This window comes from Podarcis pityusensis (genome assembly GCF_964106645.2).
Source record: "Podarcis pityusensis genome assembly, chromosome: 8".
NCBI lineage: Eukaryota > Metazoa > Chordata > Lepidosauria > Squamata > Lacertidae > Podarcis > Podarcis pityusensis.
The window spans coordinates 27244117-27365600 of record NC_138033.1 but is presented as its reverse complement, the minus strand read 5'-3'; the positions used below and the strand labels follow the sequence as shown (position 1 = coordinate 27365600).

The 121484-nt window shown below is 42.9% G+C and overlaps 4 protein-coding genes across 24 annotated transcripts; all 4 read left to right on the top strand.

The window, feature by feature from the left end:
- Window positions 1-913: 913 nt before the first annotated feature.
- On the top strand, window positions 914-29690 carry NIPAL3 (NIPA like domain containing 3). 4 transcript variants are annotated; one of them, XM_081016817.1, is made up of 12 exons: window positions 914-1296; window positions 3704-3970; window positions 8882-8950; window positions 9060-9231; window positions 10535-10594; window positions 12400-12545; window positions 13935-14031; window positions 15361-15496; window positions 21018-21106; window positions 21848-21911; window positions 22966-23060; window positions 25009-29690. In XM_081016817.1, the coding sequence occupies exons 2-12, from the start codon at window positions 3878-3880 to the stop codon at window positions 25206-25208; spliced, it is 1221 nt and encodes a 406-aa protein (XP_080872943.1). In that variant the 5' UTR covers window positions 914-1296; window positions 3704-3877; the 3' UTR covers window positions 25209-29690. The 4 variants fall into 4 exon arrangements, with proteins under 4 accessions (XP_080872943.1, XP_080872946.1, XP_080872945.1 ...); XM_081016820.1 differs by having other exon boundaries at window positions 915-1296; window positions 12424-12545; XM_081016819.1 differs by lacking the exon at window positions 914-1296 and adding an exon at window positions 1514-1848.
- Window positions 29691-33889: 4199 nt separating this feature from the next.
- Window positions 33890-57977, top strand: RCAN3 (RCAN family member 3). 3 transcript variants are annotated; one of them, XM_081019571.1, is made up of 6 exons: window positions 33890-34225; window positions 36777-36942; window positions 40909-41160; window positions 50509-50682; window positions 52768-52939; window positions 53808-57977. In XM_081019571.1, the coding sequence occupies exons 3-6, from the start codon at window positions 40966-40968 to the stop codon at window positions 54014-54016; spliced, it is 750 nt and encodes a 249-aa protein (XP_080875697.1). In that variant the 5' UTR covers window positions 33890-34225; window positions 36777-36942; window positions 40909-40965; the 3' UTR covers window positions 54017-57977. The 3 variants fall into 3 exon arrangements, with proteins under 3 accessions (XP_080875697.1, XP_080875696.1, XP_080875695.1); XM_081019570.1 differs by lacking the exon at window positions 36777-36942 and having other exon boundaries at window positions 40913-41160; XM_081019569.1 differs by lacking the exon at window positions 36777-36942 and having other exon boundaries at window positions 33892-34225.
- Window positions 57978-62730: 4753 nt separating this feature from the next.
- On the top strand, window positions 62731-88392 carry NCMAP (non-compact myelin associated protein). Of its 7 annotated transcripts, none has more exons than XM_081016845.1 (5): window positions 67588-68025; window positions 79710-79804; window positions 83817-83912; window positions 85142-85226; window positions 86312-88392. In XM_081016845.1, exons 2-5 carry the CDS (start codon window positions 79774-79776, stop codon window positions 86457-86459), a joined length of 360 nt encoding a protein of 119 aa, XP_080872971.1. In that variant the 5' UTR covers window positions 67588-68025; window positions 79710-79773; the 3' UTR covers window positions 86460-88392. The 7 variants fall into 7 exon arrangements, with proteins under 7 accessions (XP_080872970.1, XP_080872971.1, XP_080872974.1 ...); XM_081016848.1 differs by lacking the exon at window positions 79710-79804 and adding an exon at window positions 70338-70418 and having other exon boundaries at window positions 67721-68025; XM_081016849.1 differs by lacking the exon at window positions 79710-79804 and adding an exon at window positions 70338-70430 and having other exon boundaries at window positions 67721-68025.
- A 5212-nt stretch (window positions 88393-93604) lies between these two features.
- On the top strand, window positions 93605-120480 carry SRRM1 (serine and arginine repetitive matrix 1). 10 transcript variants are annotated; one of them, XM_081016785.1, is made up of 19 exons: window positions 93607-93805; window positions 98685-98774; window positions 99588-99710; window positions 102152-102322; window positions 104072-104184; window positions 104701-104901; window positions 105404-105604; window positions 106447-106566; window positions 108939-109210; window positions 110339-110419; window positions 110979-111065; window positions 113325-113469; window positions 113805-113846; window positions 115531-115635; window positions 116171-116629; window positions 117691-117886; window positions 118243-118425; window positions 119503-119630; window positions 120208-120480. In XM_081016785.1, the coding sequence occupies exons 1-18, from the start codon at window positions 93785-93787 to the stop codon at window positions 119605-119607; spliced, it is 2715 nt and encodes a 904-aa protein (XP_080872911.1). In that variant the 5' UTR covers window positions 93607-93784; the 3' UTR covers window positions 119608-119630; window positions 120208-120480. The 10 variants fall into 10 exon arrangements, with proteins under 10 accessions (XP_080872913.1, XP_080872911.1, XP_080872914.1 ...); XM_081016788.1 differs by lacking the exon at window positions 119503-119630; XM_081016783.1 differs by having other exon boundaries at window positions 119503-120480.
- Window positions 120481-121484: the final 1004 nt, after the last annotated feature.

Here is a 121484-nt window from a genome sequence, read left to right as displayed (position 1 = left end):
TGCTGGTTGTGGGGGGAGTTTACCCCAACTTCTGCCCCAGAACTGAGTCATTGCCTAGTTGGAACAGAACTGGTAAGAGTAAAATCATCTCAGGTCCTGCCATGGCTGAGCTTTCTTCTCTGCCTCCCTACAGGGTGATCTAGCATCAGCTGCCCTGTGGGAAGGATCCTGATGTGTATTTATTATTATCACATTGTTTTTCAAGGTTTTTAAGTGATTGAATATTACTTGTTACATTTATCACAGTGTGTGATAAAACTCATTTTACTTATTTTATGTATTTCATAAGATGTATATACGCCTTGATTGTTTAAAAATAATAATCCACACACTCAAATAAGTTTAACACTTCTGTTCACTGTAGCATCTTGCTACTGATGATGCTACTTGAACAAAGGGAGACTCAGATGTGAATGTGCTTGATTACAATTCACCTAGAAGTTCAGTTCCATTAATTTGGGTCAGAATAGAGGCATTGGTTTCCTTTCCCACTGTAGGTGAATGAACCCAGCATTACCAATCTGATTTTCTTTTATCATTGATGTTGTGAAGGTACATTGTGCTTAGTTTTTGTACATTAAATTCCTAACTGGATATAGCTGTCAACTGCGAACACATCATCTTGTGTCGTGCCATAATGCATATTTTATTTTATTTCACCTGAAGCTTACACCGCACAACACAATACTCATTTGTTGTGCTTTGCTGCAGAAGACCAAACACGCATATACCACTGTATGGAAATTGTGACAAGCTTTTTAGTTGAGTTTTTCTGCATCAGGCTGGTTCCTCAAAAGTAATAATACTGCATTTATGAATCACTTTCTACAAAAAAAAAATTCTCAGAGCGATTTACAAATACATAAAATACCAAATAGCTTGTCAGTGGTTTAAAACTAAATACATGAAATAAAAAATAGAACAAAAGAATGCTTTGAGAAAGAACGCCTCCGAGTGGGGAGGCAAACGACTCAAGGATTGTTGTTGTTGTTCCCAACGGTGGCCACTAGGGGCCCCCTCACAAACAAGAACGTACAGTATTGCACACTTCAAGCAAGCTTAACCGGTCGCTTTAAGAATGCCGTATTACACAAGCCAATGGCTTGCCTGATCGGGGTTTCCTGTGTGTGTGAGTGGCAGTGTCTAGATCAAATAGGATGCTTGTTTTTTGAGGAGCGAAGCCCCGCCCTGCGTTCCAAGCGCTCCATCAGCTGCGGGGAAAGAAACATTCCGAGGGCTTTGGGTGCTCTGCTTTCTGGCTACGAAGGCTGGATAACACCTGGGGACGAAGACAAGGTGAGTGTTTCGGGGTGCTTTTGTAAAGGGAAATGGGGTTTTGGAATGGATTTAGAAATGAATGCACTTGAAATAATTTGTTTTTCCTGGATGTTTGCAGTCTTACTTAATAATTCAGTCGTTCTTTCACTGTTAAATGCTACTATAAAAAGCAATCAAACAAATGAATTTATAGATAATCAAAGTGATCTTTCGTTTGTTTATTAGTAGCCTTCAAGCTTTTGAGAAACGGAGAGGTTAAAATGTGACTTTTCATTAACCAGGAAGTAAGAGGGAGGAAAACTTGCTTTTAATTCCACCTGCTTATTGTCCCTCTTTTATTCCCTTTTATTCGGTCCTTTTTTCGTTCTTTCTTTTTTGGGAAGTTTACATATCCTGAATGTTCACATAAAGGCCAATTCCACAGGGACAAGCGATGTTAAGTCTATCACGGTGGAAAGCCATCCAGAGTATCTTGTGGTGCCTTTTGAAAGACGGAACGATTGATTGTGGCTTTCATGCGCCGGAGGCCCAGCGCGCTCACTTCATGCAATGCGTTAAGTGGTCAGTCCAGTAAGTGCGCAGGTATATATAATATATCTGCCATTAAATACAGGGCAGGGGGCAGGAGAAGGAAAATGTTGTATTTTTATGTAGACTGGGGCTAAAACGCCCAACAGTGTAAAACAGTAGAACTGTGTGAGTTGCCATGCTGCACAAAAATGAATACAGTACCAGACCCAGTCACTTTTGGTAAATGAATAAATATAGAGCGCTATTAGTTAATCCCTGTGTTTCAAAAGTTTGGCACCAACTAGAATTGCATGCACACGATACATGTAAAGCCACTCCCCTCCCAAATCCTGAGAACTGTAATTTGTTAAAGGTGTTGGGGAGTTGTAACTGTGAGCGGAAAACTATAGTTCCCAAGAATCTTGAGGTGGTAGGGGGTGGGATGTGCTTTAAAAATGTACAGTGCGTCCACAGCCAAGTTGGGTGTTTAGTGTTGCTGGTCCCATAAGTGTGGAACACTCTTCCAGCAAGCATCCTTAAGACGTCACTTGAATACTTTTTTACGCTGGCAGGCCTATTGGGTTGTTTAAACTTTTTAAAGATGTGCCTTTCACTTTCACGATTCCTCTGCATTTTTATGGTATTTTGTGCTTTTTGCACTTGTAAATTTTGTTGTACAATGCCCTGATACTTTATATGAGGAGCAGCCCATAAATATGTTTAATAAGTAAATAGCACAGAATTGTTCTGAAAAGAGTTTGTGATACAGATCACTGATTTGCTTTCCCTGCACCCCATAAGAGAAGAGTTGCTGTGAAAGGGGGGCAGTAGAGAGGATTATATTTGGTATATTACTTAGTGCGTTATATTTATCTGAATGTGAACTTGGATTAATGCCTAAATCAGTTATTTGCTCTACAGAGATTAGTGAACTTTAGAATTCAGAACTGGGGACAGACTGTAGGCAAGGAATTCTGCCACGTTGGTGTTTGAAGTAGGGGAATCACATTGAGAAACCGGCTGCCAATTGCAAATAACAGACAAGTTGTAAGTCACCTTGGAGCAGTCCCTGTTTGCTAAATACAAGTAAAATAAACATGCTAAATTAGATCACTCCCTAGGGCTTGTGAGAAGGATCTGTGGTTCTTCAGATATTGTTGGTACTCAAACTCCCATCACCCATGTTCATGGGCAATGTTGGCTGAGGGTGATGTGAGTTGGAGTACTAACAATATCTGAAGAACCACAGTTCCGTTCCCCCCACCCCCGGGCATAAGAGATTTTTTCTCTTCCCTCCACCATCTGCTCCACAAGGTATGGGGAACCCCAGAACAAATTCAGAAGTGTGCAAAGGGGATGAAGAGGAAGGGAAATTTCCATTGCACAAGCAGAATGTCCTTACATGACAGTGTTGCTGGGTGAAACCCATAGGAAGCTGCCTTATACCGAATTGGACCATTATTGGAATTGGCTTGCCTTTAGATTTTTACATGGGAATAAGCGTCACTGAAATCATCAGTGTTTGCTTCTGAAAAACATAAGAAACTGCCTTATTCCGAGTCTGACCGATGGTCTGTCTAGTTCAGTATTGTCCACACGGACCAGCAACCGCTCTCCAGGGTTTCAGACAGGGAATATGTTGGGAATTCAACCTGGGACCTTCTGCACCTATGCAGTTTCCTCAGGTGTCATATGTGCTGTGTTCTGTGCCAGCTACAGCTTCCAGCGGAGTCTCAAGGGGAGCCCTGTACAAAGTGCAGCATGTTCATGGCTTCTATACTACATCAGTGCTCTCTTACCAGTGACCAGGAAACAGAAGCTTTTCAGAAACATCTGGTCACCAGTGTGTCTCTTTCTGGAGTAAACGTTGCCCTCTTCCCCCCCTCCCCCCACTTATTTTTTTGTTTCTGTGCAGGAAGCAGAGCAACAACGGACAAGATACCTGGTCCCACCCCATCATGCCTCCTCTGTAGTGGCAAAATGCTGAGGAGAAAGATGGATCAAGTTGTTCCCTGGTTGGTTTAAAGCACTGCTGTAGTTATAACTAAGCGAGAAGCAAACTGGAAAAGGAATGCATAAGTAAACCAAAATGGAGAGAGCAAATGGCCCTGGTCTACAGCTCCAGCCGCTTGCAACATTGTCTGCACCACGGCTAGCTCATGAGGATTCCTTCTCTTACAAGGTAAAGTTATTTTCCATCCTAGATTATTATCGAGGTTGCTGCAGGACAAAGGTGCAGGTAAAGAGACTTCTTTTGAAAGAAGTAATGAGTGTGAGTTGCTGGACATTTACAATGAAAGCCTTCTTACCCAGCCTCCAGTTTTCTCAAGGTTTTTTGAGAAAGATCATAATATTTACCAAAATATATACCAAATAGTTTATTTATTCAATAACCCAAAGGTTTTCAGGCTGGCAAAAACACAAAAAGTTTAACATCCTCACAGCTATTAATTTCAGTTTCTATTCATTTATTAAATGGATATTTAATATTTAAAAGAAAGGAGGCTGAAAGGAAAGTCAGTGTGGAGGAAGCAAAAAAAATAATGTCAAAGGTATCTTTTTTGGAGATGCCACCAATGGTATGTGAGGCGTTCTGATAAAGCAATGCTCCAGCTGTTATTAACCAGATCTGGTCCCCTTTTTCTCTTTTATTGAAGGATATCTTAATTCCATCATCATCACAGAAGGTGTTTGTGGAGGGGATATATTAATTGAAAATGTCTAGTAAACCAATGCCTAGTAAACCAGATTGGTAGCTGGGTTGCTATTGAGTGTATTTGGCAAGCCAATATGACAGTGATGACAGATTGAGGATTGGAGTGACCATTCTGTGATACTATGGCAGTGGACAAAGCTGTATTTAACTTTTGAATAAATGTGTTGTTGTAATAATAATAATAATAATAATAATAATAATAATAATAAAAAATAGCCAAGCCTGCAGAAAAAATACTTTGATTTATTACATATTTTCCCCATTGCAAGTGGTTACAGTCATGTTTTCAGGACAGATAGACGAAAGAAAGTGCTTCGTCACATAGTGCATAGTTAAACCATGGAATTCATTTCACTAAGAGGTAAAGATGGCCACCAACTTGGATGGCTTTAAAAGAGGATTAGCCTGCATGGAGGCAAAGGCTATCAGTAGCTACTAACCCTCTTGGCTATGTTCTGCTTCCAGGGTTGTAGGCGATATGCCTCTGTTTACCAGTTGCTGGAAACAGCAGGAGGGAGAGTGTAGTTGTGCTCAGGTCTGCTTCTGGGCTTCCCATAGGCATCCTGTTGGCCACTGTGAGAACAGGACAAGCCTGCTGAGAGGTTTAGAAAGTTTGTAGGCATCTTAATTTGTTTTAGTCTGTTTTACTGCAGTTTTAGCCATCTGTAAAGATTCTAGATAGGTTGGTCCTTTGACCTGACTGCCAGAGCTCTTAATTTTTTCGTGTATAAGACGCCCCCATGTATAAGACACCCCCTATTTTGGGGGACTCCAAATTAAGAAAACACCCCTCAGCACTACCCGTGTATAAGACGAGCCCCAATTTTAAACCTACCGTAATTTTTTGGTAAAAAAACCCCCTAGTTTTATACATGGAAAAATACGGTATGGTCCTCCACTAAGCGGCTCAGCGTGACGAACAAGCTTCTCTCTGCCATTTTATCCTCACAACAACCCTGTTTTGTAGTTACAGATAGGTAGCCGTGTTGGTCTGCCATAGTCAAAATAAAAAATATTCCTTCTAGTAGCACCTTAAAGACCAACTAAGTTAGTTATTGGTATGAGCTTTCGTGTGCATGCACACTTCTTCAGATACACTGAAACAGAAGTTGCCAGATCCTTCTATATAGTGAGAAGGTGGGGAGGGGTATTACTCAGGGGTGTTTTGTAGGGGTGTTTTGTAGGTTTGTTTTGTAGGTTCCCCTTGTCCTCCAAGGGCAATCCAGGGAACTTCAAGGCTAAATGGAGATTTGAACCTGGGTCTCCCTGGACTTAGCTCAGCACTCTTAACCACTACACCACTTCAGTTCTTTCCATGAAGAAGGTTCCTAAATTGGTCTCAGTTAAGCTGTGCTTTTAAATTTTTAATTTAGTGTTTTTAAAATGGTGTGGTGAATGGCTACTTGGGGTTAGTTTCTGCTTTGGCACTGCTGCCTTGCATTCGAGAGCTGCCTGGAAGGATCAGGGCAGGGATGGAAGAAGTTTCCTTTGCATTGACCTGCAAAATCAAGCTGGCTAAGAAACCAGCAGAATCTGCTATAGTTATATTTATAGAAGCCAGAGTAAGTTGCCGCTTGGGCTGCTGCTGTTGTCATTCCATTCTTGGGTCTTAGGGGGAGGCCCTCAGGCCTGTTCATCAGCTCAGTTGATAGCTCAGTTGGTTAGAGTGTGGTTCTGATAATGCCAAGGTTGCAGGTTCAGTTCCCATATGGGACAGCTGCACATTCCTCCATTGCAAGGTTTTAGACTAGATGACCGTCAGGGCCCCTTCCAAATCTATGATTCTATGTTCTGTGCTTCACCACAGTTTTGATGTGCAGTGCATGAACATGATAATGATGGTGATGATGAGTTCTTCATAATATATTTTTATATCCCACCTTTCTCCGAACTTGGGATCCAAGGCCACTTCCAACACTTAAAAACATCATTGTAAAAAGTTACAGTATTTAAAAATGGAGATTTTGCAAAGAAAGCTCAACAACTTTGCCCCAAAAAACTCAACAATCCTGTGTAAATTTGGGCTGAGTACACACTGTACATTTAAAACACACACACCAGAAAAAAAGAAACCTGGGTTTTTTGACTTGTTAAGGGTGCTGCAATTTGTAGCTCTGTTGGGGTTAGTTCCCAGGATTCGGGGCGGGAGAAAGTCATGCACTTCAAATGTATGGTGTGTACACAGCCTTAGATTCATTTTTTTAAGGTCCTAAATGTAATAGTATCTGATTTAGCATGTGACGGCTGAGTTGCTTTTTATCTTTTCGTGACACACATAGCCTAAATAAATATACTGTGCATAGGTTTTGTGTTTACACACATGGTTATATGCTTCCTAGGGATAGTCACATTTTTTAAAAACCCTTAATCACATCTTTGAAAGAGCACAGCTTGAAGGGTATTGTATCCCTTCATTGTGTTACTAATTGACTTTTCTGAAACAATGCACAGGATTTTTTCCCATGGAGAAAAAAACATCACAGAGAAATTTCTACCTAACATGACTGTTGGAAGGGAGGCCGTGACTTGGGGTGACATGAGAAGGGGGGGCAGCTGAGCTTTCTGCCTGCTCCACAGTGTCGTAAGCCAGACAAAAGCACATGACAGTGTATGGATATTACCTTAACGTACTACTGACAGACAGTACGAAGTAATTTAGCATTCCAGTGTTGCATGCTCCTGTTCCCTGCAGTGCTGTCCAGTGTGATTCACCAGTCTTAAGCCACCCCCCCCCCTTGTCAGAACAGGCCAGTGGCCCACCTAGTCCAGCATCCTGCTCTTAAAGTGGCCACCTGAGTGCCTTTGGACTCTCCCCTCTGTTGTTTCTAGCAATTGGTAAGCAGAGGCTTGCTGCCTACAACAGTGGAGGTAGACCATATCCATCAGGGTTAGTAGCCCTTGATATCTTTCTCCATGTCTAATCCCTTTTTAAAGCCATTCAAGTTGGTGGCTACCTCCTGTGGGAATGAATTCCATAATGATACATCTTGTGAAGAAGATGTACGTTTATTTTGTCCATCCTGGATCTTCCAATATGCAGCTTCATTTGATGGGTCCACAAGTTCTAGTGTTAAAGGTAAAGAACCCCTGACAGTCAAGTCCAGTCGCGGACAACTCTGGGGTTGTGCGCTCATCTCACTCTATAGGCCGAGGGAGCCGGCGTTTGTCCACAGACAGCTTTCTGGGTCATGTGGCCAGCATGACTAAGCCGCTTCTGGCGAACCAGAGCAGTGCACGGAAACACCGTTTACCTTCCCGTCGGAGCGGTACCTATTTATCTACTTGTACTTCATGTGCTTTTGAACTGCTAGGTGGGCAGGAGCAGGGACTGAGCAAGGGGAGCTCACCCCATCATGGGGGTTCTAACTGCCGACCTTCCGATCGGCAAGCCCTAGGCTCTGTGGTTTAGACCACAGCTTTCACCATGCCATGCCTAATTTTATACAGTTCTGTCATGTCTCCTCTTATTCACCTTTCCCCCAAGCTACAAAGCCCAAAAGGCTGCAACCTTTCTCACAGGGAAGTCGCTCCATCCCCTTTATCATTTTGGTTGCCCTGCTCTGAACCTTCTCCAACTATACAATATATCATTTTTGAGGCACCCACTATGGAATACACTTGGTGTACACTGTTGAATTGTGTAACTGACTGAATTGTTAGGTCTTCAAAATAATTTCAAGGTTTGTATTAGTTTGAATAGAACATTTAAACCACACTAAGGCTGCTGTCTGCTTAAAACAGCATAATCCTGTGCATGTCTACTCAGAGGTAAGTCCTATGGAGTCCAGTGGGGCTTATTCCCAGGTAAGGGGTACAGAACTTCAGCCTAACTGTGCAATCCTAAGATTGGCCCCCGGGAGAACTGAAGGCAGTTCATTTGCCGTATCCATCACCTTGCTGGACTCTAGCCCGCACGATGGAAGTGAGGAGTGCTCTTGTGCTTCTTTCCCTTTAGCCAACAAGAGGGGGGGGGGGAGGATTGAGCTAAATAAAAAGAAGGGAAAGGGATTGGGCTAAATGGCTCCAGGACTAGTGTAATTTATTGTCCAGCTCAGGGGGAAAGGGATTGTGGGAAGGACTAGTAGGTAGGAGAGAACCCATTGCCGTGATTGGTGGCTGAATTTGCTTCCCTTTGGCTCAGTGTTGTGATGATGTTGTAAGCCACCTTGGCAGAATTTGAATTTGTTTGACTATTTACATTGAAACTGTCCTAAGGCTGCAGACTGATAGCTACTTATGTCACAGACATGTACATGTCAACTCGGAAGAAAGTCCCATGTTATCAAGCCTTATACATACTTGGCCAGTCAAGCATGTTTTCTGTAGGTGCAGGTGGGGTAGAAAGCTAATACCTGCATATATCATTTTTTCTTGCAGGAAAACCTGATTGGTGCCCTGCTGGCTATTTTTGGACACCTCGTTATCAGCATCGCACTCAACCTCCAGGTGAGTGGTGGGGGAAACAAAAGCAAAAGGATTCCAGAGCAAACCTCAGCAGCAAAATAATAATAATGCCACTGTGACTTCTTGTTGCCTTTTCCCCTTGTCTCTTTAGAAATACAGCCATATCCGGCTGGTGGGTTGCAAAGACCACCGAGCCTACTTCAAGACCAAGACATGGTGGTGTGGCCTGTTCCTGCTGTTCCTGGGGGAGCTGGGGGTCTTCTCTGCCTATGCCTTTGCGCCCCTTTCCCTGATTGTGCCACTTGGTGCTGTGTCTGTTATAGGTAAACGTATCTTCACACAAGTTTGTCTTATTTAAGAAGCTTATAGGGGAAGGGGAAGGGGGACACAGAAGGCAGAGTGTGGCTTTCTTCTTAAATATGTATACATACATACTTATGTGTGTGACATTTCACAAGCCTCCAGTTTGACTTAATGTTTAATCCTTACCATTTTTCTAGGTGCTCCAACTTATGGGTCTGTTTTTAGAACATTTTCTTATATCAGAGATAGGGAATCTTTTTGGCTTGGTGGGCCAGGTCGCAGCCCAACTTTGTCAGGTGGGTGGGGCACCCCACCTATCAATCTTCTGACATCATCATGATGTCAGGTGATTGATTTATTTTATTGATTGATTGATTGATTGGTTGGTTGCTTGATTGATAGGTGGTTTGTCTTGCCCACCTGCTGAAAATCCCCTGCGTGGTGTTTTCCAAGTTCTTGACAGCCAACTGGTTGCCAAGCATTTAGAAAGTGCAGTGCAAGGGGATTTGCCAGCCCAGTACTCAAGCCTAGGGCAGACAAAGCTGCTTTCTGCAGGGATTGACTGCGGGGAAACTTGTTTGTGCAACCAATCCCACTGTGTGTCTGCCAGCCCCACACCTGATGTCACATATGATGTCAGCTGTGGGATAGGTGACCATCGTTTGGGGAGCACTGCATTATGGGCCAAATTAGGACCCAAGTCATGCCAAATTTGTGTTATAGTTACTTTATATATTTATATTATATTTGGGACGCGAGTGGCGCTGTGGGTTAAACCACAGAGCCTAGGACTTGCTGATCAGAAGGTCGGCGGTTCGAATCCCTGTGACGGGGTGAGCTCCCATTGCTTGGTCCCTGCTCCTGCCAACCTAGCAGTTCGAAAGCACGTCAAAGTGCAAGTAGATAAATAGGTACCGATCCGGCGGGAAGGTAAACGGCATTTCCGTGCGCTGCTCTAGTTTGCCAGAAGCAGCTTAGTCATGCTGGCCACATGACCTGGAAGCTGTATGCAGGCTCCGTTGGCCACTAAAATGAGATGAGCTCCGCAACCCCAGAGTCGTCCGTGACTGGACCTAATGGTCAGGGGTCCCTTTGCCTTTACCTTTATATTATATTTGTTATGTTTTTATTTTGTGGTTATATTTGTTTTATAGCTATCTATATATAGATAGAGTTTATATTTGTACTTATATGTATTCTGTTTGTTGGTGGCTTTGCAAGCAGCCTTTGCAAGGGTTTGCACCCTAAAAGGGAAGCTATATAAGTACTTTACTGTCCCTCGTGTTAATAACATCCTTCACCTTTCATTATTTTCTCACTTAGCAAGTGCAATCATTGGAATCATATTCATTAAGGAAAAATGGAAGCCGAAAGACTTCTTGAGTAAGTTCTGGATTTTAAAATACCTTTTTAGCTCCGGCGTAGAATGTGGCTTTCTGTTGCTGCTTTTCCTTTGCTTCCTCCTCACTCTCTTCTGCATGTGTGTACAAGTTGATGAGAATTGGTTCCTGGCACTCAGTCCTGGAAGCTCCTGTTGTTCTTGCAAATTGCTTTTTCTTCTTTCTTGGCTGCTAATTTGTTAGGAATGACCGTGTGAGGGCAGGCTAGCTTTTCATTGTTTCGGAGATGCAGAGCTTAAATTTGTGAGTGTTGCTAGCTCAGCTGCCTGCATGTAGTAGTTCTGTGGCACGCTGAGAGCCTGAATAAGAGGAAAGGGGGAGTTTGCAGACACTTCTTTGCCTGGAGGCTTGTCTCCCTTCTAATCAGGGGCTGTGCACAAGCTGGTGGAAGGGAGCCTGGCTGGAGCCAGCTGCGGTAGCTAGGGTGGCACAACCTAGACAAGATGGACATTGAAGATCATGTGGCCATTAAATAAAATAGCAATAAGTTACATTAAGGTGTTCCCTCCCCCTTTCTCAGCTCTAATTAAACTGGGTGGGTGTTTAAGGTGCATGATGAAATCTAGGTCTCTGTGTATGCAGAGGCTTAGAGGGGGCAGAAGGCCAGGCAAGGGGGCACTTGGAGCATCTAGTGGGTTCTGTGCCAGCAGCCCAACGCAGTAAAGCAAATTCAGTCAATGAATACTGCTGGCCAGCCTTACAGGATCAGGAAGAGACAGGAATATATAAAACTGAACATAAGCAATTTTTGCATAACAGGTTCTGAGCAGGATCAGTTTGAGAAGTGAAAATGTCAGGCACTGCTGGCAGTATTCTTAAATGTTCAGAACCATTCTTATCTAGCTTATTTATATATATTCCTCTCTCTCTGTCGCTCTCTATATGTATGAAATTGCTATTTATGACTCTGCATCTATGACTACTGGAGAGACTTGGCATGAATTTTCTTCAGAGTTTTGCACACCGCTACAGAAACCAAAACAGTTTAGCTTTATTTTACTCTGGATTTTGCAGAATTTTAGCATTTTTATGGCAAATAGCACAGTACTTGCAAAAGACTGAGTAGTCTATATACCACTAGCAATCAATAGATCTCAAAGTGGTTTGCATTTAATAAAATCCAAGTGCCTAGGTATACAATAAACACAATATCAAGCATTCTTAAGTAAGAAGAAAATCAAATTATATAGATATTATGCTGTTTTGTATTTATCACAAGAATCATATCCATACAAAATTCAAAGAAATAGAAAAGTATGAGTGCATATATATATATATATATATATATATGTCAGAATTGCTATGCAAAGCAAACTCTCAAACAATATCCATATATCTTAACTATAATCGTAGTTGTTATAAAGTTGTTATAAAATTGTTATAAAATTCTGAAAAACAAATGTGTGTGTGTGTAGTTGTTAAACAAAAATCAAGCTCTCAATAATATTCAACCATCCTCACAATCTCATTCTCACTCCCTTACAAATAGCCATTACACATTTATTTATTTCAACCATTTATATATCTTGTATTTTTATCTTGTGAACTTCCCTGATGAAGGGTAGTATATAAATCTAAATAATAATAATAAACTATTTAAAACCAGATTTTTCTTTCATAAATCCCTTCCACACACCAGCCAGTAATAATCAAACTCATCAGTCATCCATAACATGGACTAGTCCATGACTCCTCCCATTGTCCTTGCCTTGTGTATGTCGTCCAAACAGCCACAGGCCTCTGAACTAACCCACTAACACAGCTTCTCCTCCCTTCCTCCTGCCAAAGGGCGCTATGTTTTGTCCTTCATAGGCTGTGGCTTGGCTATTGTCGGGACATACCTGCTGATAACCTTCGGGCCTAACAGTCATGAGACCATGACAGGAGAGAACATCACTAAGCACTTGGTCAGCTGGCCGGTTCTCTTGTATATGGTAAGGAGGCCAGTCTTGGAGTGATACTATCTGGGGTGCTTTGCCTACATCCAAGAATCTGCTTGCCTAGTTTGGGGTTTTAAGGAAAAACGTTGCCCATGGGCTTTTTTTTTTTAAAACAGGGAAACCCATGCAGGTTTGGATATAGAAAAGGGGTTATGGGTCTCCTTACAGCTGCCCACACTTTCTGAAACTGGCGTCCTTAAATTTTGGAGAATCAAAGACCCTTTACTGGCTTTACTGGCAATCACTTGAAAGATTTTATTTCCCTAGGTTTTTATCCTACACTAACAAACTGTCTCTGAGCTGAGGTCCAAAGGGTGTGTCATCTCAACCTCTTCCACTTCATTTTCATAGCTGGAACATCATAAGATGCCCATGTGGTTCCCTCTAGATACTGTTGGACATCAACTTCCACCAGCCCCTACCAGCATGGCCACTGGTCAGGAGTTCTGGGAGTTGTAGTCTAGCAACATTTGGAAAGCATACCACATTGGCTACTTCTTAAGCAGAGGAATGTGGGTTGAGGTGGGGACAGAGACCCCCTGCAACAGTGTAGAGGAGGGTGGAAAGAACAGCATATTGGGATTGGATGCTGGAGACAAATGGCGGGTGGCTTTGTTGCTGTCCTAGGTGAATTAAGAGCTCCATCATGCACCTGCTTGTGAGCTTCTCATTGTTGCTTGAAACAGGATGCCAGGCCAGATGAAACTTGGCTCTGGTCCATCAGGGCTTCCTTTACATTCGTAAAGACTGAAAATGGCAGAGCATGTGCCTGGGGAAGAAGTAAATCCCAGGGAGGGCATATTCACATTGCATAAGGCTACCTCCTTACTAAAGAGAAGCAGGTCTGAGGTCTGGTTGGATGGGTGACCAACTGGGAAGCACTGCCTCGGGTTCCATGACAGAAGAAAGGCAGCATATAAACGGAAGAGGACAAAAAAGCATACCTTTGTGCTATGTAAAACACTGTAACTTTCTATGTGCCGAAATATATAAAAAGATAAAAAAATTGTCCAGTAGCACCTTTGAGACCAACTAAGTTTGTTCTTGGTATAAGCTTTTGTGTGCATGCACACTTCTTCAGATACCAACCACCAAGGTGCTACTGGACAATTTTTAATTTTTTTATATATATTTCAACTGCATCAGACCAACATGGCTACCTACCTGTTTCTAATTGCCGTCAGGGTAGGATGGAAATTGGAGGGGGAAAACAAAATTCCCAGCTTGCTGCGAAATGAAGTAGCTGTCGCCCATTCTTTTTCCATTTCCCAAATGTAGTCGCCTCTCCAGTTCTTAACAAAACTAAAGTGTGTGTTGACTTGTTTGTTTTTATAGCCCATATTTATTTCTGCATGGTCTTTTTCTTCTTCTTCTTTCTCTTAGCTGGTAGAGATAATCATTTTCTGCCTGCTGTTGTATTTCTACAAAGAGAGGAAAGCTAACTATATTGTGGTGATTCTGCTGTTGGCAGCACTCCTGGGTAAGCTTCACGCATGCGCTATGTTCACACAACATTGAAGTTTCAAGCATGTGGCTTAATCTTCCAACCACTGTGTCTGTTGAGTCAGAGTAGGCCTGTGGTTAGTTGGCTGCCTAGCTTGTTTGTCAAAACTTTTATACCACCCTTCTTCCTAATGGGTCCCAGGGGTAAGGTGCACATATTACCAAAAACAAAGCAATGCCCGCTGCCCATATCGGAATTGAAATTCATGAATTATGAAAGCAGGGCTAATGCAGCATAGTTCTGTGTATTTTTATTCCAGTATCCCTGCTGTTGTAAAGCAAACAAACAAAAAACAGCCTTTGTTTGTTTGTTTGTTTGTTTGGAGACCCTCCCCCCCTCCCCCACATAGCTACAATTGTCAGAGCTGCTTTCACAGTCGGTCCTTCTTGGTGAACTTGGGAATTGTAGCTCTCTGAGGGGAATAGAGGTCTCTTAACAACTCTCAGCACTCTTAACAAACTACGCTTCCCAGGATTCTCTGGGGGAAGCCATGCCAGTTTAAAGTGATATGGTACTGCTTTAAATGCATGGTGCAAATGGAACTGTAGTCAAATGGTGGAATTTGCTCTCACAAGAGATAGGGATAGCCACCAACTTGAATGGCTTTAAAAGAGGACTAGGCTCATTCATGGAGGACAAGGACTATGTTTGACCTCTACTGCCAGAGGCCTTATGCCTCTGAATACCAGTTGCTGGGAATGGCAAGTGGGGAGAGTACAGTTGTGCTCAGGTCCTGCTTGCAGGCCTCCCAAGAGCATACAAGGACCCCTAGACTGTTAAGTCCGGTCAAAGGCGACTGTGGGGTGTGGCGCTCATCTTGCTTTCAGGCTGAGGGAGCCAGCATTTGTCCACAGACAGCTTTCCAGGTCATGTGGCCAGCATGACTAAACTGCTTCTGGTGCAGTGGAACACTGTGACAGAAGCCGGAGCACATGGAAATGCTGTTTACCTTCCCGCCACAGCAGTACCTATTTATCTACTTGCACTGGTGTGCTTTCGAACTGCTAGGGTGGCAGAAGCTGGGACGGAGCAACGGGATCTCACCCTGTCGCACCACTGACCTTCTGATCAGCAAGCGCAAGAGGCTCAGTGGTTTAGACCACAGCGCCACCTGCGTCCCTCTGGCTGGCCAATGTGAGAACAGGATGCTGGCCTAGATGGGCCACTGGCCTCATCCAGCAGGACTCTAATGTTCCTGTTGGTGGGACTTGTGGGACTCGTTACCATTGGACGTTTTGCTTCCTGTGACTGTCATTTTCCTTGTTCTCTAGTGATGGGAGGGTTGTTGTCTTAAATATGTTTTAGGTTCTATGACAGTCATCACAGTGAAGGCAGTGGCAGGCATGGTGGTGGTTTCGATACGAGGGAACCTCCAGCTGGGCTACCCCATTTTCTACATCATGGTGGTTTGCATGGTGGCAACGGCATCCTTTCAGGCAACGTAAGTGGCTCAGAGCTTCCTTCCTCTCCCTTTTTCTAAGAGCAACCTTATTTTCCAGCTGTAGCGTACAACTGAATGTCAGCATAATTGAAATTTAATTAAAATGAATAATACATTAAAGAGCAGCCCCAGGGGGGAAAGCTAGGTAATTGTATTGTTCGTTGTTATTACTGGCAGTGGGCCTTTTAGTAGCTGTTAGCTGCTTTTCCTCTTCTGCAAAGTACCTTGTGACATTTTAAGGATACATTTGAGGAACGCCTTCCCGTTGCTTACAGTCAGTGTGCTGCAGTGCAGAAAAATTGCCCTTTTGGGTCAGACCAAACAACCACCCATTCTGACACTCTGGCTGCCGAGAGTGACCAACTAGACAGCCAACCTCCGTCATCGTTTCTTAGCATCTGGTGATCTAAGATCTGCTGCCCCAGGACGTCGAGGTTTTGTTCTTAGCTACCAAGGCATAGATAGGTAACTTTTAGCTTACCAAGCCTGATCTGTGTCTGTTAAGAAAAGAAAAAGCATTTGAGGATGGGTTAGTGCAGACTGAAGGGGAAAGCAATCAAGGGGGGAAACTATAGAGCAGCGTTGGGGAGTCTTTAGCCCTCCAGATGTTGGACTCCAACTCCCAACAACCCCAGCCAGTATTGTCAGTGGTCAGGGGTGATGGGAGCTGTAGTCTAGCAACATCTGAAGATCCACACATTCCTCAAACCCTGCTGTAGAAGGAAAACTTTATAGGCTAGTAAGCTGGAGCTAAAGTGTGCCCCAGGAATTATTATTATTGTTGTTGTTTTGTTTTGTTTTGTTTTGTTTTGTTTTGTTTTGTTTTGTTTTGTTTTGTTTTGTTTATTATTGTTGTTATTACCCACCCTTCATTCTGTAACTGATGTGGAATAATTCATAAGGTTTTCAGATGTATACAGTGTCTGCTTTAATGGAGACTAAAAGGAATCAACGATTGTTATGATTAGGTCAGCCTCTTTTGAGCTGTACGTATAAATATTAGCTGGATACCTAACCATAGACACCTGGATTCAAATCTCCACTTGGCTGTAAAATGCCCTTGGTGATTATCTGAACCTAATGTAAATTACAGGATATGGGGGGGGGGGAGCACATGTCTTCCACTCTGAGCTCCTTGGCAGGTGGTGGTGCAAACATGTAATAACAAATGGAGACTTGGTGATGCCCACTGGCTTAGATAGCTTTTTAAAAGAAGTTGGACAGAAGAATGCAATATAAAATCATATTGATGGCTGTTTTAGCCATAGCTGATAAATGGAACCTCCAACTTCGGAGGCAGTGTACATCTGTATACTTATTGCTAGGGGGTATGTGATAGAAGAGGGCTCTTACCTATCAGTTTGACCCTCTGCTTTTCTTATATATAAATACTTAATGTTTTTAACAACATACTCCCTAAACAGATTGATTGCATGCCTGTTTAATTCTTACCACCTGGCCTGGGGCGGGGCCTGAAGCCTCATAAGGACTGCTGTGCTCCACTGCCCAGGAGGACTCTCCTGTGTGAGTGTCTGAGGGCCCTGCTCCTTCCTGCCACTTACCACCTGGCCCAGGGCGGGGCCTGAAGCCTCACAGGGACTGCTGCGCTCTGCTGCCCAGGAGGACTCTCCTGTGTGAGTGTCTGAGGGCCCTGCTCTTGCCGCTTACCATCTACCTGGCCCAGGGCGGGGCCTGAAGCCTCATAAGGACTGCTGTGCTCTGCTGCCCAGGAAGACTCTCCTATGTGAGTGTCTGGGGGCCCTGCTCCTTCCTGCCACTTACCACCTGGCCCAGGGCAGGGCCTGACGGGCCTCACTAGGACAGTTGCTGTTACTGCTGGAGGGGAGCAGAGTGCTTTAAAAATGTTTTTAAATTTTTCTTTTGAATTTTTTGTATGTGGGGGGTGGGTGGGATGGATGTTTATTGGGCCTGGGAATTTGTTTGATTTTATGTTTTTGTAATTTTTACTGTTTTTTGTTTGTATTGTTTTATTGGTTTTTTGTTTTTTTTAAGATGTTATTTTGTTCTTAAGGGGAGGGGTCAGGGCTGCTGGGGAGTAGGTCCCAGCCAACAAAATGGCTGGGGCATGTTCCACGGGGGGGATGCACTGGGACAACCGATCTCAGTGATCACGGGTAGGAGGAGGAGTTACGCTAAGACCAGACCATGTCATTACAGAGGAGGCAGGTTTAGTCGTTGTCTGAGGACTATCCCTGCCTCCGGGTCTGGTCCTGACCGGATGGATACTAAAATCAGCAAGGGATACCCACATGACCTGAAGGTGCTGCTGTGCAATGCCAGGTCAATGATTCATAAGACCACTGCCATCCATGACTTGATCATGGATGGAGGACTTGACCTGGCATGTGTAACAGAGACTTGGTTGGATGAAGCAGATGGGCCTGTCCTTGCCGCTGCTTGTCCACCAGGTTTCTCTTACGCACAGCAACCCAGGTCATGTGGGCGGGGAGGGGGGGGTTGCAGTGATTTTTAGGAAGTCATTAGTTTGCACCAGGCGTCCTATTGGGAAGACCCAGTTTTCCGAATGCATGTTCTGGAAGTTGGGCAATAGGAGCAGTACAGGATTCCTTTTGGTGTACCGACCTCCCCGCTGCACCAAGGATTCCCTGCCCGAGCTGCTTCAGGTTGTGGCGGATGTTCTCCTGGAGACACCTAGCTTGGTTGTCCTAGGGGATTTTAACATCCATGCCGACACGACCTTACAAGGGGCCGCTTGGGACTTCGTGGAAAGCATGGCCTCCATGGGGCTGTCCCTGAATAAGTCTGGTCCAGCCCATAGCCGCGGACATGCCTTGGACCTGGTGTTTACCTCTATGGATGTTGGTGATCTGACACTAAGTAAAAGCGAAACGAAAGAAGTGCCATGGTCAGATCACTTCCTGGTGCAACTGGACTTCTCTGCGACCCTTCCCCTCTGCAGGGAGGTGGGACCGATTCGGATGGCCCGCCCCCGCCACTTAATGGATCCAAATGGTTTCCAGAGAGTGGTAGGGGATGCTTTATCCCATGTTGATGGCCTTTCAGCCGATTCCCTGGTGGCCCGCTGGAATGTGGAGTTAACCAGGGCTATTGACTGTTTGGCTCCGAAGCGCCCTCTCCGATTGCATGGAGCCTGGACAGCCCCGTGGTTTTCCACGGATCTGAGGGCAATGAAACAATCATTGAGACGGCTAGAGCGCCGGTGGCGGATAACTCATTCCGAATCTGACCGGACACAGGTTAGAGCTCAATGTCGAGCCTACCAAGTGGCGATAGCGACGGCGAAGAAGACTTTCTTCGCCGTCTCTATTGCATCTGCAGAAAACAGCAGCAGGAGACTTTTTCAGGTGGTTCACAATTTAGCGGAACCACCTGCGACATCGGGGCCCAGTATGGGCCACATGATCTTCTGCAATGATTTTGCAAAGTTTTTTGCAGATAAAATCGCTCAGATTCGGGAAGAAGTAGACTCCACCGTGGGTGCAGGGCCAGGGCGGGAGAGTGCTAGAGTCGTGTTTAGTCAAGTTGTGTGGGATCAATTCCAATCTGTTACCTCCGAGGATGTGGACAGGCTGCTTGGACGAGTGAAGCCAACCACCTGTCTCCTGGATCCTTGCCCATCCTGGCTTATAAAAGCTAGCCGGGAAGGACTGGGCGATGGGCTTCGTGGGGTGGTGAATGCTTCCCTCCGTGAGGGAGCCTTCCCAGACCCGCTGAAAGAGGCAGTTATTAAACCGCTTCTTAAAAAACCATCTTTAGATGCGGCCACGATGGCCAATTATCGCCCAGTCTCAAATCTTCCATTCTTGGGCAAGGTGATTGAGCGAGTGGTTGCTGAACAACTCCAGGCACGCCTGGAAGAAGCGGACCATTTGGATCCCTTCCAGTCGGGATTCAGGCCTCATCATGGGACTGAAACTGCCTTGGTCACACTGGTTGATGATCTCCAGCGGGCTAGGGACAAAGGTGAGAGCTGTTTCCTAGTTCTGCTGGATCTCTCAGTGGCGTTTGATACCATCGACCATAACATCCTTCTGGACCGTCTTGAGGGGCTGGGAGCTGGGGGCACTGTCATACAGTGGTTCCGCTCCTTCCTCCTGGGCCGTGTTCAGAAAGTGGTGGGGGGGGATGAGTGTTCAGACCCCTGGGCTCTCACTTGTGGGGTGCCTCAGGGTTCTGTCCTCTCCCCCATGCTTTTCAACATTTACATGCAGCCACTGGGAGAGATCATCAGGAGGTTTGGGCTGGGTGTTCATCAGTATGCGGATGATACCCAGCTCTACCTTTCTTTTAAATCAGAACCAGTGAAGGCGGTGAAGGTCCTGTGTGAGTGTCTGGAGGCGGTTGGAGGATGGATGGCGGCTAACAGATTGAGGTTGAATCCTGACAAGACAGAAGTACTGTTTTTGGGGGACAGGAGGCGGGCAGGTGTGGAGGATTCCCTGGTCCTGAATGGGGTAACTGTGCCCCTGAAGGACCAGGTGTGCAGCCTGGGTGTCATTTTGGACTCACAGCTGTCCATGGAGGCACAGGTCAAATCTGTATCCAGGGCAGCTGTTTACCAGCTCCATCTGGTACGTAGGCTGAGACCCTATCTCCCTGCAGACTGTCTCGCCAGAGTGGTGCATGCTCTGGTGGTGCATGCTCCAGAGAAGCGGACACGGAGCAATGGATCCAAACTACAAGAAAGAAGATTCCACCTAAACATTAGGAAGAACTTCCTGACAGTAAGAGCTGTTCGACAGTGGAATTTGCTGCCAAGGAGTGTGGTGGAGTCTCCTTCTTTGGAGGTCTTTAAGCAGAGGCTTGACAACCATATGTCAGGAGTGCTCTGATGGTGTTTCCTGCTTGGCAGGGGGTTGGACTCGATGGCCCTTGTGGTCTCTTCCAACTCTATGATTCTATGATTCTATGGTTATCTCCCGCTTGGACTACTGCAATGCGCTCTACGTGGGGCTACCTTTGAAGGTGACCCGGAAACTACAACTAATCCAGAATGCGGCAGCTAGACTGGTGACTGGGGGCGGCCGCCGAGACCATATAACACCGGTCTTGAAAGACCTACATTGGCTCCCAGTACGTTTCCAAGCACAATTCAAAGTGTTGGTGCTGACCTTTAAAGCCCTAAACGGCCTCGGTCCAGTATATCTGAAGGAGCGTCTCCTCCCCCATCGTTTTGCCCGGACACTGAGGTCCAGCTCCGAGGGCCTTCTGGCGGTTCCCTCATTGCGAGAGGCCAAGTTACAGGGAACCAGGCAGAGGGCCTTCTCGGTAGTGGCGCCCGCCCTGTGGAACGCCCTCCCATCAGATGTCAAAGAGATAAACAACTACCTGACATTCAGAAGACATCTGAAGGCAGCCCTGTTCAGGGAAGTTTTTAATATGTGACATTTTAGTGTATTTTTCATCTTTGTTGGAAGCTGCCCAGAGTGGCTGGGGAAACCCAGCCAGATGGGCGGGGTACAAATAATAAATTATTATTATTATTATTATTATTATTAATTCTACTTCTTGATCGTAGGTTTTTAACACAAGCAACACAGCTGTATGATGCATCACAGATTGCCAGCATAGGATACATCTTGTCCACTGCAATAGCAATTACTGCAGGTAAAAGAAATAAGGAAAAATAACCTAAACTGGTGGTTGGAGCAAGTCAACAAATTTCTGTGGCCTGAGATGGGCTCCTAAGAAAATAATGGCTGATGGGAGTTGCTGTCCAAAACATCTGGAGGGCACCAGGTTGACAAAGGCTGGATTACAGCATAGCATAGTTTCACTGGGAAGGGCCGTAGCTCAATGGGCAGAGCACGCAGAAGGTCCAAATTCAATCCCCAGCATCTACAGGTAGGGCTGAGAGAGACCCCGTTGAAGCCCTGGAGATCTGCTGCCAGTGAGTGGAAACAGTACTGAGCCAGATGGATCCAAAGGTCTGATTCTGTGTATAAGGCAGCTTCCTATGTTCCACTTAGGCTCATGCCCAGAGTGTAGTTTGCATTCAGAAGCTCATTCTTGGAAAGAGATAATGTTTTATGTGACACATTCAGTATACTTTCTGAAAACAAGCCAAGGATCTCAAGGAACTTATTCTAAAGTTTGCCAGTAGTGAAGGGAAGGGATAAACAAGGGTAATAAGGGATGACTACCAGATGCCAGGAGTGAAGATTTAACTCGGCCTTTGGCCAACTGTTGCCCTCCAGGTCTTTGGAACTACTACAACTCCCAGCTGCTTCCCATGCGTAATATAAAATGAAATAACAGATGATTAGCTTTTGTCTAGCAATTGGCAAAAACTTTGTGTTTGAAGATGCTGTATGTCATGTTTCCATTTCCCCCTCCCTCCTGGGTCAGGTGCGACCTTCTACTTGGACTTCATTGGAGAAGACATACTTCATATATGCATGTTTGCCTTGGGGTAAGTTTACAGTATTGATTTAGGGGTAGTGCAGTGTGCTATTATTTTGGGAACTTTTGCTTCATCATTGCATTTTACATAATCTGGGTGGGGCAGACGGGAATTCCCAATTCTTAGCACCTCAAAGCCTTAGTAGCTGCCTTAGTCCAAACTTTGCTGTCCTGGTGCCCTCCAGACATTTTGGACTACAACTCCCATGAGCCCCAGCTATCACACATGTAATGTGACATTATTAAAGACCAGCAGGTTGTCAGTTCTTATGATCCAGAGAGAGTTTTATTTTATGAGCAGTCTCTCTCTCCCTCTCAAGGCAGAAGGGACTTCTCTTTCTCTCTATTACCTCCTGACCCAAGCCATTCTGTCCCATCTTGGCGGATGTTGTAAGCCAAGAAAGGCAGGCAAGCAGGTGGTAAGCCACATTTCTCCCTGTACTTTGTCTCCATCCTGAGCAGGCAGGCCTTGGCATTTAAGCTAATCCTGAAAAGAAACCTGAGTTAATGGTGCTCTGGGCTCCTTTCACTAGTTCTGCCGTAGACAAAGTGGTGTCCAAGTTGCTATGTATACAAGCAGTTTTATGGTGGTGGTTGTTAAGATTTTTATTTTTACCCCACCCATTCTCCCAAAGTTGCCCAGGGCAGCAAACAATAAAGTAGTAATACAATTTAAAATAAAGTGAAAACATTTTAAAATATCAAAATCGAAAAATGTTTAAAAACAGTAACATATAGCCAATGATTGTACAGTTTCGTTCTCAAAGCAGGCTGCAGAATTACGATCTCGTTGCAGGAACTCGTTTTATTTTAGTGCAGTCTACAAATAGCGCTTGCATAGCACAATGTTACACCAGCGAGCTCTTTTCTAGAACTGTTTACAGTATTACTTTGCCTCATGAACTGCATTGGTCAGTAGGAAAACAGCTTTTTCAGCCTTTTTAAGCAATAACCGGCTAACATGAGATCAAGTTGTTGTTTAAATTCCTTTGCTGTCAGCTTCTTTGCTCCTTCTGTTATTTCACAAAGCAATTGTATTCTCTTATTCCCCCCCACCCACCCAGGTGCCTCATTGCATTTTTAGGCGTCTTCTTGATCACTAGAAACAAGAGGAAATCAATCTTTTTCGAACCGTACATCTCCATGGATGCTATGCCAAGTAAGGCCAAAAAAAAAAAAAATCTTTCTTTTCATGAGCAAGTTAATAGTGACACATTTTTAAAAATGTCATCTGCCTGTCTGGCCCCAGCTGCATTACATATTTAAAGCAGTATTCTATCACTTTCAACAGCCATGGCTTCCCTTCAAAAATCCCCAGAACTGGTTTAATTGGGTCTGTTTTCTGGACAATTATCAATCAATCATTTTACTTGTATGCTGTATGCTGTATTACTTGTTTCCAAAGTTAAAGTTATGCTCGAGTCGGCTTACAACATATAAAAAAAAAATCTCGTAATTACAAACATAACAAAAGTAGTCAAACAATATGCAAAACATCAAAAAGAACACGACCAGATTGAACAATTTCCACATAAATCATACGATCAAAAATAAAGATACAAAAAATAACAGCAACAACAGCAACGGACCCCAAACAATACCCTTTCCCCCAGATAATACCCCAGTCCAATACAGTGGTACCTTGGGTTACAGACACTTCAGGTTGCGTGTTTTCAGGTTGTGCACCGTGCTGAACCTGGAAGTACCGTATCGGGTTACTTCCGGGTTTTGGCGCTTGCACACGCACAGAAGCGCTGAATCGCGACTCATGCGTGCGCAGACGTGGCGCTGCGGGTTGCGAACGTTTCTCCCGCACGGATCATATTCACAACCCGAGGTTCCACTGTATTCTATTCAGCAGCCTCAGCTTTTGTAGCTGGAGCCAGCCAGAGCCTTGTCCTCTCTCCCCTAATGGTGTCCCTCTTGGTGGTGACTGAGCCATCCAATTTGCCTAGAATAGGTCTGAGTAACCTGTGGTTCTCCATTTGCCGTGGACTCTAACTCCCATCAGCCCCACTAGCATGGCCAGTGGTCAGGGATGATGGGAGTTGGAGTCCAACATCATCTTGGCTGGCCGCAGCTCAGCCACCCCTGGCCTAGGAAGTTTTCAGTTGTTTGTGGTCTTGACATTTACTATTACTTATTAAGAAACAAAGGGACGTGGGTGGCGCTGTGGGTAAAACCTCAGCGCCTAGGGCTTGCCGATCACATGGTCGGTGGTTCGAATCCCCGCGGCGGGGTGAGCTCCCGTCTTTCGGTCCCAGCTCCTGCCCACCTAGCAGTTCGAAAGCACCCCTAAAGTGCAAGTAGATAAATAGGTACCACTTTATAGCGGGAAGGTAAACGGCATTTCCGTGTGCTGCGCTGGTGCCGGCTCGCCAGAGCAGCTTCGTCACGCTGGCCACGTGACCCAGACGTGTCTCCGGACAGCGCTGGCCCCCGGCCTCTTAAGTGAGATGGGCACACAACCCTAGAGTTGGACACGACTGGCCCGTATGGGCAGGGGTACCTTTACCTTTACCTATTAAGTAACAACTTACACTAAATATTGCTTAAGGAGAGGAATATCAGCTTATTTTAATTCTTTCACAATTCTTAAGTAACAGCCATAGAATGATTATGGAGACACTTATAGGGAGTTGCCTCACGTAAATCAGGGATTGAGAAGCTTTGGCCCTTCAGATGTTACCGAACTCCAGCTCCCATGATTCCCAGCCACCATGGCCAAAAATCAATGGATGGTGGGAATTCTAGCCCAACAATATCTGGAGGGTCACAGGTTCCCCAACCCTTCCGTAAATGAAGCCCTTTATTTATTATTTGGTGTCTTATTATGCAAAAGATCCCAAGTTCAATTCCTGTCAGTTGCCAAGTGAAAAGGACCTTGGGTGGTAAGGCTGGAAAAGATGCCAACCTGAGGCCCTGGACAGCCGCTGCTGGTCAGAGGATGTGGCACTAGGCTAGACAGATCAGTGTTCTGATTTAATATAAACCAGCTTCGTATGATTATGTGCATAAGTGGGAAAGAAAGCAGTTTATAGTCCCTCACCCCCCCCCAAAAAAAGCCTCTTTCAAATGATGTATTTTCCCTCCCTTCTTGTCTGTAGGCATGCAGAATTTGCATGACAACGGAACGGCAGTTCAGCCTGAGCTCAAAACGTCATTTTCCTATGGTGCCCTGGAGAACAACGACGCCATCTCTGAGATCTACGCACCTGCTACGTTGCCGATAGTGCAGGAGGAACATGGTTCGAGGGGGTCATCTGTGCCTCCCTACCGGGTCATGGAGCATGGCAAAAGGGAGTGAAAGCCCTTGTAAGGGACTGGCATAATGCCTCCAAGCGTGGTCCTCTTATTTATTCATCCCTTCTTCTTTTTAAGCACCGCTAAGTCAAAAAAAAAAAAAGTCAGTTTATTTATGGATTAAGTGTGTATGGAATGACAACCTTAAAGACTGAACTGTGTTAAGAGTCCCCTACCCGTGTAATACGAAAGCTAAGTTGATTGTTGCAGGTCGCAAGCAGCTTCATCGGCGCCTTGCTAAGCTAAACTGTGACAGGATGTATAGCTATGTTAAAAGGTACTCAGGATATTCTGATGGCTATAATATTGCTAGTCAAACAGTAGGAGCTAAAGGGTGAGTTTAGACTCTGTTTTCCTGATAGAATTCCCTTTATGATCACATAACATGACTCAGTATGTGGGTTGTACGGGTCTCAAGCAGAGCTTTGGGTTCGTGGGCCTTCCCCACCACATATGGATGGTTGTATCCAGCTTAAGTTTTACTCAGCATGGACTCATTGAACTTAATAGACCAAAGTTGTCCATTTATTTCAGTTCCTCCGCTCTGAGTATCACTAGCATTGGAAACAACCCAGAATATTTTTAATATGAACCAAAGCGTACACATGTCAATTCCTGTTTTAATTAGACCTGCTCATGCTACCTGCCTGCTGCTTTGTACCTTAAGGAGAAAACTAGCCAAACATTTGAAGATGTCAGATAAGATTGAGAGTCCCACCGACAACAGCCCACAAACACACAGCGTGCAACTGGCTTTCTGCCATTTATCTTGCAGGACAGCAATTTAGACCTTCCCTACAAATGTGTAATTTCAGTTGTGTCGATTCATATTGTGGGTCAGAGATTGCATTTTGATTGCTCCCCTTGTGTGGGGGTAAGGGCTCATTCCTGCCAATAGAAAAGTTAGCTCAACGGGGAGTGGGCTGGGATGGAAAGTTGCTCATTGTGTTGCTATTGTGTTTGTTTGCTTTTTTATTATTTGCAGAAAGTATTTACACAGGGATTCATTCCAAAATGGCAGAAATAAAATCTAAGTACTAACTCCCCTCCTTTCCCCCCCTCCCCATCCAAGTTAAAGGTTGCTGTTGCTTTCTGGACCCTTCATACCTCAGAGCTCCATGGCCCTTATCCAGAAAAAGTTATTTGCACTTGGTCCTGTGGTAATGAATGGGCTAAGTTAATCGCCACCTTAAAGAGTTATGAAAATGGATTTGTGTGTGAGTGCGTATATGAACCACTTTGAATTAATTTGCAGAAACTCTAGGACACCACACTAACTTGGCAGTAGTTAATTCTAGATCTAGGAATGGAAAACCTGTGGTCCTCCAGATGTTGATGGACTTGAACATCAGCCTCAACCAGTGTGACCAGGGATGGTGTCAGTTTTAGTCCAGCAACATCTGGAGGACCACAGGTTCTTGACTGCTGTTCTAAATCAAGATGGGGCCTTATTAGTGATCCTTTTTGTTCCCTCCATCTTTGCCTGCAGGCTTATTCATGATAACTCCCCACCCCATTGTTCATCACCTGAGTTGGGATATAGTATACAACTTCCACTGATTTTAGCTTTGGAGGAGATGTATGCTGTGAATCACTGATTGTCTGGTTGACTGTTTCCATTGCTCATACCATAATGCTGCCTTTTAGGTTTTTGTCTGTCAACTCTGGGTCTTTTTGTGATAGGAATGCATCCAGAGGAGTAAACCAGAATGTCTTAGATGTAGGTCTGGAACCAGAAACCAGTTGGACACTTGTTTCAGCATTCAAGCAACTTCAGGAATGCTGGTTGTTTTTATCTCTCTCTGCCTTTTAGGCTGTTTGAATATATTCACTTTTAACAATATGTGATCTGCATGAAAACAAACCCGTCACGTAAAAAGTGGTTGATGCTAACCATGGGGTGTTTAATCTTTGCACATCTGCTTTAAACTTTTCAGTTAAGTCGGGAGGTAGGGAACCAGCTTTTTATCTGCAGCATGCTTTGCATTTTCCATGATGCACTGTACACTTCAGGCAGAATGGCATTATTATTAGACTAATAATTCAGGGACGTAAATCTTATTGAGTAATTGGTGAATGTTGACCTGGAACCACCATTTTGGGGAACCCCCATAAGGTCTGCTTCATTCATTTTTCTACTATGCAAAATGTTTTGCTCATTAAAAGAGCTACGTAGCAGAGGAGGTGAGGTAGTGTAGGGGACGAATGGGCCTTTTAATTTCCTTATTGCCTTTCCATTATAAATGAAAGAGGTTGTTTTCCAATTGTACAAGCATGCTGGAGACCTTTGTGTGATTTAACCACAAAATGACATCTGTGTTCTCAAAACTGCCTGTTCCAACCACAGGGTACTGAACCTGTTATTTATTGTTTGGATTCAAGCTCCAAGCAGAAGAATATGACCCTCTCTGTTGGTTGGTTACACTTGATGCTTTTTTAATGGTTTCTTAAGTCTTAATTTATTGAATAGGAACTATTTACTTTTTTTTTTAGCTCTGGGAAGAGAGAGTGCCTTTTTAGAACAGGAAAACCTCTAAGCCAAAAATAGACATGACAGACACACACACACACACACATCCCGACACACATGTACTTAAAAGCAACTGTGGGGGCCTTCACTTTTATTTAAAGCAGTGGCCAATCAAGGATAAAAGTGTGTTTAACCCTTTCAGTCCTGCACCATTGCCTGCATCTCCCCCCCTCTCCAAGCAACCACTAATAGGAACTAAAGGGTAGGATTTTGAATAAAGACAACACTGCAGGGTGAAAAGGTTAGTGCACCTCTCTCCCTCGGTGCTGCTGTTCTGATGAAAAGGGTTTTTTTTTATATTGTTGTGGAAAAATAGCCACATGTTGTATTTGAATCAGAACACAGCCTGGGGCTCCTTTATTTCAAGCATGCAAGGAGAAGCAGCCTGACACCAGAGTGTTACAAGCTCCTCTGCCCCAAGCAGAGAATCCCAAGCTTATATAGAAAAAAACAGACCAGCATGCTTCTTTATCTCATAGTACAATGTGTTTTCAAAACAAGCCCAAAACATAATCACCAACATAAGCAATACCCTTTTGGTTACAGAACAGCCTGCATGTTCTCAGAACCTCATTTTCTTTGCCACCCCTCTCATCCTGTCACATAAACAGGTGTCTTGACCAAAGTTTAGGCCTGGCCATCACGCACACCCATCACTATGCTGAAGTCTGCTTCTGGGCCTGTTTTGGGGAAGGAGCAGCATCTCACTAGACCAGGTATAGGGAACTTGGCCCTCCAGGTGTTGCTGAACTACAGCTTCCGTCAGCCCCAGCCTGCATGGCCAATGGTCAGGGATGATTATGCACTAGACCATAATTCTTTTTTTCATTTCCAAGTTAGGACAGTTCCCTGAAACAAAAGTTCCTTTCAAACACATCACTGGCAGCAGGGTGAAATAGTCATCTTAGAGGCTTGGGTCTTGGCAGGTTGACTTCACCTCCACTCTCTTCTGTTAGTAAATGTTGTTTTCCACAGTACAAAGAGATACCTCTTGTCTTTTGTTGTGGAGGCTTTTCATCCTGGGTGTGGCTTTTTCAGTGCACGTGGGGAAGCATCATACAGTTCAATGGTAGAGCATCTGTTTTGCATGCCTCACCAGGTAGGACTACGAGAGACTCCTGTCTGAAATCCTGCCAGTCAGTGTTGGCAATACTGAGCTAGATGGGCTAATGGTCTGACTCAGTCTAAGGTGGCTCCCTATATGCCAATGTAGGATGCTTCATTGCTCTAATGCTGAAAATACTAAGGCGTCTTGTGTAGTGTCACTGGAAACCAACCAATTCTATGGGTAGAATATCCATGGTCAGCAGAACACTGTATCCGTAAAAGAAGATAGATAACTTCAGCTTCCTGAGGCAAGAGGGTGACATTATTTGAAGGGCCTCTTTTGGTGCTTTGGATTTCTCTGTGGTTCCAAGTTCTCAAACACAGGAGTCGGGTAGTATTTAAACCCCTATCTATGCTGGGCAGCACTTTGGTCTGGTCAGCATTAGAGGTCCGGATGGTTTCCCTTGTATGCTGTCCCCCATGCCCCTGCCCCGTTTGTCTAAATGAGCAGAAGAAAGAGAAGCCAGTCACACATAGCCAGACCTCTCCTTGGGCACAGCTCCAATATCCCCAGTAGAGAAGAGTGGCTGACTGTCAAATCCATCAATGGTGTCTACTCCGGATTAGGCAAGGAGCTTCTATTAGCTTGGATTGTTTAGGAATATCTAAGCTAGGCTTGCTGGCTGGGTCTGATAGGAGTTACAGTGTAAAACATCTGGAGGTCACCAGGTTGGGTAAGGTTGATCTACATCAGATTTTATTTTCAGGATTGTGGCTTCACTGTATGGCTCTTTTATCATTCTTAATTCTACGCCATCAAATCTGATGTTGGCTGGATGTACTGTCAATGTTTTCACAATAGTGCTGTGTAAATAAACTGAGCTTTATGGTACACCGAAAGTAAGACAACAGCATCTTTTGCCTTTTTTGTGTTATTAACTGTTTTTAATTATTTTATGTGTGAATCACCTTGTGACAGTGGTTTAGAATGTAGTTAATAAATCAACTATAACAGCAGCAACGTACTGCTGGTTGTGGGGGGGCGGGACCTCTGGAGATATCTGCATGAGGGAATTGGCAGGAATTGTTAGGCATCTCTTTCTCTCACCACTGGCTCCTTTTGCAATTACTGCCCTTTTCATTCACAGTGTCTTGGCAACCACAGGTTTGGTAACTTGCATTTGCTAAGGTAATATGTTGTTCAGTCCTTCTAGGATGAAATTAAAATGTAATTTTAGGTTGGCGGGGGGAATGCAAGCTGCGTTGCAGCCCACGTATGTTAATAAGAAAAGGTTAATGACTTCACAAGAGGCTTGGCCTGTGCATGCTTGACAAGAGGAAACCTTTTAAACGAAAGCCTGCATAATGTCCACCTTCCTGGTCTTTGAAATAATAAAAATTTGAAGCCTTCCAACTAATATATTTATGTAATCAGGTTGATCGTTGGCTCAGCGTGCTGCCAGTGAAGCGCTTGCCAACATAATTAACACTGGCCATATGGATTTTATTCCAGGGAAGTAAACAGAAACTAGACCTGAGAACATTTTTTCATTCATTGTATCTGGGCCCTGAATTACCAGTCATGGGGGGAGGGGGGGGAAGTAACGGAAGCCATCTGTCCCTAAATAGGAGGGCACTTGGTTAATGATGGTAGAAAGCTTGATGTATATGGAAAAATACAGGGATTAAGGAAGAAATTGTTGCTGTTTGAAATAGTTCACATTTAGGCAAACATGCCATTTGAATGAATAAGAGCATGTCATTCAGAGGAATCAAGAGATGCAGCTGAGGTGCTAGACGGGTTTGGGGGCAATGATGGACTGGATGTGAACCAGCAAATTGAAGCTGAATCCTGAAGACAGGTGTTACGTGTTTCAAGTTATCAAGTCCACAAGGTGGGAAGACAGCCTGCTGTGTTTGGGGTTGCAGTCCCTTGGAGGCAGCAGTTCATTGCTTGGGGGTACCCCTAGATCCAATGCTGTTATTTGTGGTCCAGGAGCCTCAGTGGCTAGGAGTGTCTACATCCAACTGTGGCTAGTTTGCCAGCTGCAGCCTCTTTTGGACATACCCTCCAAAACCCAAATTAAAAGGTAAAGGGACCCCTGACCATTAGGTCCACTCGTGGCCAACTCGGGGGTTGCGGTGCTCATCTCGCTTAGCATGACTAAGCCGCTTCTGGCGAACCAGAGCAGCGCATGGAAACACCGTTTACCTTCCCACTGGAGTGGTACCTTTTTATCTACTTGCACTTTGACGTGCTTTCGAACTGCTAGGTTGGCAGGAGCAGGGACTGAGCAACGGGAGCTCACTCCGTCGCGGGGATTTGAACCGCCAACCTTCTGATCGGCAAGTCCTAGGCTCTGTGATTTAACCCACAGCACCACTCACGTCCCTTAACACCCAGATTAGGGTGCTCCTTTTTTTTTGTTCTGAGCTCTTGTGCATGCACAAGAGTGTGAGACCAAAAAAGAAGCAGCTTGTGCTCTGGTGCGAGCCAGCTGACTCTTGATAGTTCTTCCACCCTCGGAGGTTCAGGGTGGCGCTGGCCCAATGATCTCCCCACATAGGTGTGCTTGATACTTTTGCTATAGAGCTTTTGGCAAATGCTGAAAAGCACACCTCTCTACCCCAGCACTTAAGATGTTTGTTTTCAGAGTCTGCCCTATTCCTGTGACTGTAATCTGTTTTACCTGTTTTTCATTCTGAATTGTTGTAACCTGCCCTGGGAGCCGCTGTGGCATTATTATTTATTAATTTTTAAAACTCTGAATGTCTTGGGGCCCAAATGCTACCAATATTTGCCAACTTTCGTACAGGGAACATCTGAAAATGAAATAAGTGTATAGTCTCTAACTTTTTTATTTTCTGCCAGAATTGAAGCAATTTGCAGATATGGGTGCCCTGTTTGAGGGGATGAAGCCTGCCAAATTTCAGGATGATAAGTGCAGTGATTCTCCTGCATGAACAGGCATTACCATTTTGGAGTGGGTAAAATGGAACTCTCTTAACCTCCTCTTGTAGGCAATCAGTCTGAAAATTGGTGCCCCTGGGAAAGTAACAATAGGCTGGCAATGCACAACATAACTGAAAGCTTTATATAAGGGACATACAGGCCAAGTTGACTGGAGGAAAGAACCAGATGAGGAGGAGGAGGAGGAGGGAATAAGATCAGCAGGGGATACCCTTCTCATGGCCTCACAAAGGAGTGTTTCCCATTGTGTAGTGACCCAGGAAAGTGCCTGCTCTGTGGTAGCACCTAGATTGTAGAACTCCCTTCTCCTGGAGATGCATCAGTCATCTTTGGTACTAACCTTTCATCTCCAACACAAGATTCAGCCAAGCTTCTGGGAAACTTGTCTAGAGATGCTAATTTTGCAGGCATGCTAGTTTTGCCAGTTTGGGTCGCTTTGAAATGTGGGTGTTGGGCAGGATCTACTCCACCCAAGCCACTTCCTCAACACAACCGTGTTCTTGTGTGTGCAGCTATGTCCCAGGATTACTGTGAGAAGAATGAACAAGGATAATATTTTATATGTCTGAAGAGGTGTTACTAGCTCGTCTCATAGTAGCAACAGTTAAAGAAGAAGCTTGTTTGCTGCAGCAAAAATAAAGCATCCTGTGGTACCTCACTCAGCATTTATTGTTGTGTCAGTTTTTATAGGTACTAGACCTAGTTCTCAGAGTGGCCAGCCAGTTGCCTGTTGGAAACCTGCAAACAGGACCCGAGTTCAAGAGCACTCTCCCTTCCTGCAGTTTCCAGCATTGGGTATTCAGAAGGATTCTGCCTCCCACGGTGGAGGCAGAGCATAGCCATCATGGCTAGTAGCCACTGGTAGCCTTCTCTTCCATGAATTTGTCCAATCCTCTTTTAAAGCCATCAAAATTGGAGGTTTTCACTGCGGCAAAGCTGTTGCTGCCATGTTGAACTCCAGCTAAGGGTGGCCAAACCAAAGGGCGCTACATGCGCTATCTGGGCTAGAACACATTATTCTGATGAAACACTTGTTTTATCAATTTCCATGTGTGCTGCAGAGTAGCAGCAGCAAAGCAGGAGCCATTTTCAATAAGAAATATACTTCTGGCCCACTGTACTATGCCTGTAGTGAGGGAGATTTGTCGGGAGTAAAGACATTCTGTTATTTATTAAATTTCTATTCAGCCCTGCATCTAAGGATCACAGGGCAGCTCACAATATAAAAACACCAAAATACGTAACTTGGTAACAAATAAACCAATAGCCCTGCTCCCGCAAACACGTTTAAAAGGCCATAGAATGTCAATTTGGTGGACAGGTTGCTCACTGGGGCACGACCATTTGAATATATTACAAAGATCTTGGCTCAACTGCACTGGCTGCCAATATTTCTGGGCTCAATTCAAAGTGCTGATTTTGACCTGTAAATATAAAGCCTTAAATGGCTCAGGACTGAAATACCTCAAGGACTGTCTGTCTTCATATGAACCTATCCAGACACAGGATCATGGTTTGAGGCCCTTGTGCTTCCCCCACAAGAAGTCTGGAGGGTGGCAACAGAAGAGTGGGTCTTTTCTCTTGGCAGAAAACTACCCTCTTCAACCAGGCCTTGGGCTGATTAACATGCAATACCCTTTTAGATGTGTTGTGGCGGTGGGGTTACTGTTTTGTTTTTTGGCAGAAGTTAGGCTGCAGCTAGGAGCAGGGATACTGCATCATCCTTATTCCACTCCATGCAACCAGAAAAGAGGGTTGCGGGGCGGGGGGCAGTTCCTTGCTAGTTTTCATTAGGTGAAGATGCTAAGATAACACCATGTATGTCCTTCTGTGAATTGCCATTTCGAGATAATGCGCCTTATTAGCGCCATTAAGTATAAGTGAAAAATGAACGTGTGAAAATGGGTCTCATGTTGTGCATTGGGAGTCGGGAGGCAGGTCTCTACTCTGGACCAGTTGAACCCCACTGAGGTATACCCTCCTCCACTCCACCTCCCTCACTGAGGGGAAGAAAGAGTTGCTGAAGGGGAAATAAAATCCCGCCTTTTCTGCTCCACCCCGTGACCTAGGCTACCAACCACAGAGAGGACTGGGAGAGGGGATGAACGCGCGTCTCCCACCCGTTCCTTCCCACCCCGCTGCCCTCAACTTCTCCTCTATCCGGGTCACTCACTCAAGTAAAGTGGGAGAGAGAGACGCGCATGCCCGAGAAGAAAACTGGTAAGCGCGTCCTCGAGAGCTGCGCACGGGCGCGGCGGCGCGCTCTCTGTCGGAGGAAGCGCAGCAGCAGCAGCATCGAAGAGGGAGGGGCTCTCTGGGCTCTTTCCGAGGCGCTGCCGATCCGCAGGCTGGTCGTGCCTGGCTGGCCCTGAGCTCGCCTTCCTCTTGGCGGGGCGGGGCGGGGCGGAGGGGCGCCTGAGAGGAGCAGGGAGGCGCCGGTGGCCGCGGCTCTGATCCCGACGTGGAGGAGACGGTGAGTGCGGACGGAGGGAACCCGGGAGCCCATTCTGCCCTCGCTTTTGCCCTTTCCCCCTTGCCATAAGCTCCCCGCCCCCCATGCCGGGTGTGGCTTCCTTGTCCTTCGCTGCCCTCGCCACACTTGGTCTGAGGGGAGTCGTTGCCGCCCTCCTCTCGCCTGCTTCCTCTGCATCTAACCCCGGTCTCCTGCGCTCCTTTCTTACCCTCTATTGCCCATGAATGCCTCCCCCAATTATTGCAAGCTAGCCCCCCCCCCGTGCCCCATTTCTGTGGACCCTCTTCCTCCCCCCCCCACCTCGACCGATCCTTATCGACCTCTGTGAGCGGTTCGTTATCAACATCGTTTCTTCTTCTTCCTCTTTTATTTTTTAATTTAATGCGCGCACCGTCACGCAGTTGGAACCTCCATGGACAGAGGCAGTGTATCTTTCACTACTACATGGTGGGGGCAGACGACAGGGAGGAGGAGGAGGAGGAGGCTGCTATCTCCTGCTTTCATGCTCTGCTTGTGGGTTTTCCCGAAGGCACCTCTCTTGGTCACTGATGGAAATAGGAAGCTGGAATAGGTGGACATCTGATGTGGTCCATCTTAGCAAGGGAGTCTTCTTATTACCATCACCTGCTCAAGAGACTGTTGTGTCTGTCCTCCTTCTCTGCTTCCTGTTCAACCTCGGAAGGGCATTGTGTCCTAAGCCCTTCTTTTTGTCAATTCTTAGTACCTCTTCCCAGTGCCGGTGGCTCCCTTTTCTGCCCCCTTCATATCAAACCCCTTGAATCCTCTACTATTCCATTCCAGAGGAGATGTTGGCCTGCCCCTGACTGCCCCCACCCCCCACCTATGTGGGCAGCTGTGCCCTTCTGCCACCCCCCAACTCAAGAATCTACTGTCACCACCCCTTTTTTCCTTTTGCTGTCTGCAAGGGGGTGATGCCTTCACCAATTCCCTACTGTTGCCTCTCAACAGCATCTGCCTCTGTCCGCTCCCCCTTACTGCCTCCTACAAATATGTTACCAATGCTCCCCTTCGCCAGCTCCAGAACCAATTATTTTTCTTCCTCATTTTTCTCCTCTGCGTTGGCCTTGCTCCTTTTTAATGTGCGTTTTCTGGCCTTACTTCTGCCAGGCATTTCTTATCCTGATTATTTCCCCTGCTTCTAAAGCAACTTGTTGCCTTGCCTGTTTGCACACATCTATTATTCCTGTCCCCCCATCTCTTCTCACCAACCTTTCTATCCCCTTTCTGTTACATGTGCATCATTGCTGCTCTTTATTGCTTCTTTCTGCCCTTCTCCATTGCTAAGCCAGTCATTCCTTTCTTCCAGTTGTCCACCTTCCTTTTCATTTTTTTTATTGTGCTCTTTATACCATTTAGACCTGCCATATTGATACTTCATTTACCACTGGTCACTCTTATCTATGTTTCTTGTTGGCTTAGCCCTTATTTCTTGTACTTTCTCCCCTGTTCCATAAAGGCACTATGTGTGCCTCCGGTGTGATGGGAAACTGGTTTCTCCATCACATGAATGAGCCATGGCAAGTATTGGGTTTACCCACTCCCCTCTCCTGTTTGTGTGCTAGAAGAGGGGATTAGAAGCATCTGTGGCCAGTTTTAAACTCGCTCTGATGCCCTGTGATGTCCAATCTCAGGGCTCATCCACACTAATTTTCCTCCATACTTTCTAGGCACAGGTCCACGTTTTTCCAGTCTGTGTCTGAGCACATTTTTTTTGCCCCACCACTTCCCCTGCAAAAACCTGCTCTTTAATGTTCTCTGTAATCTGTAGAAAACCCTAATTGCTGTTTGTTCCAATTCAGCATTAAAGAGCGGGTTTTCCTGGGGAAAGTGATGGGGCAAAATAAAAAACAAAACAAAAAACCCAAACCACCACACTCAGACACAGACCAGTAAAGGACAGGGCAGACAGTAGGTGTGGATGAGCCCTCAGAGTTGTGGCTTGTTTAGTGACATCAAGCCAGGATCATATTGTGGTTCCAGATTGTTGCTTGTTCTGAAACCATAGTTAAAGCAAACTACAGTTTTAAACTGGCAGCAGATATTTCTAATTTCTTTCTGGCATTCTCACTGCTGCTTATTCATAGACTGAGAAACCAAGGTTCCCCATTACTTCTGATAGAATGATAATTCACTCTCCTCATCCAAAGAGGAGGAGGAAGAGGTGGTGGTGGTAATGGATGGGGTGGGGAGGATAATGTTTCCATTAGGGAAGAGGTGGAGTTCTTGACTTGTTTCAATTAGAATGTATAATTTCCTCATTGATTGGTGTGGATGGGTTTGTCAGCACAACGAAGTATGTCATAGGCACAGACACACAGGTTAAAGGAACCCGTGAGTTCATTCTCTGTGTCCTCCATGTGGATCCAAAAGGTAAATGTTTGCCTTAAAGTGGAAATGGAAAATAATCTTTAACATCAAGCTACTTGCATTCATATACCAACGTATCTGTTCTTTGCAGTTTGGGTAAGCTTGCATTTTGTAGCATAGGAATTAACTTTGGAAATATTTTTCTATTTTTCTGCTTCATCAGTTTACAGATTTCACCTTCCCAAGTCTTGAACATCAGAGTTTTAAGCGGTGGTAGATTAAAAGCAGAATTCTCTGCAATGTGATTTGGAAATATGCCCTACTGTGTTCAGAGGGGATTGTTCCTATGTGTTTAGGATTGCAGCCTAAGTTTCAAACCGCTTCAGTTAGTAAGTGTTTGCCTTCATCCCCACCATTACTTTTTATAAAATCCTCTTTTTGCTTTAATTCTAGCAATGCAAATAAAAGATGCTCAGTAAAAATGTTTGACAATTTATTTTCTTACCCTAAAAATACTTTTTCTGTTTTTTCCTGTCAGCATCTTCTGTAGAACAACAGATTCAGTTTTACAAATTTCCTTATGTAAAACATACATTCTTCAGAGAAATGGTACACTGTAGTGTTACAGAAGGAAATAAGTATAATTTTACCACTTTACATCATAGATTATGAAAACTCACTTGCTCATGCGTTATTTGGGTAAAAATGTTTTGCCTTTTCTAGAAGACCGTTTTAGCTTAAATTTAAATGTGGACATGTGCACTGTTTTCTCAGTCAAAGATTTAAATTGTTTTTCTGTGAAATTTTAAAATAAATAATAGAATGAATATCTTTCCATATAAGCCTAAGAACAGCTCCTTAAAGTCCCTCTTTCTTTGTTGTTGATATTATTTTTTGTTGTTTTTCCCAAGAAGTGTCCCAAAGCAACTTGCAAACTGATACAATCATTAAAACCAAGTATAAAAACCAGAATAAAATGTAAAACACACACACAGGCAGGTATAACTCAACCCACTCTTGGTAAAGATGAGTAAGAAAATGGCCACAAATCATGTTATAATGATAGTCGTAGGCTGCTAAATAATAAGGGATATTAAATACCGCAGCAATGCTATATGTTTGCTTTCAGTGCTTGAATACACACACACAGGTTCTGTGTGCCTTTTTACTTTTAAAATCTCTCTACTGAGAAATAGTAAATCAGGTCATTAAGCAAAACTTTTGTATTTCATACATGGTTTTGATTTTTAAAACTTAAAAGTACAATGAACCATTTCATTTCAAAACTCCTATGTGTATATTACTACTTTTTCTGTTGATGCAGTTTCACACAGTTTTCACAACCAGTCCTCAGCTCAAAGCAGTTCCATCAGTTTTTAGTTCTTCATTGCAAAAAGATTACAGGCAATCTTTGAATGCATAAAATTCCAACCTCTTGATTCAATCTATTAGTCATTTTGTTATATTATAAGAACAAAAAGTTCATGAGCCAATTTGTACCCAGTCATGGGTTGTGGTTCTCTTTAAGAACCTTGCAATTGTCAGTCTATTGTTATCTGTTTGTAAATGGAAAAACTGAAACAGAGGTCATTTAAGGTTACTTATGTCATCTCAGTTCAGCAGCCCATAAAGCTTGAAGCTAGTGTTCTGTTCTGTACTGTAGCTGTAACCTCCTTTTCATCGGATCATGCAATGTATTTTGCTGCATTGTAGATTTCTTCGTAGATCAGCATTTCTTTCTGTTGAAGGTCTTTTTACTAAAAATGTCACTTTGCAATCCTCCTTGTAAAGACAGAGTGTTTACAGAAAGCAGAAAATGCTGCTCTTTAATCGTAGCCTGATCCTTTAAGCAAATTATTTCAGTTTGTGTTCCCTTCTTCATCAGTGCCCCTCCCCTCTCAGTTTAAAGAAGATGCAATGCTGAATCGGGTTTCTAGAATTCTGTACTAAATTTCTCAGTTAACAGTTGGACCACCCCCACCCAAACATTATGTGCTTAACATAAAAAAACAAATATGCAGTAAATATTTTGGCTGCGGAGTCCTGCTTCTTGAGCACTAAATGTTCATGCAAAGTTAGCCTCTAACCAGAAAGAACGCCAAGATTTTTAAAAAAAAACCTACTGTAGTTAAATGGTATATAATTGGTTTAAATATAATGGTTTAAAGAAAGTTCCTCATTGCTCTGCTTTCCTACACATCTTCCAAACTGAAATGTTTGGGACTTGACTTGTGAAGTCACCTGTCTACGGAATGATAATACTGCTACTTATTTCTGTTCTCTCTTACAAACAACGTGGTGTCCTGTATCATTCCTGAAACTTTTATTGACTGACTAAAGTAATGGCCATCTAATATTTTTAACCTAAGGCCATTTCCAACCATTATAATATACAGTGGTACTTCGGTTTAGGAACTTAATCCGTTCCTGAAGTCCATTCTTAAACCAAAACCGTTCTTAAACCAAGGCGCACTTTCCCTAATGAGGCCTCCTGCTGCTGGTGCCCTTCCACCATTTGGTTTCCGTCTGTAGATTGAGATAAAGTTCACAAACCAGAACACTACTTCCGGTTTTGCGGAGTTCCTAAACCAAATCGTTCATAAACAGGACTATTCTTAAACCAAGGCACCACTGTACTTTTATGTATATAACTGAATATTTCTGATACTGTTCTCCTCCTACACCCCTCCCCCCCGCTCTATCTTTGATATCTGGCACATTTTGGGCTTATTGCTGCTATACCAAAAGCTGCTGATTTCCTAGATATATAGTCATTTTGATTTACCTTTTTCTTTTTCCCTAATATATGTATTCCTGCCCTGTGGGTGAACTACTTCATATAGTTCTTTCCCCCGTGCACAAACCAAACCCCCACAATCCCTGCTGGAAGCCATGCGTCGCAACAGGGCTGAGTGAGGGATAAAATTGCATGCCATGCCTTGTTCTCATTTCAGTCTGATATATATCGTGTAGACGTGCCCCAACTACAATGTAGCTAACTTACTGTTGTGATCCAGGGAAGGCCACAGGAGTTTGAAATATATTTTCTTTTCTTTGCCATGCCCTGTGTTCTTTTTGCTTCAGGACCAGTTATTGGAGTACTGATGATATTGTGGTAAGACACCTTGAGAATGTGACAAGGACTGGGGAGCAGAGAAGTCCCTACTTTTTAAGTGTTTTCAAGCTTAAGTGTGGAACTCCACTGAATTATTGATTTGTATATGTATGTTTTATGAGGCATATATCTTCATTTTGTAATTCTAGAGAATATCCAGCTGGCTGATATAATTTGGGCAATACTTTAAAATGTACATTGTTGACTGTTAATGCACACTGGGAGAAATATTGATTAAATCAATATATTTATAAATATTTATTTATTTTCCTAAACATTGTTTCCTTGGAAATTGAAACCAGCAGAATATTATTGAAAGCTATTCGCACGGCTTCTACAAACACCATTTATTAAACTGATAGTACCAAACAACACATTTCGAATAACTTTCATTGTTAAACACACCAATAGTAAGTACTTCTGTAAAGTTTTTTACAGTTTGTAATGTTCAGAGGGGTCCGCAATTTTGGCCTGGCCTGAGCCTTGCTAGCCAAGACTCTAGGACCAGATTTGCCCCTACACATCAGTGCCCTGCCAGCCTTTCCTGCAGGCTTACTGATTTCACTGTTCCAAATGAGATATGCCATGTGCCTCATTAACAAAGCAACTAAGCAACTTCCACCCTCTCCAGTTCTCTCCTCTGATTGTTTGTAAGAAGTAAAAACTTCTTTGTTCAGTAGCACTTATTTCCAAATCAGATTGCAGCCTCAGCATACAAATAAGTGATCTTGTTTAGCATCCTAGGTTTCTTCATGGACTATTATATGTGATCAAGATATATGAGGCTCAGCTCTGGCTGCAAACTTTGGAGGGACCAAGGTACAGGGTGTTCACAGTGGTAGCTCTGTTTCTGTGGAACTTGCTTACTGGAAAAACTTGTCATTGCTCCTCCTTGATGTCCTTTTAGAGACAGAACAAATAAATGTCATTCAGCTGCTTGTGAGTGCTATTTTGGCCACTATAGTGATAAAGCTTCATACAAAACTATATTTTATCAGTCATCTGAATAGATAGAAACACAATTGTAGAGTTGGAAATGGATCCTAAGGGTCATCCTAGTCCAACCCCCTGCAATTCAGAAATCTCAAATAAATGACAAGTTCTCACACTTGAATGAATGGTCTCAGGGTGTTTTTTTTTAAAAAACTACCTTCCCACAGATCTTTTTCCTGCACATGATAACTAAACATTAAAACTTAAAGTAAAACAGTACCGTACAATTCTCTTGTTTTCTCTTTAGGCAGACTCCTGCTTCAAGTCTGGAATACAAATTAAGGAAGGTTGCTTTGAGTGGACAATGATTAGAGATACAATGAAGGCGTGGAGTGACAGTCAGTCAGATCTTTACAGCAGTGACCTAGAAGAAGAGGAAGAAATGATTTTTGGAGAAAATGAAGAAGACTTGGAAGAGATGATGGATTTAAGTGACCTGCCTACCTCACTCTTCGCCTGTAGTGTTCATGAAGCAGTGTTTGAAGTTCAAGAGCAAAAGGTAAGACATGGACCAAACTAGTGTTGATCTATTAAAATGCCTGTAAAAAAAGTGTGCCTTTATATCTTACACTGGTAATTTATCTGATACAGGCAGCTTTAAGTTCACATGACCCAAATACACATATGATATTGCTTTGTTTTTTATGAGGGGCCAGATAAGAATAGATTATGCAGAAAGGGAAGTGAATGGGAAATGTTCGGTATTGTACTGAGCTTTTTTTTAGTTCCAGACAGTGGTCTGGAAGAATCTTCTACAGCTTGGTTGTTCAACTGGTGGGTCTGCATTGGCACCCACTATTGAGTTGCAACAGTAACACTACCACCCAAAAAATAATATGGAAAAAAATAAGAAGTAGATCCCCAAATGCATGGTGTTTTGAGTACTACTTATTAAATCAGCCATGTGCATAAGAGTGGTTTGGCCTGTCATATCTTGTTTTATGGGCATACATACAGTCCCTTTGCTCCTCCCTAAGATATGATAAACATTTCCCAGCTTAAACAGAGAAGCTCCTTCTTATATTAAGCGCATCTTGTATGAATGCACAGGTAGAATTTCCCTCTTCATTTCAATGGAGAGGACAACATGTGCCAGGTATGGATACTTGTAAACAAACCCACTCTTGCAGAAACTCCATGTGCTTTTTAGATTACCTCAAAAATTTCATCTAACTTGCTCATACTTTTGCATTAACTACTTGTTTAGAAAGCAAAGATTGTGATTGCTATGTAAATCAAGAAACAGAGTTGGCATTGCTTACAGTAATGAGCAGCAGTTGTATGGTTTATGCATTGCAATCCTATGCAATCCTTGCTGCAGTTGTTGAGATTTGGACCAGTGTAAACATTCATAGGATTGCAACCTTAAACACGGGAAGGCCAGTTTGTTCTGCAAACAATTTTTATGAGGTATCCAACATTTCAAACCTCATAAATATCCCCACAGAATTTTAATAGCTTGCTGAGGGCTGGCAGAGCCTATTTCATTACCGTGCTGGGCACAAAGGGGGGATGGAGCTCTCCATACACACACCCTTAGCCAGCTCACTCACCTGCATGAAGTACCTGGTTGCCTATAGCAAGGCTGCACATTTCTTTTTGAAGAAAACCAAGGCAGATAATGAAAATATCAAAGCTGCTGAATTAGTCACACACCAGGCTTTAGAATACGCCTTGGAACTTAGATTAGCTTCTATAGCATTTTAGAATGGCTCTCTCTGGGTCACTTTAACTTCCTATAATTTTGGCAGAATAGAATGCTTTGAAGAAACAGGTTTTGGATAAGCAAATAGACCTCTTCCAAGAGTGTGAATGCTGTTACTGAGATCTGATCCTGAAGTTCTCAAAATCATTTAAATATTGAACTGCTTTTTAAATTCTTCTCCCTCTCTGTCATCTTTCTTTAAAACAAACATATATTTATTCATGTAGAGGGAGTAAAACACTATTATTACTTTTCATTGTCATGGCAGTCCTAGAGTAAGGTAGATCATGCGTAAGCAGGCATGTTTCCATGACAGCTCTGTGCAAGGCTGAATGTGTTCCTGGATTAATATAGATTTACATTTTTATAATATGTGTTGCTGACAAAACATGGGGGTTTTTCTGCTGGTATCAAGTGTTGTGTGAAATACTGGATTTTAGATAAGCTTTGTGTGCTACAGATCTCTCATGTGGATTTTTAAAAAGGGAATAAAGACTTGCCTTTTAGTGTCTTCTTTTTTCTAGTCTGTTTAAAATGTGATTCGTCACAATTTAAATAGCCTTAATACTGTTCCCTAGAGTTGGGTTAATCTTTCATCTATTTCAAACAGAATATCTTAAAATTGCAAACATACAATAAAATTGAGTGTAACAGTTGTTGGGTAAGTATTTGTAAACGTCTAGACTCTGGAATCAAAGTTTTAAAAGCCCAGGCACCCTGCTTCCTATTCCCTACCTCTTTTTCCCCACGGGCTGTAATTTAGGTTGACCAGAATTCCATCAGCTGGTGGGTGTTAGCTGGGTTCAGACACACTATTTCCATTCCAACAAACCATCCTTTTTTTGCAAAAGTAATGAACATGTGGTCCCACTCCCCCCCCCCAAAAAAATCTTTTCCTTCTGTCCTCATGTTTGTAAGGAGTGTTTAAACCACAGTTTCTCTGTTGGGACATCATGATTTAACTGGGGAAACTGATTAAATAATCAGAAAGTATCTGCAGCTGGGCACACAAGAAGGGAGAAGGGAGCTTGTTGTTTGTTCCTGCTCTGAAAAACCATAGTTTCTTGGAACTGAAATGTAGCTTCTGCAGCTGGCTGATATTTGTGATGCCCAAAAAAAGCTTTTAAGCAGAATGGCAAGTCTACAATTTCACTGACTAAAACTGTTCATAATATGGTTCATATACAAATCAGGCTGAATTATATTGTTCTGAATTACAGTTTCCAGTCTTGTGTTTTAGATTTCTTTTTTGCAGTTAACAGAGGAGCTAACATGACCTTTAATGTTGAATAAGCACCAGTTTTTCTTAATTTCTGATATATCAGGTGTTAGTTTTAACATCTGATCAGCATTCAGTTTTGCTGAAATAATGTTAGCTACTAATATTCACATCTGTTTATGGAGATGTTTCCATAACACCATTCAGTCTTATGCACAGTCTTATATTGCAGTCTTGTATTATTCACACTTACCTGGGACATACTTATGGGTGGACATGCATAAGATTACACTATGAGAAACTTAAACCTGACAGTTTCAGATACCAAATTAAATATGGTAGTATTAAAGAATACAAAAGGAGTAGTTTTGGTGAGTGCTGACACACACACACACACACCCCCCCATGTTAGAAAGGAAATATAATCTGCTGAGGAGGAGAAGAAATAGTGTAGTCTAGAATGGGAGGTATTTTTGCTTTGTTTGAAGCTCTTGGAGGCATTAAAAGATTAGGAAAGGAATCCAGTAGGGAAGATATACTATGCATCCTATCTAAATGAAGAAGAGCTCTCTAGAGTGAGAGATAAGCATCAAAAAGGTGACATTCGAAACTGCAGTGGGATGGGGTTTGAATGCTTATAATTTCAGGGTCAGATGTTTTAGGGTTAGAGTTTATTAATTTCATAAAATTGCTTGGTTGGAAAACAAACAGCAGTTTATAAAAAGGGAGAGGACTCTCAAACCATAGGGCCATGGGAACAAGCCTGGGTGGGAGTATCTGTGTGTTTTTCAGTAGCATGGTGGGGTGGTGGGAGTTGCCTCGCCTGATGGCTGAGTCATTGCTGCCTCCTGCAGTGCAGTGGGGAGGTTGGTGTGGGGCAAATGCACCAGTGTTCCTGCCAGTACATTTGAACCATGACCTCTTTCCTTCTGCCTTGCCATTCACCTTCCCAGAAAGCAGTGGCAACTCAGCTGCCAGGAGATCAGGTGAGTGCCACACCCCAACCATGTTATTAGCTACTGTTTGAAGAAGGAGAAAAAGAGAAACTGGTCCTATCATCAAACTAAAAAACTTAAAAAAAAATGCACGCAAGGAAAGGGGAATTGAGAGTAGGTCATGTGCAGAGATTAACACTTGTCTACTTTTCTTTGTTGTATATACAGTGTTGTAATCCACACGGAGCATCTGGGATTGAGCAGAATAAAAAGCTGAAAATACATGTATTTATTGAACCATTGTTGCTGAAAATGTGCTGTGCAACTATTGGATGTGTTGTGTAGCTAAACCCACACCACCTTCTGAAACTATTTTTTCTTATGTTTGACCTGCTTATTTTGAACATCCTTTGATTTTTAAATTTGAGGGAAATATATGTTTAAGCAGGTTACAGAAGTTCCAACCTGTGGGTGGATAGGTCTTGTCAATCCAACTGTTGCATTTTATCAGTTTTTAAAAGCTGGTCATTATCTGAGATTTCTAGTTTACTAGAAAATCATGGATACTTACAGGTCTGACCCCATCATGGAAATACTTATCTCTTCCTGCCTTGCATTCTGCGTAGAGCTCATCTGCTATGTAGCCAAGCTCTGTGCAGTTGTTGTTTCTGGCTCACTGCATAAAGCATAGGAGGCAGGGACCCATCCCGGGAATGCTTCACTGCAAAAATAACCCGGTATGATTATTTTGGTCTTGTTTCCTATAATCCTTATTATCTCATCTCAGTAACTGCCTGATATGTTATCCCATAAGCCTGATCTATTCATTTGGCTGCCTCTGCATGTTCATTTCCCAATGTTCTGAAAAACATGGTGACTTAACAAAATTGTGCCTCCTTTGCACAAGGTCATCTTGGGCAAATGTGACCGGAGATGATGTAGTGCTGTGTGTTACGCTGCATACTTTTATTTTATTGCAAGCACTTCTCTCAATTTACAATTCACAGCCCCCAAACCCTGACCTTGGGGGGCCCTTCTGTGCCAGAGTTCTATGGCTTAAAGGGGGTTAAATAGTGAAATAAGATATTTATTTTTGGCAGCAAGTAGCCCTAGGCATCCATAAATGAGAATTTCTTTACCTCAGTGGTTCCAGCAAGGGCATATTCAATAGGTGTGTGTTTAGATTCCTGGGGCCCAAAATATCCCAGGGGAAAACTAAAGCATCTTTCCATCCCCAGGAAAAGGAGCTGGCAACATGTTGTCATATTAGGTATGCATATAATTTTTAAAGCAGCTTACTTAACAGCTCTTGGATAGAAGAGAGAATTATGTAATAGCTGATCTAATAACATTCCTATTGCTGCTTGGGTGGGTGATGGTAAATGCAACTAACTAAAAGATGCCTGCTCTCATGAGGGGGTGATTTGTTTTCTTAGTAGACCTTTCTTTTTCAAAGTTTGCACCCAGTGGAAGTGAAATAGTTCAGTATCTTTTTAAAAGGTGCTTATTTCTAGTGTGGTATGTTGAAGATAGTATGTTGCTGGATGGGATTTTTTTTGCATTCTGATGAGGTTTTTATTACCTTGTTTAGCTGGTTCTTCTAACAGTTTCTTGAATTAAATTTATTATAAAATTAAACATCCTTGCAGAGGTCAGTTTTATTGGCTTAAAGCAGGGGTGGCTAACCTGTGATCCTCCAGATTTGCTGGACATAAAACCGGTCCCTTACTATTGGCTGGGGCTGATAAGAATTGGTCCAACAACAGCTGGAGAGCCATAGTGTAACCATTCTGGTTTAAAGAGTTTTGTGTACTGCTATTGAGTGCTCACTGGAAGGACAGATCCTGAAGCTGAGGCTCCAATACTTTGGCCACCTCATGAGAAGAGAAGACTCCATGGAAAAGACCCTGATGCTGGGAAAGATTGAGGGCACAAGGAGAAGGGGACAACAGAGGATGAGATGGTTGGACAATGTTCTTGAAGCTACCAACATGAGTTTGACCAAACCGCGGGAGGCAGTGGAAGACAGGAGTGCCTGGCGTGCTCTGGTCCATGGGTCATGAAGAGTCGGACACGACTTAACAACAACAACAACAATACTGCTATTGCATGCTGCTCTGTTTTAAGCAGAATTCTTGACTACAGTGGTACCTCAGGTTACAGATGCTTCAAGTTACAGGCGCTTTAGGTTACAGACTCCGCTCACCCAGAAATAGTACCTTGGGTTAAGAACTTTGCTTCAGGATGAGAACAGAAATTGTGATACAGATGTGTGGCGGCAGCGGGAGGCCCCATTAGCTAAAGTGGTGCTTCAGGTTAAGAACAGTTTCAGGTTAAGAACGGACCTCCGGAACAAATTAAGTTCTTAATCCAAGGTACCACTGTACAGCCTGTCTTCTCACTAAAATTTGGAAGAGCTGCAGCCTGTTAGTGTAGACCAGGCATTGGAAACCTCAGGCCTGTGACCCTCACTGACCCTGCTCCAAATCCTTCTCAAGTTTTGTTTTGTTTTTTGCCTGGTTGGAATGTGTTATTGAACTGTGATAATTACTTATTCTTGTTTGGATGGAGAGATGGAGGAACAGCAGATAGAAACCTCAGACTTCCCTGTGTCTGGAATGTAGCCTGCTTTACAAAAGTGAATCACATCTGTTGCTCTGCCCAACTTTTGTCTCCCTTCCCCCCACCCCCACCCCCAGCTAGCATGTGGCCCTCAAGCTGAAAACCCTGGTGCAGTTAGTGTTGAGCAAGATGGACTAATGGTGTGATGATATACTACTTGTGTTTCCTATCTAATGCTGGCTTCTTCTATGGAGCAATGTTACCAAATCCTTGATAAAAGAATATTTCATCTCCTAGTGAATGTGTATCATGCTTGTCTGGTGCAAGGTCTGTATACTTGCTCAATGCGTGTGGGATGCCTGGTCTCTACATTTCATTCATTTGGATCCACCAGCAATTCCATCCCCAGCAATTTCCATGTGGAAATGCATAGCTTCAACTCTGTTGCCTTCTCTGATTCATTAGCCTGACATTCAATTTTAAGTGAAATGCAGGCAGGGAAGTTTTTAAACCCAGGAATGGGAACCTGTGGCCCTCCACATGTTGGACTCCAACTCACATCAGCCGGCATGACCAAAGGTCAGCAATAATGGGAGGTGTAGTCCAGTTATTTATGGAGGGCCACTGGTTTCCCACCCCTGGATTAACTCTTTACCCTCCACACCATTTTTCTGATCATGGGTGTCCCACAGGGTCAGGAGGGTATTCGAGTATCACTAGCATAACATATGACCTGTGTGTATGATGCCAGTAAGTGGTAGGACCGTTCTATTACATCACTAACCATATTAAAACATCTACATATAAAGGGGGCTTTCTTGTTTCACTGCCCTCACAATTTGGGGACTGGCAGCCCAGGAGACGGCATTTTCTGTGGCAGCTGCTAAGTTGTGGAATTCCCTCACCACAGAGGTGCATCTGGTACCTTATGCAATTTCCCTCATGTGCTGAACTTACACGCATCTACCCTGGCCTTTGGCATGTGACAAATGTTTTTAGGACCCATCCTATTATTCTGTTTCTTTTAAACTGGTTTTAGTAGTGTATTTTTAAATTGCTGTACCTTGTAGTGAAGTGTGGGCAAGAAGTTGAATGAATAATGATAGGAATACATGTACAAATTGCCTGCCTGTTAGCAATGTTTTGTAAATATCTATATCTGTTGACACTATTGGATGTATGAATTGTTATTGCTAGATCCCTGCAGCTTTTCTAGCTGCCTCATGTTCTAAACTTCTAGTAAAAAATGAGTCAGATGAAACTACTGTGGCTGCCTGGTGAGTCATCAGTCAGCAGAAATACAAGGTCATCAATGAGACTGAACTCATTCAGAGGGATGGTGGCTTACTGAGTCCTATGAATATGCTTGATTTTTAAAATACCAGTTCTTCTACAGCATTTTAAAAACTATCAGTTGCCTTCCCATGTAAGTAGCGTGGACACAACACATATTATTAGCTTTCAATCACATTATTTACTAAAAAGTTATTCTCGAGAAAGACCTGAGTGCCTGTGTGGTGTATTGGTTAAGAGCGGTAGTCTCGTAATCTGGGGAACCGGGTTCACGTCTCCGCTCCTCCACATGCAGCTGCTGGGTGACCTTGGGCTAGTCACACTTCTTTGAAATCTCTCAGCCCCACTCACCTCACAGAGTGTTTGTTGTGGGGGAGGAAGGGAAAGGAGAATGTTAGCCGCTTTGAGACTCCTTAAAGGGAGTGAAAGGCGGGATATCAAATCCAAACTCTTCTTCTTCTTCTACTTAAATTCTCCACCCATTTGAAAAAAACTCATTTTAGCCTTTTGATCTACAGCAGGAGTGGTCCAACATGCAGGCCACATGCGATCCTCAAGGCCTTTTTTAACGGCCATTTCTAAGTACCAGAGGAGCGACGCTAGTGGCAATGGGAGTCCCAACATCCAGGATCATCCCCCCACTCCATTGACCACCAGCAGCAACGAATTGCTGCACTCCGGCGTCCTTGGAAAGTCCCGCCTCCTTAGTTTCCCTGCCGTGGGTGCTCCAGGTGATGGGACGGCGGCCAGACTTTTGGTAGCGGGGGTTCCTCCTGATCGCTGTGGCAGGGGTTCTCAAATGGTGTGACGCGCCACACTGGTGTGGCAGGAGAGGATGGCAAGTGTGGTGGGAAGATTCAGGGGCAATCCAAGTAGGATTTAAACATTCCAGTATGGTATCGTATCGTATCATAAGATTATTTTTGGGGAATGTACAACCAGAAACAGTATCCATGTCTTTCTTCAAGAGCATTGGCTATTCTTCTACAATTCCGCATGACATATTGTTGTGAACAGGGATTTTCAACTCTGACAAATACGAAAGATCAGAAGAGAGAAAGGCTTATTTGTGTTGATGAGGAGATGATATTTTGTCGCAAATTAGACCTAATATAAATATGATTACCCAGCAAAAGTAAGATCACACACCTCATTGAGTTTGCATACATCCTTAAGGTACATATTTAAGAGGCTTGTTTATAATTATACTTGGGAATGATTCATCTTATGTATCTGCATTGTTTTATACTTTCTGGATGTCCCATGATCATATTATAAAGTAGTTGTGTTCTATGTTATAAATCAAGCACTGCTAGGAGTTGTTTCTTTTTGTTTTCAATATATTTCTTACCAATAAAAGGAATGGTGTGGCATGAACAAATTTTCATTCCGAACGTGTGGCATGGAGAAGAAAGTTTGGGATCCACTAGTCTAATCCCTGTTAAAGGAGGGGGGAGATAGACAAGACAAAAACAACAACAGGAAGCAAAAGAAGAGGCAAAGCCTCAAAATATCCCTGAAAGATAAAACTTTATCAGTAGTAATAGGCGCTGTGAAACAATAAGATGATCAATATATTTCTGTTGATGACAGCCTTCCTCAGGGGCACTTCACAAGATTAAGGTTCTGTCAAACCAGAATTCAAATCCCTGGCTGAGAAAAGATTTGATTACCATAAATCACTATCTCTTGGCTTCAGTGCTTTATTTCATAGGATCCCCGTGCATACAAATGAGATTATCAAATAGTCACAGATGAAAAGTTCATTGTGAATGTAAAATCCATAAAAGGAAAACCCTGAAGGTGGAATCCCCCCACCCACTTTGTTTTGAAGTATGAAAAAGCTAGTTAACTGTAAAACACTTTGCACCTTTTCATATCCTCGTATGTGAAAGACATTGAGATTGGCCACTAGATGGCCCTGCAAGCATTACATTATATACACTCTTTTGTTGAATATAGCTCCTATTTACATAAATATGAGGCAGTCGGTTTTGTTTTTCTACTGATGCTCAATACAGGTGTAGGTAGAACTCTACTAAAGAACATCACCAACTTGATTTTGTAGTGCTAACCTGCAGTAGTAAACTTTGAGGAACCTTAACAGCAAAAATGCTCTGTTTCAATCCCTAGGAACGGTTTGAAGCTCTCTTCTCAATCTACGATGATCATGTTACATTCCAGCTATTTAAAAGCTTTAGAAGAGTAAGGATAAATTTTAGCAATCCAGAAGCAGCAGCAAGAGCACGAATAGAACTTCATGAGACAGACTTCAATGGGAAAAAACTCAAGCTGTATTTTGCCCAGGTATGCATGCATGTTTGTCAAGATTTGTATCCTGTCTTCCTATCCAAGGTGATATCTCTCTTCCATATTATCCAGGTGTGAAGCACCTTATCTGTCTTACCCCTTTATTAAGCCTTCTATGTATTTTTCCAGTAGCAATTTAAACACCTGATGGCAAACACTGCCTGTCTTTTTGACCTGTTCTATTCTAGACCAGAGACAAAAGTGAGCAGGCAACAAATGTAATTTTTACCTTTTGTAGAATAGCCTCATTTCTACATCCAGACAAGCAAGAGACATTATAGATGACCATCAAGATGACCATCCAACCTCTGCTTAGAAATCTCCAGTGAAGCAGAGTCCACCACATTCCAAAGGAGTCTATTCCATTGTCAAACAACACTTACCATCAGAAAGTTTAGTCAGGTGTTTAGTCAGAATCTCCTTTTTTGTAACTTGAATCCTTTGGTTTAGGTCCTACGCTCCCGAGCAGGAGAAAACAAGCTTTCTCCATCTTTCACGTGACCAGCCCTTTAGAAATTTGAAAAGGGCTATAATATCTCCTCTTTAGCTTTTTTGCTGCTGCACCACACTGTTGACTCATGTTAAGCTTGGATCCTTTTCACATGAACTACTGGCAAACCAGGGGTCCCCCCCCCCCCATTTAATATTTGTGCAGCTGGTTCTTCCTGCCTAAGTGTGGAACCTTACAGTTGTCCCTCTTGAAATTCATTTTGTTAGTTTGGGCCCAGTTCTCCAATCTGTTAAGGCCATCTTGAATCCCGAGGCTGTCTTCTGTGGCATTAGCTACCCCCCTTCAAATTTGATGAGCATCCCCCCATCCATACATCCAAGTTATTCATAAAGATATTGAACAACAATGGACCCAGGCCCGAACCCTGTGGCACCCTACTTGTCACCTTTTTCTGGATGAAGAGGAACCATTAGTTACCTCATCCAGCCCATATTTTACCAGCTTCCTCGCAAGAATATAATGGGGGACTTTGTCAAAAGCCTTAGTGAAATCAAGATACTCTACACCCACAGCATTCCCCTGACCCACCAAGCTTGTAACTATAAAAAAAGGAAATGATATTCATCTGGCATGACTTGTTTTTGAAAAACCTATGCTGGGTCTTAATAATCACATCATCTTCTAAGGAGACATTTGCCTGCCTCCAGTCTGCAGGGACCTCACCCAGTCTCCAAGAATTCTCAAACATTATATATTATTTAGTGCAACCCCAACCACAACAGTTGGTGGCCATAAGGCTATGTTTTCCTTTCAGAAAGGAATGTACACAAGCCAGTATGTTCCTTGCAGATGTTTTATGAGCTGCTGTACTTCACTATAGAGGGTTAGGGCTCTATGCACTCAATGCTTTTTTTAAAAAATATAAAACTCTACTCTTAGAAAGTATTGTTCCTGAGACCTGCATTTCTCTTACCTCATACAATTATTCATTTTTTGTCTACTATTTGTGTTCATTTTATTCTAGCTTCAGTAGTGAAGAAGAGGAGTAAGAATCCAAACAGGGCATGACTTCCCTCCCACCACCACTGGACTTCTTGTTTGGCCATCACTGGCTTTTTTATTTCATCAGAAATCAATCATACACTTCACAGCCATAAGCACTAGAAACACTATTGTAAAGAAGAAAATACTGCAGTCACATACCATATATGTCCCTGCACTTAATTGCAGCACATGTACGACCATTTAATTAGTCATGAGGCTGGGGATCTAGTCCTTGCTTAGCCAGTGATTCAGTGGATAGCTTTGAGCAGATCCATGGCTGTAAAATTGCATGGTAGTGGCCTCCCCAGCTGGAAGAATGGATGAGCTAAGACCTGAAAACCATTCTGTAGTACATTTGTAGTGTAGGCATTTCATAAGAGCTTAGTCAATGTATTCTATACTGACGGCATGGTCAATGTTTAACTAAAATAGCTACAGGGAAGGAAACTGTGCGTTTAGTATCTGGATTCCTTCTCCAGTCAGTGAAAGAGGTGAATTGTGTGGCTAGGCTAGAAAAACAGTTAAGAACTATCTTTCAAGAGAATAATGTCCTCCTCTTACTGTTTTGACTGCATTTGTTTTCTCAGGTTCAGGTGCCCAATGAAGTGGGAGACAAATCTTACCTCTTGCCACCACAGCCTGTCAAACAGTTCCTGATATCGCCACCTGCATCTCCACCAGTAGGATGGAAGCCAAGTGAAGATGCCACTCCCATGATAAACTATGACTTGCTCTGTGCTGTTTCAAAATTGGGCCCTGGTAGGAATGCTTTTTTTCTGCCTTGCTTTCTCCATTTCTATATTAGAAAAAAATGATAGCAGCAGGCTTGTAAACTTCCACTTGCCTGGTAGCCTGTGACACATAAAAATGGTCCCGAGATGACTATGAAAGGAAACTTTTTTTAAAAAAAAGCTTTGCTTTGTTTTGGGACCACAAATGACTAATATGCGTGAGGGTTGAGGGGGCTACCATAAACGTCTGTAGTCTAATAACTTTTGTGAACTTTTCTGTCTGCAATAAAGGACTATAGGTAAAAAGAATAATTTTGGTACAGAATGTAAACGGAATTCCATAACCACAAAACTTAACGATGTGAAGTTGGAATGGATTGTTTAAAATTTGATTCTGCACAGTTTGAGCAGATTGATTTCCTGCTCCCCAGTGGTGCTGGTTGTTGGCACCACAAGTTGGAAGTTGCTTTGTTTGTGAGGCAAAAAAGGGACTGGGAGCAAGTGATGTTGAGTAGGTCATTTCTACTCAAATTGTCCTGTAGTTTTGATACACTGTTTAGAATTTAAGAGGGGAGATACAGATATCTAGATATACAGTGGTACCTCAGGTTACATACGCTTCAGGTTACAGACTCCGCTAACCCAGAAATAGTGCTTCAGGTTAAGAACTTTGCTTCAGGATGAGAACAGAAATTGTGCTCCGGCGGCAGCAGGAGGCCCCATTAGCTAAAGTGGTGTTTCAGGTTAAGAACGGACCTCCGGAACGAATTAAGTACTTAACCCAAGGTACCACTGTATAGATGTATATAGATATAGATACACACACACATGCACCTTTTATAGTGTGCTGTCCACCATGCTAATACAATAATGCTGTAATTTGTCCTACCCTCTAGGGGAGAAGTATGAGCTTCATGCAGGAACAGAATCCACTCCCAGTGTCGTCGTCCATGTGTGCGAAAGTGAAACAGAAGAGGAAGATGAAATTAAAAATCCCAAACAGAAGATAGTGCAGACGAAGCGCCCGGATCCGCCACCCACATTAATAAATGAAACCAAAACTCTTGAATGTACGCTAGAGGTAGGGGGTGGGATGCACTACTGAATTTGAGGCTCTCTGACAACAGCAGTGAGTGGTAAATGTTTGCATTGCTGTGTGACGCATAACGGCAAAAGACTTCTCTTGTAGTCGTCTCGCATCAGAAAGACTATAGATGCCAACGTTTTGAAGAGCACTTTAATTTTAAGGTTAACTCCCAAGATGTAGCAAATCCACTGGGTTTCAAGTCCTAGAATACTAGGAAGGTGCCATTTTTGGAATGTGTGTTACCATTTTCTTGGTGTTCAGAAGGCAGAAAGGAACTTGGCTGCTGCCATCTCTATATGGGTTACCACATGGTTTTGTATGTGAGTCTCATGTATATTTTTGTGTGCTGATGTATAACATGATCTGAGTAACATGATGTTCTAAGTAATATATTGATGAAATATAAATGTAATGTACAATGTACATTGTTATCAGTAGAAAAATCTCAAACTGGTTTGGGGTGATAGAACCAAATTTCCAAACAGGTTTGCTTTTGTGATTTTTGTTTTTCCTTAGAAATGCCATAGTTGTGTGTGTTGAATTTCAAGGTACTCTTGTGAATTGACGTGAGGCAAAAGACAACATTGGAACTGTGATAGGTTGTCTTTCTGCTCGTTGCACCTATGAAATGCAAACTAGGAAGCTGCAGATTATGAACTGACTCCCTCTTTGGCCCGTGTCTCCTAATTTTTCTTAGCCTGTGTCTGTCTCCAGCTGTGACTGTCCCAAGTGCAGGATTTATTTTCTGTGTTTATCTTGTATCTCTAGCAGCAGGATTCATACAGCCAGGAAGGGTCCTACATCCATATGGCTCTTCAAAAGCTTAGCGCCAGAGTGTTGCACGTCTTGTCCAGCCAACTGGATTCCTCAACTGGATTCTCCAGGATGTGGTATGCAAAAGTGCACAGCCACCCCCTACAGCAGTGACAGTGTAGACGTGCCCCTGTGCAGGTCTGGAAGTATATATCCCATTTTTTCTTTTCCCCATTTCCTCCTAAAGGCTCAGACTGGTTTGTGCCCCTACATAGCAGGGTGGATTTGATTTGATTTAAATCAAATCAAGTTAAATCACTATTTAAATCACTAGTCAGTAAGACTTGATTTAAATCACTAGTCAGTAAGACTTGATTTAAATCACTTTTTTACAGAAAGATTCATTCTTGCTGGTATAATCTTAATATTTACAACCAGATGAAGGTTTCATTTTTGGAATAATAAATTTTCAGAGTACTTTTTACAGTTATATCAAAAATTACTGATTTGGTTATACTGTTAGAAATACATAGACAAATAATTATGAAATTATTGTTTATATTTGAACAACTTTTCTGCTGTACTTTATTGGAAGGAGAAAAATAATCATTTCCTCAATAACAATTTAAACAATTTATTTACTAAAACAATAACATTATAGCATATGTATCCATGTTTGTTAACTGATGTGGTTAAACAATTTAAAAAAACAACAACAGACTGAGTTTTAGCACACATTAAAAACTTAAAACAAATCCTTCTTTCCTGATGAATAGCCTTTAGACTATAATGTAACTTAAATAGAAAACTATCTTTAGAAATATTTTTCCTCCAAAAGCATTTTATTTTAAAAATCCGATTTAACTAAAAAAAAATCCAATTTAAATGAAAAAAATCCGATTTTTTTATTTTTATCCACTCTGCTACATAGTCTTCTTTGCTGAGCTATTACAGCCCTCCCACCCTTCAACTGTCCTACTTCTTGACACCCAAGCCCTCTTCAGACCCCTTTTGGTTCTCTTTGCAGAGAACATTGATTTAGCAGGTTTGGGGGAGCTTCTGCTGGAATTGCTTGCTTATTGCCTGAGCTTTCCTTCCTTCCTTCCCTCTCGCCCTTTGCATTGAATCTTCTATCCCTACTACTTCTTAGGGAGGGAGAAGAATGTGCTGCAGGAAAAGTGTTGACCACCCAGCTGCCTAGACTTGACAAATAAGGCTAGCCTTGTTTGTTATGCCTTTTCTTAACACTGTGTTTCCCACCTTAGCAATTTTCAGCAAAGTAGCACCTTCAGATGCCAGATATTTTCCGTAACACTACATAGCTGGTACTTTTTATGGTTGAACTAAATGAAAGAATGGAGGGGGTGGGTGGGAAGTATATGTTGGATTCTATTTTATCTATAAAACCATCAGCTCTACCAAATTTGCTAAAACCAAGAGTATTACAGCACAAGCTTTTGTGGACTACATGCAAATTTGCTGGGAATTGTGTTGGATCTCAGTGAGGAAGGACCTCTCTCTTTATGCCCAGTGTCGGAAACCGCTTTTCTTCCTGCTCCACTTTATCTGACATACGTAGGGGGGGGAGTGTGTTCAAGTCTCTGCACCAGGCTATGGAAACATTCAGAAGCAGTTTGAATCGCTTTTGCTTGAGACTCTTTGGAGCCAAATACACGGCAGAAAAATTATACAGGTTTCAGTTCTCTACATCTGTCAGAAGCCACAGAGAAAGAAGAAGCCACCAATAATGGCTAGCCGCTAACATCAGTCCAAATGACCCCTTATTTATAGTGATTCAAGGAAGTCTGTACCACTTCAAGCTTAAGCAGGACTTTGTCCTACTAGTGAGTGAAGACTGTCTTTGCTCGGGACCAGGTTTTAGGGGTACAGTGTTGGAGGTGGACCAGTAAGTCCCATTTAAAGCTTGCACAACGCTAAAATTTACTGGCTGGCCTTGGGCCAGTTATACTTTCTTCATGGGCTACCCCAAACTCTTTATGCACATGTAAAGTTGAATATAGTGGAGAATAAAGGCAGTTGCTCTTTTACCAGAATAAATCTTAATTCTTGCCTGTTTATTAAGAACCAAGGCAAAGGTACTTATCACAGAAGTTGTTGGTTCCCTAAAATATGTTGTAAGGCGTTTTCCTCTCTTCTGTTAGCATTTTTTAAAAAAAAAACATCTTGATAACATTTGTTCTAAAGAAAAGTAGAATTTGGTTCTTTCCAATAAATGATCCATGTTTACTGCGGTGTGCTCAGAACAGAGTATTAAGTCTGTTTTTGCATGATAAACTTAGGAGGTGAGGAAATCAATTCCTGAATGTGAACCATGATGATATCCAGGTGGTATAGCTTTGTTTGTGGGTCTTTGAAACCCTCTATACCTCAACTAGATTCCCGGTAGCTGACATTCACCTTCTCTTCAGGAGTCCTAATCTCTTCATTAGTGAAGCTGCAAGATGTATTCTTTTATAGGTTTATGTACAATAGCGAGATCACCTATAAATATATACTTAACAAAATTGCCTGGTACCTGTCAATTTTCTAGGCGAGCTGTTTCCTAAGGCAGCAGAAAGAGGATCTGCCCTTGGGGCCAAATCTGCTTTCCTGAAAAATGTTCCCTCATTGCCAGTGCAGAGGTGAGAGAAGTGTAAAGAGACCAATATTTGAAGCGGCGAGGTATGCTGGCAGGCTGCTTTAGAGAGTGAGGATTGGGGTGTTAGGCTGCCACGCCTTCTGCTTTCCAGGGCTGTCCCTGTCATTAGGCAGAATGAACCCTCAGTTGGCAGATGATTGGAGGCAGTGGTGGCAGCCACCCTCCATGTTTCTCTTGACTCCTCCCTTGCCATTCCCTTCTGTGTGCCACATGTCCTGTGCTGCACCTCCTGAACTAGCCTGCTGCCCGCAGGTGCGGAGGGCATTATTCTGTCGCTAGTGTTGAAATAAGATCCAGCTGTCAGCCTAGTTGTCTTGTGCAGATGGGATGGGAGGGGAAAACTCCACCCTGTCCTTTGCCTCAGGCAGCAAAATGCCTTGGCCCATAAATTGTACTTTCTCGGAGTGGTTTCCTGATAGTTGGGGACCAGGGCTATAGAACTTGGAGAATACTGTGCTTTTCATAATGAAGTGTCAAATCACGAGACGTGTTTTACAGCCTGGTATTGCTATAGATGATGGTCAACAGTGTTTTTCAAAAAGGACAAATAAAACATTTTGCCATTTATGTGCCTTGTTTTTTCTCTGTGAAACAGGAGGGAAGGAGACAGAGATGACCTATGAAACCACAGTCTATTGTGAATTTCGTCTGGCTGAGCCTTGCTGCAATTTTCATTTTCATTAGCTTGTGCAGGAGAACTTGGCACATTTTGCCCCCGTGTTAATTAGCATGGCAGAGATATTCCCTCTTGAGCCTCAAATGTCTTGAGCTGGCCTTCCTGGGAAACATAAGAAGGGCTTCAGAGATGAACAGAGGTAGGTGGGTTAGCAGTAGGCCAGGCATTATACTGTGTTTCCTGTCCACCACCAGAAAAGAGGAGCACGGTTTGCATACTGGGAATAATACTGGGAATGTGCTACCTGTTAAAACACTGGCTGTACAAGCCTATTTCCAGAACATTAAAACAGAAGTTTTACCAATAAGCAGTATAAAATTTGCAGTAATGAATCACGGAAGAGTGTTTCATCCCGAAGGACCCCACCATCCCTTCCCCACAAAGGTTTTGTGCCCTTCTACCCTTCCTTGGAGCTAGTGCTCTTGTGTGCTGAACCATTTCTCCAGCAAAGGCCTGAAGCTGTTCCTACTTAATTGATTTCAAAGCAGGTGATGTGATCTCTCTCTCTCTCTCTCTCTCTCTCTATATATATATATATATATAGATTTCATACACTGACATAATTTTTTCCTTCACTGGGAGACAGGTTTATCTAGTGATAGGGGAGGTGTGTTTGTTTAGGTAACTAAGTGTTTCGAAAGTTTCAAGGTGGGGTGAGGGTAGGAAAGAACGGGTTCCAAATCTTGTTAATATGAGCAATCAACATAGCAAAAAGTAATTTCCCTATTTACTGTTTCCTGTGTGGGCTTTTATTGCAACTTCAAGGTGTTATTCTGCTACTTTGTCATTCATACTTGAACAGTGGACCTTCTACTAGGGCTAGGAATGTCTGGGCCAAGCTCAAATCGAGCTAATTCACTTTTGGTAGAATTTTGCTCACTCATGGACCCTGATCCTTTAAATTGGGGTGGGGAGCCACTTTTGTCCGAAAAGCTGGGTCAGGAAATGGCGCGCCCTCTGCAGGGCTTCCATTCAGTGCTGTTTAAATTCAGCACTGAATGAGAACCCCGCTGCTTTCACTAGGGATCGGATCCACTTGGGAATTCTGATCCCCGTCAGGCTTGCAGAGTATAAGCAACACCCAATGCAAGCCCCACTGCAAAGGAACAATTGAAAATACGTGGTGTAGCATTCAAAGAGCCTAACAAATCATTAGAATAAATAATTTTTCCTTCCCCAGTTGGTTGCTTCCCATGTGATTAAGTACCCGCTGATAGAAATGTATACACAACTGCCTCTCTGCAGCCAAGTATGTGGTTTGCATTTCTAAATCACACACTTGCATTTCAGACCGCAGAGTTGTCGTTGGAGGATGCAAATATTATACCAGGGCTAGTGTACATAATCAGCTTGGCTGCCAATCCCACAACATGTTGCTTCTTCAGATCCTTCTGTAAAAACTCTTTTCTAATCCTCTCCTTGGTTTGTTAAACTTCGTTCCCAGTTGCCTGGGGAACATTATACATTATCATTTGCCCTCTTCTAGTATGGCAATAATGATGTGCAACCATCTTAATTAGTTATCATTCTACTATTTTTTTTTAAATAAAAAGTCAGCTGGTCTGGGCATCTGTGGCCTGAAGACCTAGGTGTGAGTGTGCTAAATTAGTATCCATTTCCCTATGAAAGATCATCATCCCCCTCTGATCTTCCTCTGGCTTCACCGACAGCCTTCCCCAAATCCCCAAACTGGTGCCCTCTAGATTTTTGGTTCAAAGCTCCCATAATCCCCACCCAGCATTCTCAGTGGTCAAGAGATTTTGTTGAGCTTTTTTTAGGAAAACCCCAAATGTATTGAGTTGTGTTTTTTTTACCCCCAAAAAACCAACGTGATTTTTTTTTATTGACTTGCCTAAGATCCAAGACAAAGCGCCGCTTTTCAGAATTTCCCCCTGGAATTTCCAGATGTGTGACTGCCCTAGTGTTATAGGAACTGCAGTCTGAAATATCTGGAAGAAACCAGGTTGGAAGGATGTCTAGGTAATCTGTGCCATATCAAATCAGTTACCTTTGCAACTCCCTTTTTTGCTAATACTTCACCCAGCTTAAGGGATCTACTGTATAATGTATAGGTTAGGGACAACAGCATGGTGCAGGAGGAGTTTAAATCTCCCCTGGCATCAGAAATCAGAGCCTGTCTGCACCTGTTTTGAATTGGGAACATAAAAGAGGATTGTGAGATCTGATCATGAATCTCCAGGGTCTTGGGGCTAACCTTCTCCGCCTGTGAATAGCACATTTTCGGCTGCTGGCACATGTCTACAAGCAGATGGGAGTGACGGCAAGAAGAGAACTCTGGGCCAATCTACGCATTCAGCAGAACCAAATCAGTATACAGTTTTTATGGTCTGTGCCACTTCAGGCTGTAGGGAAAGGGGTAAACACATGTATGAATGTTCTCTGAATTGGGGGCGGGGTGGCCTGGGGTAGAATCAGCACTGTATGTCAAGCTAATTTGTTTTCCTGACTTGCTAACTTTGAGTGAGTGAGGCTCACCAGACATGCACCAGACATTTAAAGCACATTTCCCAGGATTTTTTTTGGGGGGGGAGGAGTAATGTGCTTTAAATGTATGGTGTTTGTGTGACCATTGTGATTCTGTAGGAAGTGTCCCCTCACAAGGGGAGGAGAGGGTTAAAGAGCCTTTTGACATCTCTCTCCCTTTGTGGGAGGGAGTCAGGAGGCAAATAAAGTGAAGGTTACCTGCCCTTCAGCACTTCCTCTTTTTGAAGTATGACCTGGGTTAAAAATTAGTTTTCATTAGGCTGTGGATGTTTCTGGTTTTTTTAGCTACCATTTTGAAAGAGCAATTCTGGTCTTTTAGGCACTACAAAAGATTCCCAGTTATCAGACCTACATGTTCCTTTCGGTAAAAAGACAGAATAAACAAACAAACAAACAAACAAACCCTAGCAGTCAGGAGTGCATCTTTTGAGCGCTGGTGCAGTGTGGTAGCTGTTGTAATCATTTCAAGGTGCACACACTCCACAGAAAACCAATCCTTCGCCCTTAAAAATTAGGAAACATTCCCTGAAAAAATTTACACTTTATTTTAGTACACAGAACAATCCCAAAGCCATCTTGGCTCTCTTAATGACCCCAAATATTTCTCTACAGAAGGAAGAGTCTTGGAAAAACCTTTCCCAATAGTTCTTTCCACTCACAAATCATTCAAATCCTGTCAAAAGGACTAATCTTGTGTATGAATAGGGGAGGTCTGTGACAATGTTTTCAGAAATTTAGCATTTCAAAAGAATGGCCCAGACTGGCCAGGATAATGCAATCAGCAAGCATTATCAGGTATCTTAACAGACAGGAGATAAGCCATATTCTCAATTTTCTATGGTAGGCTTCTTTCTGTGACACTTGTATGATGCTTTTGGGTGGTCTTTGACTAAGGAGTTGGGCAATTTTAAAAACTCTTTAAAAGTTACAGATAGGTAGCCGTGTTGGTCTGCCATAGTCAAAATAAAAAAAATCCTTCCAGTAGCACCTTTAAGACCAACTAAGTTAGTTCTTGGTATGAGCTTTCGTGTGCAAGCACACTTCTTCAGATACACTGAAACAGAAGTTGCCAGATCCTTCTATATAGTGAGAAGGTGGGGAGGGGTATCTTTAAAAGTTGTTACACACTTTTGTTCTGGGTCCTCACCTCCTTGGAGGGCAGGGTGGGGGTGGGACTCTGTTACAACGGAAAAATAAAGATCTTCCTTGCTTTTCTTCTACTGGTTCCTACCTCCATCCATTCTTCTGTGACCTATCACAGACTTAGGGGACTCTGAGTCCCTTGGGGAGTTGGGCTGTCCCACAGACAATTGGGAAACACTGGCCTGCGAGCAGTCCAATTGGAGAACAGCCTTTACCAAAGGTGTCATGGACTCTGAAGACGCTTGAACTTGGGACAAAAGGGAGAAACATGTTAAGAGGCAGGCACGCTTGGCAAACCATCACTGTGATCAACTCCCACCTGGAAACCTATGTCCCCACTGTGAAAGGACTTGTGGTTCCAAAACTGGCCTCCACAGTCACTTACGGACTCACTGTTAAGACCATGTTCATGGAAGACACACACTCGGCTATGAGTGATCGTCAAAGAAGAAGGGTTGTTAAAAGCCAACCCCATTTTTTTGGGTATAAGATAAGAGTGCAAGTTCAAATCTCACTGAGATGGCCTTGCACTCACCTGCCCCACTCCTGGTGCTCTCCTTCTTTCAGAGATTCCCAAGTACTTACACAGAATCAGGAGACAATCCATTCCCATATTCCCATATGATGATTTCCCATCCTATCAATGGAAGTGAGAATTTGGGTGTGCCAGATTCTACCTGTAGTTTTGGGTGACCCATAAGGATATTGGAGAGGGACTGCCTTTCCTTTACATGTTTTACTGGGGCGAGGTAGTTTCTTCTGGTGCAATCATTCAGCCCACACTGAGAAGCATCTACAGCTTGGGAGGTGGTGGCTGGGGGTGTTTCCCTTGTCTTGAGCACCAGCCTGATAATGAACTTTCTCAGGAACATTCCTTATCACGTTTATTATCTTCAAACCTCTTGCCTCATAAACGATTTGGTGGTGACACAGCCAGGTGCTTTGATGTCAGCATAACACATTCCAATGAGCTGTGCTCAGGACTGGGAAATGAGGATCGGGTAGGATCAAGCCTCAGCGCCTCAGCTGTAAAATGGAAATGAGATGTTGTGAGGCCAAACAGAACAACCAGTGTAATACATTTTTAAAACGTGGACCCTGTGGCCACGGTGGTAAGTAACATTCCCTGGGAACACAATTTTCAACTGAAAATACATGAGGACTCTTGGAATAGAATATGGAACAAGACCCTGTTTAAATCAGTCTCTGCCAGGGTAAGAGGAAATGCTACAAAAATAATATATTGTTCATACCTCACCATCCCCACCATAATCTCCACAGAATAAAAAAATGGCTTTCTTGGATGTGCCAGAGGGATGTAGGCATGTGAGTACATTTTTTGGTCACATGTGGTGGCTGTGTCGAGACATTGCTATGTTCTGGAGGAATAGGTTTTAAGAAATCAACAGCATTACCACCCAGTCATTTTTATCTGGACTGGCTCTCTTACACAGATTTGATGGGTAACGTAAATTAGTGTTCCAAAATGACCTTGTGACATTCCCCCTTGTTGCTTGGAATCATGAGGTATGGAACTTAGCAATGATGGGGAAATTAACACATAAACTTAAGGCTTGAAGAAAATGATTTGGAGCAGATAACTTTTCTGACATATGACATTGTCTTATTACACACGGTGCAAAAAAAGAGAAAGTCTGCAATCATCCAGCCACCCACGGCCAACTGGCTGAGTACTTTGGGTTGGCCCCTGTAATAAAAACAATAACAATAATGAATACTTTACATGGTTTTGAACCTTACCCATGGAATTGTTTCCTATTCATTGTTATCATTTGTTTTGTATTTTTGAAATCCTTCCAGTAGCACCTTTAAGACCAACTAAGTTAGTTCTTGGTATGAGCTTTCGTGTGCAAGCACACTTCTTCAGATACCTGAAGAAGTGTGCTTGCACACGAAATCTGAAGAAGTGTGCTTGCACACGAAAGCTCATACCAAGAACTAACTTAGTTGGTCTTAAAGGTGCTACTGGAAGGATTTTTTTATTTTGACTATGGCAGACCAACACGGCTACCTATCTGTATTTGTATTTTTGATTACTAAAAATTAATAAAAACATTTTTTAAGAAAAGTGGAAGCTGCAACAAAATGTTGCAGTGCTCCAGCCACTCCACTCCATTCTCTCTTCCTTAGTGGTCTCCCCCCCCCCCCATACACACACCCCCCACAAACAGGCAATCAGCATTTCACAGCCACTGGGCACACCTGGCCTATTCGGGATTGTTTCTCCCCCTTGAGGGAGGATTCCACCCCCCTACACACACCACCCTTAAAATAAAATTGTACTTCTTCAAACTTCTGCAGTTCCCTGAACCTGCTGATACAGCTATACAGTAGTATGCCTGGATTGTACTGTTTTGGCTATATTAACAATGGCACTCACTACTTGAACATCAGAAGTAAAGGGAAGAAGAAGGAGTCTTAGTAAGGGTGTTCAAGTGATACTAAGGTTTCCAACCTGACAATAATTCTATTTTATTAATGTTAAATAATGTGAATTAATTAACATTTAAAAGAAACATGTTATGTATTGTATTATTATAGTCAATACAAAAGGACAATGCATTTCCCAAAGGCTGAGTACACTTCACATTTATTTTATTTATTTTTAAAATACTGTATTTTGCCTTTTCTAAAAGGCTTACAGGATGGCTAACAGTGAGAATATAAAAAAAAAAAAAAAAAAAAAAGCAGGATAAAAATGCTGGAAAAACACAAATACAACAGTGACACTTATGAATAAAGTACAGTATTAAGAAACAATAGTTATCCCAATCCTTCTGGCAACACCAGCCCTATAAGGTCTAAGAGTGTTGCTTAAGGCTGCCCAACAAATTACAGTCCTACCTCAGGTTACAAACACTTCGGGTTACAAACACTTTGGGTAACAAACTCCACTAACTCGAAAGTAGTACCTCGGATTGAGAACTTTGTCCCAGGATGAAGGGAAATCGCGTGCCAGCAGAGCTGCGGGAGGCCCCATTAGCGAAAGCGCACCTCAGGTTAAGAACGGCTTCAGGTTAAGAACATACCTCCAGAACGTATTCAAGTTTGTAACCCAAGGTAATGTAATGTACAGTGGTACCTCGGGTTAGGTACTTAATTCGTTCCAGAGGTCCGTTCTTAACCTGAAACTGTTCTTAACCTGAAGCACCACTTTAGCTAATGGAGCCTCCCACTGCCGCCGCTCCACCGCTGTGCGATTTTTGTTCTTATCCTGAAGCAAGGTTCTTCACCTGAAGCACTATTTCTGGCTTAGTGGAGTGTGTACGTAACCTGAAGAGAATGTAACCCGAGGTACCATTGTAATGGCTAAGATGAAATTTAAACCTGTGACCTCCCATCCCACAGAAGACTCAGAGGGGCTTGACAAGATAGGAGAGTGGTTTTTAAATCATACATCTACTTGTGACCCCAAAACCAGCAAAGGAGGAACAGGATTTCCTCCCTATGTGCCTGCTTCCACCTTGCTCTACATAAATCTCTGTGCTGCCTTTCCATGAAACTGATCCTCAAGGAGCCATACAAAAACAAACAAACAGAATGATTAAAGATGGAGGGCCTTGCTACAGCCAAGGGCCTTTTGAATGGCTGTGCCAGCATTGTGAAACCCCAGAGCTATTCCGCTTCCACCCTCTTTTGTTTTCACTGGCCAGGGAAGATCTAGCTATTTAGGTCACCATGCCCATAACATGCATTGAATGCACACTTACAGCATGTGGCTTCCCTCAAAGAGTTATGGGAACTGTTGCTTGTTAAGGGTGCTGGGAATTGTAATCCTGTGGGGGTAAACTACAAGTCCCAGAATTCTTTGAGGGAAGTCATGCCTGTTAAAGTGGTATAAACGTGCTTTAAAAGTATGGTATGGATATGTCTGCTGAATCACTTCTCGCCTATCCCTGAACTGAGATGGAAGTTCCGTTTTACCTGGGATTGTGAACTTTTCCAGGGTGTGTTTGTGTTTTATGATTTTATTACTGCATTATGACTTGCTGTTTAATAGTTTTATAGACTGTTATATTACACATTTGAGTCCTATGGTAGAAATAAATGCATGAGAGAACTAAATAGAACAAATAAAAACACCGGGTCAATATCCAACATTAGTTGTAGAGCTACTTCTTGCAGTGGGTCTACTCTGATAATGACCAATATTGGCTATCACCCATTTAATAAATTAAAATATTGCATGCCAGGACCAAACTCTGAGTGATGCAAGATTCCAGGGGTTCCAGGCGCTTACCCAGGGTTTGGTTTCTATGGAATGAGGGACAGCAGAGATTCTGGTGTCTTTGTTATATATTGCTCATTTACACATATCTACAACATTAACTCCTGCCAACCTAGCAGTTCGAAAAGTGCAAGTAGATAAATAGGTACCACTCCGGCGGGAAGGTAAACGGTGTTTCCGTGCGCTACTCTGGTTCGCCAGAAGCGGCTTAGTCATGCTGGCCACATGACCCGGAAGCTGTGCGCCAGCTTCCTCAGCCAGTAAAGCGAAATGAGCACCGCAACCCCAGAGTCGTCCACGACTGGACTTAACGGTCAGGGGTCCCTTTACCTTTACAACATTAACACCCCAAGAGTTATTGCTTCTCCCATAGTCACAGTATGAGATCCTAGCCCAGCTCACGCACCACTTGCCCTGGTCTTTGACCTTCTCACTACCACCCATCTGCCCTCTGGCACAGAGCAACTTCCTCTCTTATACTAACCACACGTACTTACGGTACGGTTATCAGATTTTTTTCAATTAATCTGGGGACACTTTTTTTTTTTTTTAAAGCTGAGTAGCAACAGGGAGTCAGTAGTGGAGATAGTGAGGCAAAAGACCCTGGGCCCAAGCACACATGCATATTGTGTGCAAAGCCCTTCTTTCGCACCCTGTGAAACATAAATACGCAGAGTTTTTTAAAAACTGGGCAACGCCCACTCGCCTGCAACTCCCAAGCCTCCCCCAATCAGTCAAAACAAAGGGAGAAGGGAGCAGGAGATCTGTACCGCTAGACGTCCCCGGTTCCCCTTCGGCAGCGGCAGTGGCAGTTAGCAGCCCGGAGCCAGCCTGGTAGCGCAGTTGGCTCTGGCTGGCTTCAGGAGCTGCTCGCTACCATGGCGCCCGCCATTTTTCCTCACTGGAAGTCCCCATATGACGTGTTGCACACAAGACACATCATATGGGAACTTCCATATTCCTGCATTGCAGGAGGTTGGACTAGATGACCCTTTAGATCCTTTCCAACTCTATGATTCTGTGCCTGCGTGCGATCACGCCTGAGGTATGTGTGTATGCGGGGTCGGTGGTCATTGGCGGCCCCAACATAATGCTGAGTCCATTGATTTCTGCTGGTCTACTTTAGATACTTAAGGGACGTGGGTGGCGCTGTGGGTTAAACCACAGAGCCTAGGACTTGCTAATCAGAAGGTCGGCGGTTCGAATCCCCACGACGGGTTGAGCTCCCGTTGCTCGGTCCCAGCTCCTGCCAACCTAGCAGTTCGAAAGCACGCCAAAAAGTGCAAGTAGATAAATAGGTACCGCTCCGGCGGGAAGGTAAATGGCTCTGGTTCGCCAGAAGCGGCTTAGTCATGCTGGCCACATGACCTGGAAGCTGTTTGCGGACAAACACCGGCTACCTCGGCCTATAGAGCGAGATGAGCGCGCAACCCCAGAGTCGGCCAGGACTGGACCTAACGGTCAGGGGTCCCTTTACCTTTTACTTTAGATACCACGAAGGTTCGCTACCACTCATTTAAGGATTGAAATGCAGCCGATGTTGTGAGGAGGGGCTGAACATGCACGTAACAACAGCGCCTGTGGTGTGGGGTCGGTGATCACGTGCATTCCCGCCGCGATGGCGAGAGGGCAACGCACTCTGCACATGCTCAAGGGAACTCTTATTCGCTCCTCCTCCCCATACGCAGGAGAGGCTTCTGCAAGCAAGATCTGGGGCAGAGCAATGGAGAGGCGGCTTCTCCCCTCCCTCGCCTCTCTTTCCCTCTCCCTCTCTCTGCTGTGCCCACGGCTGGGGCGGAGGAGGAAGAGGGCTCGGCGCTTGGCCCTGCCCCAGCCGGATCACCTGAAAAAGAGAGAGAGAGAGAGAGAGAGAGAGGAGGGCGGCGGGTGGGGCCGGCTGCGCAAATACGCCCGGAGCGGGCGCTGCTACTCCTGCCGCCGCTGCCAAGGGAGCTGAGGGTATTTGGCCGAGGAGCCGATGGCAGAGCTCGCCCGGAGACCCTCCCGCGCCGTCTGGTAAAGGCCGGGCTCCCCAAGAGCAGGTGGGTGCGCGGAGAATCGGGGCCACGGGAGGGAGACAGAGGAGGAGTCCGAGGAAGCGCGCAGAGGTTTGCGCCCCGGTGCCCGTCGTCTTTCCTGACAACGGCGCCCATCCCCTGCGGGCCCGCGGCGGGAACTTGTTTGGCGCTTCGTTGGGGACGGAGAGAAAGCTCTGAGGGAAACAGGCTCCCGCGCAAAACACGCGGAGGATCCGGCTGGAAGAGAGCTGCCCAGAGGGGATCCGAGCTGAGGCGGATCACCTCGACAGGTGCTGGGAAGAATTTGATATAAGTAAAAAGGGTGTGTGTGTAAGAGAGAGAGAGAGAGAGGTGGCTTTATCTACTTAATTCCTTTTATGTGTGGCTTTAGGTAGACTCTTGAACCTGGACGTTTCCACTTGTATGGTGGGCGATGGAGAGGTGGTGTTGCTGTGACTATTCTGTATTCGTAGTAAGGGACTTCGAGCTTCCTGCAGTGCCGGAATCTTATTAAAACATCCCTGAGAGATGGCCATCCAATCTCTGCTTAAAACCCTCCCATGAAGGAGAGTCCACCAGTTTTCAAGAGAGTCCCTTCTACTGTCAAACAGCTCTTACCTTCCAAAGGTTCTTGTCCTTGGTGGGGTTTTTAAAAAAATTAAAAATATTACTTTATTATTCACTTCTCACTAGGTATCCCAAAGCCATTTTCAATGCAATAAACATGTACAGAACAATTGCATGTATAAATGCAGGTGAAACATTTTCTCATACATACACACACACACACACTTACCGTAAAACATTTGCAATAGAACAGTTAAAACAAACAGCAGCACGTATCAATTCAAATCCAGTTCAGATACCACCTGCGATTAAAACATGTGCTTGGAAACCTCCTGTAATCCTGTGACTTTTTATACCACAAACGTTCCAGGCTTATTTTTTGTGCCACTTTCATTGGCCTATAGCAGAAATATGCCCCTGCAGACTGCAATAATGTGGTAACATTGAGAAAGTATCACAGAATAACTAATAAAGAGGAATGACTTATGGACGGTTCAGTATAAATGCACCACAAATGCACGGTGGTTGTGTCAATGACATGTTGCAGAATACACCACTCTAGGGGCTACTTGAGCCTAGAGCATGGGTAAGCAAACTAAGGTCCGGGGGCCGGATCTGGCCCAATAGGCTTCTAAATCTGGCCGGTGAACGGTCTGGGAACCAGCATGTTTTTACATGAGTAGAATGTGTGCTTTTATTTAAAATGCATCTCTGGGTTATTTGTGGGGCATAGGAATTCATTCATTCCCCCTCCCAATATAGTCTGGCGCCCCCACAAGTTCTGAGGGACAGTGGACCGGCCCCCTGCTGAAAAAGTTTGCTGACCCCTGGTAGAGTTAAGAGTGAAGTGTTTGTTATTGACTTGCGTTCTGGTCTGCAGGTATACAAGATGACCCTCAAGGTCATCCATTCTTGCCCTACAATTCTATGATTCTATGATTACCTTGCTAAAGCTAAGCAGGCCTGGATTCTAATCAGTCCCTGGATGTGTAACTAACTACCTGCTCAGTAACCAGATGTTTATGCCGCCTTGGGTTCCATGACAAACGGCAGGATATAAATGTAAGAAAATAAATGCACAAATTATTTTTATTCTGGGTGCACACTTGTGCACTGTCTCTGGGGTTGCACAGTTTTCTGGATGCAGTAGAGTTTGGACTGAGGAGCAGGGGCAGAAGGAGGCTGGTCATTGCAGGGGGTTGGACTAGATTACCCTTGGAGTCCCTTCCAACTTTTACAGGTGCCACATAATATTCTCTCCACAAATTTCAGTGTGGCATCAACTACTCTCTGGAAGTCTGTGCTAGGCAAGGACTTTCATTATATTGTTTTCAACACCTAAACACTTTTTTGTTTAGGTATGAACAGGTGCTGCTTTTCATGGCCCTTGGGGCAATATGAGGGAAAGGCTTTCCTGCTGAACTTCTGCTTGTTAGGCAGCAAATCAAAGTACAAGGGTTCTGACATGCATACGCACAAACACACACACAGAGAGATGGCAACCATAGAAATTAGGAATACAAAAGCACTAAGGGCAGTGGCAGAAGAAAATGAAGAGAACAGGCAGCTGCTGGCAGTAAAAAAACCCCCACAATGCTGATTTAATAATCCTGTAATTTAGTGATCCTCTGCATATCTGCTCAGAAGTAAGTTGTATAAAGTACAGTGGGACTTACAGGTAAGTGTGTATAGCAGGGGTGTGAAATCTCAAGCCTGGGGTGAATGTGGCCCTCTAGGCCTCTTTATCTGGACCTTGAAACTCTCCCCAGGCCACACCTCTGCTGTGCACTCTGAGGATTTTTGCCTGGCTGGAATGTGTCCTTCAACTTTGGATGGAGCTTAGAGAGAAGGTGTGTACAAAGGTAAAATTTACATGGTTTACTCCAGCCACTTTTGCATTTGATCCCAGCCACCACTGGTGTGGAGCTCTAAGAAGGTTTTTTAGAAGGGAATGTGGCCCTTGGGTTGAAAAAGGGCCGACACCTCTGGTTTACAGGATTGTAGTGTTAGTGTTTAAGGATGCATATCTTGGTGGCTGTATTTTCTTAACCAAAGATTTCAGTCCCAGTCATTTTCGTTACTGAAAAACATTTGAGGTATTTGTATATCATGTACAATTAACATGGCAACCTTTGATCTCAATGCTCCAGCTGTTCGGGGAGAGGAAATTAATGTTAAAGCAGTGTTGACTATAGCAGAGATAAGCATATATTTACAAGTGAGACCTGAAATCACTTTCCACACAATACTTTACAGATCTCACAATTCCCATTTACTTCAGTGGGACTCACTCCCAGGTAAGTAGGCATAGGATTGCATCCCTGGTCTCTTTTTGGGTTACTCTTCATGTTATGCTCATACTTCACCCACACCCAGAAAACAGCCATTTCTTTACTTTGTCACTAGTGAGTATTCTCACCTCGGCTTGTGTAATTAGGCTTGACTGAAACAAGAGACGTTTAGCTAACACACACTGCCCTTCTGTGCACAGATAACTGGAAGTAAGACCCATTGAAATCAGTGCACTAACTTCAAAGAAACAACCATGTCATTACTTTAACTCCAGCTGTGAACATCACAGTGTTTTTTTAGCTGAATCCTGAGAAAGAGAGCTGCTTTCTGGGCTGCATCTGCAGCGTTAATTTACCCTCTTTAACAGTCATCATGACTTCCCTAAGAGGTGCCAGAGTTGTGTGGAGATTCCTATTTCCTTTGGAGAGCTACAGTTCCCAGAGATTTCTGCAAGAGTATTGGGATGGCTGCATGTTTTTGTGGCTTGGGGGGGGGAAGAGGAAGACTAGAAGGGCTGGTCAAGAGATGGGAGTACGCATGGGCAAATCTGTCTGTTTTGGTTTCTCTTAGTTTCTTATTTTTCCTACTTTAGGTTCAGTTCTCCACAGTTCCACATCAGCATTCAAGTTTACTAAAATAAATCTCATCAACATTTTAGTGCGAATTTCTCCTAACATGCACATATTTGCAAAACATTTCCTCTTAATATAGTTCACTTTTGGATATAATTTAATCTAATGTATATGCATTTTTATGTACTCTTTACCCTTGTATATGCATTTTTGTAAAGTTAAAAAGGTAAATGACCCCTGGATGGTTAAGTCTAGTCAAAGGTGACTATGGGGTACTGCACTCATCTCGCTTCAGGCCGAGGGAGCCAGCATTTGTCCACAGATATCTCTCTGGGTCACGTGACCAGCATGACTAAAACGCTTCTGGTGCAACGGAACACCGTGATGGAAGCCAGAGTGCATGGAAATGCCATTTGCCCTCCCACTGCAGCAGTACCTGTTCATCTACTTGCACTGGTGTGCTTTCAAACTGCTAGGTTGGCAGAAGCTGGGACAGAGCAATGGGAGCTCACTCCGTTGTGCAGATTCAAACCACCAACCTTCTGATCGGCAAGCCCAAGAGGCTCAGTGCTTTAGACTACAGCGCCACCAGAGTACCTGCCTTTTTGTACACATTTATCGGCACTGCAAAATTTGGAGAAGTTCAAATGTCAAAGGTTGATGTGTGTGTGAACATGAACTGAATTAAATTTCATCCCTACCTGGAAAGTAAGATGAGCCATCCCAAAACATTTAGCTGCCTGAGGCAATGGAAATATGTTTTTCTTTTCTTTTTTCATTCAAAGCCTGCTGGACAGCAGTGGGGCACTATACCTCCACTGCGCCCGTAGGGAACAGGCTAGTTTGGGGAAGGAGGGCAGACCACATGAGTCCCAGGACCTGTACTCCCAACAGTGCCAGCCAGCATAGCCAACAGTCAGGAATGATCGCAGCTACAGCTGAACATCACCTGGAGAGTCACAAGTTCCCCACCTCTGATTGTTAAGTGCTGCTTCCACCTCCATTCACAGCATTCTGAGAATACCGTACAAAATATGTCTAGTTAATGTTTAAAACTTCTACCTTAAGGCATTCTCTCATGCTGCTGTGAAAACCTCTTTTCGGCACTCTGGAGCTGACCATACAAGCTCATTTTCGCCACCAGGTAAAGCCAGCCCAAATCATCAAGGAAAATCAGAAGTGTCTGGTTTTTGTTTGGGTTGGAATTAAATTTAAAACAACAAACATCATTGCTAGCAAGATTGGGAAAACATTTTACACTTTTAATTCTTGTTAGCAGTTTCTCACTTTTGCATATCTATTTCTTTCCTTCTTTGTCTTGGCATAAAACATTACAATAGTGGTATGTTTATTCTGGAGCCTGTTCAGCGTGTAAAGGCATTTATTTGTTTAATTTGCAGTATTTATTACATACTACCTGGTAGCAGAAGTTATTTGGGTGTACAAGCCAAATTAAAAAGAAAAAAAAAACCTGAAGTATGTTTTAACTCTGGTCCCCTCCGCCCTAAATGTGAAATCTAAACGAGACTGAAAAAGACAGTAGAATAATATCAGTGTAAAACCAGCTACAGAGAATAACACCAGTACCAAGGATCTGAGGAAGGGCTGTAGCCTGGTGATAGAGCATCTTCTTTGCATGCAGAAGATCCCAGGTTCAATCTCTGGCATCTCCAGGTAGGCCTGGAAGAGAATCGTCTCTGAAAACCCTGGAGAACCGCTGCCAGTCAATGTAGACCAGGGCTAGCCAGTTGGGTGCCCTGCAGATGCTGCTGGACTTCAGCTTTCATCCTCCCCAGCCAACATGGCCAGTGGTCAGGGATGCTGGGAGTTAGAGTTCAGCAACATCTGGAGGTCACATGAACTACCCCTGGATAGACCGTACTGAGCTAGGTGAACTAATGGAATCACTTGATATAAAGCAGCTTCCTGTGTTCTGAAGGCATTAAGGTATCTTAGAATCCTAGAGCTGGAAGGGACCCTGAGGATCATCTGGTGCAGGGGTCGGCAAGGTTTACCTCGCCTGGACCGGTACACGCCACTGGAGATCCCTCCGTGGGCCAGATCACACATAAGCTTGTGCAGCCATGATTTCTGGTGTCTGCGTCTGCACAAACATGATATCTGGTGCCTGCACAGATGAGATTTTCGGCATCTGAGTATGCACAGACGCGATTTCCAGCACCATAGAAGCGAGTCCCCGCGCTGGTTTAGCACAGCACAGGGGGACTTGCTGAGTGGGTAGCTTGATTCGGGGGCAGCTCGGGGGCCAGTTAAATGACCCCTGTGGGCCGCTTGTGGCCCATGGGCCTTAGGTTGCCTACCCTGATCTAGTGCAATGCTTGCAATGCAGGAATATGCAGTTTTACCTTACAGGAATCGAGCCTGCAAGTGTAGTGTTATCAGTACCACACTCTAACCAGCTAAGCTATCAAAGGCACAGTTATTTTCTCTTGAGAGAAAAGAAGCCTATTTATTAAAGTATCCTATACATATGCAACTTATAAATCCACAACAAAATAATGCATTTTGTTATAAAAAGTACATACTGCAATGCACCCAATAACATAAGACGTATGTTTCATTGTACTTTGTTACTCCTACGTAACAAACATTCTCCACTTCTCTATGAACAGATTATTCTGTCTCCTATCCTCTCTAAACCTTTGTTAAGATGAAAAAGGTTGGGAAAATTTCAAAATCTACCTGGCGCGAAATTATCACCAGATGAAGGTGCAGGGCAAGTCTTTTTAGGGAGTGCATTACATAAGGATGTACGGAGGAGAAATTCGATTCCGTTCACACCTGAAGGTAAACCAACTAAATTTACAGCTTCCAAAACAATCAAAGCACAGATTTGAAATCTGCATGTCTCTCAGCTTTGCAGTGTGGTTTTCCCACCAAGGAATATGAACAGAAATGTATATACTGTACTGGGGCAAAGTGTGCACAGAAATTTTAAAAGTAATAGTAGTGCAAATAACATGCAAACATGCATTAGTTTGCAAACAAAAGTGTATATTAGACAAAACTGCAAACCAACATGTGAATATTAGGAGAAATTCACACTAAGGTGCTCATGAGCAATTTTTTAAAAATCTGCAAACTATTGTGGAAATGTAAAGAGCTGAAGATTGGAAAAATGAGAAACCAAAACAGAGATTTGCCCATCCTTAGCTGTATGATAGATGATGTCTGTCTGTGTGTATGAAAATGATACATGAATAACGTATAGGAGTACTGTAAGCATAGACAAGCTTTTTGCTGTTCAGAGCCACATTGCCCTGACGTAGTCTTACGGCGCCACTTGCAAGCTGTGGGTGGAGCCAAAATTAATAATGGTAAGGCCACCTAATTTCTCTCTGTGTCTTTGTCCCTTCCCCTCCTCCATCCCCCATGGGCTGCCAGGGAAGGGACAGAATGCTCTTGCTGACAGTCTGTACTGTTCGCTTACAGAAGGCTTTCGAAATTAGGTTGTGGACCACAGGGTTCCCACCTCTGGAGCAGCATACTTGTTTGAGTGCAGTGTGATTCCTCTGGCACTTCGAATACGCCCTTTAGTTGAGCCACACAATGCTCTGGGTTCCACGACTGCAAAGAGGGCATTGTGATCTCTGCAGCAGGAGAACAGAACCCACGTTTTTGCATTGTTGTGCACTGAAACTGGCTGCAGTCCACCTCTTTGGGGCAGGAAAGAAACATGAGACCGATGTGAAACTTCTTGCTTTATTTGGCTACTGAACCAGTGGCCTCTCATATTCACCATTACGTGATTTGAGATAGTGCCATAGAAAGCAATTCAGGAAGTTAATGTTATCTCCTGGTGGATTATACTATGTTACAATATGTTTTTGGTAACAACTTCCCTCCTTCATCTCTGAGGCCGGCAGGGAGTCCATTGTTTTGATTTCCTCTGTTTCAGAATGGTGAAAAGTGCTTTATGCTCCAAGGATGAAATAACATCCTAAATGGTTTGGAGGCTGCAGTCTCTCAAGGGTTGCTTTGCCTTCTGCATGTGCCTGTCCCACCCAGTGTGGTAGATGCTCCAAAAACTTTGAGGTGTGGCAATCAGAACCATACACAGTATTCCAAGTGTATCCACTAATTGCTGGACAGATTACTCCTGTGCCTTTGTGAGTTTAACTCCTTCCTTATTCTACTTCGAACCAGCTCCTCTAACCTTACCTGTTGGTGTGAGTCATATGACAAAATAAAAATGGGAGAGAAGAGAATTTCCAGTTATGACTATTACACCCTTTGGGCCAGGAGTTTCCTGCCATAAATAACCAGGAAGGTTTAATTGCGATTTTATAAGGAATTTTTTTTTTTTTTTGCACCAAAGGAGGCAATAAGGAAATGAACAGCGTGCACAAAATGGGACCAACTTAGGAGGAAATCATTAAGCCACGCAAATGCTAATTAATGTCCCTAGACAAGAGAAGGCTAGTCTGAGAGTTTGCATGCGCTCACCTAGTCTTCTGACTTGCTCCAGAATGTTCGTGCTCTGGAATCGTATGTATTATTTTTCTACCATGCATATGTTTTTGAAGCATGCCAAGATTGTGCCTACTAGTGGGGTTTCCTTACCAATGGGTTCCTGTGCGTTTGGCTCCGCTGGTTGTTGCACTTGGAGCTTGCGAGTGTAAAATGAATTTTGCTGGGGTCAGCTGAATTCTGAAAAAGAGTTAATAACTGGCCGTGAAGTGTGCCTGTATGGCTTCTAATCAGTGCTTTCTTGATGACAAGGAAATGTTCGTTTTGAAAGTGGTAATTATTTGATGGGAGATGCAATCTGAAATCACTTGTGTACTTTGTCACTAAGGCAGAAATGTGTGCACTGATGCTTCCTGGCCCATGCACCTATCATGTAACCGAATGCATAAGAAACCATGTGAAAAATATTTGTCTGAGTTTGATTTGTCTGAGAATTTTGTTACGTTTAGTGAGTTTGTATGGGGCTTTTTCGCTGCTTGATAACAAAAACTGTTACTTTGTGTGTTTCCTTATTTGCACTGGTAGCCTGGAATTTAAGGGCTGGAAATGAAGAGCTAAATTCGTGGCTTAAATCTGAATGTCTTTTTTTAGTTATGGCTTATAGCAAAACAATAAAAATACTACTACTTGAATGTACAGATGTACTTTTTAAAATAAAAGAGGTGGCTGTGTTGATCCAAAAGGGGGGGGGGACCATAGGGCGCTATGCAACTAAACAGTTCTGCTAGTGCAAGCAATTTCAGTTGCTTGATGCAATTGACTATCGTTAACCGGAGTTCAACAAGGGCCTTTTGATTTATGCACATGGAAGGCTGTTTTTTCTTTAAAAATAAAAAGATTAAACAGACTCTTAAAAGACGTATTCTAGCAAGGAGAAAGCTAGATCTTTTCTTTTTGACATTTGTTTTCCTTGGGAGCATGTAAGGAAGAATCATAGAACCATTGAATTGTAGGGTTGGAAGGGAGCATGAAGGTCATAGAGTCCAACCCTCTGCATTGCAGGAATCTTTTGCCCAATGTGGGGCTGGAACCCATGACCTTGAGATTAAGAATCTCATGCTGTACTGACTGAGCCATCCATCATGAGCGTTCTGTCATGTAAACCTGAAGTGGCTTGCACAGTCTGAAGTGGAGCAGCCCAGAGACATCAGTTTATCACCTCAGTGAGAACTAGTAGCTCTTCCAGAACTGCATGTATGTGTTGCAACATGTCATTGACACAATAATAGTGCATTAGGGTTTGATTTGTACTGGACTGTTCACAAAATGATTCCGCTTGGTTGCTCTGCAGTGTTACTGCACTGTTGCCATCTGGAGGGGTGCTCTTGCGCAATAGCACAACAAAAGTGGGGCAACACTCCCCCTTCCTCCTGTAACATTTGTGCTATAAGAGGTTACAGGATTTCAGCAGGAAGTTACAGAGCATGCAATGACTGGAAACTAGCACAAGCAGTAAGGACAGCAGGATCACATATAACCTTCCTGATGCCATCATGAACCCAAATCGTCCAGAGGGGCCCCATATCTTCCATTGGAGGGTGAGATCAGACTAAGGCCACATTCAAAAGTACTGTGATACACTTTCAACAGCCATGGCTTCCCCCAAATAATTCTGGGAGCTGTAGTTTGTTAAAGAGTGCTGAGAGTTGTTCAGAAACCCCAATTCCCCTCACAAAGCTACGATTCCCAGAATGGCTTAACAATCCCTCTTCACTTCCAGAAACTTTACTTCTGTGAAAAGAGTCTCCCTACAACTCTCAGCACCGTTAACAAACTACAGCTCTTTGGGGGGGGGGGGCATGACTGTTTGAAGTGGCACCACAGCGCTTTAAATGCATCCCAGAGTTGGGTTTTGTAGTGTGTGCTTAAGTGTTGAAGGGAGTCATGCCTATCCTCCATCCTCCTCTTTGGACTGTAGGTCAGCTGTCAAATTAATGTGTAGGCAGCCCTTGATTAATAGGAGGGTGGGGAGGCCTACCTGTTGGATGCTGTGAGGCCTCTCTGGTAACTACAGGCCTGAGGCAGCTGCCTGTATTAGCTTGACCCAAAGTGTAATAGGAGAGGGAATGTTAGATGGGAGAATGTTTACACTAGGAAGCCAGAATGGGCTATTGGGTGCAGCAGGCTCCACCTTGCCTTCAGGGAGGCAAACATGAAGCCAGCAAAGCATAACTAGGAATGGATGTCCCCCCCCCACTACAGTCCCCCCTCTCTCTGAGGAAGAGATGTACTCAAACTATTCTCATGCAAAATCTCCCCGCAGCTATGTTTTGTTTATTTAAAAGCATTTCTAAACTGCTAAAAAAAGTAAAAAAAACCCTCTTAAGTGGTATACAATATTAAAAACAACAACTAAGGAGTCGTAATCACAGAACTGTAGAGTTGGAAGGGACACCAAGGGTCATCTAGTCCAACCCCCTGCCTACAGCCATCCCAGGGTGGGCTCTAAACCACTAACCTTCTGGTTTAGCAGTCAGATGCACTGACCCAACTAACCTTTACTCAGATTAGACCCATTGAAATTAATGGGCATTAATAGTCATCCCGGCCATTAATTTCAATGGGTCCACTCTGAGTAAAAGTTGAAAACAACCCAATATCATAAAAATACAAACTGAAACCTATGAAAAATCTGGATAAAAACAGATAAAAAAAGAACAAAACAATCATTTGGAGGACTCGTACACATAAACCACGGTCCATTTTTTATGGGTCAGGGGAAGCCTGGGCAAAAAGTTGAGTCTTTATAAAATGTCTGAAGCTGCTTCACAAACGGCAGAGGGAAGCACATTTTGTAGTATAGGGGCAACAGCAGAAAATCCTTCTAAGTGAATGGCTTTATGTTATCAAGGCCTTGAATGTGTCCTATGTTCCTAGGCCTATCACAGCCCTTTTCTGTTTGACTCTCGTGCAGAGGTGGGGAACCTGTGGCTCTCCAAATGTTGCTGAATTACACCTGGCCACTGCCCAGCCCAGCCCAGGATTCCATTTCTTGGTCATGATAGCGTGTGACAAAGAGACAGAACCCATGAACCAGCTTACAGTTAAAGTTCCATAAAAAGGTAAAAGGTAAAGGGACCCCTGACCATTAGGTCCAGTCGGAAACGCCGTTTACCTTCCCACCAGAGTGGTACCTATTTATCTACTTGCATTTTGACGTGCTTTCAAACTGCTAGGTTGGAAGGAGCAGGGACCGAGCAACGGGAGCTCACCCCATTGCGGGGATTCGAATCACCACCTTATGATCAGCAAGTCCTAGGCTCTGTGGTTTAACCCACAGCACCACCCGCATCCCCTTTAAAGTTCCATACATAGTCCTAATTGGAGAGTAGTTTGTTTGTTTGTTTTATTGCATTTCTATCCCACCTTTTCTTCAAGGAACTCCAGGAGGTGTACATGGTTCTCCCCCTCATTTAATCCCCACAACAACCTTGTGAGGTAGGTTAGGCTGAGAGGCAGTGACTGGGCCGAGGCCACCCAGTGAGCTTCATGGCCAAGCAAGGACTTGAACCCTGGTCTTCCGGGTCCTAGTCCAACACTCCAACCACTACACCACTCTGATGGCTGGACTCAGTGTGCGCTATAAGTGGTCTATTGTGCATTTTTGATGGATTCAGACAAAGGTAACAAGGGCAATGACTGTCCTCCCCATCCCACATGCACACACCCTCGCCTGTGGCCAGTTTCCACACACCCAGTTGCTTGTTTTGGCAATCGGCAGCGGTGCTCGGATTAATAATCATAATAATAATAATAAACCTTGGCCTCCTCTCTGCCGCCGTCCAGGAAATGCTGCCCAAACTGACAAGCCTGTTGAAAGGGAGAGTCAACTCAGCTCCTACCCAAAGAAATGGCTCCTTTTTCCTTCCTGAGAACACCTAGTAGGTCAGGACAGGGGTGTTGGGAGAGGGCAGGCTGACAGATCCATTAGCAGTGTCTTTCCCCCACAGAAAGGTGCAAGATTGAGAGTCGGGTTCCTGTTGCGGGAAGAGAAGGCAGGTGCTTTGTGGAGGAGGAGAGGGCGAGCGAATGAGTTCAGTCCAGGAAGAGAAAAAGAGTCTTTATATTCAGCATGAATAAGAAGGGAGGCAACGGCAGTGGGTGGGTAGATAGGTGGGGGCTTCTCGGTGCTTACTGGTACCAATTTATTTTAGGAAATGCTGGGCTGAGGTTAGAGAGCCAGCCCAGTGAGCCATTCTGCCCCTCCTTTAATTTTTTTGCAAATATAGTGGGGCGGGGGGGAGAAAGAAAATTGGAAATGGACACTAACAATAAAAGTATTTCATAGATCCTAACTTAAACATAAAAACTGCACATATTAATTTATATGCCCTACCAGATTGATAATTATAAGCTATGGGTTATATCTGGTGCTAGTCCTACACAGAATAGATCCATTGAAATTAATGAACATGACCAAATTATTATTGTTAAATTTATTAGGTCCATTAGTGTCAATGGTCTTACTCTGAGTAAAACTTAGTTGGCTACAGCCCTATACGTTCAAATGCAGGAAAGGCAATGAGATATGCAGACCACTGAGGAAGTAGATGGTGGGTGTTTATTCTTACAGCCTTGCTGGAGAAGTCTCTTTGCACCAATAAGGGCTCTTTCATTCTCCGTTTGTTAGTCTGCACATCAGAGGATACAATTTAAGGGTGTGTGAACACCTCCAAACAACAAGGCCTTGCAAAGGCTTGCAACAGAAACCAAAGGGGCATCTAGTTCAGCAGCCTGTTTCTCACTGTGGCCAAGTAAAAGCATCTGTGTGTTCAAGACATATTGCCATTGTTTAACTAGTTAGGATAACTATAAGATTTCAGCTATATTGCAAGTAGCACAAGTCAAAAATTAAAGAAGCAGTTGAACAGCACATGTAGGTCAGTGGTGGGGAACCTGTGGTCCTCCAAATATTGTTAGATTGGGAGTGTAGTGTTCTGGTCTGACACTGGAACCCCCAGGGCAAGCCTGGTCAAGGTTGCTGGACCACGGACAGCTCCGAGTGCCTTTGAAGATGCTTTAGAAACTGCAGTTGGTTTCAAAATCCTGCAGTAATATTTTCTACAACCAGACAAAAGCAATACGAAAACAAAACACAACTGCCCATCACAAATAAAACTTGGTGTACAAATCCAAACATTTAAAATGAAGAGTCATATAGATATTAAATAGCATTGGGGACAAAACTGATCAGCTGCCAGTGGCCTGAAGATACAGTCATCCACTATTTCTCTCTGGAACTGACCCAGTAAGTAGGAGTGCAATCACTGTAACATGGTAGCCCCAACTCTCGGAGCTGGTACAGGAGATACTGTGGTCATCTGAGCTGCTTTCGGTCGTAGTTCCCCTATCCGGCTTCTGAAGGAGGTTATCCATCAGTTCTCCCATCCTTTGCTATTTGCTTCTCTCCCTGCAATTGGTACCCAAAGGCAAACATCTAGGAATGCGTGAATCTGTCAATTTCAAATTCTCTCTTTCTCATTTTCCGATCTTAAATTCACTTCTTCACATTTCTACTTCAATTTGTGTTTGTATGCAGTTTTGCTTAATACACACCTTTCTGCAAAGCAATTTTCCCTAATGCTTTTTGTGTGTTATTTTCATTAATACATGCATTAATTTGCACACTCTTACCTTTTGAGGACATTACTTGGCTAGAGTAACTTTGCATTGCAAAGTTCTAAGAAGCGTGAATTTCAAAGGATGGCTCTGTGTTTTGGTTCGCATGTTGTTTTGGAAAGAGTTAACCAGATCTATTCACCTTTAAATGCAAACTGAATTGAATTTCTCTCCCCTCCCTACACAGCCTTCAACGTGAAAGCTCCACCTAGCTTGTGTGTGAGTAGCCCTTACACCAGCTGCCTTACAATAATATTTGTCCAGCCTTTTCCTCCGGCTTCCCATCATGCTGGCCTTTCCATGTTGCCACCCTCTTGCAAGAAGAGCACAGTCCCTTGACTCAGCCCCTTGCTGCATTTATTTCCTTATTAAGTGAGAACTGAGTTTCTAGCAGCCTGTTTTGGACTGTATTGGATGGTGGTAAAACCACCACAGATCCTGCTTTAGGAAGGTGCAGCCATATTTATGTATCGGAAAGGTTGAATCAGGAGAACTGCGAACTCACTATAAAAACCGTCTATCATAGGGTTGGTGGATTAGGAAAATAGAACATTTGAGATTTCAATTCTTCTTTCAAACGAGGGAGAGCGGCGAGGAAGCGTGGGGACGTATCCCCGACCACAGTAGATTATCATGTTACAAAAGTAACTCAGCCTTGGACACACAAAGGCGCCATTCACTTAGAGGAGAATGACCTAGTTATGGATTCAGGGCCTGAGTTATTTTCATTTTTGCTTCTCCCCATTTTGGCTAGAAATAGCAAGGCCGCTTGGACACAAACAACATTGCAATTCAAAGCTTTGAAAACCGGGGGCAAAACTTCAGAAGAAAGCCAACATTCTCGCAGGCTGCCAGCAGCTATCTGAATATTCCCATTTTTATTTTTCAAAAATTGGATTGGTTGAAATTCCACCTACAGAACAGTCATTGTAGAGCTGGAATCATGGTCCTTGGCAATTGTTGCACTTGCTTTACTGGCCCTTTCAGGCTTTGTACTGAGGATGCTCCCCTGGTCCTCCACCTCCAAAACCTGAAGTTTTCACCCTTAAGCAACTGAAGAAGACTTAAGGTCTCTTTCACTGAAATGGGTGCGGGTGGGGTTCTTGGCATAGTCACAAATTGGGTCAATTTCCTGCAAGTAACTGTAGCTCTGGCCCAGGCCAGATCGAAAATTGAGCACTGAGGTTGGAATGCTTGTTGATTTCAGAGAGCTAACATCCATTCACAAAGAAGAATCTCCACTCACAGCTCAGGTAAATAGTGTTGTCAGGTTTTCGTGCTGTTTTGGAGAAACTGTAAAACCTTGTTAGCCTGTGGTGGGTAAGAATCTCCCTCAGGCAATGGGGCAGAGAAGCTTTTGAGACATAAAAGAGAATTCATTCTTTCCTTTATGCCATTTGTATATGTCAGAGGTGGCTAATGTGGTGCCTTCCAGGTGTTCTTTGTTTGTTTGGTTTCTTTATTGCATTACGGTCTCTCTAAGGAGCTCAAGGTGCCATACATGGCTCTCCCCTCTCCTAGCCACCACGGTCACTTGGACCTCTAATGACAAAGATGTAATTGAATTGTCACAGGCTGTACTTTTTGCATTTCACTGCCATCCCTGCCCGCTCCACTCACTGTGAGACTGTTTGCTGTTTCTGTGCCACTGCAAGTATCAACAAACTTTGCAATGCTAGAATGATTGCATTTTCATGAATGACTGTTCATGCAAATGGCCTCTTAGCTTCTCTTTAGCTTTATATAGAATGGCCAACACACTTGCTTTCTGTATTTGATTGGCATTTACATGCTCTTACTTATCCCCCCACCAATACAGGTGTCTCTGTGTAGGAATGGATCTGAATGGCATTCATACACTCCGTAGTTTACAATGCCAAATACTTCACTGGTGACTTACGTACATGATAGATTTGCTGTGGACAGGTTCTTTTCTCCCAGCTCTCTCTCTCTCTCTCTCTCTCTCTCTCTCTCTCTCTCTCTGTGTGTGTGTGTGTACCATTCCCTCTGTTTCTGATGTTTCAGCATGAGTGCCATTGCCGGACTCCGGAGCAGGTTTAGGGACCACATAGGCAGAGAAGGAATCTGGTTGCGCTAGTCTGACGCCACTCACACAGCGTTAGATGCAACCCATTATCTGGATAAGACCAAAGAGTTCTGTATATATTCCTCTATCAGGCATTGGCCCAACGAGTGATCTCCTTGCACCTGTTTTGTTTCTCCCCTTGCTCGCTTTGCACAGTTCTAAAATAGCTCTTGCTTTCTTCTGCCTAGCTGGGATCAAGATGACGACAGCTGCGCCAGTGTCTGAGGATTCTGTGTCTTCAACAGATGCAGCCACAAAGTCTCAAGAACAAATTCTTTATCAGAGTAAGATAAATGCAAAGCTGACATTTTGGGGTTGCATGCCTAAGTTCCGCATGTTTTTGAACAGGTATTGTGGGAGGCATTTTAAATGGGGGAAACAGCATGGTAGTTAAAAAGAAGACATCTCCCGCTCCAGGACCACTGTCCTGATGAAACAGCCTTTGCCAACCTGGTGCCCTCAAGATAATTTTGGACTGCATGTCAGCCCCAGCCAGGATGGCCAATGGTAAGAAATGTTGAAAGTTGTCCATCACCATTTGGAGAGCATCAGGTTGGCTATCCCTGGCATAAAAAAAATAGGAAGGACCACTGACAGCTTTTTTAAAGAGATCAAAAAATCATGATGTAAAATCCAGTCCTGGATCTCTCAAGTCACACCTATTTCAGTCCTAAGGAAGCTGTTTTTCCTCTGAAAATAAAGAATCCCTGACACAGATTCAAAGGATTGACCCTACTATCATTGTGCATGCTCAAAGGAGATATTACAGTCTGTTCTTTCTCAAAAGAAGTTTGGGATTAAGAAATGGGGAGTGTTGGGTGGTCGTATCCACGCTCCTGAGAAAGTGAAAAAGTCAAAGAAAATAATAATATATATATATTTAATCACACTGAATAGGAACCAATAAAGACAGGTAGCAGCTAGTTCAACACAGCCTACATTGCCTGGCAGTGGCTCTCCAGCATTTCAAACATGAGTCAGTCCAACCCTTATCTGGAGGTGCCTGGGATTGAACCTGGGACCTTCTGCATGCAAAGCAGATGCTCTACCACTGAGCTATGGCCCTTCCCCCAAACAGTTAAGCTACCTTATATTGAGTCAGATCATTGGCTGATCTAGTCCAAAATGGTCTACTCTGACTGGCAACAGCTCTCCAGGGGTTCAGATGAGGCTATTTCCCAGCCCTACCCAGAGATGCCAGGGATTGAACCTGGGACTGTCTGCATGCATAGCAGATGCCCTACCACTGAGCTATGGACCCCCCTGAGCCCTCAGATGTAACTAAGGTATCGATCTCCCTGGAGACACTTTGAAATCCAAAACCTTGGCTGACCCCCATTCACTTTGGTATTGAAAAATATCTGAAGAAGTGTGCATGCACACGAAAGCTCATACCAATAACAAACTTAGTTGGAAGGATTTTTTTTATTTTGTTTCGACTACGGCAGACCAACACAGCTACCTACCTGTAACTAGCACTTTAGTATTGTTTTTCTTTCCTTCCTCCTGTTAGGTTCTGGAGCGATTGTGGCGGCCATTGTAGTTGGCATCATAGTTATATTCACAGCAGTTCTCCTCTCGCTGAAAATGTATAATAGGTGAGTCAGTGACTTGGCTTTGGGCTCAAGTTCCTTTGATTTTTCAAGAGAACAAGCAGGCTGTGGGCAGCATTCCCTGCGTTTCGCAGGTGTTTCCACGGGATCCGCTTCATGTTTGTGTTTTTGGTGCGGCTCCACAGCCTGGCCCTACGATTTTTGCTTTTGCAAGATCCTCACTTGGAGGTGATACGCCATACAAGGGAGACCCAAAAGGCAGTATCCAACTAAGCTCTACTCAGAGTAGACCCACTGAAATCAGTGGCCCTAAATTTGTCAGGTACTTAATGGATGTCTTCTGAGTAGGACTAGCATTGCATTCAACCCAATGAATGGAGAAGAGGGTGATATGCTGCTGCTTTGGGGCAAAATATGCAAGGGTGATCCAGTGAATAGAGAGGAGGGTGGAGCTTAGTAGCAGTGACCTAAGAGGCAAAATGCGTTATCAGCTGCCTCTTTTGATGTATTTAAATAGACCTGTTTTGTGTTATCTTGATCACATGGGAGCAGCTACAGCAGGGGCTGCTTCGACAGCTATCCAGTAACTCAGGACAATGGAGAAGGGACCAAGAATGCACATCAGGGTTGCTCCCTTTTAAGAGCATAAGGAGCCGCCTTTATACTAAGCCAGACAGTTCATTCATCTGGCTCAGAATTGGCAGTAGCTCTTGAGGTTTTCAGGCTGGAATTTTTCCTAATCCTGTCTAGGACCTTCTGCAGGCAAAGCTTATGATCTGCAACTGAACTGTGGCCTTTCCACTCCCATCTTCTGGGAAGGGCAGCAGTGTGGCAAGGGGGGGATGCTGCATCATCAATTCCTCCCTTGTGACTTTGGGAATCTTGTGTTCCTGGAGTGGATAAATCCTGTCCAAATGGGCCTGTTTGCCGCACTTCAGGCTGCAGATAGAGGGTTGGTGTGGCATAGCTCATCATGTGGGACTGCTGACCACGCAGCATGCCCATTAGAGGACAGAGGATTCTGTAGGTTTCCTTCCCACCTTGGGCAATAGTGCAGAGGAAGGGGAAATGGATACCACCCTGAGACATTACGTCAAGACATAATGCATTGTTTGCTTTGCTCCTTGTAGACACATGAGGACAAAGCGGGAGCTGGAACCGAAGAACGCCAAAGCCACAACTCCCTCCACGCTGGGGCAGGACACCAGTAGTCCCAGTCGCACCACAACAGTGACGTTCGTCCCCATGGACATCCAAATGCCCAACAGAAGGCCCTGAGGCATGAGTGCCACAGAGGATGACAAATCAGACCCAAACATGGGCCTTACAGGCTCTGGGAAGACCTGTGATTCGTCAACATAAAGGAAGTTAAAGACTGGAGCTGCTAACTGGAGTTGCACTGTGACCAGCTCTCCATGTTTCTGTTTCTTTAAGAAAGGAAAAGACCGAGATCCTCAGGACAATGGATGTCACCCAGTTGCAAGAGTGGCGTCTTGTCTTTACAGCTGCGGATACATAAGGGTAGCTGGTGGCAAGGCTGCCCCCGTAGTTGGATCGAGAGATGCCCTTCCACCGTTTTCTGCTGCTTCACATTAGGCTCCCCATGGGCTTGGATTCTGAGCGGTCCTTTGCTGGTTGGAGATTCTGAAGAGGCAAAGGGGACTCCCATCCACCCAAGGCCGCCCATACTGTTAGGCGGAGTGAAGTGGCTGCCTTAGGCGGCAGGTGCTGAGGGATGTGGAGTGGGAGCAAGGTATTCAAGGGCAGAGCTGTGACACAAAACACAGCCTGCGCAGAATCCCCCAAACTAGCCTGCTCCTCGCAGGTGCTAGTGTCAGGAATTTAAGGTAGGGTAGGAGGAAATGGCCTTCTCCTGTTCGTTTCCCATGAGAATGATGCAGGGAGCCGTGGTAAATCAGTTTTCAAAGCCTCCTCATGCCCCAAATTAAAGAGAAGTTTATACCTTCAGTAGCATCGCTCCACTTCAGATTGAGTGCTAGGGAGATGCTTGGCTGACTCTTTTCCCGTGTTCAAGGAGCTGTGCTTTGTCTTTTTCCCCCCTTGTATGGGGAGCATTTGAACATTTGACCTCTTACAAGGAGAAGAGAAAAGGCCACCTAATTGATCAGGGTAGCTAGAGCAACTCTCCTGTGAGGAAGTTAGCATGCTTGGGGCTTAAATAGTTTAGTGGGGGCAAAGGCAATGTAGGCCATTATAGAGGTATTTAAATTATGCATAGTGTGGAGAAAGAGAAGTTTTATTTCCTCTCTCCTAACACTTGAACCTGGGGGCATCTAATGATGCTGAAAGGTGGGAGATTTAGGACAGATAAGATGACAGACTTCTGCGTACAATGCAGTTAAATTCTGGAATTCATTACCACGACATCTGGTGATAGCCACCAATTTCGACAGCCTTAAAAAGGGATTAGGTAAATTAATTGAGGATCATAGAATCATAGTGTTGGAAGGGGTCCCAAGTGTCATCTAGTCTAACCTCCTGCAATGCAGTAATCTCATGCCTGTTTGTTTCCCCTTTTTAGTCTCCATGTTGCCCTAGTAGAACTCAGCAAGAACAAGGATGGGGACAAAACGAGGATTGGCTTTGCCTGTGACTGGCTCTGGCTCCAGCTACTGTTGGCATCCCTGCCTTCAATGGGCACCAGCCACCACTGGATCTGCGGTCAGGATAGGGTAGAATTTGATTCAGTTAGCCCAGGCTTCCTCAACCTCGGCCCTCCAGATTTTTTTTGGCCTACAACTCCCATGATGCCTAGCTAGCAGGACCAGTGGTCAGGGATGATGGGAATTGTAGTCTCAAAGCATCTGGAGGGTTGAGGTTGAGGAAGCCTGAGGAAGCCTAAAGGCAAACCCACCTAATTTGTATTTTCTAAAATACAAGAACCAAAACACAGCCAACCTTCAAAATTCTATGAATTTTGTAGTGCAGCTCTGCAGCTGTGTACTGTGCATAATAATTCATTTATTGGGGTAAAGTGTGCATAAAATGTGTATGCTAGTGAGAATAACATACAAAAATGCATTAGAGCATTTGTGTATATTGGGTAAAATTGCATACAGACGGGCATATTAGGAGAAATTCACACAATAATGCTGATGGATTTTCATGAGGCCTTTACAAAAAAAAAAAAAAACCAAATGTGGAAAACGGAATTTAAGATTGGAAAAATAAAAACCAAGAGAAATTAAAACCGACAGATTCACCCATCCCTAATCTGAGATGGTTGTGTGAGCTGAACACAATTCAGCATGCTTTAGGCTGCAGTCATTTCCTAGGATATGACACCTCTTGATCTACACAAGGTTTACTTCTGAATAGACATGTGTAGGCTTACACTGCAAACGTATTTTACCATTCACGTGTCCATAAATTATGTGAATTGTGACCCACCTAAAAAAAGAGCATGCCACATCCTTCTGCTGAAATTCTAATATAAAGAGAATCTCAGAAAAGTGAAATTCTTCTTCTTCTTCTCCTCCCCACCCTTCACTGTAAGGAGCCAGAATGGGTTACAACATTAAAACACAATATTAAAAACAGTTTAGAACTTACAATCACAGAAATAAGCTGGGTCCTAAAAATATACATCACAAGTGTTAAGAGCCAGGGTAAAGAGGTAAGTCTTCAGCATTCACCAGAAGCTCTATAGTCTAGGTGCCAGACACAGCTCTGTGGGAAGGGAGTTCCACAACTCTCAGACTACATCCCCCCCCCCCCCCAGGTTTTGAGGGTCCCGTCTTCTGATCTCAGCACTGAAGAGGCTCTGTAGGGAAGTAGGTGCTTTTTCAGGTATTTGAGGCACATTGAATTAGTCCCAGAAATGGCTGGCAACCATAACAGTGGTTTTAAAATGGGTTATATGATATTTAAACAGAACATCAGCCAGTAATCTGGCTGTGGAATTTTAGACCAACTGAAGTTTCTGTATTCAAGGGTGGCTTACCCCACCATATGGTGAGCCAGTGTGGTGTAGTGCTTAGGAGCGGTAGTCTCGTAATCTGGTGAACCAGGTTCGCGTCTCCGCTCCTCCACATGCAGCTGCTGGGTGACCTTGGGCTAGTCACACTTCTCTGAAGTCTCTCAGCCCCACTCACCTCACAGAGTGTTTGTTGTGGGGGAGGAAGGGAAAGGAGAATGTTAGCTGCTTTGAGACTCCTGAAGGGGAGTGAAAGGCGGGATATAAAATCCAAACTCTTCTTCTTCATATGAAACGAAAAGCAAGCTATGAGATAGATGAGCTTCAAAAGCAGCATGGAGGTACATGGAAGTAACCCACATCCTCACACTCAAAGATTTATGGCAAAAGAAAAAAAAAAATCCAGATATATTTTAGCTTCCATGCTACAAGGCCGTAGTAGAGATGGAACAGTAGCTCTATCAGCTTGGAGACAGAGGAAAGTGCTTGCAAAAATGTATTAGGAGCAACGTGCCGAAAATGCTGAGGAATTTTCACGGGGACATAAAAACAAAAGCAAACCGATATAGCAGTGTGAAGAACTGAACTTAAGATTCAAAAGCCTACTTGACAGATTTGTCGATTTCTAGTAAGGAAAGGCAACACCAGGGATTCTTGCTGAGGAGCAAGAGAAGCAAGGCTGTGTAAACCAAGTTTGTAGTTTAGGCATGTTGGCTGGAAGCCAAGTCCATGCAAGGTTCCAGGTTGTGCTCTGTGTACAGTGTGAGTGGATGGCTGGAATGTGCACAGACCAGCTCTTCACACTGAACTGCAAGTTTCACAATGGTTGCCCATCAACGGTTATTGTCAGTTTTGAAGAGAAGTCTTGTGACAAATCCCTTTTTCTACATAGACATCGAGGCTGGAGAATACGTTGGCAGTAAGCACGTGAGTTTAGTATTGCTGAAGTGGGTGTGTCATAATCCGACCAAAAAAGTTCACCAGGCCCACGGCGTACATTTGCACAGTAGCAGCATTGTTGCTCTTGTATGAACTCCTGTGTCCTCGGCTCATGTGTTAAAAGGAGGGCCGGATGTGAGGCCGCAAGCAACATCTGGCCCCCAGTGGCCCTGCCAATTTTCAATCGGCATAGTTTTTGTAATTATTATTATTATTATTATAATGCAATTGTAGGGAACCAGTGCCCCACTGGATGTTCTCAGGCTACAACATCCATCATCCCAGACCCACTGGCTGGACTGGCAGCAGCCAACAACATGCCCTGTTATAAAGATGTCTACCTTGTCCTTTGAATAAAGTTCCCAGTGGGGTTTGCAAATAATCAAAAGGCAAGAGAAGAATGAAAGCACAAATCTAAACCAACGGTGTAAAACCATCAGGGTGAATCCAGCAATTTAAAAGTCTGAGGATTTTATTTTTTATTTTAAAGGGAATAGCACCAAAGCATCGGAAGAGCCTCCTTTGGGAGAACATTTCATAAATGGGGTGAAACTTCTAAGAAGGCTCTTCTCCAGGTAGCCATCTGCCACACTTCATTCTTAGTGGGTGGCTGAAACCTTGCATCTCCTCCTCTTTACCTTCTCTCTAAAAACGTTCGCTTTGCTTACAGGGCAGGTTTCCCTTAAAATTGGCACAGATTTGTATCCTATACATATGAATTATCATATGCCCACTTTATGCATAGTTATAGGACTATGACCTGAGTTTCTTAAGGCTCAAGCAAAGCCCTGAGAAAGAGCCTCTGTTGAGCTCATGCACTGGTAGCCTCATTCATGGTTAAACTAGTGCAATATGGGCTGCCCTTGCACTTGTTTCAGAAGCTTCACGGAACACAGCAGCAAGGGACCCCCCAGGTATGTGCATGTTGCACCTGTGCTGAATGAACTTGCGCTTGCTGCTTGTTAGCTACTGTTGTAAACAAAATCTCTGTCCTTTTTCCCTTATGGGGTATCTAAGAGCCCATATAGAGTCCTTACATGGGTTCCCTATTGATAGGAGAAAATAACAGAGGCCAACCAGAGAATATTGAGAAGCAAAGCAGTTAGTAAGCTTGATCTTTATTGATATATTGCAACAGGGTGCTCCCCTCAGACACAGGAAAGGAGGAGGAACCCAGAACAATGGTGCACAAGGCCTTATATAGACATTTTGAAATTGCCATCCTGTAGATCAAGACCACCCCCAGAAACATCATACATACATCACAGAAGGGGTGTAGCTCAAGACCACCACCCCAGATACATCATACCTACATCACAGAAAAGGCGGTCTAAAACAGAAATTTGAATGTTTTTCTCCTGTCGTTGTTTATCTCCTGTCTGGCAGGTTACTTGATTGGATACCCTGGGGAGCCTGGTCAGTCTTTTGTAATGATAAATACAGTCATACCTTGGGTTGAATGTGCTTCGGGATGAGCTTGTTCGAGTTGCGATCCACAGCAACCCGGAAGTAACGGAGTGTGTTACTTCCGGGTTTCGCCGCTTGTGCATGCGCAGACGCTCAAAATGACATCACGTGCATGCGCAGAAGCGGCAAAAAGCGACACGCGTGTGCACAGACATGCCGTCGTTGGTTACATTTGCTTCTAGATGCGAACGGGGCTCCGGAACGGATCCCGTTCACATCTAGAGGTACCACTGTAATTAGTTCCTGAGTCAGGTCACAGGCTCACCCTATTCAAACACAGACATACCCTTAAGACAGGATTTTTGATGGAAAAGACAATGGGGAGGCTTTTCCATTTTCCTTTGACCTTGCAGAGAAAACATTTGGTCAGTTTGGGACAGTTTGGGAATCAAAAATGGTTCCAGGTCGGTCTTCCTGTGCTGATCTATGTACGTGCTTGGTTGGTACACTTATGAACATTTAACATATCTAAGACCTCAAAATTCCTATCACACTACTAAGCCTCATTCAAGGTTTTATTGTTGACATATGAAATCACCAGACCACTGGCAATACCCAAAGAGGGAAGTGTGCAATCTCTCTCATGCACAACTTCTGAAACTGATAGCACCCTTTACCTTTCCAACAGGATATTCCTTACAAAAGCACCAAGATACCAGGGGTGTCCAAGTGTAGAACAGTTGTCACCAGCAGCACCCCAGCACCCTCCAGATGTTTTGGACTGCAACTCCCATCAGCTGGCTGGCAGGCACTGCCCCCCCCCGGGAAACGTACACTCAACTATACAGCTCCCTCTTGTGGAAATTTACAAATCAATGTTTCATTTCTTTATTATTCATACCTCCTTGTAGCTCGGTGATCATACTGCTACAGGCCACTCCAATCCCTACCAAGCCATGCATGGAATTCCAGGGGTCTTGGCCCTCAACCAGAGTCTGTGCTCCTTGGTAGAACTGAAGATGCAATGGAGGCTGTTGTACGTTTAAGAAATATGATTTATTCACATATTATTCACCTGAATCCAGATCTTACAGCACAGTCATTTCAAGAGGGTCTTGTTCCTCAAAGCAGTGTGGCACTGGCTTTTAAGGCATCTCCCCCTGTCTGCCTTCAGCAAGACAGCCAGCCAGCCAAGATAGCTTTTTTCAGCTATCTCCTAGCTTCAAGTAAACAGGAACATTTTCCTTTCACACCATGACCCCAACCTCTGCCATTGTCTCCCAAATCTCCTGCCTCTGTTCACACCTCAGGGCGGGGTGGAGAGGACCGTCAATGGCCCTGTATTGTTTCTTAAGGCCCAGGAATTCCTCTGCAGCTTGCGTTTTCCCTTCATATCCCAAATAAATAATAAATATCCCATTTATCGATTTATAGGGTTGGGAGGGGGCAAACAATGTTTAAAGCACATTTATATCACGCGTGAACAGTCCGGGCTTCCGCCACAGAACCCTGGGAACTGTAGTTCCCCGTCTCGCAGCTCTACACTTTTGTCTCGCCCACCACTGGCATGTGGCCCATGGAAGGTTTCCTAGAAGGGAATGTGGCCCTTAAGGCAGGTCACGACATGGAAACACAATATTGAAAAGAGTGTTTTAAACAACTTATTTTGAAAGCGTAAGAGTTACATCCTCTTCTCTATCAAGACACGCGCACCTGTGAACATCACCCTTACGAAATACCGTGGGTGAAGGGATGTGGAACTAAACGGTGCGCGAGGGCTACACCTGCGCAACCCTAGCTCAAGCAGGACGTGCGCTCGACGACACCCGCGCATTCATGCTAAGCGAGCGCAAGGCCGCAGCCTCTCGCAAAACGTGGCTGCAAACACGCAGGAGTCACGACGCTCCGCAGCGCCCTCTTCTGACCGCGGCAACCTTCCTCCGCCCCTTCCAGCAGAAAGCGCTTGATTGGCTGAACTGCAACGACGCCACCCTCTCCCCTCCCTACGATTGGGTATGCCGGTTAAAACGAGAGGTGATCGTTGGCTGAGCTGCCCGTCTCTCTCTTTTTCCCTCGCTTTCCCCTCCCTCGGGCCCGCCTCTTTTTTCCCGAAGGCGTCACGGGACTCCGCCCGCTGCTTTCCCTCCCCTGATTCCCGCGCGAAGTGACGAGATCGGCGACGGCAAGGAGGATGATTCACTAAGCCAGAGGAGGTGGGGGCGAGGGGGCAGCGGAGAAGGACGGGCTCTCGCGCGTCTGCCGCGCGGTGCATGTCGGGAGACGGAGCAGCGCTCTCTGCGGCCAGGCAGGAGGAGTCAAGATGGACGCGGGATTCTTCCGCGTAAGTGCTGAGGCCGGGGTGAAAAGCAACGGCGGCGGGAGGGACGGGGAAGAGGCGGCGGCTGGAGGGAGGGCGGCGTAGGGGGTCGCCCGTGCCCTCCGTCCCCGGACCCCCGCCTGACGCGAGCCAGGCCGGCCCTTTCTCTTCCCCTCCCCGTGTGTGGAGCCGAGGCGGAGAAAATGGCGGCGGCGCGCGGCTCCTTTCCAGCGCGAGGCAGAAACGCGAAGGTGGGGGGCGAACGGAGGGGGGATTCTTCCTCCTCACGCGCTGGCCCCCCTTTTTTGTCCATCCTGTCTGCCTCTTTATTCCTCCTCATCCGCCCCCGAAGCCGTCGTTCTTCTCGTGGGTTTTCCTTTTTGTCTCCGCTGCCTCGAAGCCGTCGCCCGCCCACAGGAAGGAGGAAGCGAAGGGCCCCGAGGCGCCTGGGCCTCCCCGTACCTTTTAAATTAACTCATCCCACATGCACCCTAAACCTGCACCCTTAGGTTTAGTTCTCGGTGGTGTTAATAATCGTCCCTTCCTCCATTAATAGCTTTGAGGACGAATCGTCCCTTTCATTCTGATACACACGGTTGGTCAATACGTTTCTGAAGCCTCAATATCCAGCCTGTTCCCTCGTTTACCTCCCTCATCTCCTTCCTCCCCGCCCAAAGCCCACCCTGCTTTTGTTCGGTCGATTTTGGAGGGCTTTTTATGCACTTTTTATTTTTGTGGACTTGATAGAACTTGTTTTGTTAGACTCATAAATAGGAAGAGTTAAGATAGATATGGAAAACATTGCATACATTTAAGTACAGGATACGAATGTGTACATTTTTTGCTCTGGACTAGCGGTGCAGAACAAGCGGCTTTCCAGATGTTGCTGGATTCCAGCTCCCACCGTTTTTGACTATTGACCATGCTGGCAGAGGTTGATGGGAGTTACAGTCTGATAACATTTGTAGGGCCACAAGTTCCTCATCCCTGCTCTCGAAATACAGTACATAAAAAAATTGTCCAGTAGCACCTTAGAGACCAACTAAGTTTGTTCTTGGTATAAGCTTTCGTGTACATTCTTCAGATCTGAAGAAGTGTGCATGCACACGAAAGCTTATACCAAGAACAAACTTAGTTGGTCTCTAAGGTGCTACTGGACAATTTTTTTATAAATTTTGACTGCGTCAGACCAACACGGCTACCTACTTGAATCTGAATCCCTGCTCTGTAGTCTCTGCTAATTCTTCTAGGAGTAGATGCTTCTTGTACACACATGTACATCTGCATACCTAATTTTCACAAGCTTATTGAAATACCGTGCATCTAAATGAGGATGGTGGAAATAGGGCCAAAAATTATGTGAAGTGAAAGGGATATCTGTGAATGTCCTGTGCAGAACTCAGTTAAGAGACACAAGCGCGGTACTTTGGTAGTAACAAAACACTACTTTAACATATTTAGTCTGAGGAAATCCCTAATCTTGATTCGGGACCAAAATGCAAGTCCATTTCTTAAAATCCAAGTGATAATTCCACTATGCAGCAGCAGATGAGTTCCTTTTCTGTTTCCTGTGTTGCAAGAGAACAGACAAAACACAAGTATACAAATGTGTGGGGTAAACTTTTTTGCTTTAGTTTGTCTTTTTGGTGAGCAGTGGAAGGTTTGTGTAATAAGCACCCAAATCAGTTGTTTTCAGATTTGTGGAGAGTCTTCCAATATCAGGTTGATTGCAGTAGAGCCTTTGTATGTGAAACCACTTCCATGCAGTTGAATTTCAGGAACATATCAGTAGTGACGCATCTTATTATAGAAAAATTCCAATCACCTGAAGGCTCACTACCCTGAAATCTGATATGATGAAAAGCAGTATATAAACATTTCCAAAAAATGAAGAAATTTTATAAAAGTCCCCAGAAACTTTTGAAAACATTAGCCTTAGGGTATAACAGCAGTCCTGTTACATAATGTTAGGTGACCAACCTGTAGTAAAGGCAGCATGAGTTCGTGGACAAACTGCACTGATGCCTGCTCCCTAGCTTGGTAAACTAGAGTAAAAAATGACCCTAAGGTACTGTTGTATACATTCTACAGTACATTATAGAGGCTCTGATACTACATCATCATAATGATTATTTTATTTATATCTTGCCTTTATTTCACAGAGTTCAAGGTGGCATGTGTTGCTCTGTTCATTTATCCTGACAACAACCCTGTGAGCTCAGCTTAGGCTGAGAGATGTCAGCCAGTGAATTTTATGGCTGAGTTGGAATTTCCCCCCAGATTCCCAGTCCCTAGGCCGACACTATTCACTGACTTTCTTTGGACTTTGTGATATTCTTACACGGCCCTTAGATGGTGTTGGGGGAGGGAATCTTGGTCTCTACTAGTAAAATTTTTTGTTCTACTTTTTGAGGTGTTAAAGGCATTCTGGTGCTAGGTTTGAGGAGTCAGTCAGTTGTCTGATCAAATATTGTCATACTGACCAGATACTTGACCACTGATTCTTTGGCCATAATCAAATACAGTATTACATAACAGTGTTCTTGTTGTGTAAGTGGCAGTTGGTCTTTTAGTGCATCATGGGGTCATTTGATAGTGGTTACTTTCAAGTTCTACAGGAGTCACATATGCATGGACCTTGTTGCCAGGTAACTATTGCCCTGCAGCTGCATCCAGTCTTTTCCCTCACAAATAAGTCATAAAATATAGCCTCTCCTATGAAATAGATAAATAAATATATTTACACAGTATCTGGACTAGTGAGAGAGTATTTCATTCATAAAATAAAGGAATTGTGAATATGCTTGGGAACATTTCACCCTGGGCTTTTTAGAATACTTTTTCCTATGAAAAGAAACTCCACACATAGAGTTCCAGACTTTTGGTTAACAAAAAGTGGGAATCATATCACAAGGAATCAGGAAAATAGCTCTTGCTTTCTAAAGAAAGCATGATAGTGGTAGAAACTTAGGAACACTTAGGGCTGGGGTGCCCATTAAGTTCTAAAAAATAACTTATGTGAACAGTACAGCTTGTATCTGTAAAGTCTTTGAGCAGGCACAAAATTCCTTTTTAAATGGAAAACACATTCCAAAAAGTCCCAGAAGGTGACATGTTTTTGAGCACATTTTGCGAATGAAAAGCTTCCTCACCAATCCAGCTACTGTAAGCTTTTCCTATCATGTTTCATTAAGATTAAATATTTTGTTTGATAAAGAGCTTCCTTGAAATTTTGGGAACCATATCTACTTGGTGTTGTGCCCAGTATCTTTTTTTTATCCTTGGATTTTTCTGCTGCTGTAATTGATATTCTGATTGGACAGGATGTTATGACCTGTTGTGTTTGGCAATTCAAGCAAGCCCAGAATGTTAAAAGGAAGGTCGAAGCGCTCTTTTGATGATGGCTACACCTCCTAGCATTGCACAAAATATTTGCATGGTACCTAGATGGTCACTGGTGAACGATTAATCCTTATGTCCTAGTCTGAGATACGTTTTGCTAATCATAGAGCAACATACCAGAGCACCTGGTAATAGTAGTGGCTCTGTTCCAAGAGAGGGAATAATAAGCAGCCAGCTTTTATGTTATCTAACCACATTGTAATAAAACATCTACTCTCTGAATTAAGAGTTTTTCAACAGTTACCTGTTCTGCATATAGCTTTTAAAGGCATGCATGCAAGTATTGTTAGCTTCTGTGGTCTGCAAAATAATTGGACTGTGGTTTGTAACCAGCTAAGTTTTGCTGAGTGTAGATTCATTGAAATTAACTGACCTAAGATTTCCATTAATTTAAATGGTTCTGAGTATGACCTAACATTGGATACAAAACTCAGTTTTTAACCCTCCCACCCACCAAACCATTGGGGTTGCTGTAAATCATAGCAGTTATTGGAAATATTTGTAAAGGCTGAACCGCTTCATACTCCATGTACATACTTGTTAGCATGTGGTCAGTTGTATTGTGGTTTTTCATCTCTTTCCTCATCCCCTTCAGGTTGTTGTTTTTTTTTTAATTGCATTTTACTTACTAAGGGATCCTATTATAATGAATGGAAAAGTACCCAGTGGCAATTCTTTTTTAAAAATGTGGTATCAGTAAAATCTATTTTCTAATGTTTAACAAGGCATTTTGAAACGAACCATGAGTGAAGAGACCCATTGAAACCAGTGAACATGTACTAAAACTAAGAATAATACTGGATTTCCCCCTGTATCTTTGTACACTTTAAAGGGTGTATGTGATCCCAATAGGACATGGCTACTGTCAGAACATATGGTGCAAGAAAGATAAGGCCCAGTGATAATGGGATTTCTCTTTTTGGTCAGCTTTCTGTCATAGTGAATTGGTCCATTAACAGGTTTCTGAATTAGTCCATTAACAGGTTTCTCTTTTATTAGGAATGTGGCAAACTCTCCCATCTCCTCCTGCTGCTTCCATTTTCTATATATAAAATATCAGCATTGAATGATGTTAACCTTCTGAGTAATTCATATGAAGCTCGAATCCCCATTACTTGATAGCTCACCTGTCAAATCCTATTTATAGTCTTAAGATATTTTAAAAGCTAGTGATGTGAAATATTTTTAAGTTGCTTTCTAATGTTGACTGGAAATTATTTGAGAGATTGCTTGGCAGCTATACAGTTTTCTAAAGTTTGTGGCATGTAGGATTGCATGTGGAGATTGTAGAATTGTTGGAGCATTTTAAGGTTTAATGCCATTCTTCTGCTGTTGAGAATTGAGTCGTGGATGGTAATAAATCTTACAGCAAAGATGAGAAACCTGTGGCCCTCAATAAGTTAGCATCGAGAAATATCTTTGATTAGTTAAATTAGTTAACTGTATTTTATTAAATTAGTTAACTGTATTTAAAATTTACTCAGTTGTTTTATTCTTGCAGGGAACTAGCGCAGAACAGGACAACCGCTTCAGCAACAAACAGAAGAAGCTACTAAAGCAACTGAAATTTGCAGAATGTCTAGAAAAGAAAGTATGTTCAGTTTGTTGTATTTGGAGAGTGATATGGAATTCAAAAAAAAAAACAAAACTTAATAAATACAGAAGATGCTTTTTGAATTTAACTAACTGAGCTAAAGCTAATAGAGCATTAAGAATAACTTGTTGTCTTGCACTTTAAATAGAATAAGTTTTTAAAGCTAATGGAGAATTTATGTTGGGATACAAACACGAAGTTGTGTCATTTTTCAGTCAAGGCTTCCACCCCATTGCAAAGAACTCTGAATAGTTTCATGCCTGGAGTCCAAAGACAGATTCGCTGTTGAATAAACCATTTCAACTGCAGTCTTTAAATCATGGTTTCTCAGGAAAACGGGGGCTGCCACTAGCTTTGTTAGATCACTAGTGGGCCCAAGCCGTTTTGGGCAGTCCGTGTCCACTTGTCCCACACCTGATGTTCTAAGTGGCACGAGGCACAAGAAATGTCACGGCAAAACTAAAATGAAGAAGCATCAGGAACACACTCTTTAAGTGCACTCCTGATTCTTCCTTTGAATCAGCAGCTTGAATTCAGGCATATGGTTGACCATATGGTGGTGCTTCAGTGATACTTTAAAGTGATAGAGAATGCTCTGTTTCAATGAAGTATCAAGCTAATACCTTCTACTGATAAACTAGAAAACTAATGTGTGCAAGCACTGCTATTGCTTGCTGTGCTTGTGTGTATTGCTGTGGCATGAAAAACCTGTGGTATTTGACTGCTAGTTGGAGACCAGAAGTCTTAAGTGACTGAACAAAAGAAATGTTAGCATTAAATATAATTCATGTTTTTGGTTGATCAATGTAGGTGGACATGAGCAAAGTAAACCTGGAAGTAATCAAGCCATGGATAACAAAAAGAGTAACGGAAATCCTTGGATTTGAAGATGATGTAGTAATTGAATTTATATTCAACCAGTTGGAAGTGAAGGTAATGATTTTGCTGTGGTTGTATTTACACATTTGTAAATGTATTGCATTATTATTCTGCCAAAACTGAATTTTTTCTATCAAAAACAGTTGATGGAATTAGGAGGGGTTTTGTTACAATGTATATTGTGAATAAATTCAACTTGTAAAACATTTTGTTAAGGTTGACAGTTTTAGTGAAGGTGCATAGTTTGCAAAACTACTCAGGTGAAAAATCAGACTTACTGTGTTGATTTTGCTGTTACGTGTTAAGCTACTTTGACAGCAATTTTCTAATGATGATGTGATTTATGATTTAAAAGGCCTGAACCAAAATGGAAGTTATTCCTTGCGTCTGAAGTATAGCACCATCACCTTATTAGGTCACAGCAGAGTGAGTGTCCAATGTCGCTCTGACCAACTCCCTTGATGATGCAGTGTGTGTTTGGAGGTGAGTTGTGTAAAGTGGCCGAACCAAAGACTGACAAAGCATCCAGCAGAAAGCCATTGGGCAAAGCTTTACACTGCTCTTGAAATTGTTGTGAATTAGATCAGATTAAATGTAAAGCATAAGGTGCAGTTCTAAATTGGTAAGAGGCGTTCAGTGGAAACCTACTCTGTATAGAACTATGGCTGTGTTCAGTAGGGATGGAGGGGTGATATATTAATTACAGTAAAAATATGCTTCAGGTTGCTAAAGACAAAACCTTATAAGTGTAAGCCACCTTCCACTGAAATTAGTGGCAAGACACCCATCTTAAGTTAATGGAACTGAATTGCACCACTGGAATACAGCTAAACAGTTACCAGTTGGGTACAGTGGTGCCTCGCAAGACGAAATTAATCCGTTCCACGAGTCTCTTCGTCTTGCGGTTTTTTTGTCTTGCGAAGCACGGCTTAGCGGCTATTAACGGCTTAACAGCTTTAAGAAAAAGGAAACAAACTCGCAAGACGTTTCTTGCGAAGCAAGCCCATAGGGAAATTCGTCTTGCGGAATGACTCAAAAAACGGAAAACTCTTTCATCTTGCGCATTTTTCGTCTTGCGAGGTACCACTGTAACATGAACTTCAAAAATGAAACTGAGTTCATGATAAACTCAGTCTTTTATCTTAAACAATCTGCCACTGCATCCCAAGAGTCAGTACAGTATTTTCTCTGAACTAATGGCAGAAATACTCTTGTGCTAATATACATTATGCTCAATCTTTCTTCCAAAGAATTCATCTTTATGATTTGACTGAACAGTTGACATTTCAACTGAGAAAGGTATTGCTGTTTTAAAAAAAGGTCATGGTGTATTTTGAATGTAAGATTTTATTTGTTAAAACAGCCATATTTGGAATCGTTTATGTACTTGCATAGAAATCGTAAGTGGGGAGGAAAATTTAAGGGATCAGCTAAATAAAGTAAGAATGTATAATGGGAAGTAGCTTGCTAACATGTATTAGTGTAATAAAACCTAGATATTCAGTTTTAGTTCCCCTTTGTACAAAGCATGATTTAAACTTTAGAATTAAAAAAAAACAATTTTTTTCCTTTTTGTGGTTGTGTACTCATTATTGCTTGTTCGTCTTTTGCAATTTAGATAAATGATATAACATTAAACTCAAGGTGGTTGAGTTGCAGTAGGGAGTCGGAAGCAAGCCAAGGGAACATCTTTCTCTACAGGGGACTTGGCGATTCCAAACCCCCCAAAGTTCCAAGAAGAAACTGAAGACACCTGGAATCTGTACTTGCTTTGTGCTGTTGAGCTGTGCTTGTTATATGGACCTTGTTGCTTTGACCAACAATGTTAGAAATAAAGTGCCCACTTATACTGTGAGCCAAACTTGACCTCTTAATCCTTTGTGGGCATTGCATAAATGTCATAAAAACCAGATATGGCAGCTTTCATTCCATAAACGTGTCAGTGAAGGCTTAGTCTAGTTTGCTGATGAAAGTAAGAGAATGCATGCATAAACTTTTGTTCAGTTTTCACAGCAGGACACAGCAGGGTTATTGTAGATGATGATTCTGTAATGTTAAATAAATATACAGCTTCTGTCCATTATACGGATTACGGTAAACAAAACCAAAACAAAACAAAAGATTTTCAAGCAGCAGTACCAAAGTCTATTGGGGAAGGATGTTTAGAAAGTTAACTACAAAGAAACTTATATTAACTATTATGATGCTGCTATACTAAATTCATGCCCCACAGCTGTAGCGGCTGCAGAGACCAAAATGCGTATGAAATCTACAAAGGATTAACAGGCCATTTTGAATGTAAATGGTATGACGAGAGAAAATTGGTAAACTGTTAGGGCTATGTTACTGAGCAACTTTTAGGGCAAGTTTTAAAAACTAGTAATGAGTTTAATATACTGTAGCCCCATGGTAGAAGATTGTGAAAATTAAAATGACTTATCTGAGTTTGGTTTTTTCAAATAACCTGTATTTCTTCCTGTCACATCTCTTTGCAGAATCCAGATTCCAAAATGATGCAAATCAACCTGACTGGGTTCTTGAATGGGAAAAATGCTAGAGAGTTCATGGGAGAACTGTGGCCACTACTGTTAAGTGCACAAGAAAACATTGCTGGTATTCCATCTGCTTTCCTGGAGCTGAAGAAAGAAGAAATAAAACAGAGACAGGTAAATTTCAGCAATGCTAGTTGATGGGTTCAAATCCCTATTCAAATATGAACTTGTAAAATGTCTCTGGACAAACCACAGAGCATCTTACATAAATTGAGAATTTTCTAAATCAAAAGCAGGGCTTGAACAAAAACAGGAATTGAACAGAAACTGTGTTAACTCTAGATATTAAGAGTGAGAGCCCTAACGATAACTACTCATAAGTAAGTTCTTTTGAATTTAGTTGGGCTTACTCCCAGGTAAGCTGGGTTAGAATTGCAGCCTAAGTGTAATATTAATACAATAATCAGTACAAGTTTAAAACTGTTCAGTTCACCAACTCTGTTACATGGTGAACAGTTATTTCCTTTTACAGAAAGATGAGTTCTTGTGAGTGTTTGTTTTATTAAAGATGTGAGTACGAAAGATCACGTGTGGAAATGTGAACATGGTATTGATTTGTACACATAATTGGTGTTCCCGGCAAAAAGGTGGTCAAATCATCTGCTGTGTACAGTAAGCCCACAACCTATGCGCATTTAACTTGTGTGCAGTCAGCTTTATGTGCATGGCAAATAATAATAAAAATGGGGCGGGGTTCTGGGAAAAATGTATTTGAATCATTGAACCCATTGTGTTTTGACTAGACATGACTTTGGATTTAGGTGTGATGCCCAGAACATAACCCTGGTGAAAGTTGTGGACTTGGTGTCGTGCTCACTTCTACTCTGAAGAATGACTCCTTTTTGAGTTTCTGCACTCAAGGCACTTATTTTTTAGCTCCCAGAATTGCATAGTATTTAACTATTTAGAAAGAGCAACAATGGCAAACACCCTTCTCAGGTTCATAGTGTGGCATGGCTCATCACATTATATCTATCTTCAGTTTTCTGAAGGCATTAAAAGCTCAAGTTCTGCTACCCCAAGTGTTTGGAATAATAAATCAGCGTTTTACAGTGTCTGATCTTGATTGTAAATAATTTGTCCTTCCACTGTCCTACCATTGTCAGCTGTTTTCCCCAAACGCAGAACAAAGTGTGTGCAGTCTATTCTATCCTGTTAGTGCTTTAAATGTTTTACATCATAGTAGCAGCATATTAATTATCAGGTGACTCTAGAAATAAAATACACCAGAAGTTGGGCTTATACAAATGATTTTAATATTTGATATACTAATTCAGTTTAGCATTATGAGATTTTATGGTTGACGTGGGGTTTCAAAGTTAGCACCTATCCACTTACCATGCCTAACCAGCCAGTTTTAACTATGGCTTCTAGTAATCTACTGAGTGGCAGAGACACTTCACTCTCTGCTAATGTTCATGTCATTGTGTAATTTGTCTTAGTGGTTTTCCTCTTTGAGCCTCCTGGTTTGAATGCATTTGTGTTATCTGTGTTATTCTTGATGTAAATGTACCTGAGCTAGCATAGTAGCATAGCGGCTTATTCATAGAACAATGAATTCACAAGTCTCCAGACCAGTTTTTTGTTTGTTTGTTTGTTTGTTTGTTTGTTTGTTTGTTTTTGCTTTGACCTCACCAGATGACTTTAGACAAGCCACTTGCTTCTGCATTTTGAGGAAAATATTTGGTTACCTTATTGGGTGGTTGTAAAGACAAGATAATGCATTTGAAGCATTCAGAACACACTATATAAAGAACACTCTATATCGATGTGTATGGTGTTAATATTTATTCTTTCAGTGGATTCAACATTTTCTTCTCAGCCCATGCTTCTGAATTAAGGGCACATTAATGTTTATTTCAGATTGAACAGGAAAAATTGGCTTCCATGAAGAAACAAGATGAAGACAAGGATAAGAGAGACAAGGAAGATAAAGAAAATAGAGAAAAGAGGGACAGATCCCGAAGTCCTAGAAGGTATTACTTAAATGTGTGTGTGTTGTTATTTTCCAAATGACTCTTGCATGTGTTGAAGCTGTGGTAGAGCAGCTCTATTAGTTAAATTTTCTTGGGAATCTTTTAGTATTTGAAGTCTAAATGCTCTGGCTAAAGCATTTTATTTTCCCCAGTTAACAGTGCTACAAGGTGTACATTTGAACCTACATTTGTGTCCATGGCCCATGTATCATCTATGCAAACTCCCAATATTAAGCTGAGATCTTCAGGATCTTTTTGCTAGAGCTATAATGTGTGCATTTGTTACTAATAAACGTTTACCCTCAACCTTGCGCTCACCAGAAGCTCACACGCAAGAAGAATTTAAAAAAAGATGGGTTTATTACTTGAAATGAAAGTGACAGTATATAAATGCTGTTTCAGACAGCAAAGTTAAATTATAAGCAGGTAGCAAGAGTGAGAAGGATAATTGGATTGGATATTAATATATTTTTCAAATTCCACAAGAAACTTGAATATAAATTGACTTTGTCCTAGGCGCAAATCAAGGTCTCCTTCCCCTAGAAGACGCTCATCCCCTATCAGGAAAGAGAGAAAACACAGCCATTCCCGATCCCCACACCATAAAACAAAGAGTCGTAGTGTTACTCCTGCACCAGAAAAGAAAGAAGAGACTCCTGAGCCAGAACCTTCAATCAAAATAAAAGAAACATTGATCCAGGAGGCCACATCTACTAGGTATATCTACTTGTTGAGAAGTTTTCCTTTCTAGTTTTGTTCTCATATTACTCTGAAACGTGATATTCGATGTCATGTGGAGTAGTGAATATAATTGAGAAAGCTGTAATTCTACACCAATTTTATTTAGTTATTTGTTCATCATTCTGGCTTTCTTTCATTACTTTTTGAATACATGTTGGACATAACCTAACAATACTACAGAAATGTGAAAATGTAAGATTGAACATGGGAATGGAAGGTGCCAGGAGCTTTGTCTGAGGCATAATCTACCAATCGGGAGTTGATGCTTTTGGCGTGCAAGTGCCTTAAACAAATCTCTTCTTCATAGAACACTGGACATACTGTTTTGGTTCAGAATTCTTAGCTAACAGAAAGGGTGTCTTCTAGAATTACCTGCCATGTGTCTGTTAAGTGTTGCAGATTGCACCCTTAAATTATCTAAAGCCCCCCCCCCTCCAATTGTAATCTCTGGTTTAATCTTAAAAATGTATTTCAACAGTGATATTTTGAAAGTCCCCAAAATTGAGCCTGTGCCAGATACCAAGGAGCCATCTCCAGAAAGAATTTCAAAGAAGGAAAGGGAGAAGGAAAAGGAAAAGAATCGTCAAAGGACTCCTTCTCGATCCAAGTCAAGGTCAAAGTCTCGCTCACGGTCTGCATCTCATTCAAGACCAAGAAGGCGTCATAGATCACGATCCAGGTTAGAGGGTTGGAAGGTGTTTTTGCCCTGCTGGGCAGCATATGTGTTCTTTTTAAGTTACATCTACCTCATCCAGTTCGGATGAAAAAATGGTAAAGCATTCCTCCTCCTCATTGTCCTCTTATCATTTCTTAGAGTTTGGACCATTCCATGTTGTTTCTTCATGGGTGTGGTCATGGGAACAGCCTGTGATCACACCATGTCAAAACAGCCCCCACTCTTGTAAATATGAATTAGGACTTAATAGTTATCCATGCAGGGCTAGTACAGGACATAGAGAGCAATTGCTTTGCTGCTTACACACAGGTCTCCTTCAGCTCTTGATTGGTCTTCTGTGGCCTGTGTACTGAGACTTTCCAGGGCATGCTGGGTGCTTCCAGAGAAAGACATTTTGACTGACATAGATGTGAAGAGCTCCTGCTCCTTTACTACACCAAATACTACTTTAACCTTAGGAATAATAAACTGTTATATGTTGTTGCATCAGTACTGCAGTGGCACAGGCATTCTCCATGACCATCTCAGTAGAATGCATAGCTTTGAGGAAGGACCCTTTCTCACCATTGAGCATTCAGGTATCTGTTGTCAGCTTTCCTGCAGCAACAAAGCAGCAGGGGTGCTGCTTCCAGAGGGGTAAATGGCAGTGTAATTACACAGGTGTTTGCAATCTTCCTGTTACACTGAGACAAAACAGAAGGTCAGTCCTGCTCCAAGTTTTATAGCAGCAATATACTAAGTGAGTGTGGCTCCACTGATAAGGAACTCCCTTCAGTTGGAGAGTTGGCAAAGCTTTGGCCTTGAAAATCAATAAATTTAGTATCTGAATTTTCATGAATTGATAGGTCTTACTCACCAAGAAGGCGGCCTAGCCCAAGACGACGCCCATCTCCTCGGAGAAGAACCCCGCCAAGACGCATTCCACCTCCACCCAGACACAGAAGGAGTAGATCTCCTGTGAGACGGTAAGTAGATCTCCTGTGAGACGGTAGTCACCTATATTTAAGGGATGTATCAATAGTAATGTTTTAGTTGCTTCAGTTCATTCCCCCCCCCCCTTCAATCTAAGGAGATGAGAGTCAGAAACAGTCTCCTATTTGGTCTGAAACTGGTCATGAAATACTTTCCTCTTGGTGTTCAGGACGAAAGATATACAGAGAAATAAGAGACTTAAATAAAAATAAGAGACTGTTTTGTCTACATCCTGACTTCCTCAGTAGGAAGAGATAAATAAATAAAATAAAATACCATGAAAGTTGCATCAAGGGAAACTGAACGCTGTCATTTCTACAATTCTCCATGGCCTGTCTTTTTAAATAATATATCCAGTGCTCAGCATAGGTTGACACAATGATGATGATAATAATAATAATAATAATAATAATAATAATAATAATAATTTTTTATTTGTACCCTGGCAGGAGCCGGACTCAGGGCACCTAACATCACCAAACTAACACAGTGTACAAAGAACATAAAAACAGGCAACCAATTAATTAAAATACATCTTAAAATTAGTTCAGAGCAAATTGAAATCTGGACGGATGGCCGTCCACGGATAAAATTGAGAGTGGTTAATATTCTCCCGGGCCAGCTGTTACCACTGGTCTTATAAAGGACCTGTGAGCGGGCTAGGAGGCCTCTTTAATGCTTGTTCTTATACAGAAAGAAGAATCAGACTTAACCCTGACTAAAGGTCTGGCGGAACAGCTCCGTCTTGCAGGCCCTGCGGAAAGATGTCAAATCCCACAGCGCCTGGTCTCTTGTGAGAGAGTGTTCCACCAGGCCGGGGTCTCTTAGAAAGTGTATTTGTTTCTGAACTATTTTTGAGACTGTACTTTCAAAGAGTCAGTGTAGGGGTTGTCAGTTGCAAAAGTAAAATGTTTTAGGATTCAAATAGGACAGATATATTTACTTTTATACCATTTCTTGATAAGGTTGACCCTCCTAAGAAGCCTTTGCTTTCCACAGACTGTACTTAAACATCCTAAAACATGGGGGAGCTTGTTTCACAGTAACTTGTCCACCGTTTTTCTTTCATGGAATTCTGTGCATTTGCAGAGGATTCTGGGACATGTTTTAGGGCACATAATTTATGTTGGGCACTGACCAGACCTGTTGGACCCTGTCACCACTGTCGGAGCCAGCCGTTACAAAGTGGCGAAGTTTAGCATAAAATTATGACACTGAGAGCCAGCAATATTTTCATGATGGTAGGAGCAGCTCCCTTCGAACTCCCCTCTCCTCCTGCAAACTTCTTTATTTATCCTTTGTCTCTCTCCAGCCGCATGGCTGTTTGCCAGTGTCTCACGTTACCTCATCCGGTCAAGGCTTTTATTGCCCCCACAAACCATATAAGGTCATCACTGCCCAGAGGAAATACAACTCCAATACATTCCAATACATTGTAAAGCTCAGAGTGCTGGTCAGCCGAGGTCAGGGGGCACCCTGCAATATTACAAGCCTTTACCGTGGCTTTATGACTCCCACACACCACTGCATGAATAGCAGGTACACCTGACAATGTACATTCCAGGGAAGTTGTGTAGTAGCATCCCAAATGCCTTTTTGGGAAGAGCCCCTGTTTCCTACAGAATACCGTTTGAAAGCATTGCTCCTAAAGAATTAACATACACTCACTTCATTGCTATTCTTTTCATAGGATGTTATTATGTTGCAAAAAGTTATGTGCACAGACAAACTGACATTTGAATATTGCTTTGCAAATTTTGTGACTGGATAGTTGAGCACTTGGACTTTAGAAAAACTTTTGAAAATTTAACACAAGCATAGTTGTTTAGCTTTGTGATATCACTTCCAAAGACTAAATTGCTCAGGGTAGGGTTTCTTTTTTTTCAGGTTCTCAGGAATTCTGCAGCCAAAGGTGGAGTCAGCAGGTACATGATAGCAACAGAACTGACCACAAATTGTGCCGCAGAATTCTAGAGGCCCTTCTTTAAAGTGTAATCTGAAAGAAACCTGGCTGATTTAACTCTCAATACTGATGTTTTTTCCAAACATGAAAGAAAATTTTTTAATTCCCTTGCATTGGGCTTTTTTGAGACAAGTTTCTTAAATGAAAGAGTCCATTAAATTCAGTCCTTTAAAAAGAATGCTTCTAGACCATCCAACTCCTAAACCATTTGAAACCTTTTCCATCACTAACTACTAAGTTAGGTCTGCTGGATGTGTTAAATTGAAAGTGCTATTCAACTGTTTGTGGAAATATTGTAGTAGAAGCTAGTAAGAACTTTGAGAAACCAGGACAATGCAGATTGGTTACAGTGTCTTATTATGATTAGTCAGAGAATACTTGATGTCAACTTGAATTTTACAGGAGGAGACGATCGTCAGCATCTTTGTCAGGAAGTAGTTCCTCCTCCTCCTCTTCACGTTCCCGATCTCCACCAAAGAAACCACCTAAGAGAGTTGTCTCCAGCCCTCCTCGTAAGACACGTAGACTGTCACCTTCAGCAAGTCCTCCTAGGCGAAGGCACCGCCCTTCACCACCCCTAACCCCACCCCCAAAGCCCCGCCGATCTCCAACACCTCAGCAATCGAACCGTGCAAGAAAAGGCCGAGGCTCAGTTTCTCCCAGTAGAACCTCAGGTACAGAGAAGTAAATTTATTTTTTTACAAGCCGCTCTAATTGTGTGTATGGGGCTTTGTATAGCTCTTTAGTAGCTAATGAGTGGCGTGTCTTAGACGCCTGCCTGTCTAAAGTGGAAAGGTTGTGGAGAGAGAGAGAGATAATAAATACTAAAATGTTAGGGGGGCATCTGTGTTTTCTCCAGCTCAAAACCAGTCCCCTAGGCTAGACGGCCAGAAAAGGCAGGCAGTAACTTCATGTATTGCTGGCCAGGTACACCTGTACGTTAAGCACAATACAATTGCCACACATGTAGCTCAAAAGAGAGCTGGAGTAGATACCATGCTAGACAAGTACATTTAGGTTTTGTTACTGTAAGGACTACTTGACATGCACACCAGTAGCAGCCAATAGCATTATTTCACATGACATCACTTCGGTGCTCCTAGATAGAAGGGGAAAAACCACTTCTGTGGAATATGTCCTTTGCTTGGGCAGCTACCTGCATGAGTGGGTTGAGCACAGGGATCAACCTCAGTTGCTTCTTTTGGAGAATTGAGTTCAGTGGAAGCGTTGGTGGCAGGCTGGCAGTGTTTAGTAACTGTTTCAAAGGCTAAGTAGCAGTTCATTTGCTTGTACTATGCCACACTTATGTTTAAAAATGCCACCATTAGAAGATTTTTTAAAATACAATCATTGTAGATTAGTCTATAATGGTGGTGGCCTCAGATGTAAGTTCTGATTTCAAATTACAGCACAGTGGATGTGGTTGGAGCATTTTATACACTCTCCCTCTCTCTGATTCTGTTTACAGGGAGCACTAATGAAGATTTATCTGACAAGTTTTGGGGCTTGTTTTTAAATTTAAGTGTCTTACCTGCCCTGTCCTAGGGACTTGGGACTGTTCGCAGTTTTATCTCATTTCATCCTTCCAGCAACTCCTATACGGTAGTTTAGGCTGAAAGATAGTGACTTTCCTAGTGTTGAATCTGGATCTGCACCAGAATGGTGTTTGGGGGGGCGGGCGTGAATCACATATGCTTTGTGAAGGCTCCTAGGGCAATTAACACTACTGTATAAGTTACTATATATATACCCAATATTTTCCTGGCTCTTCCTCAGAATTCTGTTTATTTGTTTCTTTTCAGCACCCAAACGTAAAAGTATTGAAAAAAGGGAATCTCCCTCACCAGCACCGAAACCTAGAAAAGTAGAATTGTCAGAATCGGGTGAGTTCCTCAATTTATGTCTTTACATTTTTAATACGGAGCTATTTTGAGATTCTGTGATATTGGGAGTGGTTTGTGTGACTTTGGTGCATTAGGTGCCCGTGTGTACCGTTTTATGTGAAGATGCCTCATTAAAAAAAGGCTAACCATTTAAGAACACTATAAAATGTAGCAAAAATAACCAAAAGAGTGAAAAAGCAACAGCAGTTCAAACATAATCATCTCTAGACTCTCTTGACATCCAAAGCACCGTAAAAGAACCATGTCTTAAGAAAGAGCCCTGAGATTGAGCTCTGTGAATATGAAATGTATTCCATATTGTTACTGTTAACAGAGGGAGAGCTATAGCTCTGTGGTAGAGCACCTGCCTTGCATGAGAAAAGTCCAAGGTTCAGTTGCTGGCATCCCTAGGTAGGGAGATACTGGAGAGCCACTGCCGGTCAGGGTAGACAGTTCTGATGGACCAATGGTCTGACATAGTATAAAAACACTTCCTATGAAACACACTTGTAAATATAATATTTCAATGTGTTTTTCTTTTAATTTGCACACTTTTCAGAAGAAGACAAAGGTGGTAAAATGGCAGCTGCAGATTCTGTTCAACAAAGACGGCAGTATAGAAGGCAGAACCAGCAGTCTTCATCTGGTACGGTATTTTATAGTTTTGCAGACTGAATCCTTGTAATGTATACTTGGAAATAAGCTCCCTCTTGTTTATTGGGGCCTCTTCCCAAGTAAGTGTACAAAAAAAATAATGTCCTTATATGAGTTGTTATAAATGGCTTCTATTGCAAACCTATAATTTGGCTAAGTCACTTGGATTTCTTTATGTGGACTGTTCTGGTTCTATCCAGTATTTCAGGGGTGGGGAACCTTTTCTGACCAGTGGGCCAGAACTTTATCTCCCCACTTGTGGCATGCCCAGTTTGATAGGTGGGGGCTGCCTACCTGTCAATCACCTGATGCCATAGTAACAACAGGTGGTGCTGTGCTTTAAAGCCCCAATTGTCAGGACTTCAAAGATTCCAAACAGCTGGAGAAGGGCTTTCAGACAGCCCCAAACTGCTCTGAGCCTCTGGTGTCTGGAGCTTCAAAGAGTAGTGCTGGGAGGGAAACTGCTTTCCCCTCTCTGAGCAAGGCACACTACCACCCTCCCAACTGCTGATGGAAAGGAAAAACTGGAAGCTCACTTTGAAATCCTAATTGACCCTTTGAAGCCCCACCCTTACCTGCTGCACACCTGATGTCATATATAATGTCAGGTGCTGTGTGGTTGGCTATGGCTTCCTCAAAAGAGAGGCTAGCTGGCCAAATTCAGCCAGCAGGCTGACCATCCCCCAGCCCTTTAATATTTGTTACCAGCTCATGCAATTTGAAATTAGTGGTAGCCTTCATAGACTCTATTTAAGAGGCTGGATTTTAACCCTATAAACTTTTGCTCTGTAGAACATTGCAGTTTTTAGGGGTAGGGGTGAGGTGCAATTTTCTATTGCTGAGAAAAGGCCCGTGCTAGAACAGAGAGTGGCATCTGTGGGGAAGACAGCTGAGTACACAAAATTCACAGATGTAGGACTGCAGCGGTAGTGTACCTGTGGCCCTCCAGATACCACATTTACTCACACCTCAATTTAATGCACACCTCAATTTTCAGAACATTGAAACCAACAAAAGTATTTGCTTGTAAATGTGCCATTGAATCTAATGTGCACCTTAATTTTTGCAATGTAATTTGGCCAGAAAAGGTGAGCATTAGATTCGAGTAAATACGGTATTACGGCACTCAAATTTCCAGCAACCTCTGGAGGGCCACAGGCGCCCACACTCCTGTACCTCAGGCTTATTATTTCTTAAATCATTGGTTCTTAAAAAATATGAGGTGCACTTTCCTAGAGAGTTGTAGGTGGTTTGTTGGAGCTGGTGTAAGGTATTTGATGTTTGCCTTTAATGGCTCAAGAGAGTGCCCTATCCCATTCTGTGACGAGTTGAGTATTAGTAGGGCATTTTTTTGTTTCCTTGGAGATCTTTCAGTAGGCATTTGAAAAGTGTATTTTGGGCTAATGTATCAGCTATAGGCAGATGCAGCAATATCATAGTAATACACTGATTTATTAGTTTGAGCGCTGTGGACATATGCTCCCCCCTACCTCCTCTCACACAGCATATAACTGGGTTTCCCAGTTCAGCTGAAGGCTTTCATTTGAAGCACAAAGGGAGTGCATTGCTTCAGTGCTCATTTTAGAACCAATAAGCCATGGTCGGTTAGAATGAGATTGTTACATCTTAACCAGATGACAGTGTTTCCCTCTCTGCTTGCATTGCTCATGGGTATGGCCCTATATTGAAATTATATTGAAATAATTTAATCTTTTCCTTTCACATCCTTAAAAACTGTTGGCTCACTGCCCTTGGGAGCTAATAGCACCTGGTTGCTTATAAAAGTAGGCTTTATATGTGAACTGAATGGGAACTTAGAGAAGCCTGCTAGCATATAATACTTACAGCTTAGATTACTTCTGGTTCCTAATATCTCTTAACATGCCAGTTTTAGAAGGACAGCCATGTGAGTGGAGTTGGGAATCCATGCGGAGAGGATGTTTGAAAACAGAATCCATAAGATTGTTTTTTTCAAACTCTTTAATCAGCCACAGATACATAATTGCACAAATTGATTTGTAAAGCTGCTAATAATTATTCTACAGAAGTTTGCTGCATTTTGATTTTTTTATTCTTAAAGGGTTTATTCACAGAGTTTGATTTCCTTTTAAACTGGTTATTGGAAAAGTTGTGAAAGAAAAATTAGCGGAATTTAGCTGCTTTATATAGAGTCATTTAAAAATAATATCATTAATTCTAAAGTCATTATTGTGTTGCATTTTAGAAACAAGAGTCTTTCATTTTCTTACAGATTCTGGTTCATCGTCATCATCTGAAGAAGAACGGCCAAAAAAGTCAAACGTAAAGAATGGTGAAGTGGGTAGACGCCGGCGACACTCGCATTCCCGTAGCCCTTCTCCATCTCCACGAAAGTGGCAGAAAGATTCTTCCCCTCGGTAACTTCATTTGTTTTATACTGGCGTTTACTTCTAGCAGTCCATGTGCCATTGTTTTCTGAGCACCTTATTATATCATTTGGAGCTTGTTTTGCTTTTGCATTTTCTGCAGTCAGAACTAAATTTAGCACCTATCCCAAACTCAGAACATGAATATGTTAATGTTTCATGTTAGCGATGTTGTTTCACTTACTTTAATGACTTTTGGCTGATTTTTATCATTAGGATTCTTAATGGGAGCTTCTTGGGGCTAAGAATTGCTAATTCATCCTAGCAAGTAACTCTGGGGGATGTTTGACTTCTCAATTTTTTTCCCTCCCCTCCACTGCTGTCAGGATGCAGATGGGAAAGAGGTGGCAGTTGCCAATTGTTAAAAGGTCAGTTAGCAGGTTGATCTGCTAATTAGGATTAAGTCTTGAAGGGCTTTCTAGAAAGGTTGTATTTACTACTACTACTACTACTACTACTACTATTATTATTATTATTATTAACTTCAAATTTATAACACACTGTTCCAGAAAGGAGCCCAGTGTGGCTTCCATTAATCAAATAAAAACAATTCAAAGCAGCACTGTAACATATTGCAGGCAGTACTTACATAGGCCCACCATGTAAAAAATAAAGCGGGGGGATGCTAAGCCTGTGGGAGGTGGTGGTGGAGGAAGGAGCCGGGTGCACCTTAGTCTTTCCTAAGTCTGCTTTGATCACCTCTGCCGCAAATTCAGCTATGAAGGAAATGAAAAATAGAATAAAGTTACAAAAATGGGATAATAAAACAAGATGACAATCTAGCAATGCACATTTGGTGTTTCCCAAATAGATATTCAGAAGTAGTTAAAATAGAGTTTATTTAATTTTTTTTAAAAAGAGTTTACTGCATCGCGGAAAGCAGCAGTGTATGATGTTATTAAAAAGGTTGCATTCAGGGTTTTTTTTTTAGTATTTGTTTAGGATAGACTGTAAAACTGAAAGTGGATTGTTTCTGTTTTGATTACATCAGCTTCTGCATTGTTATAAACTTCTAGTTACAAAAGAAACCCCAATTCATCACAACATTGTGTACTTGTATTTGAGGATTATTTTTATACAATTTTATTTTATTTTTTGTTTTGCTTCACTTTGCTCTAATATTACAGACACCCCAAGTCTCTTAGAAAGCTATGTAATTTTTTTCCCATGAAACGTGGGTACTTTGGGATGTTGCCAACTATGTACCTTTGTGGTGATCAGAGGATCCTAGTTTGTGGAGGAAAAAAAGTGGCACAAGTGACTTGCAAGTGAATTCTCTATCACTTCCACCATATACCTTTGAAGGGAAAGTGCTGCAGGCCAATATAACATTAAATTTATATGCATATTGAAACTGAGCTGAGCTAAAATCTTGGACAAGCCTGCTTAAATGCACTTCAGTTGTCACCTAAACAGGCTTCTCGTTGCTTCTGTACCTGTGATATCTGTCCCTGGAAGGGAATCATTTAAGTTGAAGGTCTGTCACTGTTTTGCCAGTGCAGTTTTGCTCCTTGAGGGAATTGCATTGGTGTTGGCATACTAGCATGTGGTGGATCAGTCAGCGTTGTTGCTTTTCATACACACACACTGCTCTCGTGAGCAACACAACAGGATTATATTGTAAATTAAATGAATCATAGTTGGAGGAAAGAGGGCCTGAGAGTAGCAGAACATACTGTCTATGTCACCTTACAGCAGCATTGAAAGTGTGTCCCCAAAGACACACAAATTTGCTAGCCTGTCTGCTCAAAAATGGCTGTGCTAGTTGTTAGTTGACCCTCTTTTCTCTTTTTAAAAAAAACTTGCCTGGTGATCCCAGGAGGCTAGGCATGTGGCTTTGTTTAAGCCCTGTCCTCTGTGCTTGCTGACTACCACTAATATGACTAATAAGAGCCCAATGGTTGAGTGGCAACAATTGTTAAAGGGATTATAGCTGAAGGGCAGGGTGATGTTGCCTTGGCCAGCAGTAAGCTACTTTGTACATAGGCTATTGTGCGTATGCTTCTTTCTCTAGGATCTGTCTTGAGCCTCTTCCCTCTCTCCTTCCTTTAGTAGGAGGAGGCGCAGTCCATCGCCACTGCCTACCAGAAGACGGCGCTCTCCTTCCCCTGCCCCTCCTCCAAGACGGCGGAGGTCACCTTCATTACCACGCCGAAGGTAATACTTGCTACTTACCTTATGAAACACACATCTCTATAAAAAGTGTGCTGTTAACTTAGAAATGGCCTTTCATCAACATTTGATAGCGGCATCAATATTAATTATTTTGAAATTGGCAATGAAACTATTGATGCTTCTTAATGTATTTATATATTTACTTTAGTTTAAACTTTTAACTTGCCAATGGATTCAATAAGTTTATAAAAGATTAAAACAATAAATACAGCCGAAACAGCCTATAAATAAGATCACAATTAAAGGTTAGAGATGACATCCAATGGTATTTGTTTGTGAATGGAACAGTGGTTTACAAAGATTATTTCAATAGGCATATTTAAATTTAAAAAAATAGTGAAAATGTTATAGAACATTTAGAAAAATTGTGTAACTAGCAGGTGGTATTGCTTTCTAATTATGCAGTGGCATTTACAGGCAATTATAGCGAAGTAAAACTGTGTGCACACAGTTATCTATTATTATTTGGAAACACCTTCATGTACCCCTTAAATGACTTTGCATATTTGTTTCTAAGGTCTCCATCACCACCACCTCGCCGGCACTCCCCCACACCCAGAAGATACTCTCCTCCAATACAAAGAAGATACTCTCCTTCACCCCCTCCAAAGAGAAGGACGGCTTCTCCTCCTCCCAAACGAAGGGCATCTCCTTCTCCGCAGCCTAAGCTTAGAGTCTCCCGTTCTCCACCACCAAAACAAAGAAGTTCTCCACCCCCAAAGAGACGCTCGCCATCAATATCCTCCAAGCACAGGAAAGGATCTCCGCCCAGCAGGTCCAACCGCGAAGCCCGTTCCCCTCTGCAGAACAAACGGCATTCTCCTTCACCACAGCCTAGGCCTTCCCGTCCTTCTGCAAGTCCCCCGCTGCTGCGCCGGGGACCTTCATCTTCTCCCCAGCGAAGGCATTCCCCATCGCCGAGCACCAGGCCCATCAGAAGAGTCTCGAGAACCCCAGAGCCGAAAAAGTCTAAGAAGTAAGCAATTCATTGGCAGCCAAAGGGCTGCTTTTGATATTTGAAAAGCAGTTCGGCTAGGCCACTAAGGAATGTCTGAGAATATTACCAACCCTGAGGTGTATTGCGTAATTTCCCTACCAAATACCAACTTGTTTGATAGGACTTAGACATGAAATTTCACGACAGAACACTGGAGAAGACCCATTGAAATTAATGGACTTAAGTTGGTCATGTTTGTTAATTTGAGTAGATCTTCTCAGACTGACTCCTGTTGGATACAGTGCATTTCTATAATCTGTTCCATCGGTGGTTTTTTATTTGTAACAAAATCTTTAAAAGAATATAAATTCTTAATGGATCCTACAGTCGACTGTAGCATACTTGATTCCAGTCAAATATTAAAACATGGATGGGAATATGTTGGTTTCTGACCATACCTTGGTGACAAAAAAATGGGGGGAAACTCCAAGAACCTCTGGTATAAGAGCAAATAACAAAATGAATAATTAGAGCAATGGAGTAAATTTAATATACTGGAATTTTTTAAAAAATAGAAATGAAAACTTGGAGGTTATTTAAAGGGCAGATAAAAGTTTGACTAAATATTGATAGTTTTAAAAATAAATCTTTATTCAATTTTAACCAACATAAGAAAAAAATTTCAGCTGTCAAAACAATATAGTTTTGATTTAAGAGTATCGCTCTGGGAAAGATCATGATTTATTATGTACATATATTCATATACCATTTCAGTATTTTGTTTTTTAAAAAAATCCTACAAACCATACAGATGTCACAAGGGACCTCTGTCCACATGAGATAAAAATGTACAAATTGGTTGTGACCTTAAAATTCAAATGAATTGTTTTAGAGCTGTAATAAACATTAAAAAGAGATTTCATTTGGAAAGCAATGAAAGGATATATCTCGGAAAAATGGAAAGGGGTCTTGAAGTTTCAGTTGTAGGATAAAGTCTGCACTTAGAGAACATTTAAACTAAACTTGTGTATTTGCATATTCAATTGAATTGCATCATTCTTAGCATGGAAATCAAGATTTATTTATTTTCTTTTCCTAAGGGTTTCCACACCAAGTCCACATTCTGTGAGAAGGGGATCTTCATCCAGGTCTGTTTCAGGATCTCCTGAGCCACCTCCCAAGAAACATCCAGTGCCTCCATCTCCTGCTCGATCTCGATCGCCTTCTGCTCACTGGTCGCCACCAGCACCTGCAAAGAAGGCTAAAAGTCCTACACCAAGTCCATCACCAGTAAGGGTATGTATCTTCCAGTGCAACTGTGATGGCCACCTCTCGATTCATGCATGTGGCTTAATCAACCATCCTCTTACGCTGACCGAAACAATGTTTGCTGGGTCTAATGCAGCTGTGAATCTCTACCAAGCTAGACTGACCATTACTTTTATTACTGGATTCCTACTGCTTTAATTTCAAACGCGAAAGCTTGTATTTTTGCCAGTATACAGGCAAGTGATCATTGTCAGGGAGTTGTCTAGGAGTGTATTGCTTTGTGGTGTATGTTCAAATTCACATTATTTAAAACATTTATATGCCGCCTTTCCATAAATAGAGCAAAGCGAACACTCACAAAACAATTTGCTTTAACATTACAGAATTCTGATCAGGAAGGGGGTAGCAAGAAGAAGAAGAAAAAGAAGGATAAGAAGCATAAAAAGGATAAAAAGCACAAGAAGCATAAGAAGCATAAGAAAGAGAAGGCTGCAGTTGCTGCTGCAATGACTGTTTTTACCACGTCTGCACAGGAAGACCAGGAGAAAAATATGGAGCCCCAAAAGGTGAATATTTGTTCAAAACATTAATAAACCACTTTTCTATATTAAATGTGGTGGGTTGGAAACTGACTGACAATTGTTCAAATATTAAGGGTTCAGGAATCAGATTACAAACTATTATAGAATGGCACACAAAGCTTGCATTCTTCCTTGTACGGTTCAAGAATACCTTTGTTTGAATATACCCACGAGCTGTGTACTCCAGGCATTTGCAGGCTGTGGTCTTGCATGGGATCAGCTTTTTGCCGTATTTGGCACCCTGAGAACCTTTGTCTTAAGGAGGCATAGTTCTGGCCTGCATGAGGCTCTTACATGGAAAAGGGCCAGCAACTGAAGAGACCAAGGCTGGGGCTTGAGCTGCTGTTCTCAGGCTTCCTTTCACTACTGTCCATCTACACTCTCTCTCGCTCTGTTGTCAGTATTGAAACATGCTGATATAAAACATATGTTCATATATAAAACATAAGATGGAAGCTGTGATGAGAGAACCTGGAAAGGAGGAACCTATGATCTTCCCAGCAAGCGTAGCTGCTGTCCCAGGGAAGGAAATTGCATGTTTTCATACTAGCAGTACAGAATGGAGGGAGGTTGTTTGGCATCCTTGCTAGAGGCACACCGGAGGCAAGGCCTAGTAATACACCGTGGGGCTCTGTACCATGAGAATGAAGCCATGCTTGTTTGACCTTTGTAAAGCAGAGGTGGAGAGCCTATGGCATTCAAGATGTTGTGGAACTCTTGCTCTTAGTCCTGGTCAACATAGCCAATTGTCAGGGATTTTGGGAATTGTAGCCCTACAACATCTGGTAGGTCAAAGGTCCTCCATCCCTGTTTTAAAGGCAATACGCAAAAAAGATTGTGCTTCACCAAAATCTGCTAAAGTGTGATACTTATTAATACTTCTTTCCATTTTATATATAGCTCCAGTGTCTCAAACTAGAATTCCTAATGTTGATAGTGTTAGTCTAAAAACCTAGGAATTTTGCTGTTTGTATCATGCAAGTTTCTGCTCTTTGGCCAAATCTAATTCAGGCTCATATTCTGTGACTATAGAAGTAATTGCTGACTTTCCATTGCGTTAAGGAGACTGAGAGTGAAGCAGAAGATAACCTGGATGACTTGGAAAAGCATCTGCGTGAGAAGGCTCTGAGGTCAATGAGGAAGGCGCAAGCGTCTCCACCATCTTAGGCTGAAGCAGCATTTGATATAATGTACATTTTGTTTGGTTTGTACTCAGACTTCAATTTCAAATTGCTAAAATGTGTTTGAGCTTTAGACTTTAACATTGGTTGTAATAATTGCTAGGTTGAAGTTCATGTTTAAAAAAAGGCATGGATCTTCATTACAAAAAAGCATTCACGGTGTACTAGTGACCTTCAACAGTTGACATGGTTTCACTAGAATTTTCTTATGCAGTAAGGAATTCTCTCCCTCCCCTTCCCTTCAAGGGTTTTAAAACAAAGCTTACAGATCCCACAGTTCCTCTAAAATGCCGTTGTACAAATGCTTATGGAGTTTCTAATCTGATTTCTTGCCCTAGGCCATTTGTGGTCTGTTCAGTTATCAAAGAAATTGCATAGAAACACTTGCAAATTCTCAGATTTCTCTGTTTGCCTGTATTGTCTATGCTTAAAACCGGGATTAGTATTTGAGGATGGTATCTACATGGTAACCTGCTGCTCTTGCCAGTGGGGTTTATAATGATGTTTATCTGGAATGCTGGAATTTAATTTGTTGTTGTTTTTTCTCTTTCCCGCCCCCTCCCTCTTTGTTTTCTTTTTAAATTAGTTTCCATAATCGGCAATCTCAGCAGAGTTTGGCATACAGTTTTGTTCTGTGAAATGTTGTTGTTGCCCCATTCATAGGTTTTTGGTTTTTTTTTTGGTCTTGTTGCGGTCCTTTGGAATAGTGTGAAACTTTCAGAGCTGTGATCTCTGAAAGCCTGAAGGGCCTGAACTTTGGATATTGTCATGTTCTCACTGGGGTTTTTTGTTTTTTTAAAAAACTAAAGCTATTATAAAGCTTGTGGATTAAACAAAATAAATTTCTAAATTTAAAGGATCTTGGTGATTTATGTATGTAATTTCTCCCCACTCAAAATTCAAGTAAACAAATTTGCTTATTTTGCAGAAAAGTGTGTGATTCTAATCTTGTTCACTGAGCTAAAAACTTCCCCGAAGGTCCTAAAGTGCAGGGATGGGGAACCTGTGGCTCTCCAAATGTTGCTGGACTCCCAACTCCCATCAGACACAGCCAGCAGAGCCTGTGGCCAGGAATGATAGGGGAAATCTCTGGAGGGCCCAGCACCATTTTGCCTTCATGCAATGGAGCCTTTTGCAGATGCTGCCTCTGGTCTAGAGCACTAGAGTTCCCGTGACTGTGGGTATTGCCCTTCTAACAGAGGGGCGCCTTCAGATGCATACCGTTTTCCATGAACAGAATTTCTTCTCTATCCAGTGGGCAGTTCCTCTTCACAACAAGCAGAGCTAGAAACATGCCACTTTTTAAAAATTCACAGGTTAGAAGAGTTCTTGAAGAGAGTTCATTCAGACTCTTCCCCACCCCATCACTTCTCTATTACCATAGCTCTGCCATTTTCCTTTCATTAAAACTCATCCTTGTTTCTACTACCATTTATTACGCTGCCTGGGTAAAGAGGCTTCAAATTCGCATTAAACACTGATCTAGGAGAGTGGGGAGCCAGGCGTTCTGGCTTTCTTCTTCTAAGCTATGCCCAAACCTGGAGATCATTGCACAGAGCCACTTGGCAGTCCTTTCTTCACCACCTCCTGCTCGTCTTCTGGCTGTGCTACACTTCGATCTCTAGTATACCAGTTCCATTCACAACTGGAAATGTATAGATGAAAATGTAGAGCCGGCATGTGCGCAGGCTCGTTCCCTTTCTTACATCTATAATGATTAACAACATATTAAAGTGTCATCATTGCAGAGTTTGTGAGATTCACTTACTATACCAGGCATACTACAACTCACTTTTGTTTTAATGTGGAAAAAGAGGGTTCGAGTGCTGGACTACAACCTGGGAGACCAGAGGCTGAATCCCT

Bases quoted from the DNA above. Each gene is read 5' to 3' on its own strand.
- NIPAL3 (XM_081016817.1), top strand. From the start codon at position 3,878: ATGGAGAGAGCAAATGGCCCTGGTCTACAGCTCCAGCCGCTTGCAACA. The intron at 8,951-9,059 runs GTGAGTGGTGGG...TTGTCTCTTTAG, and splicing joins GCATCGCACTCAACCTCCAG to AAATACAGCCATATCCGGCT. The intron at 21,107-21,847 runs GTAAAAGAAATA...CTCCTGGGTCAG, and splicing joins TGCAATAGCAATTACTGCAG to GTGCGACCTTCTACTTGGAC.
- RCAN3 (XM_081019570.1), top strand. From the start codon at position 40,966: ATGATTAGAGATACAATGAAGGCGTGGAGTGACAGTCAGTCAGATCTT. The intron at 41,161-50,508 runs GTAAGACATGGA...TTCAATCCCTAG, and splicing joins TTGAAGTTCAAGAGCAAAAG to GAACGGTTTGAAGCTCTCTT. The intron at 50,683-52,767 runs GTATGCATGCAT...TTGTTTTCTCAG, and splicing joins TCAAGCTGTATTTTGCCCAG to GTTCAGGTGCCCAATGAAGT.
- NCMAP (XM_081016844.1), top strand. From the start codon at position 62,768: ATGGAAATGAGATGTTGTGAGGCCAAACAGAACAACCAGTGTAATACA. The intron at 83,913-85,141 runs GTAAGATAAATG...TCCTCCTGTTAG, and splicing joins AGAACAAATTCTTTATCAGA to GTTCTGGAGCGATTGTGGCG. The intron at 85,227-86,311 runs GTGAGTCAGTGA...TGCTCCTTGTAG, and splicing joins TCGCTGAAAATGTATAATAG to ACACATGAGGACAAAGCGGG.
- SRRM1 (XM_081016785.1), top strand. From the start codon at position 93,785: ATGGACGCGGGATTCTTCCGC. The intron at 99,711-102,151 runs GTAATGATTTTG...ATCTCTTTGCAG, and splicing joins TCAACCAGTTGGAAGTGAAG to AATCCAGATTCCAAAATGAT. The intron at 113,470-113,804 runs GTAACTTCATTT...CACTGCTGTCAG, and splicing joins CAGAAAGATTCTTCCCCTCG to GATGCAGATGGGAAAGAGGT.